The 136,773-nt window shown below is 48.8% G+C and overlaps 6 protein-coding genes and 1 pseudogene across 16 annotated transcripts in view; 5 read left to right on the forward strand and 2 right to left on the reverse strand.

Annotated features, from left to right (window-relative positions):
• The first annotated feature begins 18,702 nt into the window (after nt 1-18,702).
• Nucleotides 18,703-38,035, forward strand: LOC308520984 (E3 ubiquitin-protein ligase TRIM39). 3 transcript variants are annotated; one of them, XM_081093708.1, is made up of 10 exons: nt 21,102-21,635; nt 24,137-24,232; nt 29,431-29,661; nt 31,065-31,087; nt 31,599-31,714; nt 32,453-32,637; nt 35,664-35,764; nt 35,855-35,937; nt 37,624-37,749; nt 37,894-38,035. In XM_081093708.1, exons 1-10 carry the CDS (start codon nt 21,183-21,185, stop codon nt 37,989-37,991), a joined length of 1,512 nt encoding a protein of 503 aa, XP_080949834.1. In that variant the 5' UTR covers nt 21,102-21,182; the 3' UTR covers nt 37,992-38,035. The 3 variants fall into 3 exon arrangements, with proteins under 3 accessions (XP_080949832.1, XP_080949834.1, XP_080949833.1); XM_081093706.1 differs by lacking the exons at nt 35,664-35,764; nt 35,855-35,937; nt 37,624-37,749; nt 37,894-38,035 and adding an exon at nt 18,703-18,768 and having other exon boundaries at nt 21,176-21,635; nt 32,427-34,427; XM_081093707.1 differs by lacking the exons at nt 21,102-21,635; nt 24,137-24,232; nt 29,431-29,661; ... (1 more) ...; nt 31,599-31,714; nt 32,453-32,637 and adding an exon at nt 35,495-35,592.
• Nucleotides 38,036-43,132: 5,097 nt separating this feature from the next.
• On the forward strand, nt 43,133-81,731 carry LOC308520982 (tigger transposable element-derived protein 1-like). 3 transcript variants are annotated; one of them, XM_081093701.1, is made up of 2 exons: nt 43,133-45,156; nt 80,860-81,731. In XM_081093701.1, exon 1 carries the CDS (start codon nt 43,347-43,349, stop codon nt 45,075-45,077), a length of 1,731 nt encoding a protein of 576 aa, XP_080949827.1. In that variant the 5' UTR covers nt 43,133-43,346; the 3' UTR covers nt 45,078-45,156; nt 80,860-81,731. The 3 variants fall into 3 exon arrangements, with proteins under 3 accessions (XP_080949827.1, XP_080949826.1, XP_080949828.1); XM_081093700.1 differs by lacking the exon at nt 80,860-81,731 and adding an exon at nt 61,470-62,640; XM_081093702.1 differs by lacking the exon at nt 80,860-81,731 and adding an exon at nt 62,104-62,640.
• LOC308520985 (swi5-dependent recombination DNA repair protein 1 homolog) lies at nt 73,499-74,215 on the forward strand (the record flags this gene model as incomplete). Its single annotated transcript, XM_081093709.1, has 1 exon — nt 73,499-74,215. Exon 1 carries the CDS (start codon nt 73,520-73,522, stop codon nt 74,213-74,215), a length of 696 nt encoding a protein of 231 aa, XP_080949835.1. The 5' UTR covers nt 73,499-73,519.
• Nucleotides 81,732-93,327: 11,596 nt separating the features above from the next.
• Nucleotides 93,328-94,894, reverse strand: LOC308521516 (cerebellar degeneration-related protein 2-like; annotated as a pseudogene). Its single transcript has 2 exons — nt 94,051-94,894; nt 93,328-93,849 (listed from the first exon to the last, which is right to left on the reverse strand). The product of its transcript is annotated as a cerebellar degeneration-related protein 2-like (transcript).
• An 11,107-nt stretch (nt 94,895-106,001) lies between these two features.
• Nucleotides 106,002-113,839, reverse strand: GNL1 (G protein nucleolar 1 (putative)). The gene is made up of 12 exons (XM_081093711.1): nt 113,689-113,839; nt 113,172-113,337; nt 112,764-112,900; nt 112,479-112,630; nt 112,294-112,365; nt 111,416-111,623; nt 111,168-111,263; nt 110,660-110,854; nt 107,286-107,464; nt 107,056-107,218; nt 106,695-106,835; nt 106,002-106,342 (listed from the first exon to the last, which is right to left on the reverse strand). Exons 1-12 carry the CDS (start codon nt 113,759-113,761, stop codon nt 106,095-106,097), a joined length of 1,830 nt encoding a protein of 609 aa, XP_080949837.1. The 5' UTR covers nt 113,762-113,839; the 3' UTR covers nt 106,002-106,094.
• Nucleotides 113,840-114,262: 423 nt separating this feature from the next.
• PRR3 (proline rich 3) lies at nt 114,263-119,176 on the forward strand. 3 transcript variants are annotated; one of them, XM_081093714.1, is made up of 4 exons: nt 114,263-114,580; nt 115,058-115,120; nt 117,511-117,801; nt 118,038-119,176. In XM_081093714.1, exons 2-4 carry the CDS (start codon nt 115,087-115,089, stop codon nt 118,142-118,144), a joined length of 432 nt encoding a protein of 143 aa, XP_080949840.1. In that variant the 5' UTR covers nt 114,263-114,580; nt 115,058-115,086; the 3' UTR covers nt 118,145-119,176. The 3 variants fall into 3 exon arrangements, with proteins under 3 accessions (XP_080949840.1, XP_080949838.1, XP_080949839.1); XM_081093712.1 differs by having other exon boundaries at nt 114,530-114,629; XM_081093713.1 differs by lacking the exon at nt 115,058-115,120 and having other exon boundaries at nt 114,533-114,629.
• A 9,432-nt stretch (nt 119,177-128,608) lies between these two features.
• Nucleotides 128,609-136,773, forward strand: part of ABCF1 (ATP binding cassette subfamily F member 1) — a gene marked incomplete at its 5' end in the record, with an annotated part of 16,791 nt that continues 8,626 nt past the window's right edge. Inside the window, 6 exons of one of the 4 annotated variants that reach the window (XM_081093717.1) lie at nt 128,609-129,025; nt 135,649-135,695; nt 135,854-135,943; nt 136,064-136,193; nt 136,328-136,365; nt 136,444-136,551. In XM_081093717.1, the coding sequence (XP_080949843.1) occupies nt 128,953-129,025; nt 135,649-135,695; nt 135,854-135,943; nt 136,064-136,193; nt 136,328-136,365; nt 136,444-136,551 (486 nt within the window). The remainder of the gene's footprint in view (nt 129,026-135,648; nt 135,696-135,853; nt 135,944-136,063; nt 136,194-136,327; nt 136,366-136,443; nt 136,552-136,773) is intronic. The other 3 variants (XM_081093718.1, XM_081093715.1, XM_081093716.1) reach the window with 3 other exon arrangements.

Below are 136,773 nucleotides of genomic sequence, written 5' to 3' on the forward strand. Positions count from 1 at the left end.
ACAACTAGTATCTCTCACATCATTGTTTCTCTCTCCCTCTCTCTTTCTCCCGCACCCCCCCCCCCCCCCGACACACACACACACCACTCCCTCCCTTCCACTGTCTCTGAAAAGCAATGGAGAAAACAAAGAACATCCTCAGGTGAGTAATGACAAAAAAATGAATAAAATAGGAGGACAACTGCACAAGTGATTTCAAATTCCATAGAGTAGTCTTTGGGAAAATTCTGAGAAACAAAGATGTTAGCAGAAACCTGCAATGAAAAAAGTTCTATGAGGGAGCTGTCCTTGAGCTGAGCTTGTATAAGTAGGGAGATCTTTAAGTGGAGAAGTTTTAGAAACACTCTGTCTTGAATTGTGATATGAGTAGCCTAGACATAGGATCCTCCTCCAGGTCTCTAACTAGGATGTTGTAGCACCTCAACTCTTGACCATTCCCTCTTCCTCCCCACTAATGCCCCCTTTTCCCAGATCACCTTTGATGTCACTGTGGAAAATGGAATGACCTGAGTCAGAAAGCTCCAACCCTACCATGCCCTGTCTCCTGGTGAAGCCACTTCCCTCCATGGGCTTCTTTATGTCTACTAGAAAGCTATTAGGTTAGAAGGCCCAGAACCTCCCAATACTAATCTACACTAATAAAAGAGAAACATGCAAATTGGTGCCCACCAGCCAATCAGAGCAGCTATGCAAATTAACCCAATAAAGGTGGTGGTTAATTTGCATACGCAGGCCTGGAGCAAAGACTGAAGGCTCCAGTCAGAGTGAAGACTGAAGACGGAAGAGGCTTGGCTTCTCACTGCAGCCGGACCAAAGGCCTGGGTCCCGTGTGCCAGAGGAAAACCAGTGCCGGCAGTCAGGGGAAGGCAGGCCTATTGAATGAAATTCGTGCAATGGACTTCTAGTATTCTTTAAGTGCACAGCTTCTAGGGCAGTGATGGTGAACCTTTTGAGCTCGGCGTGTCAGCATTTTGAAAAACCCTAACTTAACTCTGGTGCCGTGTCACATATAGAAATTTTTTGATCTCTGCAACCATAGTAAAACAAAGACTTATATTTTTGATATTTTATTTTATTTTTATTTATTTTTTTAAAAATATATTTTATTGATTTTTTACAGAGAGGAAGGGAGAGGGATAGAGAGTTAGAAACATCGATGAGAGAGAATCATCGATCAGCTGCCTCCTGCACATCTCCTACTGGGGATATGCCCGCAACCCAGGTACATGCCCCTGACCGGAATCGAACCTGGGACCTCTCAGTCCGCAGGCCGACGCTCTATCCACTAAGCCAAACCGGTTTCGGCATATTTTTGATATTTTATATATTTAAATGCCATTTAACAAAGAAAAATCAACCAAAAAAATGAGTTTGCGTGTCACTTCTGACACGTGTGTCATAGGTTCGCCATGACTGTTCTAGGGGCACCCAGTGATTCCATGTGACAAGTGTGTAGGAGATGGGTGCAGGTAGAGGGAGGGACAGCCTTAGGTCTCTTTATCTCAGCCACCTATCACTTTTCTGTTCCTCAAATGTATCTTTTCCATCCCTGAGTTTTTTAGTCCCTTATTCTTCCCTCATCTGGTATACTCTACCCTATCTACTCACCACAATGTTTGGTCTTGCCTCTTCTAGTTTCTGCTGAAATGTTACTTCCCCAGGGATTAACTAATCCCCCACCCTTCATCCCACGCAAGGTGCCACTGTGGCCAATAAGCATCATGTCATTGCATATTCACCCCAACCTTGGTAAATTCCATGAAAACACTTCTTTTCTTAGTGCCCATAATAGTATAGAATTAGTCAGGATGCTCCAAGAAACAGATCCAGTAGGATGTATGTGTATATATGGAGAGAAGGAGAGAGACTGATTTATTTTACGGAATTAGCTTCTGCAATTGTGGAGTGATGGCAAGTTCAAAATCTGTAGGGCAGACCTGTGGACTGGAGACCCAGGGAGGAGCTGATGTTGCTGTATGTATCCAAAGGCAGTATGAGGCTGAATTCCCTCATTTTCAGGGACTTCAGTCCCCTCTTATTCAAGGCCTACCCATGTTATCATTGAGGATGATCTGTTTTACACAAAGTCTGCTGATTTCACTTTAATCTCAACTAAAAATACCTTCACAGTAAGATCTAGACTGACTGGTGTTTGACCAAATACTAAGTACCACAGCCTAGCCAAATTGGCACATAATTAACCATCACAAGTACTTAGCATAAATGCATAATTATATACATATTTTACTTATATACTAGAGGCCCAGTACACAGAATTTGTGCACTAGTGGAGAATGTGGCCTGCGGGGATCAGCCTGCTGTGGGAGCACCACTCATCCCAGTCAGCCAAGTGGCTGTGGGCCCACCCTCTGTGGGAGCGCTGCTCATCCCAGTCAGCCACGCAGCGCTTCCACTGTGTGTGTCATAGTGACTGGTCAATCAGTCGTTCTGGTCATTCCGCCATTCAGTCGCTGGGATTTTATTATATAGGATATTTATATACCTATCATACATATGTTTATATGAGGGGAGTAAATGAACTATCCCATGTCCCACCTTTGGCCACTGAACACTTCCAGGTTGGCTCCTGTGTCCTTGATGTGTCCTTATCCTTTGGCTGAGCACTGACAACACAACATGCCCAATGCTAGAGTGTTTCTTATGCATGTATCATAATTTATTTGACCATCATTCTATTGTTAGGTAGTTTATTTTTGGTTAATTTTCTATTATAGGTATCCTCCATTTTCTGAAAGTTTCTCCATTGTACCTACATTAGTATGGTGTTTTCCATAAAAGCAAACATCCTCTTCATTTTTCTTAGGCTAGCAAAAAACAGGTACAAATGTAGATCTTTCATAAAAGTGAAGTGGCAGCCTGGTCTGTGTGGCTCAGTGGTTGAGCATCAACCCAGGAACCAAAAGTCACCAGTTCAATTCCCAGTCAGGGCTTATGCCTGAGTTGTGGGCTTGATCCCCAGTAGTGGGCATACAGGAGGCAGCCTATTAATGTTTCTATCTCTCTCCTTCTTTCTCTCTTTGAACTAAACAATATATATATATAATGTTTTAATTTATTTCAGAGACGGAGAGGGAGAGAGACAGAAACATCAATGAAAAGAATCATTGACTGGCTGCCTCCTACACAGCCCCCACTGGGGATTGAGTCTGAACCCTGGGCATGTGCCCTGACCAGAAATCAAATCATGACCTCCTGGTTTATGAGTTGACAGTCAACCACTGAATCACACCAGCCAGACAATAAAAACATTCTTTTTTAAAGTGAAGTGTCATAGATGACCTTTGAGGAAGTAGGGAAACTTCACGACACCATTTCAGCTTATAAAAGGTTTCATAGGAATGCACTACTTTTGGATAGTGGTGTAAACAAGCATATAATAGTACTAGCATGTAAAGTTTCATATATGAAAAAATTAAAGATAGTAAAATGATCCCATCACCAACTTTAGTAATTATCTCTCCCTTAGAGAATTACAGCAGCCTGGAGAGGGGTTTGGATTAGTGAGACCTGTTTAGATAAGCAAAGCAGTAAAAAAAAATCATCTCCATTAATTCTGTGGGAACAGTTTTCAATAGTAACATACATGTACAGTAGTGAAATACAGGTTCTCCTCCCCATCAATTGATGGTGGCTCTGAGCATGCCCTTTGGCTGTGGGGTGCTATGAAACCTCAGAAGTATTAGAATGGCTCACTGGGAAAAATAAAGAAGCAATTAACCCAAAATAAGGTTTAACAACACACACTTATCACCTCACAGCACTGTGGGCCAGCAGTCCAAGCATAGCCACTGAACTGTCTGCCTCAGGCTATACACAAGTATGCAACCAGAGCTGGATCTGAAGGCTCAACTAGGGCAGGAGCTACTGCCAACCTGACTTACACATTTGTTGACAGGATCCAGTTCCGAGGGGGGGGGGGGGGGTTATTGGCCTGAGGGCCTCAGATCCTCAAGGGCAGTTGGACAGGAGACACCACTCAGTTTTCTACCACGTGGGCCACCCGCTTCCTCAAAGACAGTGAAGGAGAGTCTCTTCCAAGAAGAAAGAGATTTTGATAACCTCCTCATGGATGTGATATCCTTTCACCTATGCCATATTCTATTGGTTAGAAGCAAGTCACTAATGCAGCCGGTGTGGCTGAGTGGTTGAGTATCAACCTATGAACCAGGAGGTCACGGTTTGATTCCAGGTTAGGGCACAGGCCCGGTTGTGGGTTCTGGCCTGTGTGGAAGGTGCAGAAGGCAACCAATCAATGATTCTCTCTTATCATTGATGTTTCTATTTCTCTCTCCTCCTTTTCTCTCTGAAATCAATAAAAAAAAATTTTTTTCCCCCAAAGAAGCAAGTCACTGGATCCATCCCAAACAAGGGGAGGGGATTTCACAAGAGTGTTTATACCAGTGTAAGAATCACTGGGAGCCACTGGAGAAGTCTGCTTACCACACAACAAATAGCTGACACCCCAACACAGAATGTTTGGTGCTTAAGCAGTTTGTGTCTCCTCATCAAAAAGGCTACTCAGAGTGAATATGAGGCAGGATCCTCCAATGCCACATACCCCACCCTGCATGTCCATAGGGTGCCCAGTTTTCTCCACTACAGAATAATAGAAGGAATGGGACTCATGTCTTCTCTTTACTTGCTAACACTAAATTGAAAATTTCCCAGGCAGCCTGTTTCTTAACTTACAGCATATGATATGGTTTTTCACCTGAGTCCTGTTGAACAACAGGAAGTGACTCCAAAGGGACCTGCTTTACATTGCAACAAAAAAATTAAGATACTTAGGAATAAACTTAACCAAGGAGATAAAAGAACTGTACTCAGAAAACTTCAGGACGTTGAAAAAATAGAGGAAGATATAAATAAGTGGAAGGATATACCATGTTCATGGACTGCTAGAATCAACATCATTAAAATATCCACACTACCCAAGGCAATCTACAGAATCAATGCAATCCCTTTTAAAATACCAAGGGCATATTTCACAAATCTAGAACAAATACTCCAACAATTTATATGGAACCAAAAAAGGCCTCAAATAGCCACAAAACAAGTTTCAATAAATTTAAGAATGAAATCATATCAAGTATTGTCTCTAATTACAATAGTATGAAATTAGAAATCAAGTACATGAAGGAAACTGAAAAACTCACAAATACATGGAGGCTAAATGACACACTATGAAACAATGAATGGGTTAACAACGAAATCAAAGAAGAAATCAAATGATACCTTGAAACAATAAAATGAAAATACAATGACCCCAAATCTGTGAGACAAAGCAAAAGCAGTTCTAAGAGGGAACTTCTTAGCAACACAGGCCTACCTCAAGAAAAATCTGAAATAAACAAACTTACACCTAAAGGAACTAGAAAAACAAAAACAAACAAAGCCAAAGTGAGTAGAAGGAAGAAAATAATCAAGATCAGCATAGAAATAAACAAAAGTCTAAAAACATAATACAAAAGATCAATAAAACCAAGACCTGGTCTTTAAAAAGATAAAATCGATAAAACTTTACCCATACTCATAAAGAAAAAAAAGAGGATCCAAATAAATAAAATCAGAAATGAAACAGAAGTGACATCACTGGAATACAAAAGATTATAAGAAAACTAGTGGCCCAGTGCACAAATTCGTGCACATTGAAAGGAAATTAATTATAAGAAATATTTTAATATCACTATTCGCTCTCTATAATAGAAGTGTCAACCTAATTCATGATCGACAATGACAGATCGAAACACACGCATTCAATTGGCACCAGCAAGAGCTTCATATATATCGTGCATGCATGAGTCAACTTAGCCTTTTATATATATAGAACTAGAGGCCCGGTGCACGAAATTCATGCACTGGGGGTTGGGGAGTCCCTCAGCCCAGCCTGCTCCCTCTCACAGTCTGGGAGCCGTCAGTGGATGTCCTACTGACAGCCACAGTCTGGCAGCAGAGGCTCGGAGCAGGCGCCGTGTGTGTGTGTGTGTGTGTGTGTGTGTGTGTGTGTCCGTCCACTGGGGGCCTGCCTCCAGCCACACCGCAGAGGCTTGGAACAGGCACCCCTCTGTATTGATCTCTCAGGCTCCTGGCCTCGCCTGCGTGTTGTTCTCTCCCTTGAGCTGCGGCCAGGGAAGGGTGCTACCGCAGGCCGCACTTGCCTGATCGCGGGTCCCCACGGCAACCCGCAAGCAGGCCCTACTGGGTGCTGCCTGCTGTGAGCGCTTGCCTGCTCACCGGTCGCCAAGGCAATACCTGCTGGGCTCACGTTGCCAGGGTGACGCTGCCAGCGTCCTGCCCTAGCCGCTATAGGTGCCGCCACCTTTGCCAAAGAGTGATGGTTAATTTGCATATTACTCTTTTATTAGATAGGATAAACTTGCTTAATTAGACCTGCTTTCTGATTGAAACTTTTTCCAGCCCAGTGAAGCACCCCAACTTCTCTTTCAGGTAATTTCAAGGTCCACCATTTCTTTTCTTTTTTAAATATATTTCTTTATTGATTTCAGAGAGGAAGGGAGAGGGAGATAGAGAAACATCAATGATGAGAGAGAATCATTGATCGGCTGCCTTCTGCACACCCCCCACTGGGGATCGAGCCCACAACCCGGGCATGTGCCCTTGGTTGCATGGGCCATGAAGTTTCAATTGCACTGTACATACGTACCCGCACGTGGTATTTTGTGGAAGAACCACACTCAAGGGGCCAAAGAGCCGCCTGTGGCTCGCGAGTCGCAGTTTGCCGACCACTGGGCTAGGGCAAGGTCCATCATTTCCGACTTCTTTTCAGTCGGGTCAAATTTCTAAGCTTTCTAAATCTCCATTTTCCGGATAATGAAAAGAAAATAGGATTCCACCGAACCTCCTATCTACCTAAACCAGGACTTCTGTGAGGATCAAATGAGATGAGGCACAGGAAAACGCTTCACAGACACTTGGTTAAAGTGTAACATGTTTCCACCTGTGTTCTCGGGCTGAAGAAACCGCAAAGAGGCTAGTCATCACTAGGAAGAGGAAGCTGGGCGTTGCTATGTGACGTCATTACCCGGCGCCCACAGTGACCATTTCTGGGCTGGGCTGTGGGTTGCATTTTGCACCACAGGGTCTCGGCAGTGTTGGCTGCGATTTGGTGGGGTGTCGCTCGGGGTGGTGGCAGAGCCTGTGTCCCACTTGGGATATGCCCAGTGATGCTTTGTCAGCGCCAGGTCCACAGTGCCGTTTCTCTGTGCACATCACAGCAGCTCCTGTGTTGAGCATCTGCCCCCCGGTGGTCAGTGCACGTCATGGCGACCAGCCGGACGGTGGGAAGGACACTTAGCGTGCTAGCCTTTTACATATATAAATACTACGAGTCTGGCTGGTATGGCTCACTTGGTTGAGCATAGTTCCATGCACCAAAAGGTCACCAGTTCAATTCAGGTTGTAATTCTATCCCCAGAAGGGATGTATATGGGATGCAGAAATTGATGTTTCTCTCTCATATCAATGTTTCTCTCTCTCTCCCTTCCTCTCTCTCTAAAATCAATACAAACATATTTCAAAAAAAGAGTACGTACAGCCCTAGGCAGTTTTGCTCAGTGGATAGAGCATCACCCTGAGGACTAAAGGATCCTGGGTTCGAATTCAGTCAAGGGCCCATGCCCAGGTTGTGTGCTCAGTCCCCAGTAGGGAATTTGCAGGAGGCAGCAGCCGATCAATGATTCTCTCATCACTGATGTTTCCATCTCTCTCTCCCTCTCCCTTCTCTGAAATTAATAAAAATATATATAAAAAATAAAATTTTAAATTACCTATTTTTTAAAAAAAGAATATGTTTAAAAAATACTATGAATAATTATATACCAATAAATTAGATGATCTGGAAGATGGATAAATTTTTAGAAATATACAGCCTTCCAAAATTTAGTAAAAAAGAAACAGAAAATCTGAACAGACTAATAACTACTAATAAAATCAAATCAGTAATCAAAAAACTCCGAGTAAACAAAAGTTCAGGACTGAATGATGTCACAGGTGAATTTTACCAAACATTCAAAGAATACCTATCCTCATACTCCAAAAAATTGAGGGAAGACTCCCAAGCTCATTTTATGAGACCAGCTTTACCCTTATTCCAAAACTAGACAAAGACATTACAAAAAAAAGAAAAATATAGACCAGTGGTCGGCAAACTCGTTAGTCAACAGAGCCAAATATCAACAGTACAATGATTGAAATTTCTTTTGAGAGCCAAATTTTTTAAACTTAAACTATATAGGTAGGTACATTGTTATTAATTTTAATTAGGGTACTCCTAAGCTGGCCTTTGCTAAAAACGACCTCAATCCGATTGAGGTATGTTTGCTGAGGTTGACCCCTTCCAACTCTCATCCACTCTCATCTTGTATACTTGTTTCGTCTATCTTTTGTCAACCGCGTGCGATATGCGGACACGAATAGCACTAACCACTGCACAATGAGACTGCTGACTGGCTCACTCAACTCGTGCATGAATCACACGCACCTCCCACGTGCTGCGTATCCCGCGGCCCACCTGCCTGCGCCGCGTCTCCTGTCGCCCGACCGACTTGACACGCCCCACTTTTTCTAATGCCACTTCTTCAAAATAGACTCGCCCAGGCCAAAAACCGACTTCTGTGCATGGGCCACGAAGTTTCAATCGCATTGTATGTGCGCACCCGCACGTGGTATTTTGTGGAAGAGCCACACTCAAGGGGCCAAAGAGCTGCATGTGGCTCGCAAGCCAAGGTTTGCCGACCACTGCTATAGACCAAAAGCCTGATGAACAGATGCAAAAATCCTCAAATATTAGTAAATTGAATCCAGTAGTATGTTAAAAAGATCACAAACCACGGTCAAGTGGGATTTATTCCTGAGATTTATTCCTGAGATTAGTTCAATATCCACAAATCAAATAACATGATACACCACATTTAAAAATGATGGGTGAAAATCATGTGATCATATCAATAGATGCAGAAAAAGCATTCAACAAAATCTAGCATCAATCTGGCTGGTTTTGCTCAGTAGTTGGTTGTCAACCCATGAACCAGAAGGTCACAGGTCAATTCCCGGTCAGGACACATGCCCAGGTTGCAGACTTGATCCCCAGTAGGCAGCTGATCCATGATTCTCTCTTATCATTGATGTTTCTATCTCTCTACCTTCCTCTCTCTAAAACTAATAAAAACATTTTTTTAATCCAACATCCGTTTATGATAAAAACTCTCAGCAAAGCTGAAATAGCGGGGACTTACCTCAATATGATAAAAAGCATATGGGACAAGCCCACAGCTAACATGATACTCAACTGGAAAAAGCTAAAAGCATTTTCCTTATGATCAATGTACCTGTCCAATTTCCCAACACCATTTATTGAAGAGACTGTCCTTACTCCATTGTATGCTCTTGCCTCCGTTGTCAAATATTGAGTTGAATGGCTTGGATCGATTTCTGGATTCTCTGTTCTGTTCCATTAGTCTATATGCCTGTTCTTGTGCCAGTACCAGGCTGTTTTGAGTACAGTGGCTTTGTAGTATAACTTGGTATCTGGTATTGTGATTCCTCCAACTTTGCTCTTCTTTCTCAAGACTGCTGTGGCTATCCAAGGTCTTTTATTGTTTCCATATAAATTTTTGGAGCGTTTGTTCTAGATCTGTGAAATATGCCGTTGGTATTTTAATAGGAATTGTATTGAATCTATAGTGAGTCATCAGTTGTTAAAGTGTGTATACATTTTTGGGGAGACACCCTGGGTATACACACTTTTAATAATTATAAAGGCAGTGTTTATACTTCAACTGTATTTTCAAACTTCTAGTAGCATTTCAGGATGAATTTCCTTTATTCAAAGCTTAGTCTGGCTGAAAAGAAAGAAACATCAATTGAGCTACCAGCTGTTAAAATGTGTATACATGTTTTGGGGACACCCTGTAGATGAGAGGATTAGAGTACAGAATCAAAAATCCAGAAATAGATCTAACTATGAAGGAATTTCACACATGACAGGAATTTCTCATTCACCTAATCCAGCGTTCTCAACCTGTGGGTTGTGACCACTTTGGGGGTCAAACGACCCTTTCACAGGGGTCACCTAAGACCATCGGAAAACACATATATAATTACATATTGTTTTTGTGATTAATCACTGTGCTTTAATTATGTTCAGTTTGTAACAATGAAATTGGGGGTCACCACAACATGAGGAACTGTATTAAAGGGTCGCGGCCTTAGGAAGGTTGAGAACCACTGCCCTAATCCATCTAATGCATCCTGTTCAGTACAGTAACGACGAGCCCCATGTGGCCACTGAGCACCTAAAATATGCCTCGTCTAAACTGAGATGTGATGTAAGTAAAATATACACCAAATTTCAAAGACTTAGTATAAAAACAAGAACATAAAATATCTCATTAGCAATTGTTTAAAATTAATTACATGTAAAAATATTTTTTTATAGAATGGGTTTAGTTGGTGAAATTAAATTTCACCTATTTTTTTTTTACTTTTTAAAAATGCAGCCACAGATAAAAAACTTGAGTGGTTTACATTATATTTCTAATGGACAGAACTGCTCTAAGGAAAAATAAAGAGAGATGGCGGCGTAGGGAGTAGACCTGTGCGTGCTGCCTCCCACAACATCATTGAAACTACCAACTATAAGACAAACAACCACCATTCAGAACCATGGGGAAGTTGGCCCAGTGGAAGCTCTACAACTGGAAGGAAAGAAAGAAGCGCAGTGAGACTGAGTAGGAGCTACAGAGGCGCCAAAGACAGAGGTACACAGTCACGCTCCAGGCGGGCTGCAACTGGATGCACGGTTTTTTTTCGTTCGGAAGCGGTTACGAACCCTCGAATCCTCTGGGCTTGCTCGGGGCGGGTCTCTGAGGCCCCAGGCCCCACGGGGAGAGGCGGCACAGCCCTGCAGCGGTCGGAGAGCAGGGAGGCTCTGGCACGCGGCTGCTCACCGGCACTGGGGGACGCGAAGTCCCGGTGTCCCGGAGAGGTGAGGAGCCTCCGCGGAAACGCCGCCATTGCTGTTTGCCCCGCCCTGGCGTTCCCGGAGACCCTGCCCTACTCAATTTACAACCCCATCCAGGCTGTGCCAGAGGCACAAGAGGAAACGCCTCGAATCCACTGAGCTGGTTCGAGCGGGATCATGAGCCACCAGACCCTACGGGAAGAGAGGGCACAGCCTTTGCAGCCGTCAGAAAGCGAGGGAGACTCTATCGCACGGCTGCTCGCCGGCACTGGGGGGCGCGAAGCCCCGGTGTCCCCGAGAGGCGAGGAGCCATGGAGACGCCACCATTGCTATTTGCTCTGCCATGGCGACTCCCTGAGACCCAGCCCTAATCATTTTACATCCCCATCCAAGCTGTGCTAGGTGCACAAAAAGACCCACCTGCGCTTTTGCAGCCTAGCACAACAAATTGCAGACTTCAACTCCTCCCACCCATGGGAGACGCGCTCAAGAAGCAGACCCAGGAGAACCAAGATGGTGGAGTAAGGAAGAGACCTGTGCGTGCTGCCTCCCACAACAACATCGAGGCTACCAACTGTGGGACAAACAGCTATCATACGGAACCATGGGAAAGCTGGCTCAGTGGAGGCTCTACAACCGGAAGGAAAGAAAGAAGAGCACTGAGACTGAGTAGGATGTGCAGAGGCATCAAGTACAGAGCCCAACCCAACAAAGAGCAGATTTCAACTCCTCGCATAAAAAGAAGAGCATTGAGACTGAGTAGGATGTGCAGAGACACCAAGTACGGAGCCCAACCCAACAAACTGCAGATTTCAACTCCTCACATCTGGGAGGGATGCACTTGGGGGGCGGAGTCAAGTTCGAAGCAGGCTGGGGCAAGGCCCGGCTGGGCCGGCAATGTGGAACCGCTGTACCAGCAGGCGCACAAGCACGCCCACCGGTTCCAGTCTCGCGTGGGACGCTGGGGGACGGCAGACGGGCAGTCTGTGCACTTGGTGGAGGGTGAAGTCCGAGCAGGCGTACTGGATGTTCAGCCACCAGGAAAGCCTGGAGATTTTGTCTGGTGGGGAGCCGCCCAGCAGGGGACAGAGTGCCAAACTTCGTGTTTCCCCGGTGAGGCTGGGACGGCCCCAGTGAGGCCGATACAGCCCCGGTGAGGCCAGGACGGTCCCGGTGAGGTTGGGATGCCCCCAGAATGGTCGAGACAGCCCCGGTGAGGTTGAAACGGCCCCGGTGAGGTCGGGACGGCCCCGGTGAGGTCGAAACAGCCCCGGTGAGGTTGAAACAGCCCCGACGAGGTCGGGACGGCCCCAGTGGGATTGAAACCGCCCCGGTGAGGCCGGGACGGCCCCGGTGAGGCCAGGACGGCCCCGGTGAGGTCAGGATGCCCCCAGAAGGGTCGAGACGGCCCCGGTGAGGTTGAAACGGCCCCGGTGAGGTCAGGACGGCCCCAGTGAGGTCGAAACAGCCCCGGTGAGGTTGAAACCGCCCCAGTGAGGCCGGGACGGCCCCGGTGAGGTCAGGATGACCCCGGAAGGGTCGAGACGGCCCTGGTGAGGTTGAAACGGCCCCGGGGAGGTCGGGACGGCCCCAGTGGGGTTGAAACCACCCCAGTGAGGTTGGGACGGCCCCGTTGAGGCCGGGACGGCCCCGGTGAGGTCAGGATGCCCCCAGAAGGGTCGAGACGGCCCCGGTGAGGTTGAAACGGCCCCGGTGAGGTTAAAACAGCCCTGGTGAGGTCAGGACGGCCCTGGTGAGGTTGAGACGGCCCCGGTGAGGTTGAAACGGCCCCAGTGAGGTCGGAACGGCTCCGGTGAGGTCGGGACAGCTCCAGTGAGGTTGGGACAGATAATGGGGACCAGTATAGACTGATGAACAGGGGTAGAGGCAGAGCAGCATTGAACAGACTGTCAAACTACAGTGGGAACCCTGGGGAAGGTTTGGGCGGGGGGTGGGGGGTTAAGAGATCAACCGAAGGACTTATGTGCATGCATATAAGAATAACGAATGGACACAAGATACTAGGGGGTAGGGGCCAGGGGAATGTCAAGGGGGGGGGGGGGGGAAGGAGACATATGTAATACTCTTTCTAATACTTCAAGCAATAAAAATTATTTAAAAAATAAATAAATAAATAAAAGATAAAGAGTTAAATTTAAAAATAAAAAATACTATACGAGAACCTAGGAAAGTAAATTAGAATCTGAGGATCAGGATGGATTTCTTTTTTTTTTTTAATATATTTTATTGATTTTTTACAGAGAGGAAGGGGGAGAGAGATAGAGAGTTAGAAACATCGATGAGAGAGAATCATCGATCAGCTGCCTCCTGCACATCTCCTACTAGGGATGTGCCCGCAACCCAGGTACATGCCCTTGACCGGAATCGAACCTGGGACCTTTCAGTCCGCAGGCCGACGCTCTATCCACTGAGCCAAACCGGTTTCAGCTGGATGGATTTCTTAATGAGGACAACTTGTCACATGTACATGTGTACGTAGAAATAGATAAAAAGACAAACAACCCAATAGGAAAAGCAGGCAAAGAGCAGGATTGGAAATGCACAGAAAAACAAATCCCAGTGACAAACAAAGAACAAAAAGATACTCTAAATTACTAAGAGGAAATGCAATTTAAGTGACTAAGACATCTCTTTACTGGTTGGGGGGGTGGCCAACACAGATGATACTGTCGGGGATGTGGGAAAAATAACAGGCTCCTGAAAAGCCAACATCGCAATACCCATTAAAATTAACGCTATAGAACACCCTTCAACACAGGAACCATTCTCAGAGTAAGAAATCCACTATACGTATTGACATATGTTCAGAGAATCTGTATTGTAACACTATTTATGCAGCAGCAAAAATTAAAAAAGGAAACTAAGAAACATTCAATAAATTAATAAATGCCATCTGCTGATAAAAGGCTGAAAAATGTATGGTACCTGCAACATAAGTTAGGCAATCATTAAAAACCTTAAATGAAAAATATTCGCAAAATTTTTTACACTTGAAATATCAACACTGGCTCCGTGGTAGGGATAGACTATCTCATTACATGCTGGTGCAGGCATAAATAGGTTCAACCTTATGGGAAGACTCTATTAGATGTTTAAATGTCCATGCCTTTTGATCCAGCAGCCCAACTTCCAGAAATCTATCTTATTACTTTACTAGAGGCCCAGTGCATGAAATTCATGCAGGGGTGCGGTACCTAGGCCTGGCTGGCGATCGAAGCATGAGTGTCTGGCATGGAAAGGCAGGTCCTAGCTGACCTCTGGGACCGTCGACCCCCACGCACCCCCTTCTGCCTGAGTCACGGTGCCCAAGTCTCCATGCGCAGATGTGGTGAGCATGGCCAGACGCTGTAAGCCAGAGTGCAGCTTGGGCCTCTGGGCTGCCCAGTGGCGCCATACAGAAGCCAGGCAGGGAGCACACTCTCTCCTGGTCAGCCTCACAGACCCTCACCTGTGGCAACCCATGGGGAGCCCGACCAGCCCCTGTGGTCCCAGTGGCTGCAGCCCAACTCACCCGGAAGAGGCCACATGGGTGCAGGGCTGGATCCTCGCAGGTGCCCGGCACCTGAACATGGGGGCTTCCTTGGCACACGAGCCCTGGCATCCCAGGGGAGGGTAGCAGGGGGAGTGAGAGCGAGCTTGGCAGACCCCCCTCATTCTCACTGCACTTTCATCCCCATCATCCCTGCCCTCAGGTAGCAGGCCCCCGTCTGGGTGCTGCAGGAGGTTGGTTGCCACCACCCAACCCCAGCTCCCCGTCCCAGCCTGGGGCCCCATCCTGATTGAGTGATCAGGGCCTGCTGGCCACTGATCATTGTCTTTGGGGCGATTGGTCAGGGCCGGGCCCCCTGCCAGGCTCTCTCAGTGCCTGGGAGCTGGGCAGCAGCCCTACCCCCTGTTGCCGCTGCTGGTTGCTATCTGCGGGGCAATTGGTGGGGCGATCAGGCCCCTGCTCACCCACCTTGGCTTGGTGCCACCCACTCACTTGCCCCACCATCCACCATGGTCCCGCTCTCGTCAGGGCCCATGGGGGTTAGAAGCACCTCCAATGCCACCCGTTGCCAGCACTGTGTTGCCAACACCCGCCATGTTCCGTGCCACCCCCTGGTGGTCAGCACACATCATAGCAAGCAGTCGAGTTCCCAGTCAAACACCAGTCAAACAATTTGCATATTAGGCTTTTATTATATAAGACTAGAGGCCCAGTGCACAAAAATTTGTGCACTCGGAGGGGAGGGGAGGCCCCTCAGCCGGCCTGTGCCCTCTCCGCAGTCTGGGACCCCTCGGGAGATAACGACCTGCTGGCTTAGGCCTGCTTCCGGGTGGCAGAGGGCAGTCCCAATCCCTAGGTGCAGCCCCTGGTCAGGCTCAGAGCAGGTCCGATTGGGGAGTTGGGGCGCCGCCCCCGTCATGCACAGAGCAGGGCAGATTGGGAGGTTGCGATGCCACCCTCAGTCACGCTCCGGGTAGGGCCGATTGGGGGGTTGGGGCACCGCCCCCGTCACACTCAAGGCAGGGTCGATGGGGAGGTTGCGGCACCACTCCATCACGCACAGAGCAGGGCCAATCCGGGGGTTGGGGCGCTGCCCCCTGTCACGCACAGAGCAGGGCCCATCAGGGGGGTTGGGACTCCGTACCCTGTCATGCACAGAGCAGGGCCCATCAGGGGATTGGGGAGCTCCCCCCTGTCACGCACGAGCAGGGCGGATCAGGGGCTTGGGGCGTTGCCCTCTATCATCCACAGAGCAGGGCCAATCAGGGGGTTGAGGCGCCGCCACTCTCACACTCAGGGCTGGGCCGATGGGGAGGTTATGGCTCTACCCCGTCACAGAGCAGGGCCCGTGGGGCGGGGGGGGTTGGGGCGCCGCACCCTGTCACACACAGAGCCGCAGGGCGATCGGGGGTTCGGGAGCTCCCCCCTGTCACACACAGAGCAGGGCTGATCAGAAGGTTGGGGCGCCTTCCCCTGTCACGAACAGAGCAGGGCGGATGGGGAGATTGTGGCCCCGCCCCCGTCACACACAGAGCCGCAGGGCGATCAGGGGGTTTGGGCGCTGCCCCCTGTCATGCTAATCCCAGTGCCGGGAGGCCTCGCAGCTCCGCTGATCCCGGTGCTGGGAGGCATATTACCCTTTTACTATATAGGGTAGAGGCCTGGTGCACGGGTGGGTGCCAGCTGGTTTGCCCTGAAGGGTGTCCTGGATCAGGGTGGGGGTCCCCACTGGGGTGCCTGGCCAGCCTGCGTGAGGGGATGATGGCTGTTTGCAGCTGGTCACACACCCTTCAGGGTGGGGGTCCCCACTGGGGTGCCTGGCCAGTCTGGGTGAGGGGCTGAGGGCTGTTTTCAGGCTGGGGGTGACTGAAGCTTCCAACCGCTCCTTTTTTTCTTTTTTTTTTTTTTTTTTTTTTATTCTGGGCCAGCTTTAGCTTTGAGGCTTGGCTCCAGCTCTTAGGCCTCTGCTGCTGAAAGTAGGTTTCTGGCCTTTGCTTACAATGTTGCGATCCTGCTGGCTGAAGCCTGGAGGACTAAAGCAGGTTTCTGAGGTTTTGTTTAGCTTCTATATTTGTTACATAGTTGCTTAGAGTTGCAGCTCAGAGGCCTGCAGCAGCAGGCGGGGAACGTTGGAGTCCTCCGTCACTGAAGCAAGCAAGCCTCATGTTAGTTTTAAGCTGCCTGGCTGCAGGCGGTCATCTTGGCTGGCAGTTAATTTGCATATTGCCCTGATTAGCCAATGGGAAGGGTAGCGGTCGTACACAATTACCATGTTTCTCTTTTATTAGATAGGATGGCATGACAATCTAAACATACCTGTGCAAATATATCAAATCATTATGTTGCACGCCTTAAGCTACTAAAACATTGTATGTCAATTATACCTCAAAACTGAGGGGGAAAGATATATGTACAAGGATGTTCACTATAGCCTTCATTTAGTAAGACTTGGAAAGAACCTAAATGTGTACTCTAAATAAAATAGCTGAGCAAGTTATGTCTACAGAATAAAATAATAACACAGGCTTGAAAGAGAATGAAGTAGCTTAATATTGCTGAACTAAGACAGAAAATAGTATAAAGTACAAAAAGCCCAAACTGAACTCTGTCTATGTTTGAAATTTTTCATAATTAAGGGAGTGGGGGGGGGGGGGATTAGGTACGTTGCCTTTTTCTAAGAAATCTGAACAGTTGAAACCTCTCCACCTGCACTGCTAATATAGCTATTTCTTCTATACGATTCATTAATTTCAAGCCATCTTCTAGCCTCCTTTCCTGATATAAAAACAATATTAAAAATATGTTTATATATTTTCATCTCATTAAAAAAACCCATCTCATAATTCACTTTTTGCATCCCTTGGCATAAATCAGCATTACAACACTCATCACTCTCCCTGCAAAGCCAGGCTACCCTAGAATTGAGGCATTTAGTGAACTAGAACAAGTACTGCTGCTACAATTTCTAATGGCCCAATAGCAATGATGGAGTTAATAAATGTCATTTTCTCACGTTTAATCCTCTTCGATCATTGGCTACTGAAAAGAAAAGTGAGCAAAAGAACAGTGAAGAAAAAGTAGACCGCCTGTATTTAGCACGTGTGATCACAAATCTTTATAACGCGCACATCAGAATATTTTCTGCAAATACATAGTTTCTGGCTCCCAGGATGAGGCTAAACGCCGAGCACTGTTTGTAAAGAGCATCCCAACTTACACGGGCCACGTCGGGCCTCTGGCCACCGCCCTGGAGGGAACATCAGAACAGGTGCCTCCTTCAGTCCGACTCCGCAGCCAGGGGCGCGGGAGAGGAGGCGCGACCCTTCCGCAGCGCAGGGCCCACTGCCGGCCCAGCTCCTCCCGCCCGCCGCCCTCCCCCTCCAGCCCCGGGCCGCGCAGCTTCCGGCAGCAAGGCCGCCGCAACGCAGTCCGAGTCCACACCAGCACCATCGACTCGCGGAGGCCCGCGCGCGGCCCCAACACGGGAAAGGGAGCGGCCGCGGCTCGCGCGCAGCCGCGGGAGGAGCGAGGAGCTGGGACACAGGCGAGCAGCAGAGGCGCAGGGCCGCTCCCGCGGGGTTCCCACTCCGGGGGCACAAGATCACAGGGCGAGGGGCACGAAGCCCACGGCTGGGAGGATTCACTCCCAGGTGGTCAAGGCTAACCCTAACCCAGTCGGAAGTGACGTGTCCACTGAGACCTGCAGGTCCGCCCCGTAAATGGCCGCCGCAACTAGGCAGCTTCTCCCGGACTGGCCAGCCGAGGCAGGTGTAGCTCCAATCCGCGCCCGCCCGGCTCCGCCAGCTCCCTGCGCCACCCAGAACCCACCGAACCCAGCCCGAGGCGAGCCGGAGCCCAGCCCAGCGCAGCCGGGTGGGTCAGCTCACCGCCCGCGTCCGTCGGCGCCCGCGGGCACTGGGCCCCAGAGCTCAGCCACGCGCATGCGCGGCCCTCAGTCCAGTGGACTCCTCGGGCCGCCTGGGCGACCACGTTTCGGCCCCCTGCCCCTCCGGGTCCCTTCTCGCCGGGACTCCGGCCGGCGTCCCTCACCTCCGGCCTCCCGCCTTCCTCCGCCGCGGGCAGCGCCAGGCCAGCGGCCGCCCGCGGCCACCGGCTCCCAGACACGAGCCTCCAGGAGCGACTTCCGCTTCCGGCGAGTATTGTGTGTAGCGCTGCAGGCGGGGCGGGGGGAGGAGGAAGGAGGCAGCGCTCCGGAGGCTCCGCGCCCCGCACTGCCGGATCCGAGGCCGGGAAGGTAGGTGCCGTCCCGCCGCTGGGCCCGGGCCCGGGGTCCGGCCCCGCACGCCGCGTCCCAGCGCCCGCGACCGCGTCGCCGGCCCGCACGCACCCTCAGCCGCCTCCACCCGCCTCGGGCCGGGGACGTTGGCCGCCCCGGCGACGTCAGCGCGTCCGGCGTTGCTTGGCTACCCCGCCGTGCCCCCTTCCCGCCGCCGCTCGCCTCCCCCGTGAAACTGACGTCGTCCCCGCGGGTCTCGGCTGCGCCCCGGCTGCGAGCATCCCACCTTCAGTCCTCTCCGCTCCTGGACACGCACCCCTCCCTCCCGGCCAACCTCTCCCCTCTCCAGCCCCGGCGCCTGACCGGCCGGGAGAAGATGGAGACGGGGGTGGGACCGAGCTGTGACCCACGCTCAGGAGGGGGTCGTCAGGTGGGGCCCCGGACAGTGTAGACGCAAATGAGGACGTGCCTGGAGTTGGCGCTTCGACAGACACGAGGAACAGGGAGAGAAAGGTCCAGCCCGGAGGCGCCGCGGCCCCAAGTCCTCGCCGCCTTCCCTCACCTCCCCGTGCCTTCCCGCCCCCGTTGCAGCCCAGCCCCTCACTGCACGCAGCTGGGCCCGCCAGGGAGGAGGCCGCCCGGTGCTGGAGACCGGGGCCTTAGGCGGGGACGCTGCGCGGGCTGCACAGTCTCCTGGCCGAGGGAGGAACTGAGATTCGAATTAGTTACTACAAATTAAAGACCTCATGTGCGCCCTCAATGTATGCAGGCATGAGGGTCGTTATGAACCCAGTTCCCTCTCAACACAGGCCTACCCAATTGCTGTCCCTCTGTCCCTCTGTCCGGCCCGTGCAGGGAGGGAAGGTGGACAGGCGGGGTCAGGAAGGTAGAGAAGTGAGCCAGTTCTTGGGTGAAAGTGATGTTTTGCCAGCAGCGGACCTGCTCCTGCTTTAGAAACCGCTTTGACACACTTCTCATTCTCCGGAGGCTTCACTGGAGGGAGGTTTTGATTGCCTCTTTACTTTTCTTCCCCAGCCATCCAAACCCGTTAGCTGGACGCACAGTGTGTCCAAGGAATCCGTTATTGACAGCTGTTTCATAAGACTTCAGTCACTGCTGAATATTTAAAAGAGACTTTTCAGCCCTCTTTTCAAGAAGTTGCAGTTACTGGCCTGGGCTCAGTAATACACTCTTTAGTATAGTTGCCATGAATTTATCACTTTTCAGTAGTTCTAAATGTCCAAATGCACAGATAGAATCGGGATATTGTATAAATCGTTTCATTCCAAGAGAAGGGCACACTTCCTCTAGAGCAGTGGTCGGCAAACTGCAGCTCGTGAGCCATATGCGGCTCTTTGGCCCCTTGAGTGTGGCTCTTCCACAAAATACCGCGTGCAGGCACGCACGTACAGTGTGATTGAAACTTCATGGCCCATGCGCAGAAGTCGGTATTTTGTGGAAGAGCCACACTCAAGGGGCCAAAGAGCCGCATGTGGCTTGCGAGCCACAGTTTGTCGACCACTGCCCTAGACTAATCTGATAAAAGGAAGAATCATATCGGACTTTCCTAAAAAGAAGAGATTGTTACCCTTGCCTAACTAATTCTGCTTATTATTATTTAAAAGAGAGAACAGTGGCAGAGAATCTGGCTTAGGCTCCAGTGGACTACTGCAATAAAATTCTGTGACGTTAAACTTTAAAATATATCTAATTTAAGAAATCTTAATACTTTGATTTTTATAGCACTGCACTTTCTCAAACTCCTTTTTCACCCGTTAGAAAAATATGTCAGACTAGGCATAGAACAGGGGTGGGGAACATCGGCCCATGCGCCATATAAGGCCTGCAAAATCATTTGGTCTGGCCCTGTCAGGGCATTAGGTGTGAGTAAATTAACTGTTTGACAAATATAGCAGGCTAATTTTTTTTCTTTTATTGTTTCCTTTTTTTTTTTAACAAGCTAATTTTTAAGTTGATAATTTTGTATGGCCCACAAATGATGTTATAAATATCCAAATGGCCCTTGGCAGAAAAAAGATTCCCCACCCCCAGTCTAGAAAATTGGTTTTACAATACAAGTGGGATGAGCCTGGATCAGTAGTATGTTGGGCTACAGTTAGAGGAAGCCTCTGTTTCTAACAAGGGAAAGCAGAGGCAAAAGACAAAAGAGATGGGGAGGTGGGGAGGAATAATCAGTTTGCTGCATAGGAAAAAACATTAGATTGACGGCTGGGAGTCACAAGTTTTGGAGCTAGAGAAACAAAAGCGAGGTTGAATCTAATGGAAGGAAAGATGTAAAATACCAACGTGGGGCTAAACTAGAATTAGGGTTTTACATGTGGGTAAATGTTGGGGCAGGGATGCAGAAAAAGAAAGATTTAAACCTCCAACTAACATTTTTCTCTGCCTCCTTCCTATCCCTAAGTTAAATAATGGCAGAGACGAGTCTGTTAGAGGCTGGGGCCTCTGCAGCATCCACAGCCGCAGCTCTGGAGAACTTACAGGTGGAGGCCAGCTGCTCTGTGTGCCTGGAGTACCTGAAGGAGCCTGTCATCATTGAGTGTGGGCACAACTTCTGCAAAGCTTGCATCACCCGCTGGTGGGAGGACCTAGAGAGGGACTTTCCTTGTCCAGTCTGTCGAAAGACCTCCCGGTACCGCAGTCTCCGGCCTAATCGTCAACTAGGCAGTATGGTGGAAATTGCCAAGCAGCTCCAAGCTGTCAAGCGGAAGATCCGGGATGAGAGCCTCTGCCCTCAGCATCATGAGGCCCTCAGCCTCTTCTGCTATGAGGACCAGGAGGCTGTATGTTTGATATGTGCAATTTCCCACACCCATCGGGCCCACAATGTCGCACCACTGGACGACGCCACACAGGAGTACAAGGTGGGGAACCAGACACATGAAGTCAACGTGGGGCAAAGGGAGGAATACAGTAGAGGGAGGCTCTCTAGGTAGAGGATTGTAAGCTCCTGAGAGCAAGACTGTGTCTGGGTCTCACTCTGTAGTTCCCTCTAAGGTGCATACACAGGGGACACAAGTACATCTGCCCAGTTATCCCCAAGCATGAAGAACAGTGGTGAGGAGTACCCCAAAATTTCTCTCTGACCTTTCTAACACATTTGAGCATGAGGGATCTTGGACTATAACATCCTATATAATAAAGAGGTAATATGCAAATTAATCCTCATCCCCTCACAAGATGGTTGCCTACGACTGGACAAGCAGGCTGCGTGGAGCGACCAGGCCAGTAGGGGGGCTAATGGGGGAGGGATGACCAAACAACTGAACAGCAGGCTGCATGGGGTAACCAGGCCAGTAGGGGGGTTAGTGAGGGGCGACCAGGCTGGCAGGGGGGAGGGCAGTTGGGGGCAACCAGGCCAGCAAGGGGGGACAGTTAGGGGTGATTAGGCTAGCAGGGGGAGCAGTGAGGGCAACTAGGCTGGTGGGGAGAGGCAGTTGGGGGCAACCAGGCTGGCGCGGGGGGCAGTAAGAGTTGCCAGGCTTGCAGGGAGGGCATTTAGGAGCAACCAGGCTGGCAGGGAGGGGGCAGTTAGGGGCAATCAGGCTGGCATGCAGAGGCAGTAAGGGGTGATCAGGCCGGTGGGGGGGGGGGGGGCAGTTAGGGGCAACCAGGCAGGCAGGCAGGTGAGAAATTAGGAGCCAGCAGTCCAGGATTGTGAGAGGGATGTCCGACTGCCGGTTTAGGCCCAATCGGGCCTAAACCGGCAGTCGGACATCCCCCAGGGGGTTCCGGGTTGGAGAGAGTGCAGGTTGGGCTGAGGGGACACCACCCCCCCCCCCCCCGCACGAATTTCGTGCACCAGGCTTCTACTCTATATATATAAAAGCCTAAGCCACTGTTTGACCATTCAACCGGTAGCTATGATGCACACTGACCACCAAGGGGCAGATGTTCAATGCTCAGGCATGGAAACATGGAACAGACTAATGAATCTCAGAGGAGAGGAGGGAAGGCAGAAAGAGATTAAGCAAAGGTCTTATACGCATGCTAGAGGCCCAATGCGCGGATTCATGCACCAGTGGGGTCCCTCGGCCTGGCCTGTGGGGATTAGGCCGAAACCGGCTCTCCGACATCCCCCAAGGGGTCCCGGATTGCAAGAGGATGCAGGCCAGGCCGAGGGCCTCTAGTATTTCTCATAATGAATGAGAACACATAGAGAAGATCCACATTAGGAAGAACTGAAAAGTGGTCTGGTTTCCTCATTCTGTCCCCTGCTCAGAGTATCCTTTCCTTTCCCATTGGTACTGGGAAGACTGTCATTTCAGTTTAGACTGAACCAGTCTGTTGTTTGCATCTTCCCCAGATAATGGATAACATGACATCTGGTTTAAATTATTGCTGGGACAGAGAGTAAATGTTTGAGTAACAGAAATTAGAGCTGCTAATGTCTTAGCACTTTATCAAGTAGTTTAATTAATTATGTTAATAAAATCCTAATAAAGAGGGAATATGCTAATTGACCCTCGCACCCACAGCCAATAAGGAGGGAATATGCTAATTGTCCCACCCTCAAAGATAGCAACGCCCAGTCCCCTCAGCCGCATGCCTGCCTCCAGAGTCCCCCAATCCCCTCAGCCGCCCAGGGCTGGCCTAAGGCACAGGAAAGCCTCAGATGGCAGCTGCCCAGCCCCCCAGGGCCGCCCAAGGTGTAGGCAAGCCTCGGATGGCCTGGCCACCGAAGGCTCAGGTAACCAGGGCCAGCTGAGGTGCTGCTGGCAGTGGCAGCAGCAGAGGTGTGATGGGGCGCCGCCTTCCCTGATCGCCGAGTCGCCTCCCGTCCCTGAGGACTCCTGGACTGTGAGAGGGGGCAGGCTGGCTGAGGGACCCCCCCCTCCAGTGCATGAATTTTCATGCACCGGGCCTTTAGTCTTGGAAATAAGATTTAAGGTTGTTTATAAGTAAGATTTCATTATATTTTCAGGTGGTTAGAGTTGAACGGAAATGCAAGTTTAAAGACGGACATCAGGGTCCAGAAGGTCACTTTGACAGTAATAGGAGTTACTTGAGTTAGAGGTGGATGGGGTTGGTGACTGCTGGACCACTGAGGTTCAGTGAGAGGACATTTACCCCCGTGTAAGACCCTAATTCTAGATTTAGTCCCACATTGGTATTTTACATCTTCTCTTCTGCTAGATAGGAAAAAAAATTGGTGAGTAAGGAGGGTGATAAAGACAGGCTGGTGGCAGGAAGAGAGAACTGTAAGAAGTTAACATCACAAGTGACAGGGATGGGAGGAAATTGGCTCAAGAGCTGGTGAGATGGGTAGGATGCAAACAAATGGTTTAAAACAAATGGGTTAACCTCTGAATGTAGGCTATGCCAGCCAATCTCAGGTGCCACCTCTCCCACTTCCTACCCTCAGGAAAAACTGCAGAAGTGCCTGGCGCCTCTGGAGCAGAAGCTGCAGGAGATCACCCGCTGTAAGTCCTCAGAGGAGCAGAAGCCTGCAGAGCTCAAGGTAAAGGCAGGCAGTGAGCCAAGCATTAACACATTATTTAATCCACCAGTTCTGATTCATTAGAAAAATGGTGGTATTTTCTTAGGCTTGATTGTCTGTAGACATTGTACTTACATTACTTGTCATGAATTAAGTATTGAGGAGAGGCTGGAAGAGGTAAAGGACAGGCAGAATGTCTTACATCTGGCGAGTTCAGAGGGTTCGTGCCTGTTGGTCTCCTGTGCTGTGTATAGCAGGGAGGAGGCTGCTCTGCTGAGTGTGCAGGGGTAGGACTTTCTTAGAAGGACGGAGGAGAGGAGAATTTGGAAGGTTCACTCGGGAGACAGGGAGAAGGAACTGACCGAGAACTCCCAGAAGAACTGTCCAATGACATTCTCTTAACTCCAGTGAGCTCGGGAATGACAGGTGTGTTCCGGGGTGCTCTTCCTCTTTCCTTCCTCTACCTGCAGAACCCTGTCCATGGTCGGGCAGCGGGAAAGGCACTTTCTGTGCAGCTTTTCCCGACCCTTCAGAACTTAGCTTTCTTCCTTTTCATATATTCCGGCATCTCCTTCAGAGCACCACCATGTTTGCAGCATGGTGTTTTTGTTTCTGTCTTATTTCTTCTAATGGTCAGTGAATAAGTATTAATAGTAGCAGTAATAACTAGTATTTACATTAATTCATTATATATTCATGACATTCCAAGCTTACAGAATTGTATTAGGTCTTAGGGTTCTGCCCTGGTTGGAATCCTGAATTCAACTAGACTTGGCACAAGGGGGACATAGAGAAGCCAGAAGTCCCAGCGGTCATCTTTGGCAAGCGGGAACTCAGTTCCTTGTAAGGTAGCTGTTACACACACACTCCCCCTCCCCAAGTGTACACAGGTGGGAACAGCTTGGATAGTCCAAGGCTAATCCAAGATAACACAACCAGTTTGTAGCAAAGCTAGGGATATTAGTTCTGCATGAGTCAATAAATATTTCTTAAGCTTCCAGTAAAAGTCAAACCATGTATTTGACACTGGGAAACAATGATGAACAGCCCTGCCCTTCTTGATCTTACAGTCAAGTAGCAAAATAATGACATGGTATAGGTGCCATGGTATTTGTTTTAAATGACTGGCATAGGTGCCAGTTCACGAGGGGACAACACAGAAATTTGACCTCATTAAAGGATGCCAGAAGAAATAATGAGCTTTTGGTATCACCAGAAATTAAACACATATTTGAAAATAGTAGAAACAGTAATTTTTTAACAGTGACATTTCAACAGAAAGCAAGTATTGATACCTTAGTCCTTTATACATTTTAACAAAATAAGCATTTGATTTTTGTTGTTGTTAAACCTTACCTGAGGATATTTTTCCCATTGATTTTTAGAGAGAGTGGAAGGGAGGGAGTGAAGGAGGAGGAGAGAGAGAGATAGAAACATCGACGTAGGAGAGACACATGGATTGATTGCCTCCTGCAAGCGCCCCAACCAGGGTCAGAGATCGAACCTGCAACCCAGGTATGTGCCCCTTGAAGGCGTTGGTGGTATAGTGGTGAGCATAGCTGCCTTCCAGGTATGTGCCCTTGACTGGGAATCAAACTGGAAACCCTTCAGTGTGTGGGCCAATGATGCCCTAACCACTGAACACACCAGCGGGGCTGAAATTTTTTTTAATTGAACTAATTTTGATTGCAAAGGTGGGTTTAAAAAAAAAAATTCTTGCCCTAACTTGTTTGACTCAGGGGATAGAGCATCAGTCTGCAGACTGAAGGGTCCCAGGTTTGATTCCTGTCAAGGGCACATGCCTGGGTTGTGGGCTCAATCCCCAATAGGGGGCGTGCAGGAGGCAGCCGATTAGTGATTCTCTCATGTTTCTATCTCTCTCCCTCTCCCTTCCACTCTGAAATCAATAAAAATATATTTTTAAAACGTTCTTTGATCTTTTGAAAGGCTCCAGAGAAACTTAAAATAGGTGAAAACGAAGCTTCTTCCCAGTCATTAACTTCCCTCTTCCTGTTGATCCTCTTCCTAAAGGTAAAGGATCAAGAAGTGAACAAAAATTTTAAAACCTTCAAAATACATAAACAGAACTGTGGTTTTTACAGATGTAAGCTACCATTTCAATGGTTTCAGAAACTATCACTAGCCTTTCTTTTTCTTAAATTCTCACCTGAGGATATTTTTTCTATTGATTTTCCGACAGAGTGGAAGGGAAGGAGTGGGGGGAAGAGAGAGAGAGAGAGAGAGAGAGAGAGAGAGAGAGAGAGAGAGAAACGAGATGAGAGAGACACATGATTGGTTGCCTCCCACACAGTCAAACCCAAAACTGCATGATCAAACCCAACACCAAGGTACATGACCTCAACCCTTCAGTCCATGGGCCAACACTAACCACTGAGCACCTGGGCAGGGCATCAACCTTTCTGTAGTGACCATTTGAGTTCTCCTTCCTCCTCCCTCATCCATCTCCACCTCCAGAATCAGACCCAGTGCCCTTTTATTTTATTTTTTAAATATTTATTGTTGAAACTATTACATATGTTCCCCTTTTTCCCCTGTCGACCCCCTCCAACCCACCCATGGCCTCCACCCCAGGCCCTCACCACCCCACTGTCTGTGCCCATGGGTTATGCATATATGCATACAAGGTCTTTGATTGATTACCTCCCACCCTCCCACCCTCCCTTGCCTCCCCTCCGAGATGACCCAATGCCCTTTTAAAACTAATGTGTTAGGGTGACGAAGGCCTGGGGTGGGGTGGGGTGGGACCCGGGTAGAGGAAAAAAGAGGGACATCTGTAATAATCTCAACAATAAAGATTAAAGAAATAATAATAATAATTTGTAATTAACCATGCTAAAATGATAATTATTCATAAAATAATCTATCTACATAATTTTAAAAAGAAACTGTCATGCAGATTAGGCCGGGACGCCATAACGGTTCACAACCAGACTGGAGGAGGCTGAGCGGGCAGGTGAGGCCCAGAGCGGAGACAGACGGAGACAGGGCCAACAAGCTGCCGCACCGGCTGGGGCTGGCCCCCGGGAGCCGGAGCAGACACAGACAGGGGCAGGGGGGCCGGCCCGAACACAGGCCCGGAGAGGAGATGGTGGGCCCGCCTCCCGCGGAAGCAGCTCAGCTCCCTCCTGGCTCCCTCCCGGCTCCCATAGGCGCCAGTGGCTGACTTCCGCCTCCTGCAGAAGCCACACGGCTCCCATGGAAGCAGCGCGGCTCCCAGCGGCGCACAGCGGTTCCCTCCGGCTCCCACGGAAGCGGCGGGCGGCCTACTGTGTGCGATATCGCGCGATGGGCTACTAGTATTAGTATAATATAATACAACAAAAGAAAAGTGACGTGTAATGAAACCTGCTGTGTAATATTTAAACATGAGTACCCTGAAAGACACTGCAGTATAGCTTTGTCCTTTCACCTACGTGATATCACAACAATGCCACAAATGCGAATTCAGACTGAGGTCATTGTGAGCCATGTTGACTCAAATACCACAAGCACTTAGCTCTTGGTTACATAATATCTCAAAATGATATTCCAAATATAATTTCACACCCTCTTTCAGAACCACTGCACTGCAAATACAGAGTGAGAAAAGAGAAGGGACTATGGGGTTATATGAAGGAGAACTATTTTGCTACCTGTTTATCAGTTTTGAATTCTAAATTCCACCCATTCATCACCCCTAAACACACACCCAGGCTGTGCTTTATGTGAAGGTATGTGTTGTGGGAATGTGGGGTTTTTTTTTTTAAGATATTTTTATTGATTTCAGAGGGAGGAAGGGAGAGGGAAAGAGAGATAGAAACATTAATGATGAAAGAGAATCATTGATTGGCTGCCTCCTGCATGCCCCCTCTGGGAATCAAGCCCACAGTCTGGGCACGTGCCCTTGACCGGAATCGAACCCGGAACCCTTCAGTCTGCAGGCCGATGCTCTGTCCACTGAGCCAAACCGGCCAGGGCGTGGGAATGTGTTTTGTTCCATGTGGTTCTGCAAGGGCAGCAGTGAAATGGGAGCAGCGGCCGCTACCCCACTGGAGCTCATCAGCCTCTCCTGGCAGCAGGCCTGGGAGGCCACCCAGGCTCCAGGGCCACTGCAGTCACCACAGCCCTGCCTTTCAGTCCCAGCCACTTCCTCCTTCCACAGTCCTGTCTCTGCTTCTCACCTTGCTCCCTTTGTGTGGGGTGATTCCTCCCCGCCAGCCACATGACGCTGGGAGCAGCCTTCTTTGGGGAGATCGCTTCTGGTTGCAGTGGAAGTACAGAGGTGGGATGTGCTTGCTGATAACCCTCAGAAATGATTGTGGCTGGTGTTTGAACCCTATATTAGCAAGTCTATGTGCTGGCTGAGAGAAAGCATGTTTCAAATTTTAAGCAACTCATTTACTAAGAAACTTTGGAACCTGTTCCTGGGATGGCAGTTATCAAGCCTCAGAAATGACTTGAAACTGTTTCAGGTTCAGCCTGAAGTCTGTATATTTGTTACAGCCCATTGCTAGAATCTTACTGATTCTTTTTCAGTTAATTCTATCTGATCGTATTTTTATCAGGTAGCTATCTTGCAACATACAAATGATGACAGTCATATCGCTTAACTTGCCAGTATTTGTATTTTCCTTTTCTTTATTTTTTTTAAATATTTTTTTATTTCAGAGAGGAAGGACGGGGAGAGAAGAGAGAGAAACATCAGTGATGAGAAAAAATAATCGACTGGCTGCCTCCTGCATGCCCCTACTGGGGGCCCTTGACCAGAATCAAACCGGCAGCCTTCAGTCCACAGGTCGACACGCTCTATCTGCTGAGCCAAACTGGCTGGGGCTGTATTTTCCTTTCTTAACGAATTACAATAGCTAGAACTTTATCATCAGATATTTCTGATATCTGAAATAGTTTGTCATTATATTATTGAGTTCTTATGTCTTGAATTATTTTTCCTAAAACATAAAAGCATGGCTTTTTAGAAATTAATGTAATTTAAGAAAATTAAAACTTTTAAACATTGATTTTTATCTTCCCACTGGTCTTCACTCCCAAGTACTCAGCGGGATAGAGCTATTCTTTATAGAAGGAACTGACAGTGGAGAGAAACAAGTGTCCCGTTAAACTGTTTGTAATGACACGAATTCATATGCATGGTCGGTAGGGAAAGGGACGCTGTGCCCACTGGCCCTGCTCAATAAGCAGCACTCTCCCTCTTTTCTCAGAGGCTGGTGGAGAGTCGCCGACAGCAGATCCTGACGGAATTTGAAGAGCTGCACAGGCGGCTGGATGAAGAGCAGCAGACGTTGCTGTCGCGACTGGAGGAGGAGGAGCAGGACATTCTGCAGCGCCTCCGAGAAAATGCTGCGCACCTGGGAGACAGGCGCCGCGACCTGGCCCACCTGGCCGCTGAGGTGGAGGGCAAGTGCTTGCAGTCAGGCTTCGAGATGCTTAAGGTTCGACCTTTGCTCCTGCGTGGCCCCTCAGGTCGGGCACAGCCTAGCTTTGCACAGGCTGTTTTGTCAGCCCGGAATGCTCACTCCTCTGCTCTGCTTCTTTAAACCCAGTTCTTCTAGACATAATCAAAGGATCTATTTCTACAGAAAAGCTCCTCTGATTTCTCCCATTTCCTTCTAATCATTTTTGTGTTCTTATGTCTTGTCAACAATTATGTGCGTAATTTGTACCAAAGAAAAAATCCACTCTTTTGAGAGGAGGGAAATCTAGTCTGAATTTGTGGGGGGGGAAAATTATGCATTAAAAAAGTGTGTAAATGCAGTTACTTTGAAGTCCTAGAATTTGATTTACCTAGTGCTAAAAAAGAATAGAAACCGCCCCACTGGTGTCGCTCAGTGGTTAGGCATCGACCTATGATCCAGGAAGTCATGGATTGATTCCCGGTCAGGGCAATACCCAGGTTGTGGGCTCAATCCCCAGTAGGAGGCATACAGGAGGCAGCCAATTGATGTTTCTCTCTCAACATTGATATTTCTCTCTCTCCCTTTCCCTTCCTCAAAATCAATAAAAACATCTTTATTTTAAAAAAACAAAAAACAATAGAAACCTAGTTTGAAGGACACTTAAAATGTATTAAAAAATACATTGTTTTTGATTTGTAAACATCTCAAAAATGTTTGAAATCATTTGTTTTCTTAAGGAGATGCGTGGTGTTAGCAAGGCTGTAGGAACCATGTTTCTTACCTTAGAGATCAGACCAGCAGCATTGGACTCAGCGAGGCGCCGCTGCACATTGATCTGCATGCTGATGTACTCCTTGGTGTTTATTCTCATGTCCTTTCATGTATGTGTGTTCTGCCTTCCACATTAAACTGGGAAATCCTGGGGCAGAGATTTGTCTTCTTTGTCTTCTGGACCCCAAGTATTCGCAAATCAGGATTGGCACACAGTTATTAGTGCTTATTAACCAATACCAAACGGGGGATACCAGCCCATAGTGGGAAGTAGGACCTACTCCTCTACCACCAGTCTGGAGCTATCTGCACTGATCCTCAAGGAGACAGGTGTTGTGGTTGGTACTTGGGGGACAGAGTGAAGAGCAGACACAATCCCTGCACCCTGCATTGAGCTCCCAGTGTCCTTGAGAAGCAAAGACAAACATACAAGAAACCATTTGGAAGGAATAGAAATTGCCAAGCTTCGTGATGACCAGAAGTTGAAAGTGAGGAGGAAGTTGGGAGAGATGTACTCAGACCCCTCTGGAGCTCTTCTTGCATTGCAGCCTCCGTTTGCCCTGTTTCTGTTTTAGAGATCGGGAACTTTTGGGAGGAGGGGGACCCTTTTGCCTGTAGGACCCTTGACTACAAGGACCAATACTGCTTTCTTTTCTCCTTCCCTCTAGGATGTCAAAAGTACCCTGGAAAAGTAAGTGATTCCTGCAACTCTTTAAGTGAGTTAGATCTTGGCTTAGAGACTTACAGTACAGTAAGGAGTTGGGGGAATAAGATGGGAAAGTCATGCAGCTTCTGGGTCGGATATGGGAAAGGGTTATGCATCCATGAAGCCAGTTAGAGAGCAAATCATGGGGAATAGTAGCCCTTTGAGCATCAGGACTTCCTTGTTAAGAAAACTACCAAAATCATGTAGAACCAGGTTCTACCTGTGCCTGGATGTAGAATTGTGTCCAAACAAGATGGAAGAAGGAAAGGGTTGGGAGGGGGAAGGGTAATTACCCATTTGCATGAAATATAACAGATACCTCCAGAAAGTTCTGAGGCTCGTTTTAAGGATTTGTCCAGGGGACCATATGGCTCTCCACAGATTGGCAAAAGACAGCAATACACAAGTGCTTGTCCTCAAGGAGGAGGGAGGAGGTGGGAGGATGGAGCTTCCCTGTGACCTGCCCTTTCTTCCCCTGTCTCCCTGCCCCTCCTAGATGTGAAAAGGTGAAGACCATGGAGGTGACTTCAGTATCCATACAGCTTGAAAAGAACTTCAGCAGTTTCCCCCGACAGTACTTTGCCCTAAGGAAAATCCTTAAACAGCTAATTGGTGAGTTGTTCCCAAAAGGAAAAAAGCAGAGGGAGTCAGCAGAGAGCAGCAAGTCTTCCTGTGGGCTCAGTTACCCTGTCTGTCACTTTCCCCGCCCACACCCACCCACACCCAGCCCTTTCCCTGGCTCTCGGTCACTCTGAGTCACAGCACTCGCAGTGAAAAGCCTCGCTGTCATCTAATCTTAGGCCCACGCTTTTCTGAACAGGGGCCCAGAAAGGTTAAATAATTTGCCTAAAATTGGTCCACTCTAGAGAGTGAAGGGAATGTCATTCATTTTTACTCAGAGAAAATAGTCATAAACCAGGACGGTTCCAAGAAAACGGGTATCAGGTCACCCTGCCCCTAGACCTGACAATGGTGTCTTCTCTGTATCCTTCTTCACATACGCTTTCCGTTCTTTCTGGCCCTTGAACTGTGCCTGGTGCTTCTCTGCACCGTGAGATGATGATTATGTCGGGGGCTGTGGATGGAGGACCAGGCAGGAGGAGTCTAACCCACCAGCCTTTGCAAAGGCAAGAGCAAGTTAGTCACCTGCTTCTTTAGGGCGGGTGAGACGTGAAGCAGTATTCCCTCCCCTCCCTTAGGTGACACCATGGATGGAGAAAGTTAACCAAACCACAGTGTTCTGGGGGCCTTTAAGGGAACAGGCTCTGTAAGGCAGGCTGGAAGACTGAGGCAGGGGCGTTGAGCTATTCCCGTCCTCATCTAGCTCCCCACTCTGGCTTCTCCCGCCAGCGGATGTGACCCTGGACCCTGAGACTGCTCATCCTAACCTAGTCCTGTCGGAGGATCGTAAGAGCGTCAAGTTTGTGGAGACAAGACTCCGGGACCTACCTGACACACCACGGCGCTTCACCTTCTACCCTTGCGTCCTGGCTACTGAGGGCTTTACCTCAGGCCGACACTACTGGGAGGTGGAGGTGGGCGACAAGACCCACTGGGCAGTGGGTGTGTGCCGGGACTCTGTGAGCCGAAAGGGCGAGCTGACCCCACTGCCTGAGACTGGCTACTGGCGGGTGCGACTGTGGAACGGAGACAAATATGCAGCCACTACCACGCCTTTTACTCCTTTGCACATCAAGGTGAAACCCAAGCGGGTGGGCATATTCCTAGACTATGAGGCCGGCACACTGTCTTTTTACAATGTCACAGACCGCTCCCATATCTACACCTTCACTGATACTTTTACTGAGAAACTATGGCCCCTCTTCTACCCAGGCATCCGGGCTGGAAGGAAGAATGCTGCACCACTTACCATCAGGCCCCCGACAGATTGGGAGTGACAGGGAGGGATGAGGCAGGATCAAGAGCTATGGGCCTTCCTTCCTGTGACCTGCTGGAGCAGCTTCACGTCTGCCTGTTCCCGTCCTGAACCATCTGGGAGAAGCGCCTGGGTTTCTAGAGTGGTTTATGTGGAAGCGTAGGTAGGACTGGTCTGGGGTGAGAGCACAGCTATGTCTCCTCCTGTCGGGTGGGGAGTAGGTTCCCAGGGACTCTCCCCTGAAGCCCATCAGGTTTTCTGTTGCACAGGATGGGTAGGGAAGGGAGGAGGGGCTTTTCCAGAAGCAAAAAGTCTGGGAGGGTATGACATACTCAAACCAGAGGAGGAAACAGAAGCCCCTGTGCATTTTTCAGGGGCTCTGACGCAGAATAGTTATGTTTCTTGAGGAAGAGCATAGAGGCATGTAAACCTCTAGATTGAAATAAAAATGAATGGCAGTTGCTCTCATGGATCTAGGAGTTGAGGAACCACAAGAGCAAAGATTTTTTTGCGGGCAAAGATTGGGCATCAAGAGGTTAGAAAGAAGGTCCAGGAAGGGGCTACAGGAGCAGATCCCTAGGTTCTAATGAAGGAGGGGGTTTCTCTGGTCATCTATTCCCAGAGTAAGGCTGCCATTATGAGTTGGCTTGGCCAGAGGTAGCAACATGGGGAGGAGAGGGGGAGAAGGAGGAAGCGGAGGACCCAGGCTCCTGTCTCAGCCTTCAGCAGAGCTGGCTTATTGCCTGCCTCCTTAGAGTCGATCGTCTCTGAGAAATTGGTCACCTTGTTCTTCAGGGATGAGTTGCCAGAGATCCTGCAAGACAGTCTGCCCTTTTACTGCTTTCCCAAGGGAACTTGGGAAGGCGAGAATCCGGTATTGGCGGAAAGAGAACAATATTTCTATCCAAAGCTCTTGCCTTAAGGAATGTTACTAAATAGTTACTCCCAAGTTGTCAGCTTTCTTACCTGGATCAAGCGTCTAAGCCAGAAAAGGAGAGAGGGAATAGAGTCTTCCTCACCCTGAGGAAAGGGTAGAAGAGGGTGGTGTGTGTAGGGAAGGACCAGATTGGCAGCTTCCTTGTGCCTGCGCACACCTGGCCTGGAACTAGTGTTCCCGGAGCCAGTCTTTGCTTGTTGGCTGCCATCCCTCACTGTTTGCCATTTCCCCATCAGAGAATGTACGTCATTTAATGTTAAGCCAAAATAATCCGTAGGGTACATGTCAAAAGAGGTAAAGCGATGCATGCCAGACCAAATCGACACGACTTGAGCCATCTGCTCTTCAGGTAATGGGGTTCACAGAAGGTTAGTGAGGGCATTTCAGTTCCTCCAACCACCTCAACAGGACTCTGTCCAGATTCTCCTCTTACCTTTGTGCCTTGACTGTGGTTCTTTGTGGCAAGATGCTTTGGTTGGTAAACAATATGGAACAAAGGATCCACTGACGTGATCTCTGTGCTGTGTGGTGATTTGATGGCCGCCACTGCCGATGTGTCAGAATCACTGGGTGTTAAAAATGCATGTTCCTGGGCTCATCCCAAGTGACTGATGAAGGTCTGTGGGCCTGGGCATCTACATTGTAGGCATATTCCTTTCATGTGAGTCTGGGGATACTTGTAAAACACTTGTGAAGAGGTTTCAGCCACTTCATCTGAGCTGGAGTCCTGGTCCCCTACCCAGCCTGATGGGGTTTGAGAGGGGAGAGAGGCCTCACCCTCCTGTAACTTGGGCTGCCCTCTCCCTGTCTCAGGGTTCATCCATGTTCTCCCCCTCCATCTCTCTACTCTGACCTCAGGAATTGGTCATTAATATGAAGCAGAGGTGAAACAGGATGCCAAACAGAACAAATTGGAGGCAGGTCAGAGGGAGGAACTATGGTCCATGATTCCCTGTGTTGGGGGTAGGGGTGGTTTCAGGGCAGGAGATGCTGTCATCTCTCTGTGCTCCAGTACCTAAGACTAGGAGTTAGTGTCTGTTTAGAACTGTGTGACAGGACGTGTGCGTGTGCGTGTGTGTGTGTGGGGGGGGGGGGGGGTTCAGGGGAAGAGAGTTGTGCTGAGGGCCAGAACCCTGTTCCCTCCACCACTCATGATCCTTTCCAATTTCACTCCCACTGGCACCAGTGGTTTTTTAAATGTATAACCTCTGTGCCTTCTATCTGTACGTCTTCCAGGCACTCACCTTTGGCTTCAAAGAGTAGTGCAGAAGGTCTATCTGGCTATAAATTGCACAGAACCATCCCCCAACCTAGCTGCAGAGAGACCCGTCTTATGTCCTGAAAATGTATAGCAGTTTGAGATTCTCTCCTGTTCCACCAGCCTCTCCAGTCTCTACCGAGTATAGCTAGTGATGGGCTTGAAGATAGAAGGAAGCCAGGACTCACAAAGGGACCGTGGCTTAGAATGCAATTCAAACAGATGGATCTCTGAGGCCGCAGGGTGGTGCCTCTCGGGCCTGGAACTACATTTCCCAGGAGGCCTTGCGCTAGCGCCGGGGCGGACCTATCTGAGGGGCGGGGCCTAGGGACCAGCGTGTTCCGGGCGTTCGCGGGGCCCGGATGGCGGGGCAGGTGAAGGACCGCGAGGCCTTCCAGAGGCTTAGCTTCCTGTACCAGGTGAGTCCGAGTAGGGGCGCTCGGGCAGGGCGCCCGGCGCCGCCGACTCCGCGTGACCGCCTCTCCCGTAGGCCGCCCACTGCGTCCTCGCGCAGGACCCCGAGAACCAGGCGCTGGCGAGGTTCTACTGCCACACGGAGAGGACCGTGGCCCGGCGCCTGGTCCTGCGGCGGTGAGGCGCGGGCCGGGCGGGAGGCCGGGCGGGCGGGGAGCGAGGAGCGGGCGCGCGAACCCCTCCCCTCCTTCTTCCCTCCGCCCGCAGGGACCCGTCGGTGAAGAGGACCCTCTGTCGTGGCTGCTCGTCTCTCCTCATCCCAGGCCTGACGTGCACGCAGCGCCAGAGACGTGAGTGCGCCCGTGGCGGCGGGAGGCGGCGCGCGGGGGCGAGCGGCCCTGCCTCGCGGTAGACGGTGTGCGCGCAGGGCCCGCGGGAGCCGGCTTTGTCCGCTTGGAGGTCACCCGCGGGCCGCGAGGGCAGCCTCGCCCGTGCGTGCGGACAGCAGTCCCCGGGGTTGTGCGGGACGCGCCCTCCTGTACTTGCCGTCCTCGGTGTGCCGGGCGCCCCGCGGGATTCATTGTTCCCGGGGAAGGGGCGGCTGAGAAAGGAGCAACGGGAACAGTGCAGGACAGCGGTTTTTAGCCCTTTTCATCTCATGGCACACACAAACTACTGAAATTCTGCAGCGCACCAAAAAATCTATTTTCGGCTGCTAAAAAAGAAGTAGGAATAATTTTGGTTCATTCGCCGCAGACCCGAGGACGCGTTGACTGACAGGAGAGGGAGGGGGAGGGAAGCTGCCTCGGTTGCCTCCCGCGCCCGGACGAGGTGCCCGGGACCTAGGCCGGTGCCCTGACCCGGAAGCGGACCCGCGGCCGTTTGTGCCTGAGCCGCCTGATTGGACAAGGGAAAGAGGTCAGTGCCCTGACGGATCGGGTACTGCATATTTTAAAAGTCCTTGCGGCTGTGGGGCAATGCCTTCACTGGAGTACAGTGGTGTTGCTTCTGCCAGTGGTGCTGAGAGGCAGAAGGGGATGGGAATTCCTGAGGAGAGCTTGTGGCGCACGTGCTGTCAACTAAAGGAGCACTGGCTGGTGGTTCAGTGGTTAGAGCGTCAAAAGCCTCTCGGTCCCGTCAAGGGCATGTACCTGGGTTGCAGGTTCCAGCCGCAGTTGGGGTGGGTGCAGGATACAGCCAATAGATGCATCTCTCTCACATAAATGTCACCCCCTTCCACTCTCTAAAAATCAGTGGAAAAAATATCCTTGGCTGAGGTTTAGCCAAAAAAAACGCAAGAGTTTAGGAGGCTGGAGTTTAAAGTGCACAAGACATGAGGCTGGAGAAGGAGACAGGGCAGATCTTGTCTTGCAAAGGGGTTTGGGCTTTACCTTAAAGCATAGGGAGGCCCTAGCCCATTCTGCTCAGTGGTTAGACTCTCGGACCTCGGGCTGGAGGGCTGCAGATTCTATCCCAGCCCCCATCAGGACTCGTGTGGGAGGCATCCAATCGAGGTGTCTCTCTTACATCGATGTTTCTCTCTCTGTCTCTCCCCCTCCCTTCCACTCTCTCTAAAAATCAACGGGAAAAAATATCCTCTGGTGAAGACTTAAAAAAAAAAGTACCAAGAAATTGATAGTTTAGCTCTGGGCAGTTTGACAGTGATTGGAGCATTGGCCTGTAGACTGAAGGGTCTCAGGTTCCATTCCCAGTCAAGGGCACATACCTTGGCTGCGGGCTTGATCCCCGGCCTCGTCAGGGCACGTGCTGGGGGCAACTGGTCAATGACTCTCTTTCCTCCTCCTCCTCCCTCCCTCCCACTCCCTCTAAAGATCAATGGAAAAAATATTGTTGGGTGAGGATTTAAAAAAAAAAAGAAATTGATAGTTTATTCAGGGGACTCACACTAGCAAATCTTCATTGAAAGTGGAGAGCAGGTGGAATTCCTGCCAGAAAACAATGGAGACAAACCTGGGTGCAAGAGACCTTTTCTTGTAACCCAGGCACTCTCTTCCATTTTCCCACGTTCACCCCAGGCTGCAAGGGACAGCGCTGGACAGTACAGACCTGCCTAACATGCCAGCGCAGCCAACGGTTCCTCAATGATCCTGCACATGTTCTCTGGGGAGATCTGCCTGAGGCCCAGCTAGGGAGCCAGTCAGGTAAGAAGTGGACAAAAATGTGGGATATCCCACGGGAATAGGGATGGATTGGGGACGGAAAGCTGAATAGGACACAGGTGAGTTCTGGGTCGGTGTGACAGGTGCCACAGTCTTAGAAAACTCTAACTCTGCTCATCGATCCAGATCCAAAACCATCGCAGCCCCTGCCAAGCACAGCCCGCCCCACCCCGACCCACCTTACTGAGGAGAAAGTGCAGCCGCAGAGCTCTCACCACCAGTGATGGAGTCAGCGTCTTCCCGATAAATAAAGTTTAATTCTGTTTCACTTTGGTGAGTCAGTAACGTAAGTATTTCAGCTCTTAATTCCATTTCCTCTGTATTTCTCTGTCACCAGGTAACCTCTCCTTTGTCTTTATCGCCTTCCTACTCCCGCCTTTCAGGGAGGTCCTATTCCCATAGACCACTTGGCCCCACTAAGCAGCTCGCATATCCAGGCCCCTAGCTCCAGGGCCCCTTCGCACCTGGTTCTTAATGCAATGCCACGTGTGGAACTTGGGCCCTAGGGTTGCCTGTGAGGGCCTGAGCCTTCTTAGGGCATTCCAGGTTTAGGTAACCCTGACTTGTTGACTGATGGGCTGGATAGACTGCTGATGCCACAGATGCTGTTTTTAAATGAGGGAAAAAAGCTGTTGGGGGAGGGACTTCAGACCTTCTCGGCCCACTCCAGAGTTGGTCTTTCCCAATCTCTGCATTTTCTTCTTTAACATTCCAATAAGGGAAATTGTACAAACAGAACTAACAAGGTCAAAGGTGGTAATCAAAAGGACACTGCAAACATTATACAAGTATGCTCTGTAAGTAAACCCTCAAAATTGTCTTGAGAATTAGTAAACAACAAGAATAGTTTTCTTCAGTACCCTAGAGAGCTTGCCAAGGACAGAATTTCATCCTGACCTCAGTGCTAGGTGCCAGTTAATCAGTCTGCCCTAAAAGTGTACAAACAAAATTTACTCTTCCCACAATGCACTTTTCTTCCCTTTCTCTTATAAATCCTGTGTCGCACTTACTGCTGCATTAAAATCAACAGCTCCATTAAAACACTTCATGGTGCTCTCCCTCCAGGGAGCATGCCTTGCTGGTCCCTTCCCTCTCTCCTCCCCTCACAGGCAGGTATTCCTGAACCCCTAAGGCAGTGATGGCAACCTATGACAAGCGAACTCATTTTTTTGGTTGATTTTTCTTTGTTAAATGGCATTTAAATATATAAAATAAGTATCAAAAATATAAATCTTTGTTTTACTATGGTTGCAAAGATCAAAAAATTTCTATATGTGACACGGCACCAGAGTTGAGTTAGGGTTTTTCAAAATGCTGACACGCCGAGCTCAAAAGGTTCGCCTTCACTGTACTAGGGGCCTCATGAAATGTGATGGGAGCAGTGGACAGCTTGCCCTGGCTAACGCCCTTAACCTGTCCCCAAGGCTCCCTTTTCTCTGACTTCCCAGTGAACCAGAGCAGCCCAGCCTACACTCTCCTGTTGCTTCTTTTGTGCCCTTGTTTCTTATCTAAGTAATTTTTGCTGCAGTCAAATTCTTGCTTTCTTTTCTTTAAAAAAACAAAAACAAAACACTCCATCATGTGTGACTTAAAACAACAGTGATTTATGATTTCCCCTGCTTCCGTGGGCTGGGCTGTGAGAGGGCTGGCTGGGCTGGGTGGTTCTTTTCTTTTTTAGTTTTTTGGGGTTGTTGTTTTTTTGTTTGTTTTGGTTTTTTTGTTTCACAAAGTGGGTGGTTCTTCTTTTCCAAATAGCACCACCTGGAGTTACTCCACTGCATTTTGCTGGTGGCCGGTACCTGGTCTGGAAGATCCAAGAAGCTTCATTGTATATATGTGGGACCTCATTGCTTCTCCGTGGCCTTGCTGATGTCTGCACAGCATGGCTATCGCAGGGTGCTTAGACTTTTTTCCAAGAAGACAAGCTCCAAGGTGCAAAGTGCTTATCAAGCCTCTGTACTCACCATGCTGGCTAATTAATGTCCCCTTGACCAAAGCAAGTCACATGGCCAAGCCCAGATTCAACACCAAGGCATGAATACTGGGAGGTCCACTGGTTCCCTGGGGACCACAGATGCAGCAGTCTGCCATGTTTTGCCTTTGTCCCTGACTCAGTCTCCACTTAAAATTGTTCACATGGAAATACTGAACTGTGCAAGAATGCTCTGAGTTAGCCTTTCACAGTTGATTTCTGGTGCTAATGCCTACTTGGCCAACTATAGCAGACATTAGAAACCTGTAGCCTAAAGTGCATCCTGTGCAGACCTGGGCCCTTTTCATCGCCAGCTGACCTTCCTTGGCTGCACCCACCAGTCTCATTTCTGAGCTCATTGGCCCTTACACACTAAATCTGATTCTTGGCAAAGTTTATTTTGAGTATGATTATGACTGCACATGCCGACAGTGGAATAGCAGTGGGGGAGCTCTGAGTTTTGTTTTCATGACAGCCATTAAGTGATTCCTCTCATGTGCGAGAATCCGGGAATCGGGCCCCAGTCAGTGTGGAACGTGGTTCACTTATGAGTCTGGCTGGTTGGTCTGTTTATGTTTGCATCAGTATAGGTTCCTGTAACTCGGGTGGAGTCTGGCCCTGCCAAGGCATTAGGGTTGAGCTAATTAAATGACCAAATACAGCAGGCTAATTTTTAAGATGATAATTCGTATGGCCCACAAGTGATGTTACAAATATCCAAATGGCCCTTGGCAGAAAAAAAGTTCCCTAACTAGAGGTCAGCCCTCTTCATCCAAAACTCTCCTTTTTCGTGCTTGCTCATTATGACGTGACAGTTTGTCAATATATGCAAAAAAAAAAATGGATTTCCTATAACAGGAAATCTCTTATACACAAGTTAGCTTTCTTCAATGTTTCTAAACAGTTTAGTAATTCAAAATTTGAGCCCTTTTGAGACTTTAAGTAAAATTAAACGGGACAAAGAAGAAGACCTACTTTTCTAGAAAATGAGACCTCCCAAATGCCATAGAAATCAAGACTTAATCCCCAAGTCATAGGTAGGTACATTTAGCACTTATAAAAACTGGTAAAAATGAGTATCATTGTCAAGGGGAGAGCACGAGAGAAAGGATTGAAAAACCATCTGTCTGAATTCAAAAGGAAATTGGAAAATTTTCAACAAAGGGAATAATTCTAGTATTGTCTACATCACAGTTACTGCAACTGTCAAATGAGAATATGTGAAGCCATCTTGAAAAGGGTATCATAGGGCATTGTAATAAAGTGTATGTAGGAATCATAATACTTTGGAAGTAGTAAGTGTCAGCAAAATATATTAGAAAAGACAGGCCCTGGACATCAAGGAATCTGAGTTATTGTCCCCACAATACATATTTGTAAAAGGAGATACTTTCACAATAGTTTTACAACTCTGGAAGCTAACAGAAGTTATCTAGTTTTCCCACTAAGTGTCAAAAAGCCAGGTTTCTCTCAGATTTTTGATGCACTCATTCAGTATTTTCAGAGGGCCTACTCTGGCGGCATTGCTCAGGAATTGGGATACACATGAGTGAACAAAGAGTTGGAGGGAAGATGAGCAAAAAAACAATGTATGGTAAGTTGTAAAGGGATGTGTGCAGTGGGAAAAAACCGGGAAGGTCAGGCCGCTGCGAGGTGTGGCTTCCAGTTTTTAATAGAGCCATTAGGTGAGCAGCACTGAGAAAGTGACCAGGACGAACAAGGGGCCGCTTCTGTGTCCCTGCAGACAACCCCAAGAAGCTTGCTTTGTGCAGCTGGCTCACATGACAAGAGCTTCTGTCTGCCCAGGGGTGTTATCTGGAAGCGGGAGCCTTGCAGAGTAGGCCAACCATGCCAGGAAATAATGCCCATACAAGCGACCCCGGACTGAGGGATGAAAGTTGGTGGATATTCTACATAATCCCTCAGGGTCACTAACAGGGTTGAGCCCTGGTGCTTAGGTGTGCCCTTTTTCAGTTATTTTTGTGGTGTTAATCCTCACCTGAGGATTTTATTTTTTATTTTTAGAGAGGGGGGGGGGGCAAAGAGAGAACCATCAATTGGTCGCCTGCCACACACAGCCCGACCTGGGACAGGATCAAACCTGCAACACAGGTACCTGCTCTTTACCAGCAATCAAACCCGTGACCCTTCAGTGTGCGGGCTGATGGCCTAACCACTGACCCACTGGCCAGGGCTGCACATGCTCTTTATACAGTTCCCTCCCCTGTTTCACTCCCCATTCCCTCACTATAATTTCTGGGATAATCTTCCAGGTAAACTACCTGCACCAAATTATTCGTCTCTGAGTTTGCTTTGAAGGAACCCAAAATGAGAGTGACATTGAAAAAAGGAGGTGAGGGATCTACCGTGTAGATATCTGGGGAGGACCTGAGCAGAGGGAACAGGGCGGACAAAGGTCCTGAAGTGGGAGCCTGCCCAAGGGATTCCAGGGTCTGAAAGGCCAGTATGAGTGAAGCAGAGTGAGCAAGGTGTAGAGTAGTCAGTGTGGCCAATCAAGGAAGTTGTTCACTGAGAGGCCATTGGAAAGTTTTAGCAAAGAAAGATGGCTTAATAGTTTAAAAGGATCACTTTTGCCCTGGCTGGTTTGGTTCCGTGGATAGAGTGTCAGCCTGCAGACTGAAGGGTCCCAGGTTCGATTACAATCAAGGGCACATGCTCGGGTTGTGGGCTTGATCTCCAGTGGGGGGAGGGAGGGTGTAGGAGACAGCCAATCAGTGATTCTCTGGTCATTAATGTTTCTTACCTCCCTCTCTGAAATCAATAAAATAAAAAAAGGGTCACTCTTTTTTCCAATTACAGTTAACATTCAATATTATATTAGCTTCAGGGACAATTAGTGGTCAGACGTTTATATAACTTATGAAGTGACCCAATAAGTCTAATACCCACCTTGCACCATATGTAGTTATTACAATATTACTGAGTACATTCCCTGTGCTGTTCTTTACATACCTGTGGCTATTCGGTAACTGCCAGTTTGTACTTTTTATTTATTTTAATATATTTTATTTATTTTTTAGGGAGAGGGATAGAGAGTTGGAAACATCAATTAGCTGCCTCCTGCACACCTCCTACTGGGGATGTGCCTGCAACCAAGGTACGTGCCCTTGACCGGAATTGAACCTGGGACCCTTCAGTCTCCAGCCCAACACTCTATCCACCAAGCCAAACCGGTCAGGGCCAGTTTGTACTTTTTAATCCCTTCCCCTTTTCCCCATCCTCCAACCCTCCTCCCATCTGGCAACCATCAGTTTGTTCTATCTGTGAGTCTTTCTGTTTTCTTTGTTCGTTTACAGTCAAACCTCGGTTCTCCAAGGTCTCCCATCTCAAACAGTTCGGGTTCGACCAAGTTGTTCACGGAAAAATGTCTCAGGTGTTGAACAAAACTTCAGTTCTCGACTCAACAGCCCTTTCATGCTGATCCCTGTATGATCAGCCATGCATCTCTCAGGTGGCAAAGGAGAGGATGAGCAAGTATGAGTCAGGTTACCGCTAAACCTCATGCTGTTAACATCTCGGGAAATTGTGCTCTGAATGTTTTTGTGTTTTGCCTTTTTGCTGCTTATTATTAAATACGTAAGTCATCATGGGTCCTAAGAAAGTTAGTGATACCAAAGTGAAAAGGAAAGTTGTGAGAACAACGATAGAGCTTAAAAAAGAAATAATTGCAAATTATGATAAAGGTGTTCGTGTGTCTGATCTGGCTACCAAGTATGGCATGGCAAAATCGACAATTAGCACAATTTTAAAACATAAAGAGGCCATCAAGAAAGCTGATGTTGCTAAGGGTGTAACAGTGCTCACAAAACAACGATCACAGGCCATTGAAGAGGTAGAAAAATTGTTGTTGATTTGGATAAATGAAAAACAGTTAGCCGGTGATAGCATTTCAGAGGCAATGATATGTGAAAAAGCAAAGATGCTGCATACTGACCTCCTGAAAGACAGCCCTGAAATGAGTGCTCAAAATGGTTCATTTAAGGCTAGTAGGGGGTGGTTCGATAAATTTAAGAAAAGAAGTGGTATTCATGTAGTGAGGCATGGGGAGTCTGACAATACTAACAAAGTAGCTGCTGATAATTTTGTGACAGAATTTCAAGAATTCATCGAGGCTGAGGGATTTGTTCCCCAACAAGTGTTCAATTGTGATGAGACAGGGCTCTTCTGGAAGAAAATGCCAAAGAGGACCTACATCACACAGGAGGAGAAGTCATTGCCAGGACACAAGCCAGTGAAGGACCGGCTGACGTTACTATTGTGTGGCAATGCTAGTGGGGACTTCAAATTGAAGCCTCTTCTCGTCTACCATTCTGAAAACGTACGAGTTTTCGGGAAAAATAATGTCATGAAAAACAAGTGGAATGTGATGTGGAGGGCTAACAGCAAAGCTTGGGTGACCAGGCAATTTTTTATTGAGTGGATTCATGAAGTGTTTGCCCCAAGTGTGAAGAAATACCTCTGGGAAAAACAGTTGCCACTCAGGGCACTTCTTGTCATGGACAAGGCTCCTGCCCACCCTCCAGGCTTGGAGGCCGAGCTGATGGAGGAGCACAGCTTCATCACTGTGAGGTTCTTGCCACCTAACATAACTCCGCTCATCCAGCCCATGGACCAGCAGGTCATTTCTAACTTTAAGAAACTCTACACCAAAGCACTGTTCCAGAGGTGTTTTGAGGTGACCTCTGAAACTAATTTAACCCTCCGGGAGTTCTGGAAGGAACATTTTAATATCCTCACTTGCTTGAGGCTCATAGATGAAGCGTGGGGGGGAGTGTGTTCCCGGACCCTGCAGTCGGCCTGGAAGAAACTGTGGCCCGAGTCTGTTGCTGACAGAGCCTGTGAGGGCTGTGAGGACAAGCCTGTGTCTGTTGTGGAGGACATTGTGTCTCTGGGCAAGTCCATGGGCTTGGAGGTGGATGATGATGATGTGGAGGAGTTGGTGGAGGACCACAACACTGAGCTGACCACTGAGGAGCTCCAAGACCTTCAGAGGGAGCAGCAACAGCCGGCAGCTGAGGAGCGCTCTTCAGAGGAGGGAAGGGAGGATATTCCTACTTCACTTATCAAGGGAATGCTTGGGAAATGGGGAGAAATGCAAAGTTTCATTGAGAAATATCACCCTGACAAAGAAGTAGCACACCGAGCAATAAACTTGTTCAATGACAATGCAGTGTTTCACTTCAGGCAAATGTTAAAACGCAGGCAAAAACAATCATTGGGTAGGTTTTTAGTGAGACAGAGACCCAGTGAACCTGAAGCAAGTTCTAGTGGAGCAAAGAGACGAAAGAGAAAGAACCCCAGAAGAATAGCTCCCTGACGTGTTTACGGAAGGGAACTCCTCTTCCAAACAAGAACACCCTCCTCCATATTGTCATCAGTAGCTCTCAGCATTCAAGGTAAGTTCTAGTGTGTACCTACATTTTCATTTTTTACTCTACACTTCCTTTCCTTTTTGTTTTTTAAAGTATTTGCTTACAAATAGTACATTAGACGTGTACCATATGTAAGAAAGTTTAAAACGGAATCATTTGGGGTTCTGGAACAGATTCAATTTACAGTTAAACTTCAGTTCTTGAACATCTCTCATCTCAAACAATTCAGTTCTCAACCAAGTTGTTCATGGAAATAATGTCTCAGTTGTTGAACAAAATCTTCAGTTCTCAACCTGACAGCCCTTTCCTGCTGATACATCAACATGACAAAAAGCTCTCTCAGGCCATAAACAAAGGAGATAATGTAAATCAGTTGTCTACATCTCAAGAAATCATGCTGTGGATATTCTTGTGGGTTTTTTGCTTTTGTTGCTGGCAAAATGGATAATTAGCACAATTTTAAAACAAAGAGGCTATCAAGAGTGCTAATGTTGCTAAAGGTGTGAAAAAATGGTCACAGGCAATTGAAGAGGTAGAAAGACTGTTGTTGATTGGGATAAACCAAATGCAGTTGGCAGGAAGCATTTCAGAGGCAACAATATGTGAACAATTGAAGATGCCATATACTGAATTCCTGAAAAACAAACACCCCTGAGTGCTGAAAGTGATTCATTTAAGGATAGTAGGGGGTGGTTCCATAAATGTAAGGAGTGTTTGTTTATAGACTAAACAATACAGAATCGTTTGGGGGGGAGGGGGTTTGGAAAGAATTAATTTACATAATTTATAAGGGGGGGGGGGATGATTCAGTTTTTCAAACAAATCACTTCTCAAACAGCCTTCCAGAACAAATTAAGTTTGAGAACCAAAGTTGCACTGTATTTTGTTTTTTAGATTCCACATCTAAGTGAAATCATATGACATTTGTCTTTCTCTGACTGGCTTATTTCACTCAGCAAAATATCCTCTCCACGTTGCTGCAAATTGTAAGATTTCAGTTTTTATGGCCATGTAACATTTCTTTGTATATATGTACACACCTTTATCCAATTGTTCATTGATAGGCATTTGGGCTGCTTCCATAGCCTGGCTATTGTAAATAGGGCTGCAGTGAACATAGGGGTGCATACATCTTTTCAAGTTAGTGTTTTGAATTTCTTCAGATGAATGTCCAGAAGTGAAATTGCTGGGTCATAGGTAGTTTTATTTTTAATTTTTTTGAGGAATCTCCATACTGTTTTTTCATAGTGACTGCAGCAGTTTGCATTCCCACCAACAGTGCATGAGGGTTCACTTTCTCCACATCCTTGCCAGCACTTTGTTGATTTATTGATGCTAACCATTTTGACAGGTGTGAAGTGGTATCTCATTGTGGTTTTAATTTACATTTCCCTGATGATTAGTGATGTTAACCATCTTTTCATATGTCTATTGGCCATCTGTACCTCCTCTTTGGACAAGTGTCTATTCAGGTTCTCTGCCTATTTTTTAATTGAATTGTTTGCTTTTTTGGTGTTAAATTGAAAGAGTTCTTTATAAATTTTGCATATTAACCCCTTAGTGGATTATCATTGACTAATATCATCTTCTGGTTGGTAGGTTGTCTTTTTGTTTTGTTGATAGTTTCCTTCGTTGTGCAAAAAACTTTTAGTTGACATGGCACATTTATTTTTTTCTTCTATTTCTCTTGACCAAGGAGATTTGATTTTTTTTTTATATGAGTAAGAGCGATGTCAGAGAGTCTACTCATGTTTTCTTCTAGGAGGTTTATGGTTTCAGTCTCTTATTTAAGTCTTTAATTCATTTGTATTTTATTTTTGTATATGGTATAAGAAGATGGTCTAGTTTCATTTTTTTGCATGTATCTGTCCCCAACACCATTTATTGAATAAACTGTCTTTACCCCACTGTGTAGTCTTGCTTTCCTTGTCATAGATTAATTGACCATATAAGCATGGGCTCTCTATACTGTTCCATTAATTTATGTGTGCTTTTATGCCAGTACCATGCTTTTTTTTTTTTATTACTATGGCCTTGTAGTATAGTTTGATATCAGGTAGTGTGATATCTCCAACTTTGCTTTTCTTTGGCAAGACTGCTGTGGCTCTTTGAGGGTTTTTGTGGTGGTATAATTTTTTTACTTTTCAATTACATTAACCTTTTTCACTCATCCCCCTCAATCCCCTCCCATCTGGAAGCCACCAAAAGGTTCTCTGTATCTATGAATCCGTTTCTGTTATGCTTGTTCATTTATTTTGTTTTTTAGGTTCAACTGTTGATAGATACATACTTATTGCCATTTTATTATTCATATTTTTGCTTATTTTCCTTCTTAAAGAAGACTCTCTAACATTTCATGTAATACTGGTTTGGTGGTAGTAAACTCCTTTAGTTTTTTTTTGTTGTTTTTTTTGTCTGAGAAGTTCTTTATATGTCCTTCAATTCTAAATTATACCTTTCCTGGGTAGAATAATCTTGATTGTAGGTCCTTGGTTTTCATCACTTTGAATATTTTTCTGCCAGTCCCTTCTGGCCTTCAAAGTTTCTGTTGAGAAATCAGTTGACAGTCTATGGGAACTCCCTTGTAAGTAACTAACTGTTTTTCTTTTGCTGCTTTTAAGATTCTCTTTTTGTCTTTAACCTTTTGCATTTTATTATAATGTGTCTTGGTGTAGACCTCTTTGGATTTATCTTGTTTGAGACTCTCTGTGATGGGGAAAATAAGACATTTGTGGGGGTGGAGGGGGCTAGTAATCTGAATTTGTGCCAGTAACCTAATGTACATTCTTGATAGCTTATAATTAAGTCACTGCCCCTTTCCCAAAATCTGGTCTTGCAAGAGCTGAGGCCATAAACTGAACAATACACAACCCCTGGAGGGGGTTATCAGTGCTGATGCCAGGCCAGGCCCAGGTGTGGTTTCATTGCCCCCATTCCAGCACATGGGGTTTTTGCAAAGCCCACAAAAGGTCCGGAAGTCCCATTCTATATCTGGGGGAAAAAGACACCAAAAGGGGATAAAAGAGGGGCTTCCACCATATTGGTTTGCTCAGATTTTGGAGGTGACTCCACTGAGAACGTCGGCGTAATAAAGCTGTGTAACTCCATTTCTATAAGCGTCGCTTGGGTTTCTTCTGTCTTCTACATCTGCTTTCTGGACTTGTATGTCTATTTCCTTCACCAGGTTAGGGAAGTTTTCTGTCATTATTTCCACATGGATTTTCAATTCCTCACTCTCCAATTCTTCTGGTACCCCAATGATGCAAATGTTGGTATGCTTGAAGTTATCCCAGAGGCTCTTTATTCTATCCTTATTTTTTTGGATTCTTTTTTGCTGTTCTGATTGGTTGTTTTCTGCTTCCTTATCTTCCCAGTCTCTTACTTGATCCTTTGCTTCATCTACTTTACTATTGATTCCCTGCAATGTATTCTTCATTTTAGCTCATGTATTCTTCATTTCTTTTTTTAAAGTTAAACAATTTGGGTTTATTATTTAGTGTAGTGAGGTAAAACACATGACCTAGGGAGCTGTGGGGTATCACAGTAGAGGTTGTTAGAAAATACATATTATAGGATTTAGACTTTGGTTGAGTGATTTGAAAATGGGTCTGTGGAAGCAGACTGTATTCATTCCCTAGGCCTTTTGTAACAAGGTACTATAAACTGGTTGACTAAAACACAAGAGAACTTATTCTTTCACATTTCTGGAGCTGGAAGTTAAAAATCAAGGTGTCAGCCCGGCCATGCTCCTTCTGAAGGCTCTATGGAAAAAATCCCTCCTGTTTCTTCCTGGCTTCTGGGGGTAGCCAGAAATCCTTTGAATTCTTGACTTGCAGGTGCATCATTCTAATCTGTGCCTCCATCTTCACGCATACTTCTATTCTTCATTTCTGACTGGTTCTCCTTTATGGTTTCCATGCCCTTTTTATGCAGTTGAAGTTCTCACCAAGTTTACCTACTCTTCCCCTAAGTTCATTGAACATCCTTTATAACCAGTGTCTTAAACTCTGCATCTTGTGAATTGGTTGTCTCCATTTTGTTTAGCTCTTTTTCTGAAGTTTCAGGGAATCACCAGGGCAGGACTAATCATGTTAGCCCGGTTGATGGAGCTCACCTGACAGGTCTGTGGGAGGAGGGCTCAGAAAAGGAACAATGGCCTCTGCCAGCACTTCTGTCTGAAAGGAAGCTGCCCCTCCAGCTCTCGCCCTGATGCCAAACACTTCAGTTCCTCTCCCTATGTCCCCGATTGAACCGCATCCAGCACGGCCAATGGTGAACCTGAGGAGGGGCGGTGAAGGATTAAAGAAAACAGACAAGAGAATACAGTTGGGACCAGGTGATCACTGCACCTGGATGAGGACACAGTGACTGCCACACTAGCACGGCCAAGGGTAAACCTGAGGGAGGGCGGTGAAGGATTTAAAAAAGATAGACAAAGGGAATATAGCTGGGGCTCAGCAGATCTTCCATGCCTGGATGAGGACACAGAAAGACCCGGCCTGTAAGCTAAAGCTTTATTTTATAGTCAGAGACAAACAAGGTTGTGGTCAACATAGTTACAATGTTCTTGTGAGTTTCACTTGTTTTGGCAGCACTTGCTGCAACTCCCACAGCCCATTAGCTACCTAGGAAGGATCTAGGGAGCGTCATAAGGTCAAGCTTAATTATGCTAAGAGGGCTGTGCCCTCCAAGCTGGGACTTGTTTGTGGCCCTGCCACAGGTCAATCCGAGGGTTAACCCTATAGCGACTTCCTACAGGTGACCCACCTGTAAGCTGAATCTTTATTTTATAGTTATATCACACAGAGCAAAACAAGGGAGTGGTCAAGATACTTACAATGTTCTTGCAAGTTTCAAATCTGCTTCTTTCCTGTTATTGTAATTCTCTGAACTCTGTAAAGCTTTGTTTTGGCAGCACTTGCTGTACTTCCCACAGCCCACATTCCTTAGCTACCTAGGACTACAAGGTTAGACTATAAGGTCAAGCTTACATACAACCATAGCCTTTGGCTATAATTGTGTTGGGAGGGCTTTGCCCTTAAAGCTGGGACTTGTATGTGGCTTTGCCACAAGAGTACCATGCCCTCTCATCAGTCCGAGGCTTGATCCTGTCCAAATGCTGTAGCGCTCTCTACACCTGATGACTTTCAAGCTGCTGCCCTAGTGCTGAAGCTCAGAGCTAAGTGAGTTTGAGTAAGTCTGTGCATGGGCCCTTTAAAAGGAACACCTGGAACTCCAGCAGCCTTCCATCTCACTCATCCATAATCCCTGCTGGTTTTTACAGCCAGAAGTTATGGGGACTTCTCCTCCTGGCATTGGAACCCTGTGCTGGGGGGGCTGGTGTGAGGCTGAGATCCCTCGGGGGGACCTCCACAGCCAAGCTATCCCTCCCGGTTTTTATCTGCCACATGTGGGTGTGGGACCATCCTGTTCCACATCTTTGCCTCTCCTCCAGTCTTGATGTGGCTTCTTTATATCCTTAGTTGTAGGACTTCTGTTCAGCCAGAATTCAGGTGGTTCTGAATGTTGGTTGTTCTATAGTTTTGTTGTAATTTTGATGTTATTGTGGAAGGATGTGAGTGCTGCATTTACTTAAGCCACCATTTTCGCCATTGGTATTTTGTTAGGAATTTCATTGAATTTGTAGATTGCTTTGGGTAGTATGGAAACTTTAACTGTATTAATTCTTCCTACCCATGAGTACAGTATATCCTTCCATTTTTTGTATCTTCTTACATTTCTTTCTTCAGTGTCTTATAATTTTCATAGTACGGGTCTTTTATTTCCTTGGTTAAATTAATTCCTAGATATTTTATTTGATACAATTGTAAATGGGATTGTTTTCTTAGTTTTCCTTTCTTATAGTTTACTATCAGTATATAAAAATGCATTTGATTCCTGAATATTAATTTTGCATCCTGCTACCTTTCTCAATTCATTTATTAGTTCTAATAGCTTTTGGTGGAATCTTTAGGATTCTCTCTCCATACATGTATATTACTATGTCATCTGCAAATAATTACAATTTTGTTTCTTCCTCTCAAATTTGGATTATTATTTCTTTTCTTGTCTGATTGCTATGGCTAGGACTTCCAGTACTATGTTGGATATAAGGGGTCAAAGTAGACATCCTTGTCTTTTTCCTGATCTTAAGGAAAACGCTTTTAGCTCTTCCCCATTTTGTATGATGTTAACTGTGAGTTTGTCATATATGGCCTTTATTATGTTAAGGTATATTCCCTGTATTCCCACTTTGCTGAGAGTTTTATCATAAATGAATGCTAGATTTTATCAAATTGGTTCTTTTAACAGTAAACTAGGTGAGCAAGATTGGGAAAAGGGAAAATAGGAGGCTGTGAGAGATGATAGTGGCTTGGACCAGGATGTTAGCAGTGAAATGAAGAGAAATGTTCAGATTTTAATTGTAGTTTGAAATTGGGACCCATAAATTTCCTGAGACTAGCAGTGGGATATGAGGGGGGAAAAGGATAAACAATTACACAACTAAAGTTTAAATTTCTTAATATGTACTGTATAATATAATAGTCAAAATAAGATATCGGTCTGTACTTTAAAAATATTTTTTGAAAGGGATACTTTCTGAGTTCCTGTTTGATCAGAATGTAGAGAGCATCCAGTGTATCTCCCATCCTGATGTGGGAGAAAGAGATGTGCATTAGTTTCCTAAAAACAAAATACCACAAAATGGGTGGCTCAAGACAATAGGAATGGCCATGCCAGCGTGGCTCAGTAGTTGATCATCAACCTATGAACCAGGAGGTCACAGTTCCGTTCCCAGTCAGGGCACATGCTGGGGTTTCAGGCTCGATTCCCAGTGTGGGACATGCAGAAGGCAGCCAATCAATGATTCTCCCCTCCCTTCCTCTCTGAAATCAATAAAAAAAAAAATATTTTTTAAATCCAGAAATGTAGGGGGGAGGGGTCAATTGGGGGAAAAGGAGACCTATGTAAAACTTTAGACAATAAAAAAAAACCCCACAAATGTTTTCTCTCACAGTTCTTGAGGCTAGAAATCAAGCCATGAGCAAAGCCATTCTTCCTGTGAAAACTTTAGGAGAGGACCAGTCCTTGCCTCTTTCCAGCATCTGATGGTTACCACCAATCCTTGGCAATCCTTAGTTTGTCAACACATCACTCCAGTGTCTGCCACCATCATCAGATGGCATTTTCCCTGTGTGTCTCTGTCTTTGTCCAAATTTATCTCTTTAAGGACACCAGTCGTTGGCATATAGCCCACCCTAATCCAGTATGACCTCATCTTAACTTGATTACAGCTGCAAAAAACCTATTTCCAAATAAGATCATATTCACAGTTTCTGGAAAAAACTTTCAGACAAAAGTTTTGAGGGTTGGGTTTTGAATTTAATCCAGTCATTCCCAGGGCTTATGCAGAACATACTGTAAAGTTATTTAGAATGGAGAGACATCCCGTAATACCTCTAACTCTCTATGAACCTTTCTGTAATGTTAATGCTATAAGGGTATATTCTTTCTTTATAATGATAATTAAAGAAAAGTTACATGATCTACCAAGTTCACTGCAAAGCCAGGACTAGAGGCCAAGCTTTCTTATTCTAAGGAATATTTTTTAAAATACATTTTTATTGATTTCAGAGAGGAACGGAGAGATAGAAACATCAATGATGAGAGAATCATTGTTCGGCTGCCTCCTGCAAGCCCACTACTGGGGATCAAGCCCACAACCTGGGCATGTACTCTGACCAGGAATCAAACTGCAACCTCCTGTTTCAGAGGTAGACACTCAACCACTGAGCCACACCGACTGGGCACTAAGAAATATTTTCATGGTCACTGTGGCTGAGAAGAAGGTGAGACCCTCCTGGCTAAGTCTAAAACTAATAAATAAAGCAACCTAGTTTTATAAATTCCTTCACATTAACCAGGATATTTTATCTATTATTTGTTCTACTGAGTGACCCTATTCCCAGGAAGGTGGAGACCAGGCAGATTAGGCTCAGGCTTCAGTTTATATCACAAATTAATAAACTGAATTTGAGGATACTGTTCTGGCTTACTAGAAAATTAAAAATTAATCATCTATTTGTTGCTAGAACTGCCATAACAAAATACCATGAACCGGGTGGCTTAAACAACAGAAAGTTATTGTGTCACAGTTCTGGAGGCTAGAAGTCCATAATCAAGGTGTCAGTGGGGTGGGTTCTTTCTGAAGGCCATGAATAAAGGGTCTGTCCCAGGTCACTCTCCTTGGCTCATAGGTGACCATGTTATCCCTAAATCTTCACATCATCATCCCTCTGTATCTATGTGTGTTCAAATTTCTCCCTTTTATAAGCACGCCAGTCCTTTTAGGTTAGGGCTCACCCTAATGAGCTCATTTTAACTTGCTTACCTTTATAAAGAACCCATCTCCAAAAGAGTTCACATTCTGAGGTATTGAGGGTTAGTGCTTCGATGTGGATTTGGGTTGGGGGTGGGAAAGACACAATTGAACTGTAACAAGCATGGGAGGATTTAGAGCCATCTTAGTCGTTCTTAGGGACACAAAGGTTGACTCCAGGTTCACACTACCAGTGGGCTGCCGCCTCAGTTGTCTGCCTGGGTCCCTAGCTGAGTGCCCAGGGTGAAGGAGGTTTTTTTAAGACAGTTCTCATCGGGCCATAAGGGACAGGCTTCTGCTTGCAGACTACCCCATAGTGTCTGGCCTGGATGAGGGCTCTGCATCTCAGCCACTCAGCAGAGCAGCCCCACCTTGCTCTTCAGTGAGTCAGCATAGCAGCTGTTCTGATGTTTCCTCCAGTCCCAGCATGGCACCAAGCTAGGCCAGAACGGACTCTGGTTCTGGTGTGAGAAGAGGCTATAATAATGGCTTCAGTTTAGGATTGCTTTTGCTTTGTCTTCTGAAACAGCAAATAAACCTTGCAAAGGCTATACCTGAGATAAAGAAGGGAGCCCCAGCCTCAGTGGTAAGATGGCCACAAGGTCAGAGGGACTCAGACTGTGGGCAGCCTCACTGCCTGTACTAAGATTAAAGGTGTCATCACCCAAAAACAACTCAGACCCATACAAGGGCATCATCTGTCACCCTGCCGGTCGGGCCCCCTTAGTCCACTGCGCAAGCTCCATGCCTTAATTTTGTTAAAGACTCCTCTACCCCAGGCAGTGATGCCTGGAATTTCTCTCTTTATAGGGCATTTGGGGGAGTGCTAGCCAGTGGTCTACCTCAGACAAGTCCACTCCATGGCTTTCCCCAGGGATATAAACAACTCTCTGTCATTCATAATAACAGGGCAATCAATGTGCATTCGCTTACTGGACGGCCGTTTTCCTAACACAGTGTCTTTAAACACCACAGCAAGCCCTACCACTGCTGCTCATGGGGCACCAGTAACTCATCTTGGCTGGTCTGTTACAGGAATACATTTAATTTTGAGTCTTGAAGATGTGATTGAACTTTCCAGAGCCTGATGACCCTCAGATACCTGATGCCTTGCAGGGCTGAAAGCTCAGACAGCAGCCAGTGACCCCATCAGGGTTCAGGCATATGCTTTGTAAAGACCTGCATTTCTTTTATTTTTACAGTTTTGCCAATTTTATTAAACCAATAAAATTCCTACTAATAACAATGAAATAAATGTTTGCAAGTAAAATGTTTAACAAAACCTATTCTGTACCTATAAATTTTCAAAATGTCATAAAAAGTGCAGCTATGAATTGTTAACATGTACACAGTTCCTTTATTTCAAATGTGTTTGTCTTGACTCACTAACAGTTCCTTCTGCATCTGTTCAAATAACATTACCCACCCCTCCATAAAAAAAGGCATTAAAGCACTAGAATATTACACATACACTGATCCATTCCGGTCAGCTTTAGTCAGAGTTGTAAAATCAGCAGCATAAGAAAAATAAAACCTAGTTGTACATACAAAAAGCTTCCATGGGTTCTATAATCTCCTTAACTACTGACTCATGTGGAGGCCATAACAGTGGAGAAGGCTCATATGGGTAACTACCTCAGACTACAGCTGCAGCAGAGTCTGGTTCGCCAGAACAAGTTTAAAGTGGCTGTTTTTCAAGTTTGCTATTTTTGGAATTGAAACTATAAATATAAGTGCCATTTGACAATGCAAATTGTGTAAATCCTAAACTGCATCAATGATCTATTTGATAAAAGCTTATTCTAATGGAAAACCCTATATAGTAAGAGAGTGATATATATATATATATATATATATATATATATATATATATATATATATATATCACTGCTATATATATATAGCAGTCTTAAGATCATCTGCCTCACATTAGTGCAAAGTCACGTGCTTCGTAAAAAAACACACCACACATTACAGTAACAAAGCAAAGGACTACAAAGGCAAAACATCACAGCTTCTGATTACATTGAATAAAAAGGACCAAGGAACACAAAAGATAATTCTGTATTAATACTGATGAGTTAAAGAACTATAATAGACATTTCACAGCATGCTATATATATTGCTCAGCACTTAAGGATAAAATGAAGTCTAAATTTGAAAGTCAAGAAGTTGGCAATCTGATCTCATGTGCAATCCAGCTACAAAGTCTTAATATATACATTCATCATCCAGCTACCCTGCAAAATCAGGACTTAAAAATTAAGATTTCAAGTTCAAATCCTATTTCATAAGCTAAAGGATACATCCAGTTCTTTAATGACCAGAGGACGTATTTCCAGGTTGGAAGGAGCTAATCAAGTAGCAAGGCCATGTTCCACGTCGACCTGACAGGGTCCTTTCTGACCTTGCTCAGACTGTGCCTGTGATGTCACTCTTCTAGTAGCACAGAGATGCAACACTGGCTGTGGTTGCTTTTTCTGTCTGTCCTATCTTAGGTTGGAAAGAGTAAATGTGAAGGGAAAGAGGAAGGGAAAAATTGTATTTTCTTTCTAGGAAGATATGTGAATGCAAAGGAAATATCTGCCTTAGAGTTCTTATAACTTTCCTTGAGGCACAAGGGTACCATTTACCTCTTACATTTTTTTTTAATATTTTTTAATTGATTTCAGGGAGGAAGGAATAGAGAGAGATAGAAACATCAATGATGAGAGAGCATCATTGATCGGCTGCCTCCTGCATGCCCCTTACTGGGGATTGAACCCGCAACCCAGGCATGTGCCTTTGGCCAGAATCAAACCCAAGATCCTTCAGTCAGCAGGCCGATGCTCTATCCACTGAGCCAAACTGGCCAGGGCACATTTTATTTTAGAGAAGCAGCAAAATTCAGACAGTAGAAAACAACCTCCACGTTACAAAGGAAGGCACTTGCTACCCAGTTGATGTGTTTCCTTTAGCCTACATTTTGATTCTTCGTTACAAGATTTAGAAGCCAGTTGGAAATTTGTGCAGACTGATTAAGAAAGATGTACAATCCATTTCATTCAGTGTCATGATGCATACATCTAGTTAACCAGGGCTCGTACATTTGCTTCTAAGAGGTTAAATTGAGGGGTAGAAGAAAAGAGACTGTTTTTGCAAATTTATATACCAAAAATCATATTTGTTACATTTAAACTTACTAATGTTTGGTACTGTCCTATGAGCTATAAAATGGGGTGTTTGTTCTAAATGCTATTTTATAGTATGCATTTCATTATTCCAAAATTTCCACAAGCACTGCAAAGAATCAGATATTCTTCCTTCCCCCCACCTCTTATCTCCTTTTTCAATTCTGTACTTCATGGCGGTGCAGCCATGATGAATGTAAAGCTAGAACAAATACTTCATGACTTGTGATTTAATAAAAACCATTGCTTCAGTCTCCATTATTGTCTCATTCCTTAGCGAGGCATTGATTCATTCCTGGGCCCTTAAAGGCATTTACTAGACTCTGCTGTCAGGTTGGGTTGCTCATGAATGGGAGTGGAAAGCATCCAGATGCCACCACTGATCATAATAATCGATACTGTCAAATAGGTGGTTCGTTCGTCCCCAGGTCAGACATCCACCTATAGACAAACCCGCCCAATGTTAGAACCCTGACAAGTTTTCCTCTGGTGACACCGAGTACACCCTGGTGGCAGAGGAAGAACTGCTGTGTCTTGCTCTGCATTTCCTGCTCCTCACAGATACTGTCTGGATGTACCTAAGTGCAGCCAGGAAGTACAGACAACAAAGTCGATACATTCCCTCTCCATCCCATGGGACGTTTCCCCCCAGGAGAACAGGGTAAGCCTGGGGGTGGCCTGGGGGTGAGAAGCTTAGTCTGACCCAGGAAAGCTTCACCAAACTCTCACGCAGCCAATTTTGTGGTATTTTAAATGTTATAATCCAGTGGGCGCCTGTGATCCAATAGGACCACGTAACCATCATTTATCATACATCCTTCTATTAGACGTGTCTCAAGTCCCAGGTGCCACCACATTAATCACCTGAAACCGCCCGTTTGTATGCCAGAAACCCCCAGTTACACTGAAGGGTTATGGATCTGTCTGGACTCCTGGGGAACTTTCACTTCACATTCCAATAACTTGGACTAATACCAGTACTTACTACCTAATACAGACCCAAGTTAGAATGGCAATTTAATCACTTTAAAATCCTGTTAAATGCTAAATTATGCATGGTAGAAATAGTTCGATTTCTGTATCATCTTTCCTAGATAATAAAAGGGTAATATTCAAATTGTCCCCTCGACTGGGAGTTCAGGGGACAGGGATGGCCTGCCAACGGCCCTCTGTTCCTCCCCCACCGCCAGCCCCAGCTGGCCTGGCTGATTTGCTCCAGGGCGGGCCAGCTGGACCCCACCCATGCATGAATTTGTGCACCAGGCCTCTAGTGTATAAATATAAAGATTCCTACTTTGTTAGAAGGCAAAAATCTTCTATGATTTATTTAAACTATGGAAGTAGTATTACTGAGCAACAGAGTGAATCCATGAAAAGGCTGGATCATCTGAACTTATAGGCTCTTTGGGGATGAGGTGGACAAGAGCAAGACATTTTGGCAGCTGAGAAAGGTAGAAGAGTCTGGGACAGATGGGGTTGCACTTGGTGCTGCATAACATCTGGTAGGGCATCTGGAGCAAGGATTAGCCAAAATATAGTGGGATGGTATGGTGATTTAGAGGAAGTTGGGACGAAGTCAGATTCTTTTTTTAAAAATATTAAATCTTTATTCAGATTATTACAGTTGTTCCTATTTTTCCCCCCATAGCTCCCCTCCACCCGGTTAACACCCCACCCTCTGCCCTTACCCCCCTCACTGTCCTAATCCATAGGTGTATGATTTTTGTCCAGTCTCTTCCCGCACTCCCCACAGCCCTTTCCCGCCCCCTCCAAGAATAGTCAGTCCACTCCCTTTCTATGACCCTGATTCTATTATATTCACCAGTTTATTCTGTTCATCAGATTATTTATTCACTTGATTTTTAGATTCACTTGTTGATAGATGTGTATTTGTTGTTCATAATTTGTATCTTTACCTTTTTCTTCTTCTTCCTCTTCTTAAAGGATACCTTTCAGCATTTCATATAATACTGGTGTGGTGGTGATGAACTCCTTTAGCTTTTTCTTATCTGTGAAACTCTTTCTCTGACCTTCAATTCTGAATGATAGCTTTGCTGGATAAAGTAATCTTGGTTGTAGGTTCTTGCTATTCATCACTTTGAATATTTCTTGCCACTCCCTTCTGGCCTGCATAGTTTCTGTTGAGAAATCAGCTGACAGTTGTATGGGTAATCCCTTGTAGGTAACTGACTGTTTTTCTCTTGCTGCTTTTAAGATTCTCTCTTTGTCTTTTGCCCTTGGCATTTTAATTATGATGTGTCTTGGTGTGGTCCTCTTTGGATTCCTTTGGTTTGGGGTTCTCTTTGCTTCCTGGACTTGTAAGTCTATTTCTTTCACCAGGTAGGGGAACTTTTCTGTCATTATTTCTTCAAATAGGTTTTCAATATCTTGCTCTCTCTCTTCTCCTGGCACCCCCATAATTCGGATGTTGGTACATTTGAAGTTGTCCCAGAGGCTCCTTACGCTGTCTTCATATTTTTGGATTCTTTTTTCTTTTTGTTTTTCCGGTTGGGTGTTTTTTGCTTCTTCATATTTCAAATCTTTGACTTGATTCTTATGATCCTCTAGTCTGCTGTTGGAACTCTGTATAATATTCTTTATTTCAGTCAGTGTATGCTTAATTTCTAGTTGGTCCTTTTTTATATCCTCGAGGGTCTCACTAGATTTCTTGAGGGTCTCACTAAATTTATCGGCGGTTTCTAGAAAATTCTTGAAAAACCTTATAAGTGTGGTTTTGAACTCTATATCCAGTAGTTTGCTTTCCTCCATTTCTGTCATTTGTGACCTGTTTCTTTTTCTCCACATTTTGGCTGCTTCCCTGTGTTGATAGAGTGGCTTTGTGTGCTAGGTGTCCTATAGGGCCCAGTGGCTCAGCCTCCCGAATTACCTGAGGTGGACACTCTTGTGCACCCCTTTGTGGGCTTTGTGCACAGTCTTGTTGTAGTTAAGCCTTGATTCTTGTAGGTTTCACTGGGAGGAATTGACCTCAAGGCCAATTGGCTATGAGAATCAGCTGTGTCTACAGTGGGAGAACATCTGTGCTGGAGACACCCTTCTGGGGCAAGACTTGCTTCAGTGGGGCTTTGGTGCTCACTGAGTCTTAACCCTGAGTGTGTCCCTTATGGATGTGAGGAGTTGTAATCTGGATGGTCCCACTCTGACCACTGGGTACACTGGCCCTTGGATCTCTAAGGAGGTGCTAATTTAGCCTTTGCCTGAGGCTACCCAGCAGGAACTATGGAGAGATCTGCAGATTCCTCTTCTTTGGGGTTTGGAGGTGCCCAGATGAGGCCCAGCTGTGAAGCAGTGCAAGCTGCTGTGGGGCCTTGGGCCTTCTTTTGGAAGTTCTGGGTCTCTTTGACCCAGCTACAGTTTGTTAGATAATTTTCAGATTGCAAAGTGCCAGGCCTTTCATATGCAAAAGCCTCTGCCACAGCTTGGGTGCAGTGGAGCAAACAGCTATGGCTGATCCTCAGTCCTACCCTAAGAGGCCCCGTGTCTCAGTGTCCCAATAATCACTGCAAGCACCTCAGAGAAAGCCGCCCTCAAGTTCTGACCGATGCCAGACAGTTCATTTTCTCCTCGTATAAGTCTGGGTCCCCAGAGACTCGCCCGGAACTGGAGTTCAGAGCAGTCGGGAGCTTGAGACTCCCTCCCGATTGAAAAAGACAACCGTGTCCTCAGTTGCCAGCCCTTTGCACGTGCACCTCCGTACCTCTGCACTTTACTTCCACACCTCCTCTGAGTCTCAGTGTGCTTTTCTCTTTCCTTCTAGTTGTAGAATTTCCACTCAGCCAGCCTTCCTGTGCTTCTGGATGATGTCCGTTTTGTCTTTTAGTTGTATTTTTGAAGTGGTTGTCCAAAGTCAGATTCTTAATGAATGGAGAAGTGACTTGGAAAAGTAAATGCTGGTGACTACCAGCAGGTGGCTAGTGATGTTTGGTTTGGGTGTGAAAAGGCATTCAGATCAAGATGGGCTGAGGGAAGGGGAGACCTGCATATCTGACCTCCCTCCTTAAATAACCAGGAAACTGGACAAAATGGTGGCAGCAGTTGTTTCCAGACTGTGGACAACAGGCGCCTGGGCACTGCAGCTCTTGAGGGAAAGAATGTAATTATGAAATGGGTTCCTGGGCCCATCTTCCTTGGGACAGGGTCCTGCCAGGCGGGGGCTGAGGACAGTGTGCAGGTGGTTCTGCTGCACTGAGGGGCCCCAGAATTCAGGGCTGTGGAAGTGGCTGGGACTTTGAGGGTACAAATGAGAGCAGTGCAGGGGTGAGGGTGACAGGCTGTGTGGGAGTTACCCAGGGCCCAGCGGAGGCTGCTGCTGCAGGCCAGAGAGCAACAGTTACCAGGGCCACGGCCAGAGACATGGCCTCCAGCCCCGCAGAGTGCGGACCTTACTGAACACCCCAAGTATTCAGCTGAGACGCCAGAGGATTGTTTTTTCCCATTGATTTTTAGTGAGAATGGAAGGGAGGAAGGGAAAGAGAGAGAGAAACATCAATGTGAGAGAGACACATCGATTGGTTGCCTCCCACCAGGGCCCCAAGTGGGGTAGGGGATCTATCCTGCAACCAAGGTATGTGCCCTTGACCGGAATCAAACCCAGGACCCTTCAGTCCCAGGGCCAGCGCTTAGCCACTGAGCACCAGGCGGGGCAAGTCCTGGGTTTTATCTCCTAGTTCAGAGTAATCACCCCGCAGTGAACTTGGTTTTCCTGTCCCACATAGCTACCCTAACTATTGGTAATACCTTCATTTTTCTGCTTCCTCCCTTGGGGGAAGCGCCTTTCACTTGGACTCACTCCAAACTTGACTCTAGAAGTGGGCCAGCAACCCAGGCCGTGCGATCAGAGCTCAAAACCCCCTGCGCTCCGTGACCCCTGGGCCAGGCAGCACCCTGACTCCTCCGTGGAAGCAGCAAGGCTCCTGAGGCTGGAGACAGAAATGCCTGAGCAGTGTGAGCGCTGCCTCACAGAGAGAAGCCTGGGACAACTCGGGACTCGGGTGTGGAGGCCACACCACAGAGCAAGGACCAAACGCCCTGTGGACTGTCCCAGCCCGCTGGCTGGCCGCTGGTTTGCCTGCACGGCTGTGGGACGGAGCCCAGCGCAGGGCGCCCTGGGCAGATAGGCCACCTCGTGCTCCAGGGACAGGAAGGTCTGAAAAGCAAGTTCTGGCTTCTGCTGGAGGAAAGGGGTAGGGCTAGCCAAATGGGAACCCCCAAATCAGAAGGCTGATGCAGACACTAGGCAGCCACAACGCCCGCATATGTGCTGGACCAGCAGCTCTTGAAGTGGAGTATGAACCACTGGGGTCTAACAAATCTTATTTTCATATTTAGACTGATTTATCTTATTTTACTTTTGCCATTTTCCCTGTGTTGACATGTGCCGTGGTGGATAAACTGGTACCTTAGGATGAATCAAGACAGTGCCCCATCTGTATGCCTCACTGCCATACCCGGGTCAGGACCGGGGTGGGTAAGCCAGTTCCACATAAGAATGTCCTCTAAAAAGCAGTAAAATTCTGAATTGCATGAAGCCTTGACCCTCGCGCGTTTTCACGTTCTGTGGGACACGTTTGGAAGCGCATACAGCACCCGCCCGCCAGCCCAGGACAGCGTGGGGTCTCCTCGCAGGAGCTGAGCCAGCGGCTCAGCTCATGGAACACTCTTCATAGCTGAAAGAATGATCGAGACAACCATAAACTATGGAATTCTGGTTTGGCTTTTGGCAGACACTGACTACCAAAATGAATGAAGTGAGCCCATCTGTCCAAGGAAAATAACCAACAATACTTGCTGTCACTGATAAAATTCCAGCTTTTGCAGGAAAGTTATAATTTCAAAAGTTGTAACTGCCTGTGTTACTCTTTATTTTGTTTTTTAAAAAATTTTTTTTGCCTGTATTACTTTCTTATTGCTATTCTAATAAATGCCACAAACATAATACTCAAAACAATACAAATTTGTTACTTTGCAGTTCTGGAGGTCAGAATGCCAAGATAGGTCTTTCAGGGCTAAAATTAAGGGGTGTGTCAGCAGGGCTGTGTGCACTCTGGAGACTCTAGGGGAGAATCCCTTTCCTTGCTCTCTCAACGTCTAGATTACCTGCCTCAGCCCTCTTCCTGTCCTCAACGCCAGCAGCCTCGCTTCTTCCAATCAAGGCCAAGGCCTCTCTCATAGGGACACTTGGGCTACCTGGGCTCACTAGATAATCCAGGATCATCTCATCTTTACCTTGATCACACTGCAGAGATCCTTTTGCCACTCAAGTGAGGTCACATGCTCACAGTTTCCAGGAATTAGGACTTGACATCTCTGGGGGCCACTGTTCTAGCTCAGCAGCTTCCCAGTACTTACAAATTTTTCTGATGAGATTGATAGCAATCTTTTTAAATTTTTTTTTTATTGATTAAGGTATTACATATGTGTCCTTATCTTCCCATTCCCACCCCCCCCCACCCCCCACTCATGCCCTCACCCCTGGTGTCTGTGTCCATTGGTTAGGCTCATATGCATGCATACAAGTCCTTTGGTTGATCTCTCCTCCTTACCACCCCCCCTCACCTTCCCTCTGAGATTTGATGGTCTGATCGATGCTTCTCTGTCTGTGGATCTGGTTTTGTTCATCAGTTTATGTTGTTCATTATATTCCACAAATGAGTAAGATCATGTGATATTTATCTTTCTCCATCTGACTTATTTTGATAGTGATTTTTAATGGATGTAATTATTTATATTGTATGAAATATGTCAATGTTTGATATATCTGTGAACCAATATTTTTAAGTGACCAGTGCTGATATTACAAAATTATGCATGGGCAAAGGGTCTACTCAAAGCACAAGATAGGGTAATGACTTTTTAATAACATTTTCTCCACTATTTAAGTCATTATGTGCATGACAGAAAACACAGGAGGCAAAGAGCACACAAATCAGCCATAATCACAAGTTGTTCATGATTGCTGTTGCTTCTAATCCTTGTGTGAGAGTACTTCTAGCTACTAAGCATACGTATTCATGTGGTTGACATGTGTATCATGTTTACTCACATATCATGAAAATTGACCAATTTGAAATCCCAATGCCATGAGTATTTTATAAGCACAAATATAATACATGACCTCAATCTGGAAAAAAGTGCAATCCTACCTTTTACAGAGACAAATTTTTCATAAAAGAGCCTGGCCAGTATGGCTCCAGGATACCACAGTCTGATTCCTGGTCAGGGCACATGCCTGGGCTGCGGCTGAGTGAGTCTCTCCTGTGAACAGGTGATATTCCACGTGGGCCCCATCTGTGCGTTCCTCAGTTTGCAATGAATCTTATGGTCCACAGACAGAGGTGACTTTTCCAGAAAAGCCATAGAGAGAAAACCACATTGGGGATTGAGCCCACAACCTGGGCATGTGCCATAACCTCCTGGTTCACAGGTTAATATTTACTGGAAGCTAGTCATTTTAAAAAGACAACTAACAAATTTCAGACTATGGGACAAGGCTGTAAACAACCTTTTGAAGGAAATCACTTTAAAAAAATTTTTAAATATAACTATAACAACATTTTTATACCTAAATACTATTCCTTAATATTTACACTTGGTTGGTCTCTCTTAGAAAGATACTTTTTTACCCTTTTATTGTAAAATTAAGCACAAATATGAAAAACATACAAAACAAGGACATAACTTGAGGAATCTGAAGTGCACCAGCTTAAAAACTGAATATCAACCTATGAACCAGGAGGTCACAGTTCAATTCCCAGTCAGGACACATGCCCGAGTTCGGCTGGATCCCCAGTGGGGTGTGCAGGAGGCAGCCAATCAATGATTCCCTCTCATCATTGATGTTTCTATCTCTCTGTCCCTCTCCCTTCCTCTCTGAAATCAATAAAAACACATTAAAGAAAAAAAGGCAATGAGAGGAGCCTCTGGATTCAAGATAGCCTGCTAAGGACAAAATACTATTTCTTCTCCCACACGAAATTGTTAAACTGTTATTAGGGGATTACAAGGGAACTGAAAACTGATTGTTTTTAAAAATGAATAAGAGCCCCAGTGGTGAGCAAACACTGGAAATGTGGGGAGCAAGTGGAGCTTACTGAAATCTGAAAGGAAGTGAAGGAAGCCCCCCAAACAAACACTAGCAGAGGAAACCGCTAAAATAAATGGCCAAAAAGAAAGCTCCTCTGGCCATGGCCAGTGCTCAGTGGTTTGAGAGTTGACTTGCACACCGAAGGTCACAGGCACATACCTGGGTTGCAGGTTCCTCCCCATCCCCACTGTGGAAGGCAATCAATCAATGTGTCTCTCTCTATTATCACTCTCGCCAATCAATGTTTCTCTCGCTCTCTCTCCCCCCTCCCTCCCTGCTTCCACTCTCTAACTCAACCGAGGGGAAAAAAGAACCCTTCCCCCCACACCCCGCCCTGCCCCTCCAGTCCCCTCTACTCCAGTTCTTTTTCTGGGTGGAGCTTGTGGTCCAGAGTGGAGCAGTGTGACCCAGTCTCCCCAGTCTCAAAACCCAGCCCAGGCCTGCCCTCTGGCAAGTTAGGGCTCCCCTGCTCCCTTCCTTACCAATGGTCTTTTCGGGGAAGATTCTAGGTAGCCACCCCACACACTATGCTGAAGCTTGTCAAGGCCCATTGCGGTCACAATGTTTCCATTATCAATGTGTGGAAAATAACACATGAATAAAAATAATACATGCAATTATGAACAACACCGCGCTCTCCCAGCATGAAGCGAGTCTCCATCAGAGAGCACCAAGAGTCAGGCACAACCCGGCTCAGTGGCTAAGCACTGGCCCACGTACCCGAGAGGTCACCGATTCTATTCCCAGTTAGGGTGTTACAGAAGAACGGAGAAAAATGACTCTTAGTCGACCTGGAAAGATAGTGGATGGGGATAATAATGTGTAGGGAGATTTCTTGCAGACTGAAAGTATGGAGGACCTCCTGAAAGAAAAGATCTTTAGTCCAGTTACAGATGCTGTCAGAATGAGGGAGGAAGGGAAAGACCAGGTTATGTCCTCTATGAGGATCCTAATAAATACCTGAAAATGGCAAGTCAAACAAAACACACAACCATGAAGACAACAGACCGCACAAGACACACAACCAGGGTTAACGGGGTCCATAGACAGCTAATAATAACTTCAGCCTTAGTTCTGCCTCAGGTAGCTCACATTGGACTATGATGTCATAGGCAGGGACAGGACCCATAAATCTCTTCCACCCTGTGGAGCTGTAAGCCCTGCCTCTGGAAGTCTCCATCCACCAAAAGAGATAAGAAAAGCCATAAATAACAAGTTCTTTGTTCTTTGAAATTTACTGCTTTGCTGCAAATAGTTAACTTGAAAAGATTTCTCTCTTGCTTTTCTTACAAGCAATCTCAGAGCCAAGCAATCTTGGAACCTAGCCAGCCTTTGTTTTCTCTGGGAAAAGCCCTTCCACAAATTCACACCGTCAAATCTACCCCAGAAGTTCAAAATTTCAATTTAATACAGCAAATTCACAACTCAGGGAGGGGAGAGCAACTGATAGACAGAAAATTTTATTAGCTAAGTGGGCTGATACTCTCCGTGATAGAGAGCAAACATCTCTGAGAAAAATAATTCAGCAGTGCTGCTTAAGACTTTTCCAGATTATCACGGGTTCAGCCTTTAATAAATCAAACATTTTAGCCAGACACATCAACAGAAATGCAGAATAAATCAAAGTAGCTTTCGCTTCACACAGACTCTCACACTTACATTTATACACCAGACAATCCGAGTTTTTAACTTCTACCAGATATTTACTCAGAGTTTAAACAGTCCACCTGATTCCTGATTAATTGCCTGAGGAAGCTATATGGCTTCTGGGGAGGTGATCAAGCTCCCCCTTCCACTCACTTGGAGTGGGCCTGACTTACTGGGGCCCCTACCTTACCAATTCTGTCGACAGGTCCAGTGGTGTCCGTCCACTCTCTCCAGATGCCGGCCGGGTCCTGGGCTGAGGCCTAGGAGCACCCAGAGTCCCTCAGTTTAATTCTGCCAAGATCAGCACTGCACGCGACTCCTGGAGGCCTGTCAGGCACCCCCAGGTCCCAAACCTGATCCACTCACCAGAGGCCAAAAGGCCAAGCATGGGTTGATATTCCCAGTCAGGGAACCAATAATGTTACGGAAGAATGAAGAACCAAGCAACGCTTAGAGAGATGGAGTTACATTTATTATTATTATTATGCACAGGCCCAGAGAAAAATGCCTCTAGAATTCTGGGCCAAGTCACACAGGAAGTTTCCAGTATTTATACTATACTATTTACCTTCTTTGTCTCCCAAATATGGGGTTTTCTGGTCCCCTTTGCAAGTTCTTAAAGAGCCCCTATGTGCTGCGGCTTTGAGACCTCAACCAAAGGCCTGGCCTGGTGCCAGCACTGATAACTTCATCTGGGGAAGGTTTATGGCCTCTCTGAAATGGGAGTAGTCTTATTTTCCTTATCATTTAAGCAAGCAAGCATTTACAGAAGCCAAAATAGCAGGGTTAAAATTTCAAACAGCAGTTTTTATATAAGATGGATGCTTCAAGGGCACCTACCTAGATTGTGAGCTCGATCCCCAGTGGGGGGCGTGTGAGGGGGAGCCAATTGATGTTTCTCTCTCATCGATGTTTATATCGCTTGCTCCCTTTCCCTTCCTCTCTCTCTAAAAATCAATTAAAACATCTACATATATAAAAGCCTAAGTGACCATCCAACCATTCGACCATTTGCCTGGTAGCTATGCTGCACAATGACCACCAGGGCGTCAGATGCTCCAACCAGTAGAGGGAGTCCGATTCCTCACAGAATCAGCCATGGGTTAGGTTGCTGCTGGGGCACTGTCGGCCCTGAATCTGCTTCACCCGCACCCCGGACCCAGAGAGGAATGAGGAGGGGACCTGATTCCTCAAGGAATTGGCGGTGGATTAGGTTGCTGCTGGGCACTGTAGGCCTCTCACAATCCGGAACCCCTTGGGGGATGTCGGAGGGCCAGTTTTGGCCCGATCCCCGCAGGTCAGGGTGAGGGACCCCACCAGTGCACGAATCTGTGCACTGGGCCTCTAATATTTGATGATAATAAAAGTCAGGACCTAGCAGGTTTGGCTCAGTGGATAGAGCATCTCCTGCAGACTAAAGGGTCCCAGGTTCTGTTCTTATCAAGGGCACATACCTGGGTTGCATGCTTGATCCTGGTTGGGGCAGATGCAGAAGGCAACCAATCTATGTGTCTCTCTTGCATCCATGTTTCTCTCTGACTCTCCCCCCTCCCTTCCACTCTTTCTAAAAATCAATGGAAAAATATCCTCGGGTGAGGATTAACCAAAAAAAAAAAAAAAAAAAAAAAGTCAGGTACCAAGTGTCAGTCTGGGAGTGTTGAGACATAGCACAATGCAAGTATTCTGCATTATTGAAAAGAAACCCAAATTAAGATTTTCTACTTTATTTTCTTTCTTTTTTTCTACTCTGTTTTTAAGAGTCCTACCTAGCCATGTTTGCTGAGTGATATTTATCAAAAATGCTGTAAAGAAACTATAAAATCAGCAGTGGATATTCTATTGAAATGTGTTTTTCTGGAATGCACTCACAAATACATGCTATGTGAAATACAAAGAGCACAAGCTGTCAATATGGACTATAAATATAAGGGTTTTGCTTGCAGAACTCAATCCAATCTCCAAATATGCAGCGTAAACAACTTGCTGCTGGTGACACCTTCATGGGTTTCACTCTCTTTGAATTACTGCTAAGGTTGTATTTAATTAGCAAAACCTGGAGAGCTATAGGAGAAACCATCCTATCTAATAATAGACAAACATGGTAATTGACCATACCTTCACTACGCCTCCCATTGCCTAATAAGCATGATATGCAAATTAACCGCCAACAAAGATGGTGGCTAATTTGCATACTGCAGCCAGATCCCGCTGCACCACCCCACCCGGGGCTGGCGGCAGCATGATCCCCAGCCAATGGCCGCCCCAGCGGGAGATCCTGGCCTGCCATATATGGGATGGGGTGGGCGGGGAGGGCGGCAGCGCAATCCTGAGCTGCTGCCAGCCCCAGCGCGGGATCCGGGCCTGTCTTGTGTGGGGTGGGGCGGGCGGGGTGGACAGCACCAAGATCCAGAACCACCACCCACCCCAGCGCAGGATCCGGGCCTGTTGTGTGTGGGGCGGGGTGGGCGGGGTGGGCGGGATGGACAGCAGCAAGATCCCCAGCCGCCTCCGGCCCCAGCCCAGGATTCGGGCCTGCCGTGTGCGGCCCAGGGTGGGCGGCAGCACGATCCAGGGCCTGCCATGTGTGGGGCGGGGCAGGCAGCAGCACAATCTGACTGGCCGCCCAACCCAGTGCGGGATCTGGGCCTGCCATCTGTGACCAGGGAAGATGGGGCAGACACCGCAGGATTGGGCTTGCCATCTACCACCAGGGGAGCGGGCCTAAGCCAGCAGGTGGTTATCTCCTGAGGGGTCCCAGACTGTGAGAGGGCACAGGTTGGGCTGAGGGACACCACCCCCCCCCCACCAGTGCACAAATTATTTTGCACTGAGCTTCTAGTCTATTTCTATAAAAACACTGGGTGTAACGCCTGTCACGTCTGAGGCTCGACCAACCGAAGGAAGTCAGTCCTGCAGGGGTTGCCTTGGCAATGGCTGTGCCCTTCCCAAGCTGTTTCCCATGAGGGCGAGGTTTCAGGCAGGAACCCACCCTCAGAGCGTGGACACACTGAGTCCTGGGTCACCTTGCCAAGGACTGTGCCCTCCCCAAGCTGTTTCTCGCAAGGCCTGAGGGAAGAACCCACTCTCGGAGCACCAGGAGCGCCCAGCGGCAGTCAGTCCCGGGTTGCTGAGGCGGAAGCCACAGCATGGAGGAACTCTGGGTCTGGCCCAACAGGGGCCGTGACCGGCCTTCAAACCAGACCCTGACAGTAGGGAGGAGGGAGCCCCATTCCTCACAGAATCCTCTGTTGCATACCTTGCTGTCAGTGGCTTGCCAGCCAGGAACCCCATTCACCTGCACCCCAGACCCTGACAGGAGGGAGGAGGGAGCCCCGTTCCTCACGGAATCCACAGGTAGCCAGCTTGCTGTCAGGGCCCTGCCAGCTAGGAATCCCATTCACCTGTATATCTGTATAAAGTTTTAATACATTATATTAGAGGTTGTGGTGGTACTGTTTTACCCACAGCATCTACAGGAATTGCTGCATATTTACTTCTCGGTGGAAGGACTTTTCATTCCCAATATAAATTACCCATTCCATTAAATGAAACTTCAGTTTCTAGACTCGATAAACAGTGAAGTTGCTAAAAATATTAAAAAGGCCCAACTTCTCATTATTGATAAATGCATCATGGCATCCAGTCATGCTATAAACACCATAGACAGATTACTAAGAGAAATTATGAATTTGAATGTTGTATTTGGTGGAAAAGTTCTCCTTCTTGGTGGGGATTTTCAAAAATGTCTCAGTATTGTAGTGCATGCTATGCGATCAGCCATAGTAAAAACGAGTTTAAAGTTCTGTAATGTTTGGGGATGTTTCAGAAAGTTGTCTCTTACAACAAATATGAGATCAGAGGATTCTGCTTATAGTGAATGGTTAGTAAAACTTGGAGATGCAAACTTGATAGCAGTTTTCATTTAGAAATGGATATTATTGAAATCCCCTGTGAAATGATTTGTAATGGATCTATTATTGAAGCTACCTTTGGAAATACTATATCTATAGATAATATTAAAAATATATTTAAATATGCAATTCTTTGTCCAAAAAATGAGCACGTTCAAAAATTAAATGAAGAAATTTTGGATATACTCAATGGAGATTTTCACACATATTTGAGTAATGATTCCATTGATGCAACAGATGATGCTGAAAAGGAAAATTTTGCCATCAAATTTCTTATTAGTATTACTCCTTCGGGAATGCCGTGTCATAAATTAAAATTGAAATTGGGTGCAATCATCATGCTATTGAGAAATCTTAATAATAAATGGGGTCTTTGTAATGGTACTAGATTTATTATCAAAAGATTACAACCTAACATTATCGAAGTTGAAGTATTAACAGGATCTGCAGAGGGAGAGGTTGTTTTGATTCCAAGAATTGATTTGTCCCCATCCGACACTGGCCTCTCATTTAAATTAATTCGATGACAGTTTCCCATGATGCCAGCATTTGCGATGACTATTAATAAATCACAAGGGGGGAAACCAAGATAGCGGCATAGGTAAACAGCTGAACTTGCTGCTGCACACAACCACATAAAAACTACAATTAAAAGACAAAATGAATAGGATCCAGAACCACAGGAAGGCTGGCTCAGTGGAAATTCTACAACTAGAAGGAAAGAGAAAGCGCATTGAGTCCAGTAGAAGGTGCAGAGGTATGAAAGTGTGGAGGTACCGCACAAGAATGGGGCTAGAGCTGGGTACACTGTTGTCTTTTTCAATCGGGTGGGAGATACAATCTCCTGACTGCTCTGAACTCCAGTTCTGGGCAAGAATCTGGGGACCCAGACTCATATGGAGAGAAACTGTCCAGCATCAGGCCGGAGTGTGCAGGCAGCTTTCTCACAGAGGTGCTTGCAGCATTCATTGTTCCTGCACAGGGCCGAGGGACATAGAAACCCAGGGACCTATCAGGGGAGGACCAATGGCAACCATTGCTGTTTTCACCACCCTATGACTCCCTGAGACCACACCCCACCCAATTTACAACCCCACCCAAGCTGTGTGCAGAGGCTTTTGCATACTAATGGCCTGGCCTTTCTCCACCTAAAACCCTGTCAAACTGCAGGTAGGGCAAAGAAACCCAGAGCTTCCAAAAGGCCTAAGGCTCGTCAGCAGCTTGCATTACTTCACAGCTGCATCTCATCCGGACATCTCCAAACCCCAAAGAGGAGGAATCTGCAGATCGCTCTGTAGCTCCTGCATGGTGGCCTCAGGTAGGGGGTGACTTTTCACCCCTTGGAGATCCTAGAGCCAGTGTACCCAGTGGTCAGAGTGAGACCATCCAGATTACAACTTTTCACATCCATAAGAGACACACTCAGGGGGCAGACTCAGTGAGCGCCAAAGCCCCACTGAAGCAAGTCCTGCCCCATAAGGGTGTCTCCAGCGCAGAAGTTCTCCCACTGTAGACACAACTTGTCCTCACAGCGAATTGACTTGGAGGTCAATTCCTATCAGTGATACCAACAGCAATCAAGGCTTAACTACAAGATTGTGCACACAGCCCACAAAGGGGTGCACAAGAGTGTCCACTTCAGGTAATTAGGGAGGCTGAGCCACTGGGCCCTATAGGACACCTAGCACACAAAGCCACTCTATCAACACAGGGAAGCAGCCAAAATGCGGAGACAAAGAAACAGGTCACAAATGACAGAAATGGAGGAAAGCAAACTACTGGATATAGAGTTCAAAACCACGGTTATAAGGCTACTCAAGAATCTTCTAGAAACCTCTGAGAAATATAGTGAGATCCTCAAGGATATGAAAAAGGACCAATTATAAATTAAGCATACACTGACTGAAATAAAGAATAATATACAGAAATCCAATAGCAGACCAGAATATCACAAGAATCAAGTCAAAGATTTGAAATATGAAGAAGCAAAAAACACCCAACTGGAAAAGCAAAAGGAAAAAAGAATTAAAAAATATGAAGATAGTGCAAGGAGCCTCTGGGACAACTTCAAACGTACCAACATCCGAATTATGGGGGTGCCAGAAGAAGAGAGAGAGCAAGATATTGAAAACTTATTTGAAGAAATAATGACAGAAAAGTTCCCCTACCTGGTGAAAGAAATAGACTTACAAGTCCAGGAAGCAAAGAGAACCCCAAACCAAAGGAATCCAAAGAGGACCACACCAAGACACATCATAATTAAAATGCCAAGGGCAAAAAACAAAGAGAGAATCTTAAAAGCAGCAAGAGAAAAACAGTCAGTTACTTACAAGGGAGTACCCATACGACTGTCAGCTGATTTCTCAACAGAAACTATGCAAGCCAGAAGGGAGTGGCAAGAAATATTCAAAGTGATGAATAGCAAGAACCTACAACCAAGAGTACTCTACCCAGCAAAGCTATCATTTAGAGTTGAAGATCAGATAAAGAGCTTCACAGACAAGAAAAAGCTAAAGGAGTTCATCACCACCAAACCAGTATTATATGAAATGCTGAAGGGTATTCTTTAAGAAGAGGAAGAAGAAGAAAAAGGTAAAGCTAAAAATTATGAACAACAAATACATATCTATCAACAAGTGAATAAAAAATCTGATGAACAGAATAAACTGGTGAATATAATAGAATCAGGGGCATAGAAAGGGAGTGGACTGACAATTCTCAGGGGGAAGGGAATGTGAGGAGTGAGGGAAGAGTCTGGCCAAAATCATACACCTATTGATGAGGACAGTGGGAGGGGGGGAAAGGGAGGGGGGCTGGGAACTGGGTGGAGGGGAGCTATGGGGGGAGAAAGAACAACTGTAATAATCTGAACAATAAAGATTTTTTTTTAAATAAATAAATCACAAGAACAAACTCTAGAGTAGGCATATTCCTACCTGAACCTGTTTTCGCACATGGTAGTTATATGTTGCTTTCTCTCAAGTTCAAAGAGCATGTGGGTCGCTGTGGGGATGGCGGAGGGAGGTAGCGTCCGGGCTCGCGAGTATCTGTGTGAAAGCTGAACGGCCTTGGGGTCCGCTGTGCAGCCGAATAGCGCTGCCTTTCCGCGGTCAGGGGACCTCTCAACTGCACTCGGGCCTGGGGCCTCCAGGAAGTAAACCACGATAACATTTTCAAGATGGAAAGTCCTTCGGACTCAGCTGTGATTTTACCTCGCACCCCACAGGGCTGTGCCAGTCTACCATCTCCCCATACAAGTAGTTCAAGAAAGCAACCTATGAGTGCAACACTTAGAGAACGGTTGAGGAAAACTAGATTTTCATTCAATTCCTGTTACAATGTGGTAAAACGTCTTAAAGTAGAGAATGAAGAAAACGATCAGACCTTTCCAGAGAAAGCATCATGTTCAACAGAAGAAAATTGTTTGGAATTTCAAGATAATTTTAAGAACATAGACAGTGAATTTGAAAGAAGTTCATATTTGAAAAATACCATCAAGAATATCAATGCATGTGAATCTAAATCACTTGATACTGGCTCTTGCAGTGATCTCCAGAATGACTTTGATGAGACTCTTCCCCAAAAAGGATTAAATGAAGAAAAGGCAAAATTGGTGAAACAGATTCAGGAGAAAGAAGACCTTCTTAGGAGGCTAAAACTAGTCAAAATGTATAGATCAAAGAATGACCTGTCTCAGTTACAGTTGTTAATAAAGAAGTGGAGAAGCTGTAGCCAACTGTTGCTTCATGAGTTGCAGTCAGCTATGTCTGAGGAGAACAAGAAACTTAGCCTTACTCAGTTGATAGACTACTATGGGTTAGATGATAAATTATTACACTACAACAGAAATGAAGAAGAATTTATAGGTGTTTAATTACTAATTTTTTCTCCAGAATATCTTTGAGGATGACAACTTAAAAAATACTTACACATTTTAAAGGGAAGATATAAACCATTGGGGCTTAAAAGAAGGTATCTTGATGAACATCAACTTAGGGTACTCTGTTAGATAAATATGTAAGTTCTAAAATGAAAATTTAGTATTTTGGATAATCTGTCAACAAATTTGACATTTAAAGATATGTGAAAAAAATTTAAATCATGTTTTAAAACATAATTTGGGCAGTTTTGGAAGTCAGTTATAATACATTGTCTTGTTTATTATAAAAAGATGTTTTATTTTAAATGTTAAAAAGTAGTTCAGTCTGGTGAATGACTAAACCTAAACTGGTCTAAAATGCCTGCCTGTCTCCTTAGTTTATGAACCTTGTTTCCATCAATTTACCACATAATTCCATCTGTATGGCCTATTAGGTAATTACTAGTAAACTCTTATGTCCAAAATTAAAAAAAAATAAAAAAAACAAAACAAAGAGCATGTGATGTTAAAGTTAAAGTTCTAAATACTTCAGCACAAGGGAAATTAGACAAGCACTCTGAAAGTGTTTTCACTCTTAATGTGGTGTACAGGGAGATATTAGAATAAGTTTAATCACTTTATCAGTCATTGTTTGCATCACTGTTGTTTTTATATCATTTTTTTGGTGTTTTTATATCATGTTTTTCTTGTTTTCATATCATGTTTTTGTTGTTTTTATATCATGCCTCTGTTGTTGTTATATCCCTTTGTTACTGTTTATTTATTTTTTATTATTATTTATTTTTAATTTCTTTATTGGTTAAGGTATTACAAATGTGTCCTCATCCCCCCATTAACCCCCAACCTCCCCCCCTCCACTCATGTTCTCATCCCCCTGTTGTCCATGTCCATTGGTTTGGCTTATATGCATGCATACAAGTCCTTTGGTTGATCTCTTCCCCTTACCCCCACCCTCCCCTACTTTCCCTCTGGGGATTGATAGTCTGATCGCTGTTTCTCTGTCTTTGGATCTGTCCCTGTTCATCAGTCTATGTAGTTCTCTATATTCCACAAATGAGTGAGATCATGTGGTATTTATCTTTCTCTGACTGGCTAATTTCACTTAGCATAATGCTCTCCAGTTCCATCCATGCTGTTGCAAATGGCAAGAGTTCCTTCTTTTTTACCGCAGCATAGTATTCCATTGTGTAGATGTACCACAGTTTTCTAATCCACTCATCTGCTGATGGGCACTTAGACTGTTTCCAAATCTTAGCTATGGTGAATTGTGCTGCTATGAACACAGGAGTGCATATATCCTTTCTGATTGGTGTTTCTGGTTTCTTGAGATATATTCCTAGAAGTGGGATCACTGGGTCAAATGGGAGTTCCATTTTTAGTTTTTTGAGGAAACTCCATACTGTTCTCCACAGTGGCTGCACCAGTCTGCATTCCCACCAGCAGTGCAGAAGGGTTCCTTTTTCTCCACATCCTCTCCAACACTTGTTGTTTGTTGATTTGTTGATGATAGCCATTCTGGCAGGTGTGAGATGATACCACATTGTTGTTTTGATTTGCATGTCTCATATAATTAGTGACTTTGAGCATGTTTTTATGTCTTTCGGCCTTCTGTATGTCCTCTTTTGAAAAGTGTCTATCTCGGACCTAGATTCTAGGTCCATTGCCCATTTTTTTATTGGATTGTTTATCTTCCTATTGTTAAGTTGCATGAGTTCCCTGTAAATATTGGAGGTTAAACCCTTATCAGTGATATCGTTGGCAAATATGTTCTCCCATGCAGTGGGCCTTCTTGTTGTTTTGTTGATGGTTTCCTTTGCTGTGCAAAAACTTTTTATTTTGATGTAGTCCCATTTGTTTATTTTCTCTTTAGTTTCCATTGCCCTAGGAGCAGTATCAGAGAAGAAATTCCTTCGGCATATGTTTGCAATTTCGCTGCCTGTGGATTCCTCTAGTATTTTTATGGTTTCCCATCTTACATTTAAGTCTCTTATCCATTTTGAGTTTTTTTTGTGTATGGTGTAAGTTGGTGGTCTAGTTTCATCTTTTTGCATGTAACTGTCCAATTTTCCCAACACCATTTATTGAAGAGATTTTCTTGGCTCCATTGTATGCTCTTGCCTCCTTGTCGAATATTAATTGGGCATAGTGGTTCAGGTTGATTTCTGGGTTCTCTATTCCAATGATCTATATGTCTGTTCTTGTGCCAATACCAGGCTGTTTTAAGAACAGTGGCTTTGTAATACAGCTTGATATCTGGTATTGAGATTCCACCTACTTTTTTCTTCTTTCTCAGGATTGCTGCAGCTATTCGAGGTCTTTTTTTATTCCAGATGAATTTTTGGAGCGTTCGTTCTAGATCTGTGAAATATGCTGTTGGTAATTTAATGGGGATTGCATTGAATCTATAGATTGCTTTGGGTAATATGGACATTTTGATGATGTTGATTCTACCAATCCATGAACACGGTATGTTCTTCCATCTGTTTATGTCTTCCTCTATCTCTTTTTTCAGTGTCCTGTAGTTTTTCACATATAAGTCTTTTACCTCCTTAGTTAAATTTATTCCTAGGTATCTTAAATTTTTTGGTGCGATGGTAAATGGGATTGCTTCTGTAGTTTCACTTTCTGTAAGTTCACTATTGGTGTAAAGAAATGCCATGGATTTCTTAGCATTAATTTTGTATCCTGCTACATTGCTGAATTCATTTATTAAGTCTAATAATTTTTTGATGGAATCTTTAGGGTTCTCTATGTACAGTATCATGTCATCTGCAAATAAGGACAGTTTTGCCTTTCCTTTTCCAATTTGGGTGCCTTTTATTTCTTCTTCTTGTCTGATTGCAATGGCTAGTACTTCCAGTACTATGTTGAACAGGAGTGGTGAGAGGGGGCATCCCTGTCTTGTTCCTGTTTTTAGGGGAAATGGTTTTAGTTTTTGCCCATTGATTATGATGTTGGCTGTGGGTTTGTCATATATGGTTTTTATTATGTTGAGGTATGATCCTTCTATTCCTACCTTGCTGAGAGTTTTTATCAAGAAAGGGTGTTGGTGCCATAACCGGTTTGGCTCAGTGGATAGAGCGTCGGCCTGCGGATGGAAAGGTCCCAGGTTCGATTCCGGTCAAGGGCATGTACCTTGGTTGCGAGCACATCCCCAGTGGGAGGTGTGCAGAAGGCAGCTGATCAATGTTTCTCTCTCATCGATGTTTCTAACTCTCTATCTCTCCCTTCCTCTCTGTAAAAAATCAATAAAATATATTTTTTTTAAAAAAAGAAAGGGTGTTGGATTTTGTCAAATGCTTTTTCTGCATCAATTGATATGACTATGTGGTTTTTATCTCTCAATTTGTTTATGTGATGTATCATGTTTGTTGATTTGCGGATATTGTACCATCCTTGCATCCTTTTGTTTGCTGGAAGCTTTTTGATTACTTGATGAGCTTGGAAGTGTTCCTTCCTCTTGAATTTTTTGGAATAGTCTGAGGAGGATAGGTTTTAGTTCTTCCTTGAATGTTTGGTAAAACTCCCCTGTGAAGCCGTCTGGCCCTGGGGCCGGCTGGTTTGCCCATTGGCATTAATTTTGTTTCCTGCTACATTGCCGAATTCATTTATTAAGTCTAATAATTTTTTGATGGAATCTTTAGGGTTCTCTATGTACAGTATCATGTCATCTGCAAATAAGGACAGTTTTGCCTCTTCTTTTCCAATTTGGATGCCTTTTATTTCTTCTTCTTGTCTGATCGCAAGACAAGTTGACTGGCCAGCCTGGGGAGTCCTGGCCAGCATGGGTGAGGGGCTGATGGCTGTTTGCAGGCTGGCCATGGCCCCGAGCCACCCAAGCTCCCACTGGAGGCTGGCTGGAAGTAGGTATCTGGGATTTATTTATCTTCTATAATTAAAACTTTGTTGCCTTCAGCAGAGGCCACAGCCAGCCAGGGCAGGGTGGGGAGCTTGGCTTCCTCCATCGCCAGGGCAACCAAGCCTCCTGCTTGCTCCAGCTCCGTGGCTGCCGGCCGCCATCTTGGTTGAGTTAATTTGCATATAGTCTCCCTGATTGGCTGGTGGGCGTGGCTTAGGGCATAGCCGAGGTGAGGTCAATTTGCATGTTTCTCTTTTATTAAATTAGATGGGGTTAATTTTAAGCAGGAAATGTTTCAAAACTCAAAATGCAGCAGACATTTTAATGATTTAAGAGCTTTTTTAAAATTGTTATTGATTTCAGAGAGGAAGGGCAAGGGAGAGAGAGAGAGAGAAATATCAATGATGAGAGATAATCATTGACCAGCTGCCTCCTGCACGCCCCCTATTGGGGATCAAGCCTGCAACCCAGGCATGTGCCCTTGACTGGAATCAAACCTGGGACCTTCAGTCCACAGGCTGATGCTCTATCCACTGAGCCAAACCAGCTAGGTCAATTTAAGAGCTATTATAGCCCTGCTGGTGTGGCTCAGTGGTTGAGCATAGGTCTATGAACCAGGAAGTCATGGTGCGAGCTCAATCTCCCATGTAGGGTGTGCAGGAGGCAGTCAATCAATGATTCTCTCTCATCGTTGATGTTTCTATCTCTCCCTCTCCCTTCCTCTCTGAAATCAATAAAAATATATATTTTTTAAAAAGAGCTATTATGAAAAATAATGTGTTTCACCGTGGCCAGTTTGGCTGAGTGGATAGAGTGTCGGCCTATGGACTGAAGGGTCGTGGGTTTGATTCCAGTCGAGAGCACATGCCTGGGTTGCAGGCTCGATCCCCAGCCTTGGTGCTAGAGGCAACCAATCAATATGTTTCTCTCACATTGATGTTTCTCTCTCTCTGTCTTTCTCCCTCCCTTTCATTCTCTCTAAAATAACAAAGAAAAAAGACAATGGAAAAATATCCTCAGGTGAAGATTAACAAAAAAATTTTTTTTTTCACCCTGGCCAGTTGCTCAGTGGTTAGTGTCAGTCCATGGACCGAGGGTCGTGGATTCGATTCCTGATCAAGAGCATGTACTTGGGCTGTGGCTTGAGCTCTGGCCCCAGTCGAGGAGCACGCAACCAATCGATATATGTTGGAGCCCTGCGATGGTGCGCCAGGCAGGCTTCTCCAGGCTCAGGGGCCCTCCTCTGCTCTGGGATTCCGTGAGGCGTTGCAAGTTGTTCTTTCTTCTTCCCACCCAGGTCCTTCATTTGGTGCAGTAACGGCTGTATTGGAGGCTGCTGGTGTCCAGGGACATTGCTGCCCGGGGCCCTCACCCTGCTGATCGTGGCGCTAGTTGCTGAGCTTTAAGCGACTAGCTATGGGGCCATGAGTGGGTACTGAGCCTCTAGGTTCTATCTGGGAAGGCCTGCCACCTGCACCCCAGGAAGGAAGCAAATGAGTTAGCCAGCCTTTCCTCTTGGCTCCTGCTGGTGGGTCAGTGCTCAGGCCTCTTAAAGCAGCTGTCCAATGGAAAGCACTCGAGTTTCTCAAATTTCTGTCATCGTTTTTTGGTCATATTTTACATGCTTGCTGTTTTCCTGACATGTTCTTGCACTGGCCTTATCATGTCTAGATTACTAAGCATGTGACTAATTGGTGGTTGGATTTCTCAGTCTCAGCCAGACCTTCGCGTCTTACTGCGATCAACCAATGTTTCTGGCACCAGTTCAAGGCCAACAGGAATCCCCAATTCGGGGTGCAGTGAAGGAAATTTTATTCAGTGCAAAACAGCTCAATGGTGATGCGCTCAGCTGTACTGCGAGGCAGCCCTGGGGCCAGGCTGCTCTCGGCTCTGTCTGCTCCATCCCGATGTGCTCCCCTCTGGGAAGACATCTGCCCTGTTTCAGCTCAGCCAGGGAGGCCCAGTCTTTTTTTTTTTTTTTTTTTTTAATATATTTTATTGATTTTTTACAGAGAGAAAGGGACAGAGATAGAGAGCCAGAAACATCGATGAGAGAGAAACATCGATCAGCTGCCTCCTGCACACCCCCCACCGGGGACGTGCCCGCAACCCAGGTACATGCCCCTGACCGGAATCGAACCTGGGACCTCTCAGTCCGCAGGCCGACGCTCTATCCACTGAGCCAAACCGGTTTCGGCAAGGCCCAGTCTTTGATGGAAAGGGAAAGTGGCTCCCAAAGCCAGAGGGGAGTTGGCTTAGATGGACCCAAGTCCCCATCCCCCGTCCCCATTGGTCTGCCCTCATGCAAATGAGGGCTCCAAATCGTCAAAGTTTGATTGGCCCAAAAGGCACTGACCTGATTGGTCAAAACAGAGCCACTCTGATAGGTCATAGCTGCACAGCTCCCATTGGATGGGGAAAGCCTCTGTCCTATTGGTTGAAATAAGATACCAGGAACTGCTCCATAGGGCTGGCTCAGCTGGCAGGGCACAGGGCAGGCAGGCCGGTCAGTGCGGTTTGTGTGAGAGGTCCCTGTGCAGAAGTGACAGCTGGGCTCTGTGGTTGGTTTTTAAATTTGAGCCCAGTCAGCCTCCTTCTTAGCAAGTGCCTTTTTTCTCAAGGTTCCCTCCACACAAGGGCTAGGAAGCATCCCCTGCACAGAGGCATTTCCCATCCTCTCAGAACTGAACATGAATTGCTATTGAACCCGAATTTATGTTTACAGAAGCTGTGTGTGTACAACCAAGCCTCTTTAAAAATATGTTTTTATTGATTTTAGAGAGAAACATCAGTGTGAGAGAGACATCCATCAGCTCCTCCTGCACACCCTCCACCGGGATGGAGCCCGCAAGCCCGGCGTGTGCCCTGACTGGGAATGGAGCCAGGGACTTGGTGCATGGGTCGGCCGACCACTGAGCGACGCCTAGGGCCAACCAAGCCACTTTATCTCCAAGGCCAGCTAACCCCGGGGCTGATCTTCCTCCAGCTGGCGAAACTGGCTTGCGGAGCGGCAGGTGCGCTATTGCTAAAGGGAATGACCTGGAGTGTTTGGGTTCTGCTGAGGAATGGCAGGGTTCCACACGGACCCTGGGGACCCCGCTCTCCCCGCGCTCCCGCCATGGAGCACGCGGAGCTCTCTCCCGGCAGCACATTCCATTCCTCTCGGGGTCTCGGCGCCTCCAGCCGGCCTGGCGGAGATCGGCCTCCCTGCGGGGCTCCTTGAGTTGTGCGCAGGACGTGAAAGCAAACGAGTTGGTTGAGGACAATGAGCACTGCGCGAGGCGGGAGACCGCAGACGCTCGGCCGCTGGCGGGGCTCGCTGTCCCAGCTGCCTCCCGCCCCCTGCAATCCCGGCCTCCCTCTGGGGAGCGCGCTCACAGAGCCGCCGCCCCGTGGCCCTCACTCCTTGAGTCCACAGAACTGCGTGCTTAAAAAGGTGATGGACATGCCCTGGCCGTGTGCTCCGTTGTCTGGAGCGTGGCCCTACACACCAGAAAGGTCACAGGTTCAACTCCCTGTCAGGTCACATGCCCAGGTTGCTGGTTTGATTCCTAGTTGGGGCACCTATGGGAGGCAACTGATCCATGTTTCTCTCTCACATTGATGTTTCTCTCTCTCTCTCTCTCTAAAAAATAAAATTATTAAAATGGGTCATTTTACATTCTGTTTATATTACCACAATAAAAAGACACCTTCCGCCCAAAAAATTAAGAACAGAAGTAGTTTATTCCAAAATGTTCCTGGTAACATCTTCCCCATGTTAAGTGCCTAGATATTTGACCACCGCTCTCCACCTGCTTCACAAAGCACAGGAGAGAGTGCACCCAACTGCAAGGCTGTGCAGACGAGAGCCCAGCGGAGGGGTCCTATTGCTTGCAGTTTAGCGACCTGCTCCAAATCCCAGCCCAGAGCCGGTGAGCAGCGCCGTTACAGTGCCAGCTGTCCTGGCCAGGACCCTGCAGCACGTCAAGGATTTAAGTTGCTAACACTTGCTGGGCAGGAAGCTGCCAGTGTTGATGATTCTTTCTCATTGATGTTTCTATCTCCCTCACATCTCTCCCTCCCTCTCCCTTCCTCTAAAACCAATAGAAACATGGATAGATAGATGATAGATAGATAGATAGATAGATAGATAGATAGATAGATAGATAGATGATAGATAGATGATAGATAGATAGATAGATAGATAGATAGATAGATAGATAGATGATAGAGTTAGGTCGCTGAAGGAGGAACCATGAGGCCAGAATGGTGAGAGATTACGAATTTATTCAATCATCCACACAACAGGTGGCTGAGCCTGGATGGCTCCAGCCCCCAGTGATGGGAGTCAGCAGTTTTTAAAGGACTCTGGGCAGGCTTTTTCTGGGCAGAGAATTCTCTGTGCAGGTCCAGATTCTGGGCAGTCCAGATGGGAGAGAAAATGGTCTTAGCGAGTAGGTTGTGGTCTAGGCACATGGAATGTCCATTGTGAAGTGGCCTAAAGGTCAGTCCCCAAGGGAGGGGACAATTCAATTCTTTGATCAGACCTAACATTCCAGCCTTCTTGTTTTATGAATAGGGATGAAGGTCATATCTTCTGTACCTACTTCCTGCTGAGGGGGGACGGCGAGATCCCAGGGGAATGGACTTTCACAGTTGTGGGCTGGACCAGGGGGGCAGCATGATTTCCCCAGAGACGGGTTGGTGAAGACTCAAAGGCGGTCCTGTAGCGACTTGGGAGGTAAACGCTCTGGTTTACTGCTTTTCTGGACTGGGAGCTGAAATACAACTGAGATATAGACGTTGTCTTTAGCTGGGGAGAAAGATTGGGGGTCTCAGTTGCCTGACTAGTGATATGAAGGGGAGAATAGGTTACCCTGGGGCTGAGGTTCTTGTTTTTCCAGTTTTGCCCCTTGCTGGGCATCCAGAGCTGGTCCTGAGAAGGTGTCTACGAGGGTTAAGTGACATTTGGTTCTTTTAATGGGGGACAAGTCAGTGCAGTCAACCTGCCAGTCTTGTCCAGGGACTTGGCCCCTAACCTGATGAGTGGGGAAAGAAGGATGTCTACCCTGTCCTGGGGGAGATACTGAGTTACAAGTGGAGCAGGTTTTGGTGTATTTTGCAGTAGGGAGCTAGGCTAGGGCATGTGATGAGGGGCGTTAGGAGTCGTAGAAGGGGTCTGTACCCTATACATAGGGAATTGTGAATAGCCCGTAAGATATTGCAGGCCTGTCCCTGGGGAAAGATATATTTTCTCTGAAATTTTAACCATGGATCTTCCTGAGTGGCCCCAAGAGTTAATAGGACTGAAGTTCCTCTGGAGTGTAGCTGGGTGTTATATGGGGTTTAGCTGAGAGCTGGGGAGATGGGGGCTTCCTCTGAGCTGCTGCCTTGGCCTCCTGGTCTGCTTTGTTATCTCCCTGTGTTACGGGATCATTCCTGACTCGGTGTCTTTCACAGTGTATGACCCTTAAGAAGGCTAGAAAAGGGGAGAGAGGGTCCTAAATGCCAAGCAGGAAGACCTGTGAGGCTTGCAATGATAGTGTCAAGGACTGGGAATGAGCAGTGGAAATAGAGAAAGTCTAGGCTGCAACTTAAGGACAAAGCACAGGAGAGCCTGGGCGGCTGCTTTAGCTCCCTCAGAGAGAAGGGGTCCCTTCGACATCAGGGTGACCAGGCACTGACTCACTGGACAACACAAACCTTCTACCCACTCACAAATAACCAGCTCCAGTCAAAAAGTACACAGCCAGCATTTATATTTATGAACACACTTTAACCACACTCTTACTTTCAAGAAAATATACAGTCAACAAAGTACAAGAGACCTTCTGTAATAAAAATCTAAGAGCAGGCGAATTAAAACATGTCTAGCCATCAATGTTTCAGTATTTCATGCTGTTTTAGAATATTTAGATGTTTACCATTTAGCCCAGCAATGCTCCAAAGCCTTTAAGTTGCCAATTATGCATATGAGGCGGAGAAAAGGCAGGGGAGGAGGGAGCAGGCCCCACAGCCTGTTCTAGGACTGCAGTTTCCAAGCCTCCCGCCACTTGGATTTAAAACTGCCACATTTTTCCTTAGAGATAACATGTTAAGGTTTGGGTGATAATGAGTTCAGCTTCTGATAGTAGCAGGACTGGTAAGTTAGAGTTTGCAGTTTTACAGTAAAGAAAGTTGATCTTTGGGAGGGGAGAGGGTGAGAAAGTGCTGAAGTGAGAGCAGTTTTCAGAGCATTAAAGGGGTGAGAATTGCCTTTGGATCTAAAGGCTCAGTGAGGGGTCCCTTCCCCGCATCATAGAGGGGCTTTGCGAGGAGACTAAAGTTGGGAATCGAGAGGCAAGAGTACCCAGTGAGCCTGAGAAAGGAGAGTATTTCTTGTCTAGAGGAGGGGACAGTCATGGAGGAGATAAGGCATTTAGGGTTCACGGTAATGGCTTGGCCTTGTGGGGTGAGAATGAAACCAAGACAGGTGACTGTGGTTCGGGACAACTGGGCTTTATGAGGGGATGTGTGGTAGCCCTGGCCAGGCACCGAGGTAGAACGAGAAAACAGTGGATACAGGAGGTGTCTAGTGAGATGCAGTGTAGAGGTGAGGTGGCTAATGGCTGTGAGACTAGTGTGTCAACCCCCATAATAGAGACTGAGGAGTGGACAAGGGTCCCACTGAAATCAGGGAGGGCAGAATAAGTGGCCCCAGTGTCAATCAAAAAGGAGATCAGCTTACCTGCCACCACAGTCATTCCCTGAGGCTCTATACTGGTGATGTAAGTCTGTGGGGCCCTGTCAGGGCCTGGGTAGCTTTAGTCTTTGGTGGCCAGTCCCAGAAGGTCTGGAAACACCAAACCAGATCCAGAGGGAGGTCTTCTGGACTGGTCGGGTTCCAACCTGGAGGGCCCAGGCTACAGTCTTATTTCCAGTGGCCTTTCCTTCCGCACCCCGAGAAACAAGGGGTGACCCTCTGGACTGGGCATCCCCAATCCAGAAGGACCCAAAGATTAATGACTGAGTGCGGTGTGGTCTCCTGGGCACAGCCACAACACAACGATGAAACAGCCACGACACAGCCATGACACAGCCACAACACAGCCATGACACAGCCATGACACAACCATGACACAGTCATGACACAGCCACAACACAGCAATGACACGGCCACGAAACAGCGATGACACTGCCATGACAGAGCCACGACACAGCGATGGCACGGCCACAAAACAGCGATGACACAACCACGACACAGCCACAACACAGCCATGACACAACCACGACACAGCCATGACACAGCCACGACACAGCGATGACACAGCAATGACCCAGCCATGACACAGCCACGACACAGCCATGACACAGCGATGACACAGCCAGGACACAGCCACGACACAGCCACAACACAGCCACGACACAGCCACGACACAGCCATGACACAGCCACGACACAGCGATGGCACAGCCACAACACAGCCATGACACAGCCACGACACAGCAATGACACAGCCACGACACAGCCACGACACAGCCACGACACAGCGATGACACCGCTCAGGCAGGTGGACGCCCCTCCGAGTTTCCACAACACTTTTTGATACAGAGGCTACAGAGTGGCGTCCACAGGACAGAGTTGCCAGCACCTGAGACACAGGAGAGTGAGGGGCCAGAGTGGCCTGCAGCTGTTCCGTGCACAGGAAGCTCAGGCCGCAGGCACGCCCCTCACTGCAGAGGGCGCCTGGCAGCCCCATGGGGACCGGAGGGGGGGGCTTAGCCCGGGCTGTGCAGCCTGTGTGCCCACGGTCCCAGCCATGGTTAAAGGAGGGCCTCCCCGGCAAGGTCAGAGTCACCTTGAACACTATACTGTCATGGGGTATTAGTGTGTCTAGAGCAGCCGTGGGCAAACTACGGCCCGCGGGCCGGATACGGCCCATTTGAAATGAATAAAACTAAAAAAAAAAAAGACCGTACCCTTTTATGTAATGATGTTTACTTTGAATTTATATTAGTTCACACAAACACTCCATCCATGCTTTTGTTCCGGCCCTCCGGGCCAGTTTAAGAACCCATTGTGGCCCTCGAGTCAAAAAGTTTGCCCACCCCTGGTAGAGCAACGGTTCTCAACATGTGGGTCGCAACCCCTTTCACAGGGGTCGCCTAAGACCATCGGAAAACATGTATATAATTACATATTGTTTTGTGATTAATCACTATGCTTTAATTATGTTCAATTTGTAACAATGAAAATACATCCTGCATATCAGATATTTACATTACAATTGATAACAGTAGCAAAATTACAGTTATGAAGTAGCAACGAAAATAATTTTATGGTTGGGGGTCACCACAACATGAGGAACTGTATTAAAGGCATTAGGAAGGATGAGAACCACTGGTCTAGAGGAAAGGAGGAAAGTAAATGAATGTTTTTGTATTTAATTTATGGTTGATGAATTATCAATGATTTTTAAGAATAAATTATGAAAACCTTAAAAAGTCTCCAAACTCTTTCTTCTTTTATTTTGGTATGTTTTTATTCATTTCAGAAAGGAAGGGAGAGGGGGAGAGAGATAGAAACATCAATGATAAGAAAGACTCACTGATCAGCTGCCTCCTGCACGGCCCACACTGGGGATGGAGCCTACAACCCAGGCATGTGCCCTGACAGAGAATGGAACGGTGACCTCCTGGCTCATGGGTTGACGCTCAGCCACTGAGCTGCAGCCAGCTGGGCCCCAAGCTATTTCTATTTGTCATGCCAGTAGCTGGCATTTGTCTCTTCTCACTTTCCTGTGCGGTCAGGATGTTTCTGGGCTCCAAGCTTTTAGCTTCTTCACAGTGAATGCAGTCGTGGCCCAAACTCTGTGGAGACACACACACACACACACACACACACACACACACACACACACACGGTCCAGAGCTCTCCTTTCTCCAGGTGTCTGGGCCACAGCACACATCCCAGCACCTAAGTGTGTCCTCCGCATGGTCCCTAAGGAGAAGGGATGCAGCCAATGAACTTGGCCCCTTCGGGGCTTCCTTCAGGCCTTTCAGCTGGGAATGAAAGCCATTGGAGGTGAGCGATGGTCAGGGCAGAGCCCTGAGCCATTTCCCAAGAGCTGGGCAGGTGCTTAACAGGACTGAAGGGTCAGATCAGGAGGGGTCAGGAGGTGGGGCAGGGAAAGGAGCAGGGGGTCTCCTGGGGGGAAAGGAGGGGGCTCCCGGGGGAAGGAGGGGGCTCCAGGGGGAAAGGAGAGGGGCTCCAGGGGGAAAGGAGGGGTCTCCTGGGGGAAGGAGGGGGACTCCCGGGGGGAAGGAGGGGGGCTCCCCGGGGAAGGAGGGGGGCTGGGGGGGGAAGGAGGGAGGCTGGGGGGGAAGGAGTGGGGCTCCCGGGGGGAAGGAGTGGGGCCCGGGGGAAAGGAGGGAGGCTCCGGGGGAAAGAGGGGACTCTGGGGGGGGTCTCGGGGCAGCCCCATGACAAAGGGCCCGAGGCCTTCAGGCGGGAGGCGCCGGGCTCAGGCAGGACAGCGCCCCTTACCCTGGTGTTGCTCCCACAACCTGAAGCTTAAGGGGCAGCTCCCCGCAAACCACGTGCGTCCACGTGACCGCCGGCTGCGGGGTCGGAACCTCGTGGGCCCAGCTCCCCGCGCCCTGGGCAGCGTCCTGGGGTCCTGGGGCCAGCACCTCCGCAGGTCCCCACCTGCTGGCCACGGGCGCGGGCGGCCAGACCACGTTCCTGTGCCCAGAGCTGTGCCCAGGCAGCCGGAGTGCACCTCCCGGAGGCCCGTGTCAGTGATGCTGGGACTCGAGCCGCCAGGGAGATGCCACAGCCCCCCACAGCCCCCCACAGCTCCCCAACCCCCCCACACCCCTCCACAGCCCCCCTCACAGCCCCCCAGAGCCCCCCACAGCCCCCCAACCCCCCCACACCCCTCCACAGCCCCCCTCACAGCCCCCCACAGCCCCCCAACCCCCCCACACCCCTCCACAGCCCCCCAACCCCCTCACAGCCCCCCACAGCCCCCTCACAGCCCCCCCACAACCCCCAGAGCCCCCCACAGTCCCCCTCAGCCCCCCTCAGCCCCCCAACCCCCCCACAGTCCCCCACAGCCCCCCACAGTCCCCCACAGCCCCCCTCATAGACCCCCACAGCCCCCCACAGCCCCCCCACAGTCCCCCACAGCCCCCTCATAGACCCCCACAGCCCCCCACAGTCCCCCACAGTCCCTCACAGCCCCCAACAGCCCCCCTCACCCAGCCCCCTCACTGCCCCCCCCCCCCCGCTGCCCCCCACAGCCCCCTCCAGACACCCTCTCACCCCAGGAAGTGCTCAGCCATTGGCAGGCGCTCCATTCCCAGACCTTCAGCCTTGGCAACCACCAGCCCACGGCCCCTCTCTCCCGATTTTCCTCTTCTCCATATTTTATGTAAATTAAATCATATAATGTGTGGCCTTTTGTGTCTGGCTCTTTCACTTGGGATAATGTTTGCGTGGTTCATGCTGTAGCATGTGTTAGCATTTAATTTCTCTCCACTTTTTGCCAAATAATATTCCCTGTGTGAGAGGCCGCGCGTTGTGTATGGCTTCATGTGCAGCCCGGCCGCCCCTCTGGCCACTGCGGGCCGGGTGCGCCCCGGGGCCTGTTTCTAAAGGGACTGCATGGTGTCACGCTCCCACCAGCAGTGTGCACGGGTTCCAGCTTCTCCACATTCTTGCCAGCACTTGCCGGTTTATTACAGCCATCCTACTGCGTGGGGAGAAGTATCTCCTTGTAGATTTATTTGCATTTCACAGATGGATATGATGTTGAACATTTCTTAAATGTTTTTATTAACTTCAGAGTGACAGAAATCAAGAGTCATTGGTCGCTGCCTCCCGCACGCCCCCTCCTGGGGATGAGCCCGCATGTTCCTCCAACCAGGAATCAAAGCCTGGCCCCCGGCTCATAGTCAATGCTCAACCACCGGCCCCACCAGTCGGGACTGAACATGTTTTTAAGTGGTTATTGGCCTTTCGCATGTTTTCACACACTCTCTCCGTTACCACATGTCTCATCTGCAACAGCAACAAAAGTTTCTTCTGGGCGTGTCCTGCTTTCTAGATGGTGTCCTTGGACGCGCATCTTAACGACGCCCACTGTGTCTGTTCCTCGCCTTTTGCTTGTGCTCTTAGTGGAGATTTACTGTTTCCTTCTGAGAGTTTCATCATGTTAGTGCTCGCACTGGATATCCAGTTGTCCGAGCATCATTTGATGAAAAGACGATTCTTTCCCGTTTAATTGTCTTAGCACCATCTTTGAAAATCAATTGATCATAAATGTGAGGGTTATTTTGGGGCTGTCACTTCTATCCCTATTTAATTCTTTTTGAATTATTTTCTTTTTTTTAAATATATTTTATTGATTTTTTACAGAGAGGAAGGGAGAGGGATAGAGAGTTAGAAACATCGATGAGAGAGAAACATCGACCAGCTGCCTCCCGCACACTCCCCACTGGGGATGTGCCCGCAACCAAGGTACATGCCCCTGACCGGAATCGAACCCGGGACCCTTCAGTCCACAGGCTGATGCTCTATCCACTGAGTCAAACCGGTGCTGGCTTTGAATTATTTTCTTAATATAATTTCTGGCTTAGTCATTAATACTATTTGGAATTGTGTGGGTTGGTCTTGTATCCTGCCAAATTTCTGAATTCATTTATTCCAATGTGTTTTTTAGTGTTTTCCTTTGAATTTCTATGCATGAGATCATATAACCTGCACATAGATATTATTACTTCTTTCAAATATGACTTCTATTTCACTTTTGTGTTCATTGCAGCTTTTTTGAAATGAAAGTATTCATTCAAAGTGCCCATTTGCTGTTTTATGTATGTAATGTAAGGGTCATCCTGACAGTTTCACAAAATAAGCTTTAACTCTTAATTTTTAATATGGTTTTTAAAGTTGATTTGAGAGAGAGAGAGGAAAGGAGAGGCAAAGAGAGAGAGGTAAACATCGATGTAAGAAACATTGTTGGTTGCCTCCCGCACCCTGACTGGGAACTGCCCCACACGCTCGGGCATGTGCCCTGACTAGGAATCCAACCGGGACCTTTCGTGCACAGGACAGTGCTCCCCACGGAGCCAGCACCCAGGTGATTCATCCATTCTAACCCTCCTCCTTGGTATTATACGTGCAACTGCCCCCTGCTGATAGGTAGGCGGTTTCTGTTGCTAATCACTACAGTGAGTGCCCTGTAGCTATTTTTTACAAATATTGTCATACACGGCCATCCCAAAGTCTTCTGATTTCACATGACACTAGACCAGCCGTGGGCAAACTACGGCCTGCGGGCCGAATCCGGCCCGTTTGAAATGAATAAAACTAAAAAAAAAAAAAGACCGTACCCTTTTATGTAATGATGTTTACTTTGAATTTGTATTAGTTCACACAAACACTCCATCCATGCTTTTGTTCCGGCCCTCCGGTACAGTTTAAGAACCCATTGTGGCCCTCGAGTCAAAACGTTTGCCCACCCCTGCGGTAGACCATGTGGCTAACCTGAGGGCCTGTCAGCGTGTGTGTAACTTAAAACAAGAACTACATCTGCAACTCGGGTTTTCCAGGCCCCGCCATGCTTCATCTTTCTCAGCCTCAGAGGTTCCCTTTCTGCCTCTAAACTTCTTTGTCCCTGAAACCGCCACGTACTCCAGTCCGAGAGGGTCTCACAAGTCCTCTGGCCGAGCTGCACCCTTGCTGCCTAGGAAACCTGGAGAAGGTGAGGAAGGGATTTACCTCTATTCACTTCACATCTAGTTATCAACCCCCCACACAGCTGAGGCAGGTCGGGTTGGAAACATGTGTGTTTCATCTCTCTAGCCCCTGTACACACCGTCACAGCAGTTTTCATAGTTAGTACTACTTCAAGATTTAAGCGCTGTCTGTCCAGAGAGGAGAAATTCCTGAGCTCCCCCCACCCTACAGATTCAGACCGCCTCCCCCCAGCACCTCCTGCCAGTTCAGTCTCATCCTCCCCTAGTAATGCCATACTTCTCTCTGCTTCTGTACCTCTGTCCATTCTGACCCTCTTATCAACTCTCCAGGGTCAGCGGGAACCTCTAGTTTTAAACGTAATGGACTGTCCTGTCTTCATTTCCCTCAGCTTCTCTAGCGCCTCCTCCAGGCTAAAGTCCTCCTCCTGGAAGAGCCTGCTGTGGCCTGAGTGCTGTCGTACTGTAGGGAAGCTGCTGGGAGAGAGGGTCAGGGAAGTGATTGCCTCTAGGCTTCAGTTCCTCTTCTGCCCCAACAGGCCTTTCTATTACAGTGATAGCATGGTTAGTGGAGGTTTGGAACTGGGGGAGATGCGGTATTTGAGACTTTGACTGATTCTATATTTAAGATCACAATTGTGTGACCTTTGAGGTTTATCTTAAATTCCCTCTCTGGTAACCCATTGTGTCCAGTTGAGCAAGAACTGCAGCTCCCTACCTACACACAAGGAAGTATAGATCTGTCCGTGGTGCTGAAAGGCTTAACCTGGCAGATCGACACTTAAGAATGCCATAATAAATGGCATTCTCGCCCTAGCTGGTTCGGCTCAATGGATAGAGTGTCGGCTGTGGACTGAAGGGTCCCAGGTTCGATTACGGACAAGGGCACATACCCGGATTGTGGGCTCAATCCCCAGAAGGGGGTGTGGGGTGGGCGTTCAGGAGGCAACCAATCAATGATTCTCTTTCATCATTGATGTTTCTCTCTCTTCCTCTCTGAAATCAATAAAAATATATTTAAAAATAAATGGCATTCTTATTGTGGAAAACTTCTCACTAATACAAATGCTACAGTTGAATTTTTTAAATATATATTTTTATTGATTTCAGAGAGGAAGGGAGAAGGAGAGACAAACATCAATGATGAGAGGGGATAATTGATCAGCTGCCTTTTGTACACCCTACACTGGGATCTGAGCCTGAAAACTGGGTATGTGCCCTGACCAGGAATCAAACCGGTGACCTTTTGGTTCATGGGCCGATGCTCAACCACTGTGCCATGCTGGCCGGGCTAGTTGAAATTTTTTTTTTCATTTTCATAGGTAGTTTTATTTGGTTTTTAGAAAAATATATACAATTACTGGAACCCCAGTTCTCTTAAATAGTTTTAAAGTATTCAAGTGCGAGGAGTCATCCATTTCCACAGTTAGAATGATGCCAACACTGTTCAGTAAAGCAGCAGATGGGGTTCCTGCAGCCAAGGCCAACCACTGACAGGAGCCGCAGGCACTGAGCAGGTCAGCAGCTCAGACAGCACAGGAGAGCTTTTCCCCGTTTGTATTTAAGAAAGGAAATAGGTGTGTGTGCGGCTACCCTAACACTGCACTTTGCGTGAACACACCTGGATGGGGGTGCAGGCCTTCGGGGTGGAGCGCAGGCTGACAGGCGGACCTGCGTCCAGCAGAGCTCGCCTTTCTGCAGGTGCTCAGTGCTTTAGGTCTGTTAGGATTACCTGTCAGTGTGGCTGGTAGCAAAGAAAACTCTAGGGTGTGGAGTATTGGTTAACACTGTTTCTTTGGATTAGACCCCTACTTTCTCCGAAATGGTCTTCCTGAATTCACAGTATCCACCGGTGCTCGGGGACAGTTCAGGTTGGTGGTTGGCTTCCACATTTTTTAGAAGGTAAGCCAGGAGGCAGCAGGGATCGCCTTAGCTCCGCTTCCCCGGCCCTTTCCCAGTGTAGTAGGCACTGTGTATGTAAGTACATCCTGTGGAGGCTCCAGGCCTACCTCTCCAGGAGCACAGCTCTGCCCCCACTGCTTCGGGGCTTCTCAAGAATGGCAGCCTATGCCCTAGCCGGTTTGGCTCAGTGGATAGAGCGTCGGCCTGCAGACTCAAGGGTCCCAGGTTCGATTCTGGTCAAGGGCATGTACCTTGGTTGCGGGCACATCCCCAGTGGGGAGTGTGCAGGAGGCAGCTGATCGATGTTTCTCTCTCATCGATGTTTCTAACTCTCTATCCCTCTCCCTTCCTCTCTGTAAAAAATCAATAAAATATATTTAAAAAGAATGGCAGCCTAGTCAGCGCCAGCCAGAGGCCAGTTTGTCATGGGAGGGGCTTCCTGCGGGGCTGAAAGGGACCTGGGTTAGGAAGCTGATACCAGGAGCCATCCCCTTTCCTCACTGTATATACACACTTGCTGAGTCAGCAAAGTAGTGAGCAACTTCAGGCTTTGGGGTCTACAAACATGTCTGAGTGGGAGAAGGGTGATGGGAGATAGGAAATGAGCAGGGGAGCTGGAGGCCCCATTAAGGGGAGGGGAGAGAGCGATATTTCATTCTCTGCTCGTCAATCTCCTGCTTCGCCTTCTGGATGCAGCTGAAGATCTCCTCAAAGAGTGCTTTGTATTGGGGAGGTGGTGTGCTGGTGGGGGACGCAGCAGGCTCGGGGGCACCAGCGGCGGGTGGGTCCCTGGAAGCTGGGTCCCTGGCTGGAGCCCTGGCAGTCTGCACAGCCTGTGGGACAGGGAGTCCCCCTCCTGCTGTTGGCACTTCCTCAGCAGCTCCTCGTACTTGGCCTTCAGGGCGCTAGACTGTGTGCACACTTCCTGCAGCAGGGACACACCCCTCTGCTCCACAGCCTTGGCCCTCCGGACGCAGGTCTCCTCGTGGCCCTTCACGATGTCACCGCTGGCCAAGCTGCTGAGCACCGTCTCACTGCTGCTGCACTTGCGGGGCCTCCGCTGGGCCTCGGGCACCGTCAGCAGCATCTCCTCCAGCAGGCTCTGGCCAGGGTCTTTGAAAGGGACAAGTAGGCCGAAACCGGTTTGGCTCAGTGGATAGAGCGTCGGCCTGCGGACTGAGGGGTCCCAGGTTCGATTCCGGTCAAGGGCATGTGCCTGGGGTTGTGGGCATATCCCCAGTAGGAGATGTGCAGGAGGCAGCTGATCGATGTTTCTCTCTCATCGATGTTTCTAACTCTTTATCCCTCTCCCTTCCTCTCTGTAAAAAATCAATAAAATATATTTTAAAAAAAAAAAAGAAAGGGGCAAATAGGGAGTCGGGTACCGCTTTTCGACCCCATTCACGAAGGGACGCTCCGCCTGCAGCACCCGCCGCATTGCAGCCACCTCAGCCTCCAGCTCCAGCGCCTGGGCCTGGTAGGCGCCAGTGGCCCCCAGCTGCTGCTCCAGCTCACTGTTCTCCTTCAGCACAAGCCCGTACTCCTCCTCCAAGGCCACCCGCCTCTGCCGCTCCAGGCTCAGCTGTGCTGCTGCGTCCTCACTGCCTTCTTCAAATGCTTGTTTTCCTCTTCCTCGGGGCTTGGCTGACTTGGCAAGGAAGTGATCTTTTCTGCAAACACATGGTCATACACAAAGCGTTGGAATAAGTCATGCAGCTCTTTCAGACCCGAGAAGCTGGGTGCCGACTTTTGGCCACGCTTCCCCTGGCTCCTCCCTTGGCCGGATGACTTCAGCTCCTCCACTGGGCCCTGGAGGTGATGGACGCTGGCTTGCAGGCATTCGATTGTTTCAGGCAGGCTGTGAGGGACAGGCGGCCGTTGCTCAGAGTCTCCCGCTGTGAGGCCTTGCTGTCAGCCGCGAGCGTTTGTTTCTTCCAGCTCCCTGGCAGTGACATCTAGCCGCTCATTCATCGCCGCAGAGCTCCACCTGCTTGGTCAGGTGCTCCGTTCCTGTAACTGCTCCTGATTGGCTGTGTACGTCTGCTGAAGAGACTCCTCCAGCTCTGTGTTCCGATCCAGTAATGTCTTCCCGAGCTCAGCAGCAAGTTGGAGATCTTGCTGGAGGTCCTGGTGGTCGTACCACGGCTCGTCCTCCTTCATCTCCAACTCCTCCACCAGGTTTCCCGCCAGCATCGCGGCCGGCTCCCCCGGGGCAGCGGCCCCCGCCGCTCCGCCCTCAGCCAGAGCCGCCCCGGGCGCTCCGCCCGCCGCTCCGCCCTCAGCCAGAGCCGCCCCGGGCGCTCCGCCCGCCTCTCCGCCCTCAGCCAGAGCCGCCCTCGGGCGGGACGCGCGGCCGGGTTCGCCTCGCGTCGCCCAACGGCCCCAACGGCCCGGCCGGCACCGGCGCGAGCGCCCCAGCCGCAGCCGCGACCCAGCCCGCCCGGCCGCAGCCGGGCCCAACGTGGCACTCGCTAGTTGAATTTTTACATTCATTATTTATAAGCTTAGGGCATCTGAGTTCCTGAACAAACCAGCAATAAGTCAGGAATATAACATATAGAAAGACCCACAAAATATTCTCTTTATATACCCTATAATGAAATGTACAAAACAAAACAAAAATAAACCACAAAGTAAGTGAGTTTATTTTCAAAATTTTATCAGCCTATGAAAAAATAAATCTAGTATTACTGTGGAGAAAAGAGAGAAAGAATCTAGATTGCAATTAACTCTATCTCCTCCCAACTTACATACTAACTACCCTTTTTAACTTCAGCAGACATTTTTTCCAGTTAATCATTATTCAATTTCACCCACACATGTGCCCTTCAAATTTTTTTCTTATTTAAGTATAGTCTATATATAATATTCTATTGGTTATATTAGCTTTAGGTTTACAATATTTGACATTTTTATACCTTACGATGTGATCACCCCACTCATTCTAGTAATCAATTGTCACCATGCAAACTTATCACAATGTTTTGACTATGTTCCCTTCACCTGTTTACCCATTTTTACACCCCCTCCATTTGGTCTATGTTTTTATGAGTCTGTTCATTTGTTTTATATTTCAGACATAAGTGAAACCATGCAGTATTTATCTTTCTCTGCCTAACGTCTCACTTAGCATAATACCCTCTAGATCAGCCGTGGGCAAACTACGGCCCGCGGGCCGGATCCGGCCCATTTGAAATAAATAAAACTAAAAAAAAAAAAAGACCATACCCTTTTATGTAATGCTGTTTACTTTGAATTTATATTAGTTCACACAAACACTCCATCCATGCTTTTGTTCCGGCCCTCCGGTTCAGTTTAAGAACCCATTGTGGCCCTCGAGTCAAAAAGTTTGCCCACCCCTGCTCTAGATCCATCTACGTTGTCACAAATGGCATGATTTCATTCTTTTCTTAAATTAATTCATTTTTTAAAATCTTTATTGTTGAAAGTACTACATATGTCTTCTTTTTCCGCCACTGACCTCTCCCAGCCCATTCTCACCCCCAGCACAAGTCCTCACTCCACTATTGTCTACATCAGCGGTTCTCAACCTGTGGGTCACGACCCCTTAGGGGGTCGAACGACCCTTTCACAGGTGTTGCCTAAGACCATCGGAAAACACATATATAATTACATATTGTTTTTGTGATTAATCACTATGCTTTAATTATGTTCAATTTGTAACAATGAAATTGGGGGTCACCACAACATGAGGTGTATTAAAGGGTCGCGGCATTAGGAAGGTTGAGAACCACTGGTCTACATCCATTGATTATGCTTATATGTGTCATTCCTTTTTTGTAAATCCTCACCCTAGGACATGCTTAGAGAGAGAAAGGGGTGGGGGAGAGAGACATAACCAGTTGTCTTCTATACATGCCCCACCTGGGGATTGAACCTGCAACCTTTTGGTGCACAGGAAGGCACTCAACCAACTGAGCCACTCTAGCCAGGCAAGACTTCCTTCTTTTATAATGCTGTGTGTGTGTGTGTGTGTGTGTGTGTGTGTGTGATGTGTGCATGTGTGATGTGTGATGTGTGTGATGTATGCATGTGTGATGTGTGATGTGTGTGTGATGTGTGCATGTGTGATATGTGTGTGTGATGTGTGATGTGTGTGTGTGTGATGTGTGTGTGTGTATGTGTGTGTGTGTGATGTGTGTGATGTGTGTGTGATTGAGGAGGAAACTGGTCTTGCAAGCGTGTCAGGCCATAAAAACTGAACAATGCACTGCCCTGGGGGGGGGGGGGTGAAGGTCGTTATCGCTGGCCCCAGGACAGATCATCAACACTTGGGGGCCTTCCTGTAAGCCCAGGAAAGGGGGCGGAACCATATCTGCCAGACAAAGACCCCAGAAGGGTATAAAAAGCGAAGCCTCTGCTGTTACTCTGATTTGGAAATTATTCCCGGAGTCCAGTAGTATTAATAAACGGGGTTCCTCCCTTTCTCTAGGAAGTGTGCTTGGTATTTCTTTGCTCTTCTGTAACATGTGGTTCCCTGACTGGGAAGCTAACGGCGTTTTGGCTTAGTTTAGCCTCCAGTGAGTGGACGGGGTTTGGGACCCAGGGGCGTGGGACAGGCCTCCGGAAGGCGCCCGCTGCTGATTTTAGCAGATTTGAACCAGGGGGAACTCCAGGCGCTCCCGGACCTCAGCCCAGGACCCGGCTGGCATCTGGAGAAAGCGGACGGACACCTCTGGACCTGTGGACAGAATCTGTAAGGTAGGGGCCCCCGTCAGTCAGGCCCACTCCAAGTGAGTGGAAGGGGGAGCTTGATCACCTCCCCAGAAGTCATAGGACTTCGTCAGGTAAATCAGGAATCAGGACTCCGGAGGTGAGTGAATTCAGATTCCATTAAGGAATTATGGGTTCAATCTTCTGTTTGTGTGTGTGTGTGTGTGTGTGTGTGTGTGAGACTAGCCAATTTACTACTGAGAAGCGGGGCTGGATGCAGCCTTAACTCCTCCGGTAGGTTCTGGGGCATGGGTGCCAGGAGTGCCCCCATGCCTATCTGCTCAGCTCCAGTCGGGGCTAGTCTACTGAGAGAGTGTGAGTACGGATGTTTGTCTGTCTTGGCATAATTATCTGTGATTAACTGGTCTGTGTGAAAGCAAAAGCTACTTTGATTTTCTGTTTGCTCATCTGGTTAAAACGTTTGATTTGCTGAGGGTGGTCTGCAAAGGTCTTGGGCAGCACTGTTGAGCTGGTTTTCTCGGAGACGTTTTCTCTCATCACGGGAGGAATCAGCCCACTTAGTGAGGATTTCTGTCTGTGTTTGTGTCCTAGGGACTTGTCCTATTTCTGGAGGAATGGCTTCTAGACGGTATTCACCATCTCTGGGACTTCCGGGAGGGAAGTCAAAACTCGGATTGGCTAAGGGTTTGAGTCTGGCCTGTCTTTTAAAAAAAAAAAAAAAGGTAGAAGAGAAGCGTTCCTAGGCAGTTTTCTACCGTTCTGTATCTCTGCACAATTGAAACTGATTTGGTGGTATTCTGTGGTTAAATGTGGCGCGTGCCGGTGTAGAAGTGTTTTTATGTTTGTTTCTGTTTTGTTTTGCGTTTTGGGTTTTGTTTTGTTTTTTTTAAAAAAAAACCTTTCAAAATCTCTCCCAAGTTTCCGTGGTGATTCAAAGTTTTTAATGGGGAATGTTACCTGTCCTTATTGTTTAAATATGTGTCTTTGTTGTTTGTTTAAAATTGTTTAGCTAGTGAAATTTCTGTTTGTGTCTCTTAAAAAATATGAATGTATTGCTAATCTGAGGAATGCTAATTATTTACATGTCACCTAAAAATTAAGGCTAAGAGTTCTAACTAACTGGAAAGAAAGTATGGCTTTGGTGTAATGGAGGAAGGTAAAGAGAAATGTTGAAAGAAAGTTGAATGGATGAGAGGCCAGTAAGCTGGGACAAGTAGAATGGGAAACTGAGCAGAAATCCTGTCTTCCCTAAATCCTTAAATCCTGTCTTCCCTAAACCAAGGACACCTGGGAGTAAATGATTTGCATTTAGCCTCCCTAAACAGAGGTTAAATAGTTTATGTCAATCTGATTAGTGTCATTTGCTGTACACACCCAAGGACAAATGAAGTTAGAAAATAAGTCTTATTTTGATTAGTTCTTTTATTCAGGTATTTTTTTAAAGAGGAGGAAACCCGGTCCCTCCCTGCAACATGGGTAATAGCTCCTCTTCAAACTTGACTGTCTTAGAATGTATGTTAAGGAATTTTAAAATTGTTCAAAACTTGCCGCCTTGGGTCCGGTTCTGCGTGTGTAAGAAGGGACAGAGTAAGGTTTAGTAGCAGGAGTGAAGAGGCAGGCAGGGCAGGAGCAGGCCAGAAGAAGCTGGCAAGGCCATCCAAACCACCCAGCCGCTATTGGCCAGAGCCGCCTGAGGCGGACCTCCTCGGACTGGCACCAGCTGACTCTGACTGGGACAGACTGGGATCTTTCCAAATGGGCCCCCATGAGCCGATGGTCGAAATGAAAATGGGGGGCCAGACTGGGAACTTTATGGGTGATACAGGGGCAGAGCACTGGGTAGTTACTCAGAAGGTAGCTCCCCTCTCAGGACAGGAAGTCACCATTATTGGAGCTACCTGGGACCACAGCTGCAGACCGTTCTGCCGCTGCCACCGATGTCAGTTGGGTGGCCACCAGGTGGTTCATGAATTCCTGTATTTGCCAGATTTCCCGGTCCTCTAATGCAGTGGTTCTCAACCTTCTGGCCCTTTAAATACAGTTCCTCATGTTGTGACCCAACCATAAAATTATTTTCGTTGCTACTGTTATGAATCGTAATTTAAATATCTGATATGCAGGATGGTCTTAGGTGACCCCTGTGAAAGTGTCATTCAACCGCCAAAGGGGTCGCGACCCACATGTTGAAAACCGCTGCAATGGGCAGAGACCTTTTAGCCAAAATGGGAGCAGAAACCACTTTTGCTCCAGATGGCTCAGCACAGCTTCACCTAGGCCAGTAACTTTTGCTGGCACACAAAACCCTCTCTTATAATCTTCCATTTACAATTTTTGTGAACATTTGAATGACTTAAATGTTAAATTACAAGGAACTGGCAAGACACTTGATGTTATGTTTGGTTACATAAAGGCTTCTGAAAAGAAACTGGAAGTCTTTAAGAGGGATATGGATGGTGAGAGATTTAGATATTTCTCAAACCTCAAGAGGCACATCAAAGACCTCCCAAAAGATGACAGAACAGACTGTCAAAGCCTTCAAAAGCTGTTTTTAAACATCATCAAGTCAACTATTGAGCAGTTCTTCTCAAGATTTGCGAAATTCAGAGAACTGGAAGAGACAGCAAAATTCATGAGGTTTCCAGATTGCATGAAACTGGAGGAACTAAACTTACAAATGTTTTCATGGATAGACTTTAAAATGCAGTAGATTGAATTTCAGAGTAGCTCAATTTGGAAGCGGAAATTTATTGACCTCAGAGTTGACTTGGAAAACATTGAAAAAAAGCAATTAGAGACAGAGAGAAGTGTCGAAAACGAACTATTGAGGACTTGGAATGCCATTCCGGAAAACTTTTTCTGTTTAGAAAACTTTACAACAGCGTTACTCTCCATGTTTTCATCCACATCCGCTTGTGAATCTTTGTTCTCAGTGATGAATTTTTTTAAGTCTCGTAATAGGAGTAGCCTGACGGATGAAAGTAGTAGTTCATGCATATCTCTGAAAGTCACGAAATATAAACCTGATGTAAAAATCTCTGTCATCAGTGATGCAGCAGCAAAAGTCTCACTGATAATATCAAACGGAGTCATAAAGTTTTCTGTCGGACTATCAGTGTACATGTATACATTAAAAAATAAATCTATTTTTCGTCATCATATACTGTGTTTTTGTCACTTGAATGAATGTTATTTCTTCAAGGTTCTTCACATATGTACACCTTAAGAGATATCAAGTCGGCGTAACATGTTCTCAAAAAATTAGGGTTGGCACGCAGAAGAATTTTGAGTCAGAGATTTTGCTGGTTTTGGCACACACTCACAAAAAGGTTGCCCACCCCTGGTCTAGTCTGTCCCTGGTTACTCCCATGCCAGGTGTCTTTTAGTTATCTGAATTGTGTTGTGCTCAAGGTTACTGAATTGTGCTGTGCTCAAGGCTACAAGCTTCCTGCAAAATATCTCCCAGCACATAGCGTTCTTTGTAAAGTCTGTAAAAGGTCCAGAAGCTCCATATTTTGGAGACAAAGAAACCAGGAGGGTATAAAGGGAAAGCTTCCTCTATGTTGCAGGGCTCACACTTTGAGAGACAACTCCTATAAGACTGCTGGTGTAATAAAGACTCCAAATTTGGCTTACTAAGGCGTCCTCTGTTCAGCTTGCTGATTTCCAATATAAAGTTTCTATACCTATTTTGAGGTGTGGTGGGGGTCTTTTTTCATCATAAATGGATGTTGAATTTTGTCAAGTGCTTTTATGCCTCATTGAGATAATTATGAGTTTTATTCTTGGTTTGGTTGATGGGATGAATCACATTGTTTTGTGAATGTTGAACCACCCTTGCATCCCTGATATAAATTCCATTTGATTATGGTGCATAATCCTTTTAATATGCTATTGAATTCGGTTTCCTAGTATTTTGCTTAGAATTTTGGTATCTATGTTCATCAGAAATATTGGCCTGTAATCCTTTTATTGCAGTGTCCTTGTCTGGTTTTGGTATCAGAGTAATGTTGGCCATATAGAATGAGTTTGGAAGCATGCCTTCCTCAAGTTTTTGGAATAAAAATTGTTCAAGGATAGGTACTAATTTTTTTAATATTTGGTAGAATTTCTCTGTGAAGCTGTCCGGTCCTGGGCTTTTGTTTGTTGAAGTTTGTTAAAACACTCCAAACTTCATATATAAAAAATTAATTTATCAATTCCATATACGTTCTCCATTTTTCTTTTGTTGCTAACATAGCCAAACTTGAAAATTGTAACATTTCCTCCTCTACCCCCACTTCCTTTTGCCATATTCCTCAATCCCCTGACATCTAGGGCTTCTGATCTCATTTGTCCAATGCAACTGACCCACCAAGATCATGAAGGCTCACTGTCGCCAAATCCAGTGGCTAATCACGCCACTGCTCCTCAACAGGCCACCTTTCCTCCCTGCTCCCCGCTCTCACACTTCACTAGGTTTGTCCTGTCTGGCTCCTTTCCCTGCCCTTCTTGTGTTCTCCACTTTCTTCAGCTCTTCTCATGTTACACACTTCCGGTGGATGATGTTACTCTCCTCTTACCTATACGTTAGTTAATGACCCCAAATCCCTGTCCTCAGTCACCACCTCTCATCCCCCAACCTCTACTTGCATAAACCATCTCAGGAAATGGCCCACCACCCACCATTGCATAGTTGGAAAAACGGGGTGCACCCTTGACTTGTCCTTCTCCCTCACCTACACAGCAAAACAATGCCCAATGCCCTAGACCAGGGGTGGGCAAACTTTTTGACTCGAGGGCCACAATGGGTTCTTAAACTGGACCGGAGGGCCAGAACAAAAGCATGGATGGAGTGTTTGTGTGAACTAATATAAATTCAAAGTAAACATCATTACATAAAAGGGTACGGTCTTTTTTTTTTTTTTTAGTTTTATTCATTTCAAACGGGCCGTATCCGGCCCGCGGGCCGTAGTTTGCCCACGGCTGCCCTAGCCAGTGGTTAGAGCATCAGCCCGAAGACCAACAGGTCGAAGGTTTGATTCTCAGTCAAGGGCACGTACCTGAGTTGCAGGTTTGATCCCTGCCTGGGTTGTAGCACATGTAGGAGGCAACCAATCAATGTATCTCTCTCACATCGATGTTTCTGTTTCTCTCTCCCCCCCCACCCCCCTTCTACCCTAAAAATCAATGGGGAAAATATCCTCAGGTGAGGACTAACAACAAAACAAAAAACAATGCCCAAGACCTGTCAACCCTACCTCCTAAGTACCCATAAAACTACCGATTCCTCTTCTCTCCATCTGCCATGACCTCTGGTTCTGGCTTCTAGTCTTTTCCTGGGATTGCTGCAAAAGCTTCTGATCTCTCCCCTTTCCAAACCCGTCTCCACAATGCAACCAGAGTGATCTAAGCCTTAGATTCTAAGGCACAAATTTCTCCTTAGGCTTAAGGTTCCCCAGTGTTCCTCTGGATAAAGCCTGCATCTGTAGCATGGCTGGCCCAGCCTGCCCCTCCCACTCCGCCTCCCCCAGCATCTCCATTGGACCCTCTGCCCAGACACGTCGAACACGCTGGTGTGCCAGTCGTCCTGGGCTTGTTCCCGGACCTTTGCTGTCCCCTCTGGAATGCTCTTCCCCAATGCCCAGCTACCCCCAGCTCAGCCGTCAGCCTCTGCTTGCACCTGACTCACCAAACTGGCGTGGCTGTCCGTGGGTGGGTGTCCCCATAGCAATTCGTAAGCACTGCCTTTCCCAGCCATACAGACCTTGCATACACGTCTGGCTCCCAGCTCTGTCCTCTCTTCCCTCATCAGCATCTCAAGGCCCCTCTTTTATGGAGCCAGTGCTGCCCCCTAGGACCCTGCACCACCCTCCCCAGGGCACTTGTCCCACGGTGGTAGCTGTCTGCTTACTTGTGAGCTCCTTTAAGGACCATTCTGCATCACACTTAGCAGCAAATGGAAGATAGAAACTGCTCGGCAAATGTCCAGTGGGTGAGTGATCCCAGGAGGATAATCATCTGCCTACCTCACTAAGCATGGCGGTTCAGTCCACACCTGGGAGTTCTTTTCTAATTTACAGAGCGCTATAAAATTATTGCATTATTACACTATCATTACTAGTGTCCGGCTATTCCACTCCTTGAGGTCCATGCCTTATTCAAGTTTTTTGCCCCAGAACTTGACCTGTCTGACATGTATTGTTATCAACCATTTTTTTTATTGATTTCAGAGAGGAAGGGAGAGGGAAAGAGAGATAGAAACAATCATGAGAATCATTGATCAGCTGCCTCTTGCATGCTCCCAACTGGGGATCGAGCCAGTAACTCTTCAGTCCACAGGCCAATGCTCTAGCCAGCTAGGGCCCCACCAATTTTTGTTGGTTGTATCAATGATGACACGAAACAAGGAACTACTCTGGACCACATGCCACTTTGTCTCAGAAACAGGACTAGAGCTCGGTCTGGAGGGAGAAGTTCGGAAGGAACTTGCTCCAAGTCCAAATGGAATCCCAGCATAAATGAAATGGACTGGCTTCTCTCCAAGAGTGGCCAGAAGCTGTGGAAGTACCAGAACCCCAGAGCTCCCTGGTCCAGTCTCCCCACAGTGGACGTGATGCAGGCAAAGGGGGTGTGGGGACAGGCTTTGGGCATTCGCAGTGGAGTGCGAGCCCCCCTGCTTTTGTCCCTTTCGGTAAGTTCCCACCTCAGCCTCAGGCGCTGGTGCTGGCGTGCGACTCACCCTCCCCTCCCAGGCCCGCCTGTGGCTACGGCGGTCCTTTTCCCGGCCCCCCCCCCGCCCCCCGCCTGTGGCTGAGGTGCTCACACACACACACACACACACACACACACACCCCTGAGTGGCAGGGGATCAGGACGAACAAGCAGGCCCCTCAGGAGGTTAGTCACCTGCTTCCTGGTTTCACCACTGAACCCCCCCCCTTCCTCAGCCCTCCCGTCAGCTCCAGGCCCCAGATCTCCGTCCCACCGACTCTCCTGAGACAGCAGAAGGCAAAGCCGCTGGAGACACCCCCGCCCCCACGCCCCGAGATGGCCTCCAGCGGCAGAGGCCTCCCCGGAGCCTCCGAGACCCTCAGGAAGCTGAGCCGGGACCCCTTCGTTCCATCGGAAGGCCCAGCCCTGAGGTTCAAGAGCCCCAAATGGAAGCCAGGCAGGTTTCCCCTCCACCTGGACTTCTCTTACAGCACTTTTTGGGCAGCTTTCAGGCACGTTCACACACTCACACTAAAGCTGGCGCTGCAGCACGAGCTCCAGGACTTACCGTTACCGGGACCGATGAAGGGCGGCGCTTGAGGGACTGTGCGGCCCCAACACCTCAGGCTCTTTGGCTCCATTGCTGCCCAGTGACCCAGACCCTGGATGGGGTGCTTGAGTGGAGGAGGGAACCTGGCACAGCCCCTTACCCACACCCCTACCTGATGGCTGACCTGGCAAACAGCACTTTTGCTACAACCCAACCCGGACAACACTGTCACCAAGGAAACAGCCCACTCGCCCTTTTCTCCGGAAGTGAAGTCCGGAAGTCCAGCTGCTCACGTGACAAGGGAGACCTCCAGCAAAGCCTTCCGCGCCCTCAGGACAGCCCATCGCTGCTGGGGCCCGGGCGGTCACACAGCGCACCCTGCACTGCACACCGCGGCTGCACCCCAACCAGGGAAGATGGGATCCAGGAGGCTTGTCCGGGGCCCCACCCTCTGAACCTCACCCATCCTTAGTGCACGGGCTGCTGAACAACACTGCACACAGTGGTTCTCAACCTTCCTAACGCCGCGACCCTTTACTACAGTTTCTCAGGTTGTGGTGACCCCCAACCACAAAATTATTTTCGTTGCTGCTTCATAACTGTAATGTTGCTACTGTTATGAATCGTCATGTAACTATCTGATATGCAGGGTGTATTTTCAAGGATCGCGACCCACAGGTTGAAAACCGCTGACTTAGGTCCGTCTGCTCAAATCACAAATGTGCACGCTATTTGTTCTCCAGTGATGAAGACTCTACTTGGACACATTTAATCAGCATTTTCACAAGCATTTAGTCTTAACTAAGTATTTTCATCAACAGGAAACTCTAGAATTATACTGTATGAGCCCAAGAATTTGGAGAACACTACACACCCTTAACCCAGGAACGTGGCTGCCCGTGCGCCACGGCCAGGCTGCGAAGTCCAGGCAGGCCCGTCTGTGCATCGTTACACGCTGGGCGCTTAGGCCAGCCGGACACAGTCCACGCTCCATAAATACTCGCGGAATTTGAATAAATCCTGTAAAATTCTCACTTGGAGACATCAGTAGTCACACTTCTTGCTGCTTCTCTCCCAGAAGCTCCTGGTAGAACCCAGGTCTGGCAGCAGGGGGCACACAGGCTGCTGCTCACACCTGAGAGAGATGACACAATCTCCTAAAGGGGTTGAACTCAGACCAGGCCTCAGAAGCTGAAGAGCCCTGCGCTCCCCATGGGGACCATGGCATTCCCGAGGTGCGTGGCAGTGGCCTCACACCCACTGACTTGACTCCTAAGAGAACTTTTCCTTCGCAGAGAGAAGCCTCCCACCGCTGTCCGTCCGTCTCGGGCAGCGCGCCCACCTGAGGCCATCTGGGGAAAGGGCTACAAAGCAGACAATCTTTATTCACAGCTGGGGTGGCAGAGGGGACACCCCGGGTCAGTCCAAAAGCAGACTCTGGGAGGGAGAGCGCCTGGCTCAGCACTCGTCCTCACCCAGCATGGTGTAAGGGTTTCGAGAGGCCAGGCTGGACCCTGGAACTGAGGTTGGGGTGTCCTCATCCCCTTCCCCCTCCTCATCCGCATCTCGGTCCTCCTCTCCCTCCTCTTCACAGGAGCTGCTCAGCTCTTCTTCCTCCTCCTCCTCTTCCTCCTCATCACCGGCTGGCCCCACCCTACCCTGCAAAACCACCAGCTCCGTAGTCTCTGGATGGGACTCCCAGGTGCCTGCGGAACCAGAACAAGAAAAAGAACAGAGGGGAGTTTTCAACAAGAGGCTAAAGCCAGAGGAAGGTGGGGAAGAGGCGAAGACTAATAACAAGAATTTTTGTAGCTGCCGGCATGCCTGCATCCACCCCACTCCCATGTGCTGGGCACTGCACAGCTCTGCACACATTAACTCCAGTTTTGGGCACCACCTTGCTGGGGGCAACTGACACCCGGGTTCTGCAGATGAGAGAACAGCCTCAGAGACAGCCACGCAGAGCTGGCCGACAGGTGCAGACCCAGGTGTGCCCGGCCGAGTGCCACCAGCCCCCGGTGCCTACACTACAGCAGGTGGGGGTACACTGGCAGTGACCTTTCTGGTCCAGGTAGCCTGGCGGGTGGAAGCACAGGCTGAGGCGGCCGTCCAGCGCCAGCCTCAGGAGACTGTTGGCCGCTCTGTACACATCGTTCCGCGCCGCCTTAGCTGTCTTGTAGCCACGTTTCTCTGCCCAGGCTGAAGGGAGAAAAGAGTGGTGGGGAGGGAAGCTCATGAACCCCACTGCCTAACACATCTTTCCAGTTTTCCCAGAATATGCCAGGTCAGAGATCTGGCTGCCCCTGTGACAGAAATCTGGGGTGGCCAGGAGCTGGGTGAATGGCAGAACCTCTGAGGAGAGGAGTGGGGACAGGGCAGGGCAAAAGGCCAGGGGAGGAGCCAGGTCCCCAGAACCCACCTTCACAGATGTCCCAGGCACACCAGGGGTGCTCGGACACGGGGTCCTCGGCCTCCGGGTGGCGCAGGTGGAGCAGGGCCTGCACGGGGACCCGGGCGGCCAGATAGCCCACAGCAGTGTAGGGCTCCTGGATCTGGGCGATGGGGTAGATCCCTGCCAGAACCTGCGGAGCACGAGCCTCAGCACCAGCCTGGATCACCCGCCTCCCGCTGCCCCCTCTGCCCACATACCTGCAGCTGCCTGGGCAGAAGGGAGGGGAAGATGAGGCCCGGGCAGTCACAGAGCTTCACGGAGGGGGTCAGAAAGTAGGTCTGAAAGTATCGCGTGTGGCCCGGGGTTCTGGAGACGCTCACGACCTTCCGCCCCACCAGCCCGTTGATCAGTGAGGACTTTCCCACGTTGGGGAACCCTGAGGAAAGCAAGGCAAGGTAGCACCTGGCAGCTCCTTCCCCTGGGGGGAGGTGGGCGATGCACGGGGAGCTGAAAGGGATAGGCTCAGGCAGGAAGGGAGCCACTAGGGCTGTGGGGCCGATCCCACCCTCCACTCCCTGGCTTTGTGACTCAAGGCCATTCACTCAACCTTGTCCCCCTCCTTCTACAGCACAGACGCCTCCCCTCAGAGCAGCCACGAGAAGCACGACCGCGCTGGGCGCTGCGCTGGCCGGACCGCCTCCTCCCAGAAGCCTGCAGTGGGCCCCCAGGCCCTGCACAGACCTGCTCGGCATGCTGGCCCCAGTGCACATGTCCCTTCCGGAGGCTGTTTCCTACACCCCGCCTCAGCCCGAACCCGTGGCCACAGCCTGGAGCCAGTCACTTCAAGCTCTCAGCGGCCAGCCCTCCTCTCCGACCTGACCCCGTCTTTCCAGGTCACCCATCCTGACTCACGTCCTCTTCCCCAAATCCGACTCTAGGATCCCACTTACAGCCTGTCCCTGCCCAGACCCTGAGCTCCCTGGTCCGCTCTCCCCTCCACCGTACTCACCTGGCAAAACCCCAATCCTGTCAAATGCACTGTCCACTCAGCACCTGCTGCTGGCAGCTGCGCCACCTCCACCAGGAGGCGCTCCTTTCCATGGGAGGGAGGCACAAGCCCCCCTCCACTGGCAGCACCCACAGCCATTTCTCTGCCCCTTATAGTGAAACTCCTTCAAAGCCTGGTCTCCTTGGGTCATGGCTATGAACTGTAACACGCACTCTCCTCCCTTATCTCTCTCTCCCCTGAGCTCCAAGGCCCTTCGTTTGCTTCTGTAACTTGTTTCCTGAGCCCATTTCTTCCATGGCTCCCTCCTTCTACCTCTGTGACTTTCTAGGTAAACTTCCTCTTATACTTTGGAAAAAACTATAACAGCCCTAGCTGGTTTGGCTCAGTGAATAGTGTTGGCCTGTGGACTGAGGGTCCTGGGTTCGATTATGGTCAAGGGCACACGCCCAGGTTGTAGGCTTGATCCCCACTAGGAGGTGTGCGGGGAGCAGCCAATCAATGATTCTCTCATCATCGATGTTTCTATATCTCTCTCCCCTCTGCCTCTTTGAAATCAAAAAAATATCTATTTTTTAAAAAGGAAAGAAAAACTGTTACACAAAATGTGTACAATATACACGTGCCAGGTGAACCCATCACCCTCTGGCCCAGAGTGTGACGCCAACCCCGGAGCCCCAGCCCCTCCTGACCACAGCCCTCCGCCCTGCGCGAGCCTGACCCGCTGTAAGGGACTCCCTGCCCACACTTCCTTTCGGCGTTAAGACCCGTGTGTCCCTGCACCATGCAGTTCAATCCCAGCTTTTCAACTTGACACGAACGGACGCCTGAACATGAAGACTAGCTCCTGGCCCACAGCAGCCAGGCTCCGCCGTGCCGTTCCTCCTCCCGCCGCCGCCCAGCCGGGCCCTCTCTCCTCCCGGCACTGAAACCACTCGTTCACATACCAGTCGCGGAGCAGGTCTCTGCTCTCGGCTCACTTGACTTAGCAACACGTGGCACAGCGAGCCCTCCTTTCCTCTCCAACACATGGCTCATATGGCACGGGGGCTCCCTGCTCCTCCTCTGCCCACCTCTGCACCTACCACTTCTCCCACATCTCCCCCCACCCAGGGCTCTAAGTACCAGGCATACCCACCTCTGGCTCCCAACTTAAATCTCCCCCAAATTCAAATCTCGTCCTCTTCCCTAGACTGCAGGTTCATATACCCACTGCCTATTCAGTATCTCCACTGGGGACTTATGTTTTTAATCTCAAAATTAACATCTGAATCCCCTCCCCTCTGCAGCCCCTCCAGGCTGTTCCTCTCCCATCTTCCTGTCTCAGCATTCCCGACGGCACAGTACACCACCTGGAGCCCGCCCCTGCGGCCTGCGGCCTGCCCACGCTTACAATCCAGGCAGCTCCCGGGCACAGCCCGCCAGCTTCTCATCAGACGGGAATAAACCCAAATGCCTTCTTAGCTACAAGCCTTCAGGTGCGGCCCACCTGCCTGGCTTCACTGCTCGTCCCCTCGCTGGCCCCAAGTCAGCAAGCTCATTCCCACCGCAGGCCCTCCCGCTCGCTCGCACCTGGAAGGCCCCTCCCACTCCGCAGCCGCGCCTCCATCCGCCTGGGCTCTCCTCAGCCTCTCGGGGACCTCCTCTTTAAGTTGCTCTCTATCCTTTTTATTGTCCCTAAATAACATCTTTTCAGATGACTGCTCGATGGATTCACCAGAAACAAGCTCCGTGAAGGTAGGGGCGTTTCTGCCGTTTCCATGCAGCACCCCCTGCGCCAGCACCTAGCACCTCACGCTCAGGAGCGGACAAATGAACGGAGCTGAAGGGAATCCAAACTCAGGGCTGCCTGTGTCCCAGCAGCTGCTCGCCCTGCCACCCCTCAACACAGGCAAGTCCGTGCCCAGGCCTGAGAGAGGGCACAGGGCCTCCTGGGGGAAGCCAGGCAGTCAGCAGTGGGGAGGCTTCCCTAAGACAAACCGGAGACTGACAGGAAGGTGGGGGCACTGCAGGAGCCAACCACTGGGCAACCCCTGACTTCTAGGCCGGGCCCTTTTGGTTCCAGGACCACGACTTTGCCAAAGTCACCTCTCCCCACTCCCACGAGAATTAAAGGGCCCTGCGCCTCCTCGGACACTCCGCTGTCCCCACCACGAGCAGACAAATCTCTGCACCACAGGGAGTCTCCCTGACAACAGACCTCACGAGTTAAGATGCAGGAAGGAACCAACATTTGCTAAGCTCTTCTACGGACTAGTTAACTACGACTGAAACAGGTCACACACACAAGTCACTCAGAACAGTGCTAGGCAGGCAGTAAGACCGGACACATGCTACAGTTTAACAATTATTCTTATCACCACCACCTGTCAGGCTTTGTCAGGCTCTCTGTACTCTTCCCTGCACTCCTCCCATCCATTCTCTGGCTCGGGTATCGCTGTCATCATTTGGAAAACCAAAGCACCTGAGACTCAGGGTGAGTGAATACTTGCTCGACACCTGTAGTCACTGAGACGAGGTGGAACTTCACGCCGGCGGCGTCCTAAGGCCCGGGAGCCCAGGGACCCGATCGCTTCCCTCCTTCCCCAGTGTCCAGCCCACCCTGTGCGACCGCCACCTCCTCACCCACACAGCCGATGGTCACCACCCCGTCCTTGTAGCGCTCTTGGGCGGGGCCGGCTGGCTCCATGGCCGAGTCAGTCTGCTGCTCCACCAGGACGGCGGGCCCGTCATCCTCTTCCTCATCTTCCCCCGAGGCACTGCCCCAGGCGGCCCCAGCCACGTCACGGGCAATCTTTTCCCGCCAGCTGCTCAAGTCCACTGCTCAGGAAGAAGACGGAGAGGGCTCTCCCTAGGGCCGCGTTCACACAGCCGGGAATGATGCCCTCGAGCTGGACAGGGACAGGCTGCACAGCCCGGCTCTCCCCAGCCCCCCCTGGAGTCACGTGCATCCCTCAGTCCAGTTTCCTGAAAGTCCTGGGAAGCCCGAAGGCAGTGGCTTCTCCTGCCTACCTACTGCCTCTCTAGTCCCAACAAGTCACTCTCCATCCCTCCCGGCCTCGCCTGTGTCCACAATACAGGGCTGACTTCAGGGAAGGCGAGCACCATGACTCGGGGCCGGGGTCTCACCAACCTTTCCCCGCAGTGATGGCCTCACAGGCTCTCAGCAGCTGCTCCGGCCCCAGGGCCCGAGCCCATCCTCTCCCCCGCCTCCGACTCTTCTTCAACACTGTGACCCAAGGGTACAAAAGGTTTGGCACATCGCACCTCTGCCACCATCCTCAGGTCCAAAATCAGGTACCCCCTTGTCAACAAGCTCCGTTCTCCTCTTTGTCCCCTGCCACCCCCCCTTCCCTGCTGCCCTCATCACTACCCACTCACCGCCACCATGGTCCTGTGGGATGCGAGGGTCCCGAGGGAAAGAGGTGAAAAGGACAATGTGGAGCTGGGGAAAGTGTTGGTGGAAATAATGCTTCCAGGCAACCACGAGAGCCGGCGGGGCCAGATCCACCTTGTTCAGCACCAGCACCAGGGCCAGCCCAAGCTCTCCAGTCACATACTCGTACAGTGCTGGCGGGAAATTCACAACCTGGGACAGGGTTGATAAGAGGACGAGGTTGGTAAGAGGATGAGCAATGCGAGGTCAACCCAAAGGTCTCTGCCTCTAGCAGACACAGCTTGAGACAAGACCCTGGTGGTAGCGGATTCTGGGACAAAGGGTAAATCAGCCAAACCGAACCATAGAGACAAAGCAGCGGTTAAGTTCTACCCGTGCACCTGTGTGGGAGCATGCACAGGCTGCTACGGGCCTCCGCCCTCAGTTCCCTCCCAGGCCTCCCTCTCCCACTGCAGGACCACAGGTCCACACAGCCGTCCAGCAGCGTCGAGGGGCTTAGCCACCACCCAGCATTCCAGGTGAGCCCTGCGCTCACTGAGGGGCAAGGCACGGGAGCCCCCAGCTGCCTCATGACATCCGGGGTCTCCACTCTGGGACTTTCTATTGGTTCAGTTCTGCTGGGCTGGGAAACAGGGTATACAGTTTTCCATCACGGGGTGACGGAGAGGAGTCAGTTGGCCAGGGAAGAAGGGACAGGCTGTGGCCCTGGTGAATAAAGAACCGGGTCTCTGACTACAGACATCAGCATAAGGCAGGAGCCTGCAGAGGAAGGAGGATGCCTGTCTCCCAGCTCCTGCCTCTGCCCTGGCCCCAGGAGATCTTCCTCCCTCCTCCCGCTGGCCCAGCGCATCCCAGGACTCACTGGATGCCGGACATCGGTGATGAGCAGGACGATGTCAGACATCTCCAACACTCGCCACAGCTGCCTCCACGTCTGTAAAGAGAGAGTCGATGCAAAAGAATCGGAGCCTGGAGCCCCTTTCCTGCCCGATGACTGACCATTTACCCTGAGTCACCATGCCCACTCCTGTCCCGCTCCATTCACACCTCCAGATTGTGCTCAAAGTAGCTGAGCTTCTCTGAGGTGTAAGCTCCATGAATCTTCCCAAGATACTCCTGGAAGCTCCGTTCCTCCTGGCTCATTAGCTGCTCCTTGGACATCTCATAGCGCCAAGGGGGGCGCCGGGGGAAGTCCAGCACTGCAAAACCAAGGCAACGCCCAGCGAGTGTGAGGAGTTCCAGGTGCACCCCAGACCCTCCTTCCTCAGTCAGCTCCGCCTCCTCACACTCCCCCAGCCCAGGGCCGGTCCCCAGCGTGCTGAGCGCCCTCACCGGAACCGGGCTGGTAGACCTCCTGGATGTCCAGCTCCAGCATCTCGGCGCTGACGGGCTGTAGCACTTGCTCCCGGGCCGCTCTCTTTCTCTTCTCCACCTCCTCCCGGCTGTCCCGTTCAAAATGCAGTCGGTATCTACGCGACAGGGACACGACACCCATGGCAACCCTGGGGTCACAAACTCCACTCCAGTGCAGACGCCTTCGCCAAGCTCTCCCCAGGCCTGCTGACCTCCTCCCCGAGTGGGCCCTCCCCAGGCCCCTTTCACGCAATATCCTCACCTTTCTAAAAGCCCGCCTCTTTCCAGCCCTCCGAAGGGACCGTCGGCCCGGGAGACCGGGGCACCCCAGCCCCACCACCTCGATTCCAGGCCCTGACTTCCGGTCGGCGGGGCAGGCCCGCTCACCGATTTGGGTCAAAGCCTCGCGGGCCCAGCCCCTGGGGAGGCTGCTGGTTGAGCCTACGGATCTGCTGGGTCACGGACTCGCCGTCCGAAGTGTCGGTCTGCTCCTCGCGCCGCTCCCGGCTGCCGCTGCGGCTGTTGGAGCTGGACCGCAGCCCATCTTGCAGGCCTGCGGGAGGAGCGGTGACGCGGGGCCGCCTCCCCGGCCGCCCCGCTCCCGCACCGCACCCGCTCCCCGGCCCGCTCCCCGGCCGCCCTGCTCGGGGCCCTCGCGGAGGGGCGGGGGCAGTCCCTCCTCGGCCTCTAGGCGGCCGGCGCCCGTCCCAGCAGGAGGCGGGCTCCCTCCCACCACTCTCCACCCCGCTCCCCGGGCAGGTGGGGGTGCTGGGGCGAAGGCAGCCGCTCCGCAGTCTCCCACGCGCGTGGCCGCCACCCGCCCCAGGCCCCCGAGGGGCGGCGGGCACACCCCTCCGCCCGGGGCGCGGGAGCCCGCGCCCGCCCCTCCGCGCCCCGCGCTGACCTCGCTTCCGCTCCCGCTTGTCCTGCAGCTGCTTCTTCTTCTGCTTCACGCTGAAGGGCTTCTTCCTCGGCATGGCCCGCGCCCGCCGCCCCGCGCCCGCCGCCGCCACCGACTCCCTCCCGGGGCGGCCGGCCGGGCCCGGGACCCTCGAAGGGGCGGGGCCGGGCGGTGACGTCGGCGGGCGGGCCGCCGGGGAGCTCCGCGGCCGGGCTGGCGGCGGCGGGTGCGGGGCAGAGTCACTCCCTCCGGGAGCGAGGCGCGAAGGTGGGGGGTCCCCGCACGTGGGAGGCCGCGGCACCGAGAGGGCGCGGCGGCGGCCAGGAGGCGGCGCGCGTGGGAGGCTCGCGCCCTTCGTCACGGGCGCTACCACCGCGCGCTCGGAGGGGGAACGCTCGTCCGCACCGCCCGGCGCGCCGGGGAGGAGCCGCCGCGCACCTGGGGGCGCCCCGCCGGCCCGGTTCCTGGCGGAGGGTGAGGAGGAGCCGCCCCCGGTCCTCAGCGCCGGCGAGGAGGGAAGCCCGGTGACCGGCTAGGGAGGGAGGTCAGAGGTCACGCCGTGGTGCCTCTTGTTACCATAGTAACCGGGGCCGGATGTGCGACCTGCGGGTGCGACAGCCCTCGGGCCGAGCGCGAGAGCCCGGGCCGCGCCGAGGAGCGGTGGGCGTCCTGCGGGGCAGGAGGCCGGGCCTTCGCGAGCGCAGCGGGGGCGGCGGCGCGGGGAGGGTGACGTGAGAAACCGCACAAAGGCTCCCGCCGCCTCCCGGAAACTCCACGGGGCGCCGCTGCCCCCGCCGCCGCCCCGGAAGCGGAAACAGAAGCCCGCGCTCCCGGCCCCGCCGCCGCCACGATGCCGAAACGGAAGAAGCCGACTCTGCTGCCGCCGCCGCCCCAGGTGCCAGAGCGGGAGGAGGCGGGGGACGAAGGCGACGGGCGGCCTGCGGGTGAGGAGCCGGGAGCGGCGGCGCGAGGGCTCGGCGGACGGAGAGGGCGTGCTCTGCCCGGACCCCCAGCCTCGGGCCGCCCGCGACCTGCCGGAGGCCGGGAGGGGGCGAGAGCGCTCGAGTGCGGGGCCCTGGAGAGGGTGCGGGGTGCGGTGGCCGGACGCGGGGTGTGGGCGAGCGGGCCTGCGTGTGCGGGGAGAGAGCACCAGGAGTCCGCAGCGCCCCCTGGGCCGAGTCTCCCCTTCTTGTGGATCCCGGAAACTTTGGCAGAGCGAAGAGCACATAGATGGGTGAAAACGCCTGACACTGCTCCGAATTCCCCGGGTTTACTGGTTGGATTGAAAAATGAATAATACCACCAAGAATAAGAGCAGGGTTGTCAGGCCCTTAGTTCATTATAATGACCACATGTTTGTGTCTACTCTCAGGACCACCCAGCCTTCTGGGCCCTCCCCCCATGGCCAATGGAAAGCCTGGTGACCCCAAGTCAGGTGAGGAGGAGGGGGCCCACCCCTCTGATAGGTCCTGGAGAAGGGAGCGAGGGCGGGACTAAGCCCAAAAGGTCGGGATTCAGGACCCAAGTGAAGAGATTTTGTGTATTCACGGATGGGAAAACTCAAATATTATAGACTCCATGCATTCCCAGTTATACCTTTTCTTTGTGGAAATAAGAATCCTGCATTGTATGGCGATGCAAAGGATCGAGGTAGAGATTGCAAAGCCAGTCTTGACGTGGGAGGGCAAGGCTCGCGCTGCCCTAGTTACGAGGTGGTGTTGGCGCGAGGATAGGCGTGTAAGTCAACAGAACAGCATTGGGGCCCCATCGGCCCCCGCACCTGTGGACACGTCATTTATGATGAAGATGGAACTGAAATAGTGGTCTTTCCAGCAGATGAGACTGGGGTAATTGGTATTCGTGGGGAAGATGAAATTTGACCTGTTCATACCACATACAAACATCGATTCCAAGTGGAATCTCGATCTAAGTGTAAAAGGTAAAAAAAGAAATCTAGGAAATAAATCTATCTCACGGTCTTAGAATAGATAAGCATTCTTACACAGGAAACACACATTGACCATAAAGGAAAGATTTGTAAACGGTACCACATTAGCAAATATAAACTTCTGTTAATCAAATGACACCATTAAGAAATGAGAACAAAAAAAAAAAAAGAAATGAGAACAGCCCTAACCGGTTTGGCTCAGTGGATAGAGCGTCGGCCTGCGGACTCAAGGGTCCCAGGTTTGATTCCGGTCAAGGGCATGTACCTTGATTGCAGGCACATCCCCAGTAGGGGGTGTGCAGGAGGCAGCTGATCGATGTTTCTAATTCTCTATCCCTCTCCCTTCCTCTCTGTAAAAAATCAATAAAATATATCTTATAAAAAAAAAAAATGAGAACAGTAGGAGATGTTTGCAATAAATGTGACCAATAAAGCACTCACCTAGAACATAAAGAACTCTTCGGGACAACCTGTCGGAAAAGTGGGCAAAGGACTGAATAGCCACCTCATTAAAACCAAAATCTAAACTGCCAACAATATGTGCACAGTAACATCATTAGTTGACAAGTAAATGCAAGATAAAAACACGCCGCTTTGACATTGAAATGCTAGAGTGCTGTTAGTGGGATTGTAAAATGGTGTAGCCACTATGGAAAACAATATGGAGATTGCTCAAAAAACTAAAAATATGCCCCGCTGGGGTGGCTCAGTGGTTGAGCGTTGACCTGTGAACCAGGAGGTCATGATTGCATTCTTGGTCAGGGCACATGCCTGGGTTGCGGGCTTGATCCCCCAGTTGGGGCAGGTGCAGGAGGCAGCCAATCGATGATTCTCTCATTGATGTTTCTATCTCCCACTCCCTTCATCTCTGAATTCAATGAAAATATATTTTAAAACAAATTTTAAAATAGAACCTACCACATGATCCAGCAATTCCACTTCTGGAAAGCAGGATCTTGAAGAGATACTTGCACACCCATGTTCATAGCAGCACCATCTACAATAGCCAAGAGATGGAAGCAACCCGAATGTCTGCTGACAGCTGACTAAATAAAATATGGTATATTCATACCGTGGCCCCAAAAGTAAAAATCCTGTAAGATGCCAGCATGGATGAATCTTGAGACCATTATGCTAAATGTAATAAGCCAGTCACAAAAAGACAAATACTATATGATTGCTCTGATATAAGGTGTCTGAAGCAGTTAAATTCATAGACACAGTAGAAAGGTGGTTGCCAGGGGCTGGAAGTTTAGTAGCTATAGAGTTTCAGTTTTGCAAGGTGAAAAAAAGTTCTGGAGATCGGTTTCACAATCGTGAATTTACCTAACACTACTGAGATATACACTTAATAGTTAAGATGGCAGGTTTTATGTTACACATTTTACCACAAAAAAACACGAAAAAACTTTTCACACTCAGCAGATGCCAAAAATGAAAAAGATTGACAATACCCGGTGTTGTCAAGAACTGCTGGTGAGTGTATGAACTGATACAACCACTTTGGAGAAAGTTTGACTTTATTAAACTTGAGCATACATATACTCTAGGACCCAGTAATACCTCTGCCAGGTATATACTCAACAGAAATGCATACATGTTAACAAAGACATGTATAAAAATGTACATAGCAATTTTAGTTATAGCCCAAATTGGAGCCCACAAGGGGGGTGACTTCTGGAGTGTTGAGGTTCTATCCCTTCACCTGAGTGGTGGAAACAAGTGTTTACTTTGGTCTTTGGTGATAATTGAGTTGTGCACTTGAAATTGGTGTATTTTGTGTATGTGTGTATAATGTACTTCAATTTTTCAAAATCAGGGCGTCTTCAGATTAGGTTGGCCATTGATCACCTTTCCGTGGTTCTCTCTCTGTCTAGCTCTTCGCAGAGGTCCCCCGGGATCAAGGGGACTGATGATTCCACCACTGCTGAGCCTCCCGCCTCCTCCCCGCAGCAGAGGCCCAGTGTGGGGCGGCTTTGGCCCCAGGTCTCGCCCATATGGTCGCGGTTGGTGGGGGGTCAGTGCTGAGCCTCCTTTTCCTGGGCCAGACCAAGGTAGTCCCCCCAGGGGAGGCTTTCACGAAGAACAGAGACATCCGCGAAGGCTCAAAAGCTGGTCGCTTGTCAAGAAGACCTGCCCCCTCGAGGATGAACCCCAGGTTATGGAAGGTGAGGTCACTTGTTAGTGCCTGTATACATCGGGTCCCCATCGCTCGGCGACCAGGACTCTTCCCTGGTCCTTCTGAAGGGGGAGTCGCTCTGAATGTTCTCCTCCCAGGAGAAAGACTACCCTTCCAAAGTGCCTGGAGAGGGCGGAGAGCAGGAGGTCTGACCGCCCTTCTTTCTGCTACATCGTTTGCTTTCTCACTCACACTTTAACTTGCCTTGTGTTCACTTGTTCACAGACAAATCTAACCGCCCAGTCTGCCGACACTTCGCCAAAAAAGGGCACTGTCGCTATGAGGACCTCTGTGCCTTCTACCACCCAGGCGTCAACGGGCCTCCTCTGTGAGCGGAGCTGGAGGGAGCCCTCGGGACCTAGCGGCCATGTATTTCCCACCGCCACCGCCACCGCCCTCCGTCACCTCCCCCATTTGGGGTTCAGAGTTGTGTTTCATCACTGGGGTGAGGTGGGCACTCTTTCTGCTGATCCAGCCTCCAGAGCCTCGCCTTCAGGCCCCCATCTCTGCGCCCTCGGCTGCCTCCTGGGTCCTCTCCCCTCGCCACCGACTGCGGAGCAGGAGACGCACTGGGTGCTGCCTCTTGTGCGTCAGACCGCTGCTGCCTGCTGCCCTCGAGTCCGGAGCCTGGAGCAGGTTCCTCCCACCCCTCTGGCTGCTTGTCTCAAGTCCCCCATGTGCGAACCCTGCCCCCTGTTGGCAGCCGCTCTGAGGAACTCCCAGGTTGTCTGGCCTCGGGTCAAGTTTGGATGACAGTCCCTCCTGAAAGGCCGCTCGCCTGCTCTTGGATCCCGTAGTTTCGCCGTCAGTTGCGTGGCTGTGATCGCTGTGCTTGGTGAACACGCACCCCCGGAGCCTTTCTCAGTGTCCGTGGCCTGTCTGTGGCTTCTCCACACTAGAGTTTCTGCCAAAACCAGTGAGGTTCCGGGTGCCTCTCGGCTCCCCCCACCCCAACAGGGAGCACCAGGAATTCCCCGCGAGGCTGCCTCCTGGCCCCCAGTTCCTCTGGGGTCCCTTTTTCCAGGTCTGACCCGGGCCCAGGAGGTGTGCGCTAAGCCTCTGGTGGGCCCACCCTCTTCCTCCACATCCATGCTCCTTAGCCCACTCCCTGGAGGCCATAGGCCTTCGTGTGAATTCTGTGATCTCCACCTGGACAGTCCTGCAGCCCTCTCCCCACCTTTGTCGCTGCTGCTGGTTGTTTTCTGTGAAAACGGCAATGAGTGGACCCAGTCTTGAACTGGCCCTGAGGACGGGTCAGGAGTTGTGTGGACAAGAGGGAGGGTGAGAACGGTTGGAGAACTGAAAATGAATTTTGTTTCTTTTTAACGTTTTTTACATTAGTAATAAATGCCGTGGAAACAAGCCTCTTCCTGAATCCTGGGCTGTGGTCATCCCTGGAGGCGCGGGGCGTCCTTGAGACCTGTGTTGGCTTGGCTCATAGGTGGGCAGGGAGAAAGGCCGCGCTTAGGGCCCTCCAGGCCGAGGGGCCCTCAAACCGGCCGCATTACATCACGGGTAAGGTTTTGGGGGAGGGAGCCCAGCCAGGTGAAGTAATTGGGAAACTGTTGCTCCACCTGTGGGGTGGGGGTAACAGCGGCGCCCGGTGTCTGGAGTGCCTCTGGGCCAGGCAGTGCACTCGGCAACAGAATTCCCTGAGCTGAAACCAATGAATTGGAAACCCGCAGGGGGAGACATGTTTACCAAAGGGTCACAGCTGTGTATGTTAGACCTGCTAATAGTGCTGTAAAGCAAAACCTGCCCGGCCAGGGTGGCTCAGTGGTTGAGCATCGAGCTGTGAACCAGGAGGTCACCCACGGTTCAATTCCTGGTCAGGGCACATGCCCTGGTTGTGGGTTCAGTCCCCAGTGTGGGGCATGCAGGAGGCAGCCCATCAATGATTCTCATCATTGGTGTATCTGTCTCTCCCTTTCCCTTCCTCTCTGAAATTAATGAAAATATTTTATGGGGAAAAAAGTGAGATATGAAGAAGGGGAGTATGTGATAAAGGGAACCTTGGGAGATGACCCCTGGGGCCAGCCAGCTCTGAAGGACAATCGGGGTGAGGCGTGAGAGTAGTCCAGGCAAAATTTTAAGAAAAGACAAGCCTTAGGAGACTTTCAGGCAGGTCAGCATCAGATTAAACTGGTTTTTGAAAAAGATCAGCTCGGTGTGGGGACCTGTCCAAGCTTGGAGGTGAGCCGCCGTGGTAGCGTGGCTGGGAGTGGAGTGGAGATGGGGACTTGGAAAAAGGTCATAATGCAAGTGTTTGGGTTTCTCGGGGTAGTTCTGGCTTGCATGGCTAAGTGCCATTTTAAAAAGAAAGGTATTGAGAAAAGCAGCCGGATGCCACTACCTTTTGAAATGGTTGTGTTTGGACTGCCTTTTCAAAGGGGAGATATTAAATAGGTGAATATACAGTCTGGTATTCAGATTAAAATGCATAAACCTGTTATCTGCATATAGGTGGTGGTTGAAGCCCTGAGCACAGTTACACTATTCACTCTGTAAACATTAAGCGCCTACTATGGCTCAGTTTGTCAGCTTCAAGTTCAATTGTAACAGAAACCAAATTCTCTCACAAGTCGAGAGGTAGATGGTCCATGGCATGTGTGGCAATCATTCCACCACAAGTTCCCTGAGGGTGACCTCCCCCGAGATCTCAGCTCTGCAATCCCTGGGGTCAGTCCAAAGTGGAACCCCAGTGTGCTCATCCGTGCTGCAAGCCTCAGGCTGCAGGAAGGGCGGAGCACACCAGCTGTCTTGGACGGAATTCCTCCAGCCCAGCGACAGGATATATGCCACTGGCTGTGAGTCCCGTGGCCAGTACCTCGCTCCAGGAAGCCACGTGCTGAGGGAAATGTTGGACTTTCAGCAGGTGACAACGGGGTAGGAAATAAGAGTGGAAGTGGCAGTGCCCTTCCACCAGAGACCACCAGGGACGCCTACTGTCAAACAAAGGTGGGTCTATTAACTCTGAAGAGGTTACTCATTACAAAAGGGTTAGGAATGACAGGGTTGGGGCCGGGTTAGGGGCGGGGGGAGGGTCCAGGAAGCAGGGTTTGTTCTGGATTGGGAGCTGTCAGGAAGTCAGGGCAGTTCTATGCTTGCACATCTTAATCTCATCGGGAAGGAGGAAGAAACATGGATAAAGCTGTAAGGGTAAAAAATAAAATTAAAAAGCGGCCGTCACTCATTGTAGCCAAGAGGGGGCTGTTTAGTATTGTTGAGTATTTATGGCTCACATGGTGACATAGTTTTTGTCCATGCTTAAGCAGGCTCATGAACTTTGGTCTTCATCACTCACAGAATGACCGTGTCTGCCCTTGGCGTTCTGCAAGGTTTACAATGAACAGGAGAGCATCAAGGCCGGCTGTGAGCACCGGGTTACTTTCCAGTTATCAGGGCCTGTTTTTCTCAAAAGCAAACATTGGTTGTGATTAATGATGCATAGGATACAACTGGGGTATTACATAGAGCATCAGTTCTCAACCTGTGGGTTGAGACCCCTTTGGGGGTCGAAAGACCCTTTCACAGGGGTCGCCTAAGACCATCGGAAAACACATATAATTACATATTGTTTTTGTGATTAGTCATGTTCAATTTGTAACAATGAAAATATATTCTGCATATCAGACATTGACATTACGATTCATAACAGTAGCAAAATTACAGTTATGAAGTAGCAACGAAAACAATTTTATGGTTGGGGGTCACCACAACATGAACTGTATTAAAGGGTCGAGGCATTAGGAAGGTTGAGAACCACTGACATAGAGGCTAATGAGGGGCTGCTCGCGACGGGGTGGGCAGAGAGGCCTGTCGGAGGACCTGTGGCTGGAGTCCCCTGAGAGGAGAATGCCGGGTGGAGGGAAGAGGCCCAGAGCTCAGCCTTGAGGAAAGCTGACAGTAATGGCCAAGCCTGGATGGCCGAGGCGGAGCCAGGCGGGAGGGACGCCAGAGAAGCGTGCCCGGTGCCGCGCTGAGCTCTTCGTATGTGTTGTCTTACCGAAGCCTCACTCGTTCAATGAACACTAGTGCCTCCTCTGAGCCAGGCCCCGTTTTAGGGGCTGGGGGTATATCACTGAAAAAGACAAAACCCTGGCCCACACGGCGCCGTTACTGAGGACCATCGCCAAGAAGGGCGTGTATAATATCATCTCGGTCATAGGGCTCTGAAGAAGAGTGAAGGCAGAGGCTGGAGGGAACATGCCAACAGAGGAATAAAGCCCGAAACTAAATGAGGAAGTAGCCGAGTGAATGTTGGGGGAAATGCATTCCCGGCATAGGGAACAGCATGGGCAAAGGCCCTGAGGTGGAAATGCGTCTCAGTGGAAGTGGAAGACCAGTGAGGCCAGCCTGGGAGATGAGATCAGGAGCCCTGACGGGCCAGGCCATATATAGCATTGGGATTTTCTTCTGAGTGATTTGAGCAAATGGTGCACATTTTAAAATTTCTACTGGCCCTGGCTGGGTGGCTTAATGGCTAGGAGCTTCGTCCAGTACACAGGAAGGTCATGAGGGGCTCGAATACTGGCCAGGCACATACCCAGGTTGTGGGTTCAGTCCCTAGTCAGTGTGCGTATGGGAGGCAACCGATTCATGTTTCTCTCTCACAGGGATGTTTTTCTACCTCTCCCTCCCTCCCTCTCTAAAGTCAATTAAAACAAAATAAAGATAATAAATAAAACTTATCCTGACTGAAGGACAGACTGGAGAAGGAGAATAACAGCAGGGAGAGCAGTCAGGAGGCCACTCCCGTAGTCACAGGAAAGAGGCGGCGTGCTCGGGGGTAGAGCTGGAGAGAAGCAGGCAGATTTAGGATGTGTTTTAATGTCTCAAGTGATGACAACTCATCTTTCTAATTGCTCAGTTTAGAAACCTTAGAGTCATCCTTAGTTTGTAATATCTGACATCCAATTCATTCATCAAACCCACAGGCTCTTTTTAAAAAATATATCCAGAAATCAGCCCTGCCCCCACTTCCACTACTGTCTTCCTGGTCAGAGTCACCCCTAATGGGTCTCCCTGCTTCTGCCATCCTGCCTACCCCATACCCTCAGCCTATGCTCAGCACAGCACCCAAAGTCATCCTTTTATTTTGTTTTTTATCTATGCCAGGCTGGGGTCTCTTCTCCGGGTCCAGCATGGAGAGAGAGAGAGACGTTGGAGGTGCTTTTGGGATTAGAGAAAAATGAAAAGACAGACACAAAAATAGAACAAAAGCTTGGGCTGGGAGTGGCGTCTGCCCTCAGACTGGAGGGACAGAGGCAGAGAGAGCCCCAGCACTGGAAGGAGTTTATTAAATACTCGAATAACAGGAAGTTACATCACATCTGGGTGGGCCGTGAGTTCTGGTGACATCATGAGATCCATCCCCTTAACACTGGGCGGGGGAGAACCAAGATGGCGGCATAGGTTAACGCTGGAGTTTGCTGCTTTGAACAACTACTTCAAAAGTGAAACCAAAAAATGGAAGGGACATCACCCAGAACCACAGGAACGCTGGCTGAGTGGAAGTCCTACAACTAGGAGGAAAGAGAAACGCATACGGACACTCAGAGGAGGCACAGTGCTGAAGTCAAATTCTGAGGTGCGGAGTGCGCGGAGCGGGCTGGCAGCGGAGGGCGCGGTTGGCGTTTTCAATCGGGAGGGAGTCCCAGACTCTGAGCTCCAGATACAGGCGAGTCTTTAGGGACCCAGACTCAAACGGGAGAAGCGGGACTGTCTGGCTTCGGTCAGAGTGAGTGCAGCTTTCTCTCCGAGCTTTGCAGCCATTGCTGGGACTCAGAGAGGCAGAGCTCCTGGGGACAGGACTGAGAGCCGCCATAACTGCTCTCTCCGGCCCACCCTGTTGATCCTGTGCAACCCGCCCCGCCCAAGCCCTGCACAGAGGCATTTGCCGGATAGCCTCAGGCAAAGGCTAGATTAGCACCTCCCTAGAGGACAGAAGTTCGCTCACTGCAGACACAGCTGATTCTCATAGCCACTTGGCCTGGAGGTCAAACCCTCCCTGGAATTAGCTACAACAATCAAGATTTAACTATAAGACTGCGAACAAAGACCACTAGGGGGTGCACCAAGGAAGCATAACAAAATGCAGAGACAAAGAAACAGGACAAAATTGTCAATGGAAGATATAGAGTTCAGAACCACACTTTTAAGGTCTCTCAAGAACTGTTTAGAAGCCGCCGATAAACTTAATGAGATCTACAAGAAAACTAATGAGACCTTCGATGTTATATTGGGGAACCAACTAGAAATTAAGCATACACGGACTGAAATAACGAATATTATACAGACTCCCGACAGCAGACCAGAGGAGCGCAAGAATCAAGTCAATGATTTGAAATGCAAGGAAGCAAAAAACACCCAACCGGAAAAGCAAAATGAAAAAGAATCCAAAAATGCGAGGATAGTGTAAGGAGCCTCTGGGACAGCTTCAAGCATACCAACATCAGAATTATAGGGGTGCCAGAAGATGAGAGAGAGCAAGATATTGAAAACCTATTTGAAGAAATAATGACAGAAAACTTCCCCCACCTGGTGAAAGAAATGGACTTACAGGTCCAAGAAGCACGGAGAACCCCAAACAAAAGGAATCCAAAGAGGACCACACCAAGACACATCATAATTAAAATGCCAAGAGCAAAAGACAAAGAGAGAATCTTAAAAGCAGCAAGAGAAAGACAGTCAGTTACCTACAAGGGAATACCCATACGACTGTCAGCTGATTTCTCAACAGAAACTTTGCAGGCCAGAAGGGAGGGGCAAGAAATATTCAAAGTGATGAATACCAAGAACCTACAACCAAGATTACTTTATCCAGCAAAGCTATCATTCAGAATTGGAGGTCAGATAAAGTGCTTCACAGATAAGGAAAAGCTAAAGGAGTTCATCACCACCAAACCAGGATTATATGAAATGCTGAAAGGTATCCTTTAAGAAGAGTAAGAGGAAGAAAAAGGTAAAGATACAAATTATGAACAACAAATATGCATCTATCAACAAGTGAATCTAAGAATCAAGTGAATAAATAATCTGATGAACAGAATGAACTGTTGATTATAATAGAATCAGGGACATAGAAAGGGAATGGACTGACTATTCTTGGGGGGAAAAGGGGTGTGGGAGATGCGGGAAGAGACTGGACAAAAATCGTGCACCTATGGGTGAGGACAGTGGGTGGGGAGTGAGGGTGGAGGGTGGGGTGGGAACTGGGAGGAGGGGAGTTATGGGGGGGAAAAAGAGGAACAAATGTAATAATCTGAACAATAAAGATTTAATTAAAAGAAAAAAATAAAATAAAATAAAATAAAAAATAAAAATAAAAAAATAAACACTGGGCGGGAAAGTCAAACTGAGTGACATCCCAATCTCTTTTTTTTTTTTAAATATATTTTATTGATTTTTTACAGAGAGGAAGGGAGAGAGATAGAGAGTTAGAAATATCGATGAGAGAGAAACATCGATCAGCTGCCTCCTGCACATCTCCCACTGGGGATGTGCCCGCAACCCAGGTACATGCCCTTGACCGGAATCGAACCCGGGACCCTTGAGTCCACAGGCCGACGCTCTATCCACTGAGCCAAACCGGTTTTGGCGACATCCCAATCTCTTGATTAAGTCCACCTCCAGGGCGTGGACCTGTCTTCGCTCTGAGTTTCAGCCACGTAATTAAACCGAGTGTTTTTTGCCAGCGACCCTTAACATTTATCCTCACCCGAGGATATGTTTCCATTGATTTTTAGGGAGAGTGGAAGAGAGAGGGAAACATTAAAAGAAACATTGAAGTGAGAGAAACACATCGATTGGTTGCCTCCTGCATGCACCCTGACCAGGGTCTGGGCCCGGGAGGAGCCTGCAACCAAGGCGTGTGCCCTTGACCAGAATCGAACCCTGGACCCTTTGGTCCGCAGGCTGATGCTCTATCCACTGAGCCAAACTGGCCAGGGCCAAAGTCATCCTTTTAAAATGTAGGCCAGGTCAGGTGACTTCTCTGCTCAAAACCTTGTAATGACTTCTGTTTTTGTCAAGAGTAGAAGCCAGTTCCTTAAGATGACCGAAAAATCCTGCCCCGTGCAGACCCGCCGTGCTTCGCTGCTCACCTCTCCAGCCCTGGCTGCCTCCCGCCGGGCGGCCTCTGCACTGTGCTCCTCAGGGACGTCCAGGACCTCTGTGTGGGAGTCCCAACCTGTCCCTTCTGCCGGGAGGGCTCTCCTGGAAATCCATGGGGCCAAAACCCTTTCTTCAGGGCTTTGCCTTAATTTCATCTCACCAAGGCCTCATGAACAGTCTCTTTAGAACAGTGGTTCTCAACCTGGGCTGCACATTAGAATCACCTGGGAATCTTTTTAAAAATCCTGATTTCTGGGCCTCATCCTCCGGAAATCCTGTTTCTTTGTTGTGGGGTGGGGCCACAACATTAGTAACAAAGAAACAGAATTTCTGGAGGATGAGGCCCAAAAATCAGGATTTTAAAAAGATTCCCAGGTGATTCTAATGTGCAGCCCAGGCTGAGAACCACTGATTTAGAGCTATGACCTGCTCTCCTGATACTTTTTACCTTAATGTCTATTTTCTTTTTTACCATAGCATTACCTCCCCTGCTACCAATATAAGCAGAGATCCTTGCTTTACTTAGTTATATCCCAAGACCCTAAGTACAAGGGTACCTTGCACATCCCATGCACCCAAGAAATACATTTTTAAAATAAATGAGTGAAAATAAATAAATAAATAAATAAATGAGTGAAACAAACATGGCTTGCTGATGAGGAGGAGGGATGGAGAGACTCTCTCAGTTTTAGCCCAAGAATAAAAAGATGGTGTGATTTCGTTCTTTTCAATTTTAGCTATTATTTTTATTTGGTTATTTAAATGTATTTTAAATTATAGTTGACATACAATAATATTAGTTTCAGATGCACAACATAGTGATTAGACATTTATATACCTCACAAAGTGGTCACCACAAGTCCAGGACACACCTGACACCACACAGAGTTATCATATTGACTATGTTCCCATGCTACACTTTGTATTTTATTTTTTTAAATATATTTTTATTGATTTCAGAGAGGAAGGGAGAGGGAGAGAGAGATAGAAACATCAATGATGAGAGAGAATCATTGACTGGCTGCCTTCTGCACACCCCACGCTGGGGATCCAGTCTGCAGCCTTGGCACATGCTCTTGGCCAGAATCAAACGCGAGTCCCTTCCGTCTCTATCCACTGAGCCAAACTGGCTAGGGCCCCATGCTGCACTTTAAATCTCCCATAACTATTTTTTTTTAAATATATTTTATTGCTTTTTTACAGAGAGGAAGGGAGAGAGACAGAGAGCCAGAAACATCAATGAGAGAGAAACATCGATCAGCCGCCTCCTGCACACCCCCCACTGGGGATGTGCCCGAAACCCAGGTACATGCCCCTGACCGGAATCGAACCTGGGACCTCTCAGTCCGCAGGCCGACGCTCTATCCACCGAGCCAAACCGGTTTCGGCCCATAACTATTTTTATAACTGGAAGTTTGTATTTCTTTTTTTTATTGATTTTTTTTTCCCAGAGAAAGACAAACATCGATGTGAAAGAGAAACATCAATTGGCTGCTTCCTACACATCTCCTACCAGGGATCAAGCCCTGACATTTCGGTGCACAGGACGACACCCAGCCCACAGCCACACCTACCAGTGCCGGGAGTTTGTATTTCTTAATCCTTTCCCCTTTTCCACCCAGGCCCCCTCCAGCCCCTCTGGCAACCATCAGTTTGTTCTCCGAATCTGAATCTGAGTTTGTTTTTGTTTTGTTTGTTCATTTATTTTGTTTTTTACGTTCCATATATAAGTGAAATCATATAGCATTTGTTTTTCTCTGTTTGACTTACTTAATTTAACATAATACTCTCTAGGTTCATCCATGTTGTCACAAATGGCAAGATTTCTTTTTTTTTAATATATTTTTTAAATTGATTTTGAGAGGAAGGGAGAGGTAGAGAGAGATAGAAACATCAATGATGAGAGAGAATCATTGATCAGCTGCCTCCTGCATGCCCCCTACCAGGGATCGAGCCTGCAACCTGGGCATGTACCCTTGACTGGGATCGAACCCGGCACCCTTCAGTCTGCAGGCCGACACTCTATCCACTGAGCCAAACCGGTCAGGGCTAAAAATTTAAAAATATGAAAAAATAAAGACATGAGGCATAGGTAATAGATCCAGATAAAGAAGGGTGTCAAATAATGGGCCCCAAAATATTTCAACATCTAGACTTCAGGAGGAGACACGAGGAAGAGAGGGAAAAGGGGAGCCACTGAGATGGAAAGGAAACCTGGGGAGAGAGAGCCCTGTCCCTAAAGAAGACAAGGCAAAAGAGGGGGCGGCCATTTGTATTACATGCTGCTGGGAGAGAGAAGGGTAAGGGCGGACACTGACCTAATGTGTTGACCCTTAGCAAGGGCGACTTCAGGCCATGTGGGGACAAAGGCAGGACCTAGTGGCTCAAGGACGGGCTGGCAGGCACGTGCTCCCACACCTGCAAAGCTGAGCAGCTAAGAGGTAGTGTTAGAAGTGAACCAAGCCTTGATGTGGGTGTATATGCCAGAACTTACCAACGGGGACGCTTTGCATTTGCCTGCCAATTTACTGTATGTGCATTCTATTGTATACTAACCTAGGACAGCTTTTACCAAAAAAGGGGGGCTTAAGCTCCACCGCACCATGTTAGGCTTGGAGTGGGCACCTCAACACCAGACCGACAAGCCTCGGAAGGCGGACTGCGCCTTTCTGTCCCTACGCAGACGTAAGGGGCTGGTCGTAAGCAGCAGCCACTCTTTTCAAAAAGGTGCGTCCAGGCCTTCCTTCCTACTAGTCGGAAATTAGTGATGCGGCGTCAGGGAGCCCCGGAGCGTGGCTTCCCGGACCTTCAAAAACGCTCTGCCAAGGTCGGAGCCCGCGGACCACGCCCGCCCGCGCAGGACGCCCCGATAGTCGCAGACACGCCCCCAAGAGGACGCTAAGGCGCGTACGTGCGCCGCCCGGGGGCGGGGTCGGCGTGGAGATGCTCCTCTGTTCGGAGAACCACGCTACCGGAAGCGGAAATAGCACCCGGCGCCGCCAGAGTAACCATAACTGCCTCCGCGATGCCGAAGGGTCCCAAGCAGCAGCCGCCGGAACCCGAGTGGATCGGGGACGGAGAGGGCACGAGCGCCGCAGGTGAGGCTCGTGGGCCGGGAGGCAGCGAGAGGAGAGAAGAGTGTACGTGCTTTAGGAGAGGGTCGCGGCCGCGCCGGGCCCTGCGGGCTACTGCGCGTGCGTGCATGGGGCGGAGACGTTTGCCCCGGCGGCGGCGGCGGGTTTGGGGTGGAGGCGACGGGAAAGGTGACGCGCGTTGCGCACGAGCTTAAGTGGGACAGGGTAAGAGAGGAGGAGGAGCATATGGAACCGAGGGAGAGAGGGGAGGAATGAGAAAGCCCTCCGCACCACGCCGTACACCTCGCAGACAGATAAGCTGGCCTGGGCCTCCCGCCGCCGCCCGCGCGACCGCAGGCACCGCTCCTCTGGGGGAGGGCTCCTTCCTGGCTCTTTCATAAGGCGCCCGAGTGAAGGTGCTGGTGTTGGAATGGGGGTTCAGGTTTACTTGGAAACAGCGAGTGTTTGTTGAACACCTGCCTTTAATTAAGTACTATATATACTGTAGTTTGGAGAGGGGAGGAAAAAATATAAAAGACATCCTCCCAGGCTGGAGGACACTTCAAGGGGGAGGTAAAATGGACACAAATCATGGCAGTAGGTACACAGTGATTCGTTTTACAAGCATTATTGGATGCCTACTGTATACCTGGTACTGTGCAGAGGAGCTGGGAATGTAGTAATCTATATCTATGTCCTATATAATAAAACCCTAATATGGAAGTAGACCGAATGGCAGAATGACAGGTTGCTGTGATGCACACTGACCACCAGGGGACAGACGCACAACACAGAAGCTGCCCTCTGGTGGTCAGTGTGCTCCCACAGGGTGAGCACCACTCAGCCAAAAGCCAGGCTCATGGCTGATGGCTTAGGCCCACTCCCCTAAGCCGGTGGACATCCCCCAAGGGGTCCCGGACTGCCAGAGGGCGCAGGCCGGGCTGAGGGATACCCCCCAGTGCATGAAATTTAATGCACCGGGCCTCTGGTATATATATAAGAGGCTAATATGCTAAGTGTCAGACCATTTGACTGGTAGCTATGACGTGCACTGACCACCAGGGGGGCAAACACTCAACACACAGGCATGGAAACGTGGAACAGACTGATGAATCTCAGGGGAGGGGGCAGGGCAGGAAGAGATTAACCAAAGTTCTTACATGTATGCTAGAGGCCTGGTGCACTGGTGGGGTCCCTCGGCCTGGCCTGCACCCTCTCACAATCTGGGACCCCTTGGGGAATGTCGGACTGCTGGTTTTGGCCCAATCCCCCCAGGCCAGGCTGAGAGACCCCCACAGGGCCGGTTTCAGCGTGATCCCCACAGGCCACGTGCACCAGGCCTCTAGTAAAAGATAAGCCTTGCTGGCCTGGCTGGTGTGTCTCAGTGATTAGAGCATTGGCCTGTGTAGCGAAAGGTCACAGGTTCGGTTCCTAACCGGATTGGGGCGCATGTGGAAGGCAACCAATCAATGTACCTGTCTCTCTCTCTCCCCCTCCCTCCTCCTTTCCACTCTCTAAAAATCAATGGGAAAAATATTCTTGTATGAGGATTAACAACAACAAAGACAAGTTAGTGAAGACCTGGGAGGGGGGGGTGTAAGGGTTGGGAGGGGGGAAAAGGAGGGGATGGAGATATCTAATACTATCAACAATAAAAAAGTAATAATAATTTTAAAAAAAGAAGCCTTGCTTTGAAGGGGCAGCCAATCCAGTGGAGGGGACAGAGCATGGATCGGACAGTGGTTGACTGTTTCTGAGTGAGCTTGGGAATGCTGCAGGGCTGGGAAGGGAGAAGAGGCACCTACTCAGACAGGTGCTGGGAGTGTCAGCAAAGGCCCCCGGAGTGTGTGAGCGAAGTCCCATTCTTAGAGGATCAGTATGAGTTTGTCAGGGGAAGAGTATTCCAAGCAGAGGAAGATGTGTGTGCAAAGCTGATTCCCACGACTGGGTGAACGATGGAGTTGGAAAGATGTGCAGGATACAGGTAATGAAAGGCTTTGTACGCTATTCTGAGGAGTTTAACCCTAAAGACATTAAGAAGGTGGACCTATTGAAGCGCATAAGGAAAGATACAGTCAGTTCACCCTGGCAACACTGAGCAGTGGAGAAGAGCGTGAAGGGCTGGCGAGTGGAGACAGGGAGACTTTGCAGCTTCTCGCTATGGCCCAGATGAGATGTGGTAAGAGAGTAAGCCAGGGCGGTGAAGACTGAAAAGTTATTGCAGAAATGGCATTGACCAGAGCTGGAAACTGGCTGATAAGCACCTCAGTGGGGAGTAGAGTATTAATGAAAAGTAGTATGGGCTCTAGGGTGGACTTTCTAAGAGAAGATGGCAGGGGAGAGAGATCTATGCTAAAAGGGGAGATACAGGCGAGTGTGGTTGGAGTGTTGGAAATGTATGCAGATTGAAGCAAAAAAGGGCAGGAGGTGGAGATCCAAAAGAATCTCAACAATTAAGGGAAATAGGGATAGGAGGCTGGGGAGATAACAGAGAGGCAAACCAGTAGCAAGAAGGATTCCTGTCATTAAATAATGAGGGGAGAGAAGTAAAAGGTAGGTAGCATGGAATGTTGCAGAGAAGTCAAGCAGATCCGGACTAAAAATGTATTTTTGGGGTTGAGCAATTAAGGAGAAAGTAGCAGCTTTGTCGGAAGTCTCATTTGGAGGTGATATCCAAAGCAGATTGCAGTGTTTGAAAAGGAGTGGGAGACAAGGAAGTGGTATGGGCTGTGCTTTTCAGAAGACAGGATAGAAAACTGATTGGAAGAGGATTGGAAGATGCAGTAGAGTTTTATTTGTGAAGCTAGGAGCATTTGAGTGATGTGTAAAGGGAAGGAGCCTCTAGGCAGAGAGAGGAAAGATAACAGCTTTAGCCACACTTAGCCTTATTCTGTCCTTGGTGATGTATACTTTCTCACCATTGAACCTGCGCAACGCTTTTCCTCTCCCTGTAGCCAGGAGGGTCAGAGTGATATTTACAAGAGATTTAAAAGGAGAGGTGGGACTGTTGGGTTAGTCCTTGGGGAGAAAATAGCATCTGGGATTTGTCACTCCTAGATACTGCCAAAGTGAGCGGATCATGTCTTTCCTTCTCCTGTACTTCAATGGTTCCTCCTTCATCATATCTTTAGGATTAAGGTCCTTGGAATCCTATCTAATAAAAGAGAAACATGGTAATTGGCGTACAACCGCTACCCTTCCCATTGGCTAATCAGCGATATATGCAAATTAACTGCCAGCCAAGATGGCGGCCGGCAGCCAGGCAGCTTGAAACTAACATGAGGCTTGCTTGCTTCAGTGACGGAGGACTCCAACGTTCCCCGCCTGCCGGCCTCTGAGCCTGCAGTTTAAGAAACATTGTAACGAATATAGAAGCTAAACAAAACCCCAGAAACCTGCTTTCAGCGAGCCCGGGATCTCAGAGCTGGAGTTGATACAGAGTTTCGATTATAGAACCGAAACAAACCAGATACCTGCTTTCAGGAGCGGAGGCCTAAGAGCTGGAGCCTCAGAGCTAAAGCTGGCCCAGAATAAAGAAAAAAAGGAGAAGTTGGGAGCTTCCATCACCCACCAGCCTGAAAACAGCCCTCAGCCCCTCACCCAGACTGGCCAGGCACACCAGTGAGGACCCTCACCCTGAAGGGTGTGTGACCAGCTGCAAACAGCCATCATCCCCTCATCCAGTCTGGCCAGGCACCCCAGTGGGGACCCCCACCCTGATCCAGGACACCCTTCAGGGCAAACCAGCCGGCCCCCACCCGTGAACCAGGCCTCTATCCTATATAGTAAAAGGGTAATATGCCTCCCAGCACCGGGATCAGCGGAGCCGCGAGGCCTCCCGACACCGGGATCAGCGTGACAGGGGGCAGCGCCCAAACCCCCTGATCGCCCTGCGGCTCTGTGTGTGACAGGGGGCGGGGCCACAACCTCCCTATCGGCCCTGCTCTGTGTGTGACAGGGGAAGGCGCCCCAACCTCCTGATCAAACCGGCTCTGTGCCTGATACGGGGGAGCTCCCCAACCCCCTGATCGCCCTGCGGCTCTGTGTGTGACGGTGCGGCGCCCCAACCTCCCCACCCCCCCACGGGCCCTGCTCTGTGTGTGACGGGGTAGAGCCATAACCTCCCCATCGGCCCTGCCTTGAGTGTGACAGTGGCAGCGCCCCAACCCCCTCATCGGCCCTGCTCTGTGGGTGATAGAGGGCAGCGCCCCAACGCCCCCCCCCCCCACGGGCCCTATTCTGTGTGTGACGGGGTAGAGCCATAACCTCCCCATCGGCCCTGCCCTGAGTGTGACAGTGGCAGCGCCCCAACCCCCTGATCGGCCCTGCTCTGTGGGTGATAGAGGGCGGCGCCCCAACCCCCTGATCCGCCCTGCTCTGTGTGTGACAGGGGCCGGTGCCCCAACTCCCCTATCGCTCCAACTCTGAGTGACAGGGGGGAGCTCCTCAACCCCCTGATGGGCCCTGGTCTGTGCATGACAAGGGGGAGCTCCCCAACCCCCCAGATGGGCCCTGTTCTGTGCGTGACAGGGGGCAGCGCCCCAACCCCCTGATCGGCTCTTCTTTGTGCATGACAGGGGGTGGCGCCAGAACCTCCCTATCGGCCCTGCCTTGAGTGTGACAGGGGGCGGTGCCCCAACCCCCCAATCGGCCCTACCCTGAGCGTGACTGAGGGTGGCATTGCAACCTCCCAATCCGCCCTGCTCTGTGCATGACAGGGGGAGGTGCCCCAACTCCCCAATCGGCCCTGCTCTGAACCTGACCAGGGGCTGCACCTAGGGATTGGGCCTGCCCTCTGCCACCCGGGAGCAGGCCTAAGCCAGCAGGTCATTATCTCCCGAGGGGTCCCAGACTGCGAGAGGGCACAGGCCAGGCTGAGGGACCTCCCCTTCCCCCCCGAGTGCACAAATTTTTGTTCACCGGGCCTCTAGTCCTATATAATAAAAGCCTAATATGCTAAGTGTCCAGTTGTCTGTTCAACCAATCAAAGCGTAATATGATAGCCCTAACCGGTTTGGCTCAGCAGATAGAGTTTCGGCCTGCGGACTGAAGGGTCCCAGGTTCGATTCTGGTCAAGGGCATGTACCTGGGTTGCGGGCACATCCCCAATAGGGGGCATGGAAGAGGCAGCTGAATCGATGTTTCTCTCTCATCGATGTTTCTAACTCTGTATCCCTCTCCCTTCCTCTCGGTAAAAAATCAATAAAATATATTTTTTTTAAAAAAGTGTTATATGATAATGATATGCTAAGGCTGCTCAACCGCTTGCTATAATGTGCACTGACCACCAGGGGGAAGATGCTCCGACCAGTAGGTGAGCTTGCTGCTGGGGTGTGGCCAAACAGGACTGAGCGAGATGGGCCAGACAAGCCCTCCCACGGTCCCTCCCCAGCCCTGATCGTGCACCGGTGGGGTCCCTCAGCCTGGCCTGCGCCCTCTCGCAATCCAGGACCCCTCAGGGGATGTCAGAGCCTGTTTTGGTAGGAGAGCCGGTTTTGGCCTGATCCCGCAGGCCAGGCAGAGGGGCCCCACTGGTGCACAGATTTGTGCACCGGGCCTCTAGTAGCATATACAGCCTTTCATTGTTTCTCCTGCGCATCTTTGCAACTCCACACCAGTCACCCAGTGCAGAGGCCAGATTGTGAAATGTGTTCTGGATGGAGGACTTCCATGCCTGGGGCTAAATCAAGGAGCCAGGAGAAGCCACTGTCCAGAACATAGGGAAACAGCTGTACAGAGAAGGTGGGACAGGCCCGCTTAGTCGGAAGGGACTGTCCTCATCAGTCACCAGTTTTAGGCGTAGTAGATGCGCACTGAAATTTTCCTCGGGAAGTAATTGCTGTGGGTCACATGGGCTTCTGGTCTGAGCAGTACTTACTGTTACAGCAGAAAGCCATTCGTGTTTTTTGTTCGTTTTGGTGGCTTTTTTTTTTTTTTAAGCTAAGTGATTACAGGAGTGCTTTTGGATAGGAGGGAATGGTTTGGAGGGAATATGATGGTGGACAGACCTAGACATGAAGAGAAATCATGAAGCTGCTGCTTGCCTTCTGGTCTGACGGTGGAAGGGAATGGGGAGGTAGACATAGTTCAGGGGAGCCAGGATGGACAGAAGGGAAGACTGGAAGTCGTTCAGTCAGTAAACTTCCATTGACGCCCCGCTTTGTGCCCTGGGAGCACCGCCGGTGGCTGTGATGAAGGACTGCTGAGTGTAACACTGTGATTTGGGCTAGAATGCTCGGAGTTCATTTCCTTAAAGAACCATCTCTGTGTGGCTGCACGTCTCACAGACACCATATCCCAGTTGAATTCATGGCTCTTGTTCTGCCTTGGGTGGCAGGGGTGGGAAGAGGGGACCTTCTCTTTTCATTAAACCTTAAGTTAATGAGTGGCACTAGGAGCCCAGTTTTGCTAGCTACAAACATAGGAGTCATTTGGAACTGCTCTGTCTCCCTTCCCATCTCTACCGTCACCCTCCGAATTCTGCTTCCTCCCTCCCGATGCCGCCCTAGACCAGCCACCTGTGTCTGTGGCGTGGGACAGTGCACATGTGTAGAGAATGATAGTGAGCTAGAAACACAGTGAAATGGGGTGGAGGCCATCTGAGGGCTTTGCAGGGGAGCATTCACAATGTCTGCTTCACCTCCTAGACAGAGTGGTGAAGAAAGGGAAGAAGGACAAGAAGAACAAAAAGACGGTGAGGAAATGGGGTTGAGGATGAACTTGATCAAGTGTTTCCATGTGAAGGTATTGGGAGGTCTGGGGAGAAAGCCTGTCAAGAGAGGAAGCAGGCGTGGGTGGGAGGGAGGGCTGGGTCATCTGAGCCATGCTGACCTGTACCTGAACTCTTGCTAGTTCTTTGAGGAGCTGGCAGTAGAAGATAAACAGGCTGGGGAAGAAGAGAAAGTGCGCAAGGAGAAGGAGCAGCAGCAGCAGCAGCAGCAGGTACAAGTGTTGGGGGCCCACCAGGCCTCGCCACCACGTGGGTGCAGCCGGTGATGGGACTCTGAGGCAGAGGGACGATAGGGACCTGCGCCTCAGACTCTTCTCACTCTCTGCTTTCAGCAGCAAAAAAAAAAACGAGATACCCGAAAAGGCCGGAGGAAGAAGGATGTGGATGATGATGGCGAAGAGAAGGAACTGCTGGAGCGTCTGCAGAAGCTCTCGGTGCCCGCCAGTGACGAGGAGGGAGAGGGTAATGATGGGAGTGGGGCCTGCAGCCCTGAGCCAGGGTGAGGGTGTGCCTCATCCCTTCATCTATGAGTTGTTTTAGATTGAAGAGCCAGAATCATCATTCTCTTTCCTGCCTGATCTTGTTTGTCATTTCAGTACCTGCCCTGAAGTCCCGAGGAGGGAAGGAAACCAAGGTAAGCCATCGCGTGGTAAGCAGGTCTCGGGTGCACAGTCTCGATCATCCACTGACTTCTCTGCCCTCTCATGCCCAGGGAGGCAATGCTTTTGCAGCCCTGATTCAGGATCAGAGTGAGGAAGAGGAGGAGGAAGAAAAACACCCTCCTAAGCCTGCCAAGCCGGAGAAAAATCGGATCAATAAGGTGAAAGTGATGGCCCTGCCAGGTGCGCCCGCCCCGCGGAGCACCTTCTGGCTGTGGTGGGCCAATTCGCTGGCTTGATTTCCTGCTCCTGGGCTAGCTCTTCTAGTCTGTCTTCTTAAACTATCAAATTCAGCTTTTTAAAATACTCTTTTTATAACTTGGAAGTCTACAGTGATTCTGTTGCTTTCAAAGTCAAGATCTGAAACAAAGGCCTTCAAATCT

Source organism: Myotis nattereri, assembly GCF_964212035.1.
Source record: "Myotis nattereri genome assembly, chromosome: 6".
Classification (NCBI taxonomy): Eukaryota; Metazoa; Chordata; class Mammalia; order Chiroptera; family Vespertilionidae; genus Myotis; species Myotis nattereri.

Bases quoted from the DNA above. Each gene is read 5' to 3' on its own strand.
- LOC308520984 (XM_081093708.1), top strand. From the start codon at position 21,183: ATGGCAGAGACGAGTCTGTTAGAGGCTGGGGCCTCTGCAGCATCCACA. The intron at 29,662-31,064 runs GTTCGACCTTTG...CCTTCCCTCTAG, and splicing joins CAGGCTTCGAGATGCTTAAG to GATGTCAAAAGTACCCTGGA. The intron at 31,715-32,452 runs GTGAGTTGTTCC...TTCTCCCGCCAG, and splicing joins AATCCTTAAACAGCTAATTG to CGGATGTGACCCTGGACCCT.
- LOC308520982 (XM_081093701.1), top strand. From the start codon at position 43,347: ATGGGTCCTAAGAAAGTTAGTGATACCAAAGTGAAAAGGAAAGTTGTG.
- GNL1 (XM_081093711.1), bottom strand. From the start codon at position 113,761: ATGCCGAGGAAGAAGCCCTTCAGCGTGAAGCAGAAGAAGAAGCAGCTG. The intron at 111,624-112,293 runs GTGAGTCCTGGG...ACCCTGTCCCAG, and splicing joins TCACCGATGTCCGGCATCCA to GTTGTGAATTTCCCGCCAGC. The intron at 106,836-107,055 runs GTGGGTTCTGGG...TTCTCCCTTCAG, and splicing joins TGCCTGGGACATCTGTGAAG to CCTGGGCAGAGAAACGTGGC.
- PRR3 (XM_081093712.1), top strand. From the start codon at position 114,536: ATGCCGAAACGGAAGAAGCCGACTCTGCTGCCGCCGCCGCCCCAGGTG. The intron at 114,630-115,057 runs GTGAGGAGCCGG...GTCTACTCTCAG, and splicing joins AGGCGACGGGCGGCCTGCGG to GACCACCCAGCCTTCTGGGC. The intron at 115,121-117,510 runs GTGAGGAGGAGG...CTCTCTGTCTAG, and splicing joins GCCTGGTGACCCCAAGTCAG to CTCTTCGCAGAGGTCCCCCG.